Raw genomic sequence first — 144,179 nt, forward strand, 5'->3', positions numbered from 1 at the left:
TAGGCATTGCACATAAGCAAATGTTTTTTTTTTTTTAAATTTATCCCATTGATCATTCACCCAATTAGAAAAATTTTGTAGTGGAAAAATTGCTGGGCATTGCAATGGGGGAGATTTATCAAAACTAGAGCACTCAGAATCTTGTGCAGCTGTGCATGGTAACCAGTCAGCTTCTAACTTCAGCTTGTTCAATTAAGCTTTGACAATAAAACCTAGAAGCTGATTGGTTTCTATGCATAGCTGCAGCAAATTTAGCATTCTGCAGTTTTAGTAAGTAACCCCCGATGTTAGAAAGATACTGCTTATGCCACTTTTTTCACTTAGGCGTGCATGTAGAAAAATATCCACATGAAAATAAAAGGGAAATATTTATTTTACTAAGGTTATTGCATTTTCCCAATTTCCTTTTTGCACCGTGGACAAATTCTGTTTGATGTCCAGTTACCCATGAACCATCAATGCTTTGTACCAACTGCTTTTTAGACCAGAAGGGGAATGAACATTGTGGGAGACAGCAAGGAAAGGTGATGATGCTGTGGTTTTGAACTGACTGATGGCAAAGTGGAGGAGATAAAAGAAGGACTTTCCAATAACGTCAATAGTGCTGCTTTTATAGCATAATATAACAGTACTCCATATGCCATACGAAAACTGATATTCCCAAATGTGAGCCTCGGTGGCCATGGTCACACTGGAAACAGAACAAGACTATTTCAATTATTCTAAGCTACAATGTGTGTTACATTTGGACATGGAAAATCATCATAACATCAACCTGATACAAGGATATTTAGATTCAAGTCATCATGTATATCATGTACAAACATTCGGTACCTATAGATCAGGCCACAAGGTGTATGGGTAGCAGAAGACAACATTCTTACAGAAACAGGTAGCTGGCAAGTTGAATTTTTAGCAGAAAAGGTCCCTTACTACTCTTTGGCTGCTTTCCTTCTTTACATTACACTCAGATGCTATTTTACAAGTATAAATGTTATTGTAAAAATTGTTTTTTAAAAAATGTCCAGTAGTTAAAATGAGCCCTCAGGTGCAACCACTGTCTGAAGTCTATGGTTAGCTTTATTTCTAATGTCGTGCAAAATAATATTGTATAAATGTATTAAGTGTATTTATCTCAGCCAACAAGTTTAAAAGTCAGAGGTTTACAGCAGCTAAAATAGCTAAAACAATGCCAATGGTTGCTGACTAATTTCCTGATAAACATGGCAGATATTCACAAGGGATATTTCTGTTTCAAGCCTTTTTTTCGACTCCCTTACAGTATAACTAAAGGCACTTTTTTGGGATTGGGTAGATTGATGAGACATTAGAACCAATGACATAATTTAATACAGTCTGTGTCCCTGTTAAAGAATTTCTCTCTCTCTAATTGTGCTGATCACTAATGTCACCGGGAGCAAAAATAAGGGTAAATCCAAATGTTTTAGGTTGCCACCAGAACAGGATTAGTGGGCACACTTGTTTATGTGATTTCTGTCTAAGAGGAGAATCCCTCTCACATTGGACAGAAATCCTTCAGTGTCTGTTGGGTTTTTACAGGGATTGTAAAGGCAGAAGGTTTTTTTTTATCTTAATGCATTCTATGCATTAAGATAAAAAAAAACTTGTGTGTAGCAGCCCTCCTAAGCCCCCCTGAAACTTATCTGAGCCCCATCTATATCCAGTAATGTTGCAGAAATGTCCCAGCTCCTGCTGCTGTCAATCAAAGTCAGTCATCCAATCAGGAGAGAGAGGGGCGGGGCTGGGTCGCTGCTGTGTGTCTAAATGGACACAGGAAGCTGTGACTCAGATCAGATGCCCCCATAGCAAGCTGCTTACTGTGGGGGCACTCAAAAGGAGGGAGGGGCCAGGAGCTCCAAAGAGGGACCCAAGAAGAGGAGGATCCGGGCCACTCTGTGTAAAATCAACTGCACAGTGTAGGTAAGTATGACGTGTTTAGTTTTTTTTTGTTTTTTCAAACAAGACTTTACAATCATTTTAAGACAGGAAATAAGGGGAAAATCTCTCTGACAAAAACCTGACAGTGGTTTTAGCCCTCCCCTACTATACCGATAATAACAAAAACTATTTTGATTTCAAGGATACTGTCAGTAACATGTGTGACCAGAAATGTGTGGATTGTCACAGAGAATATCACCACAGAGAATATCAGGCACAAGTAAAGTGTAAAAGAATATAATTTATTTTAAAACAGAACAGGGAGAGGGTAACAGGAGACGGAGTAAGCAGGTAGGAAGGATTTAGGCTGCAGGGTCAGGATTTAGGCTGCAGGATAAGGATGCAGGGACACAGGAATGCAGGTCAGGAGCACATGGAGACAACACCAAGGCAGTAAGGAAAGAGCATGCACAGGGTTTAAATACACTTCCTGCAACCAGCATCAGGTGATGACTGATTGAATGAGATGTCAGCTTCTGGCTGCTGAGAGACACCCACTGGTGGACACTGGAACTGCAGCCTATGGATCTGGGAGCTACAGTGCCACCAGCAGGTGAGCTCTTTCCTGACAGTACCTCCCCTCTAAGGAGTGGCCTAAGGATGCTCCAAACAACCCTAGCTAAACCAGTCCATAAAAGACAGTCATTTGCTGGACAAGTTCAGAGCAAAAGTTCCTCGTAGGCTGAAGAAGTGCCGGGTACCAAGCGAGATGCCCCATTGCCAAGATTCAACAATAGGCAAAGTGTCCCACCGCTTGGGTCAGGTGACTGACTGGGTATCCCACCGCTGAGATCAAGCAATATAGAATTCAATACTCCAAGTCCCTCAAAACAGCAGGTACCCCAATGTTGGGGTCCCACGAGTTATCTGCAGACTTAGCCCTGGGGTCAGGTGACAATACCAGAACTCTGACACAGAAGTGTCTCGCCATAACCAAGTAACTCGCCTGGTTTCCAGGACTTGCTATGCACTTCAAAAACCACCTAGGTATCTCTGAGGCACTGGTTACCCGACCCGGGTCCCTTAGTGCATCCGAAGCTGTGGCAAGCACATACGGATCAGGGCAAAGCACAAATAGTACTCCTCCATTCCCCAGGAGCTTACCATGACCGGGGCCATGAAGGCAAACGCAGCTACTAGTTATCATGGGTATGTCCGGACCTCCAGGCTTTGGAGCCATAGGAACAACACTCTGCCAGAGGGTTACAACCTAGGCAACCGACAAACAAATCTTAGGCCAAACAGGTAACCCATATAAGGCATGTGAGGACTCATAGCTTTCAGACCCATTAGCAGGTGAACACTTAGCTTTTGCTGGCTGGATGGTAGGTAGACGAGAACTAAGATCAGGCTGGTCAATGGTAAAAGAATCATCAGAGGCAGGCTGGACATCAAGCATGGGATCATCAGGCTGGACAACTGGCACCGGATCAGAGGCAGAGGAAAACAGGACATCAGACAGCAGATCACTATGGTTAGACTTGTCATCGAGCAGCAGACCATCAGAGGCAGGCAGGTTGTTAGGGACAGGATGTCAAGAGACAGGCTGGGCATTGGGCACTGGCCTCTTTGGCTGGGCAGAAGGCATCAGAACATCAGGCTGGGCAGAAGGCATCGGAACATCAGGCTGAGCAGAAGGCACCGGAACATCAGGCTGGGCAGAAGGCACCGGAACATCAGGCTGAGCAGAAGGCACCTGAACATCAGGCTGGGCAGCAGGCAATGGAACATCAAGCTGGGCAGCAGGGACCGGAACATCAAACTGGGCAGAAGGCACCGGAACATCATTCTGGGCAGAAGGCACCGGAACATCAAGCTGGGCAAAAGGCATCGGAACATCAGGCTGGGCAGAAGGCCCCGGATCATCAGGCTGGGCAGTAGGGACCTGAACATCAGGCTGGGCAGAAGACACTGGAACATCAGGCTGGGCAGAAGGCACAGGAACATCAGGCTGGGCAGCAGGCACCGGAACATCAGGCTGGGCAGCAGGCACCAGAACATTAATCTGAGCAGCAAGCAATGGAACATCAAGCTGGGCAGCAGGGACCGGAACATCGAGCTGGGCAGAAGGCCTCCGAAACATCAGGCTGGGCAGAAGGCACTGGAAAATCAGGCTGGGCAGAAGGCACTAGAACATCAGGCTGGGCAGAAGGTACTGGAACATCATTCTGGGCAGAAGGCACCGGAAAATCATTTTTGGCAGAAGGCACCGGAAAATCATTCTGGTCAGAAGGCACCGGAACATCAGGCTGAGCAGCAGGCACTGGAACATCAGCCTGGGCTGCAGGAACCAGAACATCAAGCTGGGCAGCAGGCAATGGAACATCAAGCTGGGCAACAGGGACCGGAACATCAAACTGGGCAGAAGGCACCGGAACATCAGGCTGGGCAAAAGGCATCGGAACATCAGTCTGGGCAGAAGGCACCGGAACATCAGGCTGGGCAGAAGGCACCTGAACATCAGGCTGGGCAGAAGGCACTGGAACATCAGGCTGGTCAGAAGGTACTGGAACATGAGGCTGGGCAGAAGGTACTGGAACATGAGGCTGGGCAGAAGGCACTGGAACATCAGGCTGGGCAGAAGGCATCCAAACCTCAAGCTGGGCAGAAGGCACCGGAACATCAGGCTGAGCAGCAGGCACCGGAACATCAGCCTGGGCAGCAGGAACCAGAACATCAAGCTGGGCAGCAGACAATGGAACATCAAGTTGGGCAGCAGGGACCGGAACATCAAACTGGGCAGAAGGCACTGGAACATCATTCTGGGCAGAAGGCACCGGAACATCAGGCTGGGCAGAAGGCACCTGAACATGAGGCCAGGCAGAAGGCACTAGAAAATCAGGATGGGCAGAAGGCACTAGAAAATCAGGATGGGCAGAAGGCACAGAAACATCAGGCTGGGCAGCAGGCACCGGAACATCAGGCTGGGCAGCAGGCACCAGAACATCAAGCTGGGCAGCACGCAATGGAGCATCAAGCTGGGGAGCAGGGACCGGAACATCAGGCTTAGCAGAAGGCACCAGAACATCAGGCTGGGCAAAAGTCACCAGAACATCCAGCTGGGCAGAAGGCACTGGAACCTCAGGCTGGACAGAAGGTACCGGAACATCAGGCTGGGCAGAAGGCATCGGAACATCATTCTGGGCAGCAGGCACCGGAACATAATTCTGGGCAGAAGGCACCTGAACATCAGGCTGGAGCAGATCGGCTGGCATGGAGGCAGGCTGGAGCAGATCGGCTGGTGTGGAAGCAGGCTGGAGCAGATCGGCAGGCTGGAGCAGATCAGATGGCGTGGAGGCAGGCTGGAGCAGATCGGCTGGCGTGGAGGCAGACTGGAACAGATCGGCTGGCATGGAAGCAGGTTGGAGCAGATCAACTGGCATGGAGGCAATCTGGAGCAGATCAGCTGGAGTGGAGGCAGGCTGGAGCATATTGGCTGGCGTGGAGGCAGGCTGGAGCATATTGGATGGCATGGAGCCAGAATTGGATAGTGGCAGGATTTTGTGAGTTGGGAAATTTTTTTTTTTTTTTTGGGGTTTTGCCACTGAGGTTCTGTATGTGAATACTGGGCTGTGAGTAGGGGGAGCAGCTGATACAAAAGAAAAGCTGGGGGATGTTAAAAAAAAGAGAGAGCAGTTGCTAAGGAGGATTTCTGAGGGATTGGCGCAGGCAGAGGAGAGGAGGTAATCTTCAAGGGCTTAAAGGCAGGGTAAGTGCAGCAAGTGGAAACAGGGTACTGACACATGGTTGGTAGTAGGGTATACTGGGCTGCAACTGTGGTTGCTGTGGGTGATGGAGAGAGAGATCTTTGAGCAGGTAGGTGTCTAGCAGTAGGAAGTGGCTGGTGCAAGCTGACTGAGGCTGAGTGCAATATATCTGACCATGCTTGTAGTAATGGTTGAACAATATTCAGTTTACACTCTCCCTGTCTGACAAGAGACTGCACTGCATTAATACGCTATACTAAAACCTGTTGGGAACATGCTGAATAGTGCGCAAAGAAATAAGCCGAGTCAACCTTCAATAACCATACCAGTGATTCTATCTGAGCCATACTGAAGGGGGGAGAAAAGTCATCACTGCCTTTAGGAGTACTGGACAAAGCCAACTCCGCACAAACATGAATCAATGGCTGAACATCACCAAACAGCATCCTGTCCTGATCAACTAGGGAATGAGCAAGACGAATGCATTCTAGCAGCTGGTCACTGGCCCACACCTTTAATATCTGGCAGCAGTATTCTTTTTCCTCTGTCACTGGCAAAGAAAAGTAGATAACCTCCTCAATATGCATCTTGCAGCAAACAACAGCAGAGCCAAGATGGCTTCCCTGTGCAGCCACTTCTGGTCAGGATTGGCCTTGGTGTTATGTCAGTAACAGGTGTGACCAGAAATGTGTGGACTGCCACAGAGAATATCAGGCATGAGTAAAGTGTAAAAGAATATAATTTATTTAAAAATAAATGAATAACACAAATGTAAACGAACCTCCAGAAAACTACAACTGTGTAAATCAAACCAGATAACCAAACAATAGTGACACACAGTGAGCAACTGCTCAAACCAAATATATACAGAAAACAGGATAAACGAATCGTAATCATAACAGAGCCGGGGTCATACACAGGAGATCAAGCAGAGGGAGCTGGGAACAAGACAGAACAGAACAGGGAGAGGGTAACAGGAGACGGAGTAAGCAGGTAGGAAGGAATCGGACTGCAGGGTCAGGGTCAGGATTAGAGTCCAGGATCAGGATGCAGGGACACAGGAACAAAGGTCAGGAGCACATGGAGACAACACCAAGGCAGTGAGGAAGAGCATGCACAGGGTTTAAATACACTTCCTGCAACCAGCATCAGGTAATGACTGATTGCATGAGATGTCGGCTTCTGGCTGATGAGAGACACCCGCTGGTGGACACTGGAACTGCAGCCTATGGATCTGGGAGCTATAGTGCCACCAGCAGGTGAACTCTTTCCTGACAGATACTTCTATTTATAACTAGGCATGCACTACATTCAAATGGCTCAAAGTTTTTAGGAAAACTATCTATAGCCAAAATTGTTTTAGTTTTCCCTTATTTTGAATAGGGGGGGTAATAAAACCTTTATCAGGTGTTTATTGCTGTCTGGGAATCCCGATGGGAAGATTTGCCCACTCTATTAGTCTTGGTGATCATTTTTACTGCAATAAAAAGTGTGCAAATGCAAAATTGCACCATAACATAACACCATAAGAGAAAGTGAAATGAATCTTCCAATGGAGTCACCTAATCTAGTGATAACTGTCAGGGAGGATTCTCTTTCACTTTGTAAAGATGCCTTTTAACTAGGGATGGGCCAAACACCCCCCTGTTCGGTTTGCACCAGAACATCTAGAACAGGGAAAAAGTTCTAGCGAACATGCAAACTCTATCAAAGTCTATGGGACACAAACTTGAAAAAGAAAAACTTGTTATTTTAAAGGCTGATATGCAAGTTATTACCATAAAAAGTGTATTGGGCCCTGGGTAATGCCCTGGGGGACATGTATCAATGCAATTTTTTTTTTAAATTATCGTTTTTAAAGGAGCAGTGTTTTTAATGTTACCGTTACATCACCTGGTGGCACCGCCCCTGTCTGACATCACATGACATCAAGTGACATCAGAAGGGGCAGTGCCGCCAGGGACGTAGCCGAGTGGCCCCTGCCCCTTGCCTTTAAAATAACTATCAAAGCTGAAGCTCGGGCAGATGGTGGGTAGTCTCTTAAGAGGCAAAGCGTTTTTTAATTTTTTTCTATGTTTCGGGTCCGGCGGGCATTGTCATTGATGATGGATTTACATCGAGGGACACTAGTTTTTTGTGGTTTTTACTTTTTTACACTTTTTTTGGTGAATGGGTATACATGTGCTCGCTCGCCCCCCCCCCCCCTCTTTCCTAGGCTGCCTGCCTCCGATATGGACCTGGTATTGGATTTTGGAGGGGACCCCACACCATTTTTTTCTTAAATTTTGGCATGGAGTTCCCGTTAAAATCCGTACCAGACCCGAAGGGCCTGGTATGGATTTTGGAGGGGAGCCCATACCTGTTTTTTTTTTTGGCGTGGAGTGCCCCTTAAAATCTATACAAGACCCAAAGGGCCTGGTGTAGATTTTGGGGGGGATCCCACGCGGTTTTATTTTTTTAATACTGTCATAGGGTTACCCTAACCACTTAAATACAGGGGACTTTCACCCCTTTTCTGCCCAGACCAATTTTCAGCTTTCAGTGCTCATTGTCATCTTTGGGAAATATTTGTCAGCTTGACATGACACTGCTCCCGAACTATAAGTGACAGGGACACCAAACTTGGGAAGCACAGAGAGGGGACCCAGGACTACAACATATACACACATTTTTAAAGTGGAGTATGCCTGTACACTACACTGTCTGCACTAGACTGACTGAACTCACTATCCACTTACTACCTGCCTATTCTTGATTGTCACAAACTATACACGGCTGTAGTGTAAGCAGCAGCCTTATATAATGTGGGGTATGAACTTAGCCCCTGAGCCATGATTGGCTAAAGGCACCCTGCCTTTGGCCAATTATACCTCTGACAGGACATTGTGCTGTGATTGCCCAAAGCATACAGGTCAGGTGCATGCTTTGGCCAATAATCAGCAATCAATACACTGCAACTGTGCAGTGCATTATGGGGTGCTCTTTGGTGGGCAAACTTCCCGCTGAGCACCCCATTTGTTTGTGTGCTCAGTGAACACACGAACAGCTGATGTTCAAATCGAACTTACATTCAACTCGAACACAGAGCCCATCGCTACTTTTCACTCTCTGTTGTATCTCAGAAAAAGGAAGTGAAGAGAAAATATATCTCACAACTTTAAACAATGAGAAAGAGGAACACTCTAGCATGTAAATGGCATGTGACACATGCTGCAACAAAAGTGGGTGTGGTAACAATACATTGATTTTTGGGCATGGCTTAAAAGGACATTGAAAGCAGTCAGTGGGAGGTTTAATGGCATGACTGTTAATAGGTGGAACAATGCTCCAAAGGTCAGTGAGAGAGTGAGAAGAACAATGCACTGGTGGTCAGTGGGATGAACAAGTGAGAGAGTGAGCAGAACAATGCACCGGTGGTCAATGGGAGAAATAATTAGTGTTGAGCGAACACGGACTGTATTATTCGTGTTCGTACCGAATAATTGGATTTTTTGTACCCGAACACGGACACGGACACTTTACTGTATGTTCGGGTAAAAATCCGTGTTCGGTCGTTTTATTTCCGGGTTTTGCATGCTTTGGCGCTCTTTTCATGGCGGGCTTTCAACAGCCAATCAACAATCGTTTAACTGGTGTGCCTTAAGCCATCCCAGCCATGCCTGCAAATGTCTCAGTAGCTGTGATTGGCCGTCTGAAGCATGTGACCAAGTCTTTATAAGTTCGAGGCAGCCGCAGCGGCGTCATTATGCTGCTTAGATTCAGGGACAGAGCACACATCAACGTGCTGGCTGCTGATTAGGGAAAGATAGGCAGGAAAAAACCATTTGTGTCCGGATAGAATTGAGGGACAGGTCGGAGTGTTTAGGCAGGGCGAGTTGTAGGCATTTTAGGGATAGAGTCTGCTGAATTATATAGGGTCAGTGTCTTCTACAAACTACAATCGATATTGCTGTGTGGGGGGTGGGGTCTGCACTCAATCCTGATCTACGATCTCTTCTCAATCCTGTTAGGGACAGAGTCTGCTGAATTTTAGGGAAACTGTGTTCTACAAACTACAATCGATATTGCTGTGTGGTGTGGGATTGGAGATAGGCAGGTGTCAGTGATCCACATCCATTTTTCTGTGTGTGAGCTGCAGTGAACACAATCTTTTTGGGCTGCAGTGAACACAATCTTTTTGGGCTGCAGTGAACACAATCTTTTTGGGCTGCAGTGAACACAATCTTTTTGGGCTGCAGTGAACACAATCTTTTTGGGGTGCAGTGAACAAAATCTTTTTGGGGTGCAGTGAACACAATCCTTTTTGGTGTGCAGTGAACACAATCTTTGTGGGGTGCAGTGAACAAAATCCTTTGTGGGGTGCAGTGAACACAATCTTTTTGGGGTGCAGTGAACAAAATCCTTTTTGGGGTGCAGTGAACAACATCCTTTTTGGGGTGCAGTGAACAACATCCTTTTTGGGGTGCAGTGAACACAATCTTTTTGGGGTGCAGTGAACAAAATCCTTTGTGGGGTGCAGTGAACACAATCTTTTTGGGGTGCAGTGAACACAATCTTTTTGGGGTGGAGTGAACAACATCCTTTTTGGGGTGCAGTGAACAAAATCCTTTTTGGGGTGCAGTGAACAAAATCATTTTTGGGGTGCAGTGAACACAATCTTTTTGGGGTGCAGTGAACACAATCTTTGTGGGGTGCAGTGAACACAATCTTTTTGGGGTGGAGTGAACAACATCCTTTTTGGGGTGCAGTGAACAACATCCTTTTTGGGGTGCAGTGAACAACATCCTTTTTGGGGTGCAGTGAACACAATCTTTTTGGGGTGCAGTGAACACAATCTTTGTGGGGTGCAGTGAACAGAATCTTTGTGGGGTGCAGTGAACACAATCTTTGGGGGGTACAGTGAACACAATCTTTGTGAGGTGCAGTGAACACAATCTTTGTGGGGTGCAGTGAACACAATCATTGTGGGGTGCAGTGAACTCAATCTTTGTGGGGTACAGTGAACACAATCTCATACTGAAGGTTTGAGGGTGCTGCCTGTTCCATACTCCCCCTACTCCTCATCTAGCCTTTTAGGGGTACAAACAATAGTAATTGGGGCCTAGTGTGGTTGTGTACGTGTGATATACATACACTTTTTTGGGATCATATTTTCTATTCCGCTATTTAATCAAAAACCTTTGGGGATCAGTTAAATTGGGGGATAGTCTGTGTTGGTACGTGTGAGAGAGATCCACCTTTCCAAGTTGTTGGGGTTCATCTCATACTTCTGAAGGTTTGAGGGTGCTGCCTGTTCCATACTCCCCCTACTCCTAGCCTTTTAGGGGTACAAACAATAGTAATTGGGGCCTAGTGTGGTTGTGTACGTGTGATATACATACACTTTTTTGGGATCATATTTTCTATTCCGCTATTTAATCAAAAACCTTTGGGGATCAGTTAAATTGGGGGATAGTCTGTGTTGGTACGTGTGAGAGAGATCCACCTTTCCAAGTTGTTGGGGTTCATCTCATACTTCTGAAGGTTTGAGGGTGCTGCCTGTTCCATACTCCCCCTACTCCTAGCCTTTTAGGGGTACAAACAATAGTAATTGGGGCCTAGTGTGGTTGTGTACGTGTGATATACATACACTTTTTTGGGATCATATTTTCTATTCCGCTATTTAATCAAAAACCTTTGGGGATCAGTTAAATTGGGGGATAGTCTGTGTTGGTACGTGTGAGAGAGATCCACCTTTCCAAGTTGTTGGGGTTCATCTCATACTTCTGAAGGTTTGAGGGTGCTGCCTGTTCCATACTCCCCCTACTCCTAGCCTTTTAGGGGTACAAACAATAGTAATTGGGGCCTAGTGTGGTTGTGTACGTGTGATATACATACACTTTTTTGGGATCATATTTTCTATTCCGCTATTTAATCAAAAACCTTTGGGGATCAGTTAAATTGGGGGATAGTCTGTGTTGGTACGTGTGAGAGAGATCCACCTTTCCAAGTTGTTGAGGTTCATCTCATACTTCTGAAGGTTTGAGGGTGCTGCCTGTTCCATACTCCCCCTACTCCTAGCCTTTTAGGGGTACAAACAATAGTAATTGGGGCCTAGTGTGGTTGTGTACGTGTGATATACATACACTTTTTTGGGATCATATTTTCTATTCCGCTATTTAATCAAAAACCTTTGGGGATCAGTTAAATTGGGGGATAGTCTGTGTTGGTACGTGTGAGAGAGATCCACCTTTCCAAGTTGTTGGGGTTCATCTCATACTTCTGAAGGTTTGAGGGTGCTGCCTGTTCCATACTCCCCCTACTCCTAGCCTTTTAGGGGTACAAACAATAGTAATTGGGGCCTAGTGTGGTTGTGTACGTGTGATATACATACACTTTTTTGGGATCATATTTTCTATTCCGCTATTTAATCAAAAACCTTTGGGGATCAGTTAAATTGGGGGATAGTCTGTGTTGGTACGTGTGAGAGAGATCCACCTTTCCAAGTTGTTGAGGTTCATCTCATACTTCTGAAGGTTTGAGGGTGCTGCCTGTTCCATACTCCCCCTACTCCTAGCCTTTTAGGGGTACAAACAATAGTAATTGGGGCCTAGTGTGGTTGTGTACGTGTGATATACATACACTTTTTTGGGATCATATTTTCTATTCCGCTATTTAATCAAAAACCTTTGGGGATCAGTTAAATTGGGGGATAGTCTGTGTTGGTACGTGTGAGAGAGATCCACCTTTCCAAGTTGTTGGGGTTCATCTCATACTTCTGAAGGTTTGAGGGTGCTGCCTGTTCCATACTCCCCCTACTCCTAGCCTTTTAGGGGTACAAACAATAGTAATTGGGGCCTAGTGTGGTTGTGTACGTGTGATATACATACACTTTTTTGGGATCATATTTTCTATTCCGCTATTTAATCAAAAACCTTTGGGGATCAGTTAAATTGGGGGATAGTCTGTGTTGGTACGTGTGAGAGAGATCCACCTTTCCAAGTTGTTGAGGTTCATCTCATACTTCTGAAGGTTTGAGGGTGCTGCCTGTTCCATACTCCCCCTACTCCTAGCCTTTTAGGGGTACAAACAATAGTAATTGGGGCCTAGTGTGGTTGTGTACGTGTGATATACATACACTTTTTTGGGATCATATTTTCTATTCCGCTATTTAATCAAAAACCTTTGGGGATCAGTTAAATTGGGGGATAGTCTGTGTTGGTACGTGTGAGAGAGATCCACCTTTCCAAGTTGTTGGGGTTCATCTCATACTTCTGAAGGTTTGAGGGTGCTGCCTGTTCCATACTCCCCCTACTCCTAGCCTTTTAGGGGTACAAACAATAGTAATTGGGGCCTAGTGTGGTTGTGTACGTGTGATATACATACACTTTTTTGGGATCATATTTTCTATTCCGCTATTTAATCAAAAACCTTTGGGGATCAGTTAAATTGGGGGATAGTCTGTGTTGGTACGTGTGAGAGAGATCCACCTTTCCAAGTTGTTGGGGTTCATCTCATACTTCTGAAGGTTTGAGGGTGCTGCCTGTTCCATACTCCCCCTACTCCTAGCCTTTTAGGGGTACAAACAATAGTAATTGGGGCCTAGTGTGGTTGTGTACGTGTGATATACATACACTTTTTTGGGATCATATTTTCTATTCCGCTATTTAATCAAAAACCTTTGGGGATCAGTTAAATTGGGGGATAGTCTGTGTTGGTACGTGTGAGAGAGATCCACCTTTCCAAGTTGTTGGGGTTCATCTCATACTTCTGAAGGTTTGAGGGTGCTGCCTGTTCCATACTCCCCCTACTCCTAGCCTTTTAGGGGTACAAACAATAGTAATTGGGGCCTAGTGTGGTTGTGTACGTGTGATATACATACACTTTTTTGGGATCATATTTTCTATTCCGCTATTTAATCAAAAACCTTTGGGGATCAGTTAAATTGGGGGATAGTCTGTGTTGGTACGTGTGAGAGAGATCCACCTTTCCAAGTTGTTGGGGTTCATCTCATACTTCTGAAGGTTTGAGGGTGCTGCCTGTTCCATACTCCCCCTACTCCTAGCCTTTTAGGGGTACAAACAATAGTAATTGGGGCCTAGTGTGGTTGTGTACGTGTGATATACATACACTTTTTTGGGATCATATTTTCTATTCCGCTATTTAATCAAAAACCTTTGGGGATCAGTTAAATTGGGGGATAGTCTGTGTTGGTACGTGTGAGAGAGATCCACCTTTCCAAGTTGTTGAGGTTCATCTCATACTTCTGAAGGTTTGAGGGTGCTGCCTGTTCCATACTCCCCCTACTCCTAGCCTTTTAGGGGTACAAACAATAGTAATTGGGGCCTAGTGTGGTTGTGTACGTGTGATATACATACACTTTTTTGGGATCATATTTTCTATTCCGCTATTTAATCAAAAACCTTTGGGGATCAGTTAAATTGGGGGATAGTCTGTGTTGGTACGTGTGAGAGAGATCCACCTTTCCAAGTTGTTGGGGTTCATCTCATAATTCTGAAGGTTTGAGGGTGCTGCCTGTTCCATACTCCCCCTACTCCTAGCCTTTTAGGGGTACAAACAATAGTAATTGGGGCCTAGTGTGGTTGTGTACGTGTGATATACATACACTTTTTTGGGATCATATTTTCTATTCCGCTATTTAATCAAAAACCTTTGGGGATCAGTTAAATTGGGGGATAGTCTGTGTTGGTACGTGTGAGAGAGATCCACCTTTCCAAGTTGTTGGGGTTCATCTCATACTTCTGAAGGTTTGAGGGTGCTGCCTGTTCCATACCCCCCCTACTCCTCATCTAGCCTTTTAGGGGTACAAACAATAGTAATTGGGGCCTAGTGTGGTTGTGTACGTGCGAGATACATACACTTTTTTTGATCATATTTCCTATTCCGCTATTCAATAAAAACCTTTGAGGATCAATTGAATTGCGGGATAGTCTGTGTCGGTACGTGTGAGAGAGATCCACCTTTCCAAGTTGTTGGGGTTCATCTCATACTTCTGAAGGTTTGAGGGTGCTGCCTGTTCCATACCCCCCCCTACTCCTCATCTAGGCTTTTAGGGGTACAAACAATAGTAATTGGGGCCTAGTGTGGTTGTGTACGTGCGAGATACATACACTTTTTTTGATCATATTTCCTATTCCGCTATTCAATAAAAACCTTTGAGGATCAATTGAATTGCGGGATAGTCTGTGTCGGTACGTGTGAGAGAGATCCACCTTTCCAAGTTGTTGGGGTTCATCTCATACTTCTGAAGGTTTGAGGGTGCTGCCTGTTCCATACCCCCCCTACTCCTCATCTAGCCTTTTAGGGGTACAAACAATAGTAATTGGGGCCTAGTGTGGTTGTGTACGTGCGAGATACATACACTTTTTTTGATCATATTTCCTATTCCGCTATTCAATAAAAACCTTTGAGGATCAATTGAATTGCGGGATAGTCTGTGTCGGTACGTGTGAGAGAGATCCACCTTTCCAAGTTGTTGGGGTTCATCTCATACTTCTGAAGGTTTGAGGGTGCTGCCTGTTCCATACCCCCCCTACTCCTCATCTAGCCTTTTAGGGGTACAAACAATAGTAATTGGGGCCTAGTGTGGTTGTGTACGTGCGAGATACATACACTTTTTTTGATCATATTTCCTATTCCGCTATTCAATAAAAACCTTTGAGGATCAATTGAATTGCGGGATAGTCTGTGTCGGTACGTGTGAGAGAGATCCACCTTTCCAAGTTGTTGGGGTTCATCTCATACTTCTGAAGGTTTGAGGGTGCTGCCTGTTCCATACCCCCCCTACTCCTCATCTAGCCTTTTAGGGGTACAAACAATAGTAATTGGGGCCTAGTGTGGTTGTGTACGTGCGAGATACATACACTTTTTTTGATCATATTTCCTATTCCGCTATTCAATAAAAACCTTTGAGGATCAATTGAATTGCGGGATAGTCTGTGTCGGTACGTGTGAGAGAGATCCACCTTTCCAAGTTGTTGGGGTTCATCTCATACTTCTGAAGGTTTGAGGGTGCTGCCTGTTCCATACCCCCCCTACTCCTCATCTAGCCTTTTAGGGGTACAAACAATAGTAATTGGGGCCTAGTGTGGTTGTGTACGTGCGAGATACATACACTTTTTTTGATCATATTTCCTATTCCGCTATTCAATAAAAACCTTTGAGGATCAATTGAATTGCGGGATAGTCTGTGTCGGTACGTGTGAGAGAGATCCACCTTTCCAAGTTGTTGGGGTTCATCTCATACTTCTGAAGGTTTGAGGGTGCTGCCTGTTCCATACCCCCCCTACTCCTCATCTAGCCTTTTAGGGGTACAAACAATAGTAATTGGGGCCTAGTGTGGTTGTGTACGTGCGAGATACATACACTTTTTTTGATCATATTTCCTATTCCGCTATTCAATAAAAACCTTTGAGGATCAATTGAATTGCGGGATAGTCTGTGTCGGTACGTGTGAGAGAGATCCACCTTTCCAAGTTGTTGGGGTTCATCTCATACTTCTGAAGGTTTGAGGGTGCTGCCTGTTCCATACCCCCCCTACTCCTCATCTAGCCTTTTAGGGGTACAAACAATAGTAATTGGGGCCTAGTGTGGTTGTGTACGTGCGAGATACATACACTTTTTTTGATCATATTTCCTATTCCGCTATTCAATAAAAACCTTTGAGGATCAATTGAATTGCGGGATAGTCTGTGTCGGTACGTGTGAGAGAGATCCACCTTTCCAAGTTGTTGGGGTTCATCTCATACTTCTGAAGGTTTGAGGGTGCTGCCTGTTCCATACTCCCCCTACTCCTCATCTAGCCTTTTAGGGGTACAAACAATAGTAATTGGGGCCTAGTGTGGTTGTGTACGTGTGATATACATACACTTTTTTTGGATCATATTTTCTATTCCGCTATTCAATAAAAACCTTTCTAGGGCAAGATCTTAAATTACAGAAATATGAGGAGACCGTCAAATAAGGGCCGTGGCCTGGGTCGTGGTGCTGCTGGTAGAGCTCCTGTTGCAAGGAGAGGACATGGTCGATCTGTGCCAGCTACACGCACAAGTGAAACACCTTCCTCAAGTGTGAGTAGGCGACAGAACCTGCATCAGTATTTGGTAGGGCATCAAACGCCCCTAGAAGTGATGAGGCCAGAACAAGTTGAGGCGATAGTAGATTGGTTTGCTGCTGACAGTGCCTCCAGTTCCTTCACATTGTCTCCCACCCAGTCTACTGCAGAAAGGTCAGAGTTGGCACCTGCAGCCAATGTCCAACCGTCTTTCACCTCACCCCCTTGCAAATCAGGCCAGCAGTCTGAGCCCCAAGCCATACAGCAGTCTCTTATTCTTTTTGAGGACTCTGTCAGCAGGGTTTCCCAGGGCCATCCACCTAGCCCTGCCCCAGAAGTGGAAGAGATTGAGTGCAGCGATGCCCAACCACTTATTTCTCAAGATGAGTACATGCAAGGATCATCGCAGCACGTCTCCGATGATGACGAAACGCAGGTGCCAACTGCTGCGGCGTTCAGCATTGTGGAGACCGACAAGGAGGGCAGGGGTGAAGACTGGGTGGAAGATGATGTGGAGGACGATGAGGTCCTCGACCCCACATGGAATGAACGTCATGCAGGTGAACTGAGTAGTTTGGAGGAAGAGGCGGTGGTCGCACAGAGCCACCAGCACAGCAGAAGAGGGAGCAGGGTGCAGAAGCGGAGCGGCCGTGCCCTAGACACTACGCCCGCTACTGCCCAACGCAGCAAGGGAACGAGCGCACCAAAGTCAGCTCAAAGGAGTTCTCTAGCGTGGAAGTTCTTTAGAAAATGTGCTGATGACAGGACACGAGTGGTTTGCACCCTGTGCAATCAGAGCTTGAAGCGAGGCATGAACCTTCTCAACCTGAGCACAACCTGCATGATCAGGCATCTAAGTGCAAAGCACGAGCTGCAGTGGAGTACACACCTTCAAAACCAAGAAACGTCTCTGGCTCATCCTGCTTCCTCTTCTGCTGCAGTCTCAGCCGCTCCAGCCACATCTGTAGTGATACCGGCACCTGCCACCCCGCAAACAGACGATCTGTCAGCAACACCACCACCTGGGTCACCAACAACCATCTCCACAATGTCCCGTGGAAGCGTTCAGCTTTCCATCTCCCAAACACTTGAGAGGAAGAGGAAGTACCCCCCTACCCACCCGCGATCCCTGGCCCTGAATGCCAGCATTTCAAAATTATTGGCCTTTGAAATGCTGTCATTCCGTCTGGTGGAGACGCACAGTTTTAAAAACCTTATGTCGGTGGCTGTCCCACAGTACGTCGTGCCCAGCCGCCACTACTTTTCCAGGCAAGCCATCCCTTCCCTGCACAACCAAGTGGGGGAAAAAATCAGGTGTGCACTGCGCAACGCCATCTGTGCCAAGGTCCACCTAACTACGGATACGTGGACCAGTAAGCACGGTCAGGGGCGTTATATCTCCCTAACGGCACACTGGGTAAATGCAGTGGCGGATGGGCCTGAGGCGGATAGCAATTTGGCGCATGTCCTTCCACCACCGAGGATTGCAGGGCGCTTCAGTTTGCCTCCTGTTCCTAACTCCTCCTACTCCGCTTCCTCATCCTCTACCGCCTCCTCATCCGGACAGCGTAACACCTTCACCACCAACTTCAGCACGGCCAGGGGTAAACGACAGCAGGCAGTTTTACAACTTGCCTGTTTGGGGGACAAACCACACACCGCGCAGGAGTTGTGGAGGAGCATGGAACAGCAGACAAATGAGTGGTTGCTGCCAGCGAGCCTCAAGCCCGGCCTGGTGGTGTGCGATAACGGGCGAAATCTCATAGCAGCTCTGGGCCTAGCCGGTTTGACGCACATCCCTTGCCTGGCGCATGTGCTGAATTTGGTGGTGCAGAGGTTCCTTAAAAACTACCCCGATATGTCAGAGCTGCTGCAGAAAGTGCGGGCCGTTTGTGCGCACTTTCGGCGTTCTCACCCTGCTGCTGCTCGCCTGGCAGCGCTGCAGCGTAACTTCGGCCTTCCCGCTCACCGCCTCATATGTGACGTGCCCACAAGGTGGAACTCCACCTTGCACATGCTGGAAAGACTGTGCGAGCAGCAGCAGGCCATAGTGGAGTTTCAGCTGCAGCACGCACGCGTGAGTCGCTCTGCGGAACAGCACCACTTCACCACCAATAACTGGGCCTCCATGCGAGACCTGTGTGCCTTGTTGCGCTGTTTTGAGTACTCCACCAACATGGCCAGTGGCAATGACGCCGTTCTCAGCTTAACTATCCCACTTCTATGCCTCCTTGAAAAAACAATTCGGGCGATGATGGAAGAGGATGTGGCACAGGATGAGGAGGAGGAGGAGGATGAAGAGGTAACATTTCCAAGGCTTTCAGGGCAGTCATTCGCAAGGGGCTCCGAGGGTGGGTTCCTGCACACGCAAACGCCAGGGACGCAATTGTCCAGCAGGGGCACAGTTCTGGAGGATGAGGAGGATGAGGAGGAGGAGGAGCTGGAGGAGGAGATGGAACCATGTTCACAGCAGGGTGGCACCCAGGCCAGCTCATGGCCATCACTGGTGCGTGGCTGGGGGGATACAGAGGACACGGACCATACACCTCCCACAGAGGACAGCCTTTCGTTGCCTCTGGGCAGCCTGGCACACATGAGCGATTACATGCTGCAGTGTCTCCACAACGACCGCCGAGTTGCCCACATTCTAACTTGTGCTGATTACTGGGTGGCCACGCTGCTGGATCCCCGTTACAAGGACAACGTACCGTCCTTAATTCACTCACTGGAGCGCGATCGCAAGATGCGCGAGTACAAGCGCACGCTGGTAGACGCCATGCTGCTGGCATTCCCATCTGACAGCGGGGCCACAGTGGAAGCACAAGGCAGAGGAGGAGGAGGAGGAGGTCGCCAACGCAACCAGGGCACCGCCAGCACCTCAGAAGGCAGGGTTAGCATGGCCGAAATGTGGAAAAGCTTTGTCAGCACGCCACAACAAACAGCAGCACCAGCAGCTCAGATGGAACGTCTTAGCAGGAGGCAGCATTTTACCAACATGGTGGAGCAGTATGTGTGCACACGCCTACATGTAGTGAATGAGGGGTCTGCCCCCTTCAACTTCTGGGTCTCCAAATTGGGCACATGGCCTGAGCTTGCCCTTTACGCCTTGGAGGTGCTGGCGTGCCCTGCAGCCAGTGTATTATCTGAACGGGTATTTAGCACGGCTGGGGGCGTTATAACAGACAAGCGCAGCCGCCTGTCCAGAGACAATGTGGACAAGCTCACGTTCATTAAAATGAACCAGGCATGGATCCCACGGGACTTTTCCGTACCTTATGCAGAATAGCAATGGATACCGACCTTACCCACCCATTGTTCCATTTTTGCTCTTTCTCACTCTTTTGGGGTGTACCCTCATTTAAAATTTGTGAAAAGAAGCAGTGTTGGCTACCTCGTCCTCCTCCTCAGGGCCAGATTAATGTAGGGGCTATTGGAGCTGCAGCTCCAGGCCCCTACCTTTTATATAGGCCCCGGGTTGGCCATATTCACTGTTACCGCTCTTCTGTCACTTGTAAACACAGAAGTCTGGCTTCTATGCTCGCTTCCCCAGGCAGCACCCTCAGAACCTCCCCACACAGCGTGAAGGCCGGACAAGGAGGGACAGTTGGCGATGCATGGATGTGTTTATGGGCTTCAGAGACAGCATCCCATGTTGAATTAGGCATGCATGGCTGCACCCTTCCTCCTCTGGGTGCATGGCAAGGCACGGCCCTAAGGCCCTTCAAAATCCTCAGCACCAAGCCCATGATGCTGTTAATCCGGCCCTGGTCCTCCTCCACCGCCGCTTCCACCTACACCGCCCATAGGTGTGCGCAGCCTATTGCATTAAGGTGTGCACCCCAAAGTTGAAATACACATGCATGTGTTTGCCAGCAGGGAGAGTAATGTATCGGGGCCATGTACCTGTAGGCAAGGAGAAATAGAGCAGAGCAGGTCCCAGGGAGATCTTTCCCATCTCCTCACTGGCAATGCTATGTGCCCTAGGTGATTAGGGTGTGCCCAGGCACACCCAGCACACCCTGTGCGCACGCCTATGTCACCGCCACATCCACCACCACCTCAACCTCCCTCCTACTCCATATGGGCCTCGTCCTTCAGAGATGAAGAAGAACATTGTTTTATTTTTCTGTTTTTTTTTTGTTGTTTTAAGTTATTTCCCTATCCACATTTGTTTGCAGAGCACTTGCCATGCTCTTAATTACGTTTTGCTGCCATTTGCAGCACTCTAGCCCTTTCCTTTGGTGTTTTAGAGCCATTTTAGTGCCTTAAAGTTCGGGTCCCCATTGACTTCAATGGGGTTCGGTGTCCGGGAAAAGTTCGGTAAAAGTCCGGGACACGGACCCGGACTTTTTTTTAAAGTTCGGCCGAACCCGTCGAACACGGACATCTAGGTGTCCGCTCAACCCTAGAAATAATGCACCAGTGGCCAGTGAGACAAATGGTGAACAAGTGCTCATTATGAGAAACAATGCCCCAGTGGTCAGTGAGAGAGTGAGAAGAATAATGCACCTGTGGTCAGTGGGAGGAACAATGCCCCAGTGACCAGAGAGACGAACGGTGAACAAGTGCTCAGCATGAGGAACAATGCCCCGGCGTTCAGTGAGAGAGTGAGAAGAACAATGAACCGGTGGTCAGTGGGAGGAACAATGCACTAGTGGCCAGTAGGATAAACAAGTGAGAGAGTAAGCAGAACAATGCACCAGTGGTCAATGGGAGAAACAATGCACCAGTGGCCAGTGGGACGAACGAAGAACAACAACATTAACTCTTAACTTTGCTGACAAAGATCCACCTTCAGCTGCAGAGACAAGCTTCAGTCACTAACAGGGTGGACAGTGAAAAAAAAAAAAAAAAAAATATATATATATATATATATATATATATATATATATATATATATATATAAGGAATTTTATCCATTCCCTACTCTATCTAAAGCAGAAACAAAAACATTTTCCAGTATAAATGCAGAACATTTAGAGGCATTGTAATCGCTATGTTGAATACATATGAAGATGGAGAACAGACTAAACAAATTTAAAAATGATTCATATATACAAAACCAGGTTATGACCTGACATTCTCTGTCAAACTTTTCTGTCTGAGCAACCATTTGTAACAAGCCTCCTTAGTCCTTACATTGTTTTCTATGAATTAGTAAAAGAAATCACCGAAATGTGGGCAGTAGGACATTGGAATCTCCCAAAGACCTCCCATGCTGATGTGGAGTTTTTTGATGAAGAGGGACTTTGCATAAGGTGAGAATGTTGATGTTTAAATGCAGGCTGTTATCAGTATAGGAGGTGGTTTGAAGTGCCAAGCTGTTTTTTTACTTAAAAGTCAAAAAGGAAAAAATCTGTCACAGTGACAACAGTTACTGGCCAATTATTTGTAGAACTGGTGTAATAAACCTGTGCCCCCCCCCCCCCCCCCAATACCACATATTGAAGTTGGGTGTTATCTGAGTAAACTTTTACAAGTGTATTTGTGTCCTGCAACAATATTGCCTTGTTTGCTGAGTGAAGTCTGGTACACACAGTGCCAAACACACTGGCCAATTTTTTGAACTGGTGTGATACACCAATGGCCCCCCAATACCACATATTGAAGTGGGGTGTTATCTGAGTAAACTTTAACAAGTGTATTTGTGTCCTGCAACAATATTGCCTCATTTGCTGAGTGAAGTCTGGTACACACAGTGCCAAACTCACTGGCCAATTTTTTGAACTGGTGTGATACACCAATGGCCTCCCCAATACCACATATTGAAGTGGGGTGTTATCTGAGTAAACTTTTACAAGTGAATTTGTGTCCTGCAACAATATTGCCTCTTTTGCTGAGTTAAGTCTGATATACACAGTGCCAAACTCCCTGGCCAATTTTTTCAAAAACTGGTGTGATAAACCAGTGGCCCCCCAATACCACATATTGAAGTGGGGTGTTATTTAACAGTATACTTTTCTAAGAGTGTATTTTAGTCCTGCAAAAATTTGGCCTCTCTTGCTGTGTTGACTGTGCTGCACACAGTGACAACAGTTACTGGCCAATTATTTATAGAACTGGTGTGATAAACCTGTGGCCCCCCAATACCACAGATAGAAGAGGGGTGTTATCTACCTTTTTCCAGATATACTGTGATTCTCTAGAGACTTTTGTCACAGGGTGTGACGGTACTAACCGTCACTATGGGTGACGGATCACCCTGTCCCTGGATTGTAAACCCCTTTGTGTCATTTTCTTATGAGTTTGGGACATTGCCCTTTTATTTTCCCTTTATTCATCCTCTGAACAACTGACTCATGGCATTGAGTTAATGTAATGTAATGTTACAACCCATCCCCCCCCTCCTGTTTCTGTGTCTAAGTGTGTGGATTCATGGCAGACAATGGTCTGAGTTGGAGACATCTCTCCGCAGGGGGTGTGTATTAAGACTGCATGTTTCAAATGTACAAATGTTCAGTTCTCATTGGTTGGTCCCTGTTCCCTCCCCCCCCCTTCTGTGGAAAGGCTAAGGGGAGTTTCCCTAACTGTATGTAAAACTGTTGTCTTGGAATGTAATAAACGGTTTAAGCTCTGCATGATTAACCCTCAACACCTGTGTGGATTGTCTCGTGATTGAGGGGTTACGGGCTGGGTATGGCTTCTCCGCAGGCTGTGGGTGCGTTTGGAGGACAGGAGACACAGTTTCGGCGGATGTGCCCACCTGGGGTACAAAGATCCGTTACACAGGGTAGTTAAAAAACATGACAGGCAGAGGAAGAGGCAGAGACGTACGCAGGGGTGGTAGGGGTAGGGCAGGAGCAGTAGGCCGAAGCCTAACTGTGAAGTTTCAAAAGCTGTGTGCAATTACGTCAAAGGACGCACCAGACTTTGTTGAGTGGGTCACTCAGCCTTCCTCTTCTGCACCCTCCTCATCCTCTCTATCTGCACCCTCTTCATGCTCTGCTGTGTGCACCCCCAAAGACACCACCAACACCACCACATACCCTCCGCTTGAGTCACTGGAATTATTTTCCGATCCATCACAAGACGTTTGCAATGCAAAGCCATTGTTGTCATCGGATCAGGAAGAGGAGGTAGCAACAGCCGCCACTCAGCAGTCTGATGACAGTACCCAGATCAGCCCAAGGAGGCTGGTCCCCGCTGTTGCTGCCTACTCCGAGATCTCGAATGTTAGTGGTGGGGAAGGTGACGTGGATGATGACAAGTCTATGGACGTCACGTGGGTGGCCACAAGAGAGGAAGAGGAAGGGAGTTCAGAGGGAGAGACAGATCGGCAGATAGGGAGGAGAGGCAGGCAGAACTTGCATTGCACAAGAGGTATAAAGCAGACTGCAAATGTATCAGGAGCGAGCCATCAACCATGTACAGTCACATCTGGCGCTCCCAGGACGCCGACACATGGCTCCGCAGTAATGGCTTTCTTTAATGTGTCCGATGCATCCAGCATGAGGGAACGCCTAGACCGACAGGTGTCTGACTACATCGGGTTAACGGCCGATGTGGACGCTCTGAGGAGTGATGAACCCCTGGACTACTGGGTGGGCAGACTTGACCTCTGGGCAGAGCTCGCACAATTTGCAACGGAAATGTTGGCTTGCCCCCGTCCAGTGTCCTGTCCGAAAGGACATTCAGCCCAGCAGGGGGGATCGTGACCGATAAGCGCACTCGCCTAGCTCATGACAGTGTAGACTACCTTACATTTATAAAAATGAATGAGGCATGGATCTCTGAGGAATTCAACACATGTGACCAGTAGACCATGTTTCATCAAAATTCCTCATGCCAGGCTACAAATATCCGCCAGACCGCCATCCACCCACAGCAATTCCTGGTCCTTGTGAATGCCTAATGTACCTCCAGCCACCAAATACTACGTTCTTTGCTGTCAGTTAAACCCATGTGGGCTAATTTTTGGGGCCTATGCAGGCCAACACTTCTGTATCCTGTGAACGCCTACTGTACCTCCAGCCGTCAAATACAATACGTTCTTTGCTGTCAGTTAAACCCATCTGGGCTAATTTTTGGGGCCTATACAGGCCGACACTTCTGTATCCTGTGAATGCCTACTGTACCTCTAGCCTTCAAATACACTATGTTCTTTGCTGTCAGTTAAACCCATGTGGGATAATTTTTGGGGCCTATACAGGCCGACACTTACTACTGTATACTGATTGAATGCCTAATGTACCTTCAGCCACAGAATACTACGTACTTATCTGTCAGGTAAACCCATGTGGGCTAATTTTTGAGGCCTTTACTGGCCGACACTTCTGTATCCTGTGAATGCCTAATGTGCCTTCAGCCACAGAATACTACATTCTTAGCTGTCAGTTAAACCCATGTGGGCTAATTTTTGGGGCCTATACAGGCCTACACTTACTTCTGTATCCTGTGAACGCCTAATGTACCTCTAGCCATCAAATACTACATTCTTTGCTGTCAGTTCAACCCATGTGAGCTAATTTTTGGGGCCTATACAGGCCGACACTTACTTCTGTATACTATGAATGCCTACTATACCTCCAGCCATCAAATACTACGTTCTTTGCTGTCAGTTCAACCTATGTGAGCTAATTTTTGGAGCCTATACAGGCGGACACTTACTTCTGTATACTGTGAATGCCTACTGTACCTCCAGCCATCAAATACACTACATTCTTTGCTGTCAGTTAAACCCATGTGGGCTAATTTTTGGGGCCTATACAGGCCGACACTTACTTCTTTATCCTGTGAATGCCTAATTTTTCAGACTGGAAATGAAAAACAATGGGTCTGTAAAGGTTCCGCCAAATTGTGGAATGGATGCGGACCCATTTTACAGATGTGTGAATGGACCCTATATGTATTAGACAATTTATTTACATAGATTTGGCCAGCAACATGTCATAAAGCACAGATATCAGTGTCTGGTGGTCCTGTCCCCTAAGCACATCCAGGATGTCGATAGAGGGCAGCACAGGGGGTCAGTTGGCAAATTGTGCACGGAGTGCATGTCTGACCCAGAGATAGTGGAAATGCATGGAGGCAGGGAGCTGGAACTCTTCCACAAGTAGGGCAAACATTTTAAAGCTGCCATTTAGTACTAGGTGAGAGCATGTATATATCCTTGGCCAACCAAATACCCGGGTGCGGGAGTTGGAGGAGCTCAGGCAAATGTCTATTAAACCAGAGAGGAGTAATGGCATTAAACCCTGCACCGTTTGGGAGACTGCCAGGTATATCCTTCAGAAGTCCTATACTGTTCATTCATCTTAGGAATGTAGCTCTAGGAGTCTATTGAACTATTGAGGGGAGAAAAAAGAGAAGTTCGGAAAAGGAGGTGGGGGGGGGGAGAGGGAGGAGGGATATTTGCAATTTATTTCATATTTTTATTCATTCCCAATGCATTTTATTGTAGTAATCATAATGTTCATTTGTATTTTAAAAAAAATATTATCCATTCTTTTTATATCTGCTTCTGTTCTGCAAGGTCTTTATGATTATAATATGTTTTATTTGAATTTCTGTGTTTTCTGTTTATATTGAATTTTGTTATGATTTTTACATTTTCAGATTTGTAGTTGATATACCCTATTATGAACTGAATCAACATAGGAATTCATATGTTTAAAATCAATTCCATATATGTTTTTTTTTTTTTTTTTTTTTTTAAATATCTTTTTATTAGGTTTTTGCAGAAATAAAAATGAGTTACAAACAATGTATTGCAATCATCAATGGTAAACAGCGTTGGAACAACAAAGTAGAAAAACAAGTAAACAGCTGAAACTCACATTTGAAGGGGAAAGATTGAGGGATTAAAGGACCGACCCACATCAGCCAGGAGCTATGGAAATGCTATAATCTATGCAGTGCAGACCATCACAATATATCCAAACCAGTGCTGAGACCCTAGGAGGGTAGGGGGGGGTGCAGGGCAGTGCAGCCCAAGGCCACCGGCGGCATCTACTACACTTAAGCCACCCCAAGGGGGACGCCCCGAAAGGGATCTGCTGCGACCCCCCGCTTGGCCCCGCCCCCACCCCACCCGCCCACGGCCCCAGTGGAATCTCCTTAGGATCAATCAGATAACAACATAGAGGGTGTTTATTTATTGGGGACCACTTTTTTCAACATAATCATTCCAGGCGGACCATCTGGCCCTAAATTGTTGCATTTTAAAAGCATTAACCGCTAGAGTTTTCTCGTGTGCACACGATTCACCAACTATTTGAATCACTTCTCTCCTAGTCGGGGTGTCCTCACATTTCCATTTACGGGCTATGGACAGCCGTGCAGCAAAAAGAATATTCTGGACCACTGTCCTTAGTTGGAAGGGATATTTGTCAATATTTATGCCTAGTAAGGCCTGTTCTACTTCCACCTTATTGAGTATCCCTGTCACTTCTGCAATTAGTTTAGCGACAGAAGCCTAGAAACCCCGTAATGAGATACAGGTCCACAGGACATGGAGTAAGGTTCCGACTTGTCCGCACTGCCTCCAACATAAGTTGGAAACGCCCGGGTAGTACTTAGCTATGGAGTACGGTGTCTTGTACCACCTCATGTGTATTTTTAAGAAACCTTCCCTAAAGTTGGAGCATCTGGTGTGAACTGACGTATATGCATAGGAGTGTGACCACTGATCTACTGTAAATTCCTGACCTAAGTCGCCCTCCCACTTCAAGTGGTATGTGCTTTTCGTGAATGTCTTCTTACCCTGCAGGGAGGTGTAAAATTTGCCTATACCTTTTGTTTGTTGATTGCTTCCGAAGCATAGCGTGTAAATTGGTTCTGGGATAGGTATATCAACTGATGCTATGGAGGATAACAAGTTAGTTACTCTGTGGAACGCGAGGTATTCCTTGGCAAAAGGCGGGAAGCGGGCACACCATCCAGCGAAGGAAAAACCTCCCGGATGGTGCGTGATGTCTCTGACTGTGTGGAGATCATATGCGGACCAGTGCGCTAAGTGAAGATTCGGAGATAAGAATGATAGAGCTGTCAGGGGGATAGGGATATCCACATTTTTGGTACTTTTGGCTCCATGAGCATAGAAATACTTCCATGCACAAACAGTGGACGAGATAGTGGGATGCTCCCTAGGATAGTTGCTGTTGGAAAATGGGGTACTGAGTATTAGGTCGGCTAGGGTGCCCTGAGTCACCACCGCCTGTTCAAGCCTTTTCCAACTAGGTGGTTGTGTGTTCTTCAACCAATGTATAGATTGGGTAAGTACAGCAGCCATGTGATAGTCCCGTATGTCTGGAACACCCATGCCCCCTATGAGGGGATGTTTGATTAAGTGCATGTGGGAGCAGCGGGGTCTCTTACCACCCCATAGAAATTTCGATATCAAAGATTGCACTGAGCTGTAGAATGTTACGGGAATCCTGATGGGGATGGCCCTAAATAAGTACAGGAGCTTAGGGAATGTCAGCATTTTAAACGCTGCATTCCTGCCCGACCAGGAAAGGTAGAATTTGCTGAGTCTAGCTAGTTCGTGCGTAAGGATGTCTAAAAAAGGCGTGAAGTTGGTTTTAAACAGATCCCCAATCTTACTAGTGAGTTTTATACCTAAGTAGTCAATATGTCCATCACCCCACTGAAATGGAACACTGTCCTGAATCTCTCGTGCAATGTGTGTGGGAATAGCAACACCTAGCATGTTCGATTTAGTCTCATTAACCTTGTAGTAAGACACCGAACTAAACTCCTTAAGCACCTCCTGAACCGCTGGTAGTGAGGACTGGGGAGAAGTTATGGACATGATGACATCATCCGCGAACAGCGAAATCTTGTTATTGAGACCTTTAACGTCTAATCCCCTAATCTCCGGATGGCTTCTAATCCTTTCTGCAAAGGGCTCCATCAACAAAGCAAACACCAGTGGGGACAGTGGGCACCCCTGGCGAGTGCCATTGGTTATGTTAAATTTAGTGGAGAACAGACCTTCCGTGTAAACATATGCCGAGGGCGCAGTGTAAAGAGCTAACACCGCGTCCAAAATCTCACCCCCCATGCCGAACCGTTGCAGGACTTTACGCAAATATCCCCAGTGTATCCTGTCAAAGGCCTTTTCGGCGTCAAGGGACAGGAACACTGTAGGCGTCTTAGTGGATTCGGCATGGTGGATGAGATTCAGCATTCTTCTGGTAGCATCGGTGGCCTGTCGGCCCATGACAAACCCCACCTGGTCCTGGTTTATAAGACCAGGTAGGAATTTCGAGATTCTATTGGCCAGTATTTTCGCGTAGACCTTCAGATCCACGTTTAATAGGGAAATGGGTCTGAAGTTCTTCGCACAATCCGGGGGTTTCCCCGGCTTGGGGAGCGTTATCACAGTAGCTTCTAGCATTTCAGGGGGGAAGGAGGCAGAAGAGGCAGCCCTCCGGAACACCTCCCGGAGTCTTGGAGTCAAGATGTGCACATATTGCTTATAGTACTCCGATGAAAACCCATCAGGGCCAGGAGCCTTATTGAGGGGTAAAGATTGGATAACTTTACTAATTTCAGTGTCTGTGATAGGGAGGTTCAGTTCCGCTAAATCTGTGGAGCTCAATTTGGGTAAAGAAATTGATGCTAAAAATCTATCAATGTCCTCCGGGGACGGTTGGGGGGTGGTTAAATCGTCCCGTAGATTATATAGCTCACCATAATAATTGCTAAAGGCATCGGCAATTTCCTTGGGGTTAGTCAAGGATTGCTTAGTGGAGTGGTGTGTCAAATTAGATATACGTTGCCGGGCCTGTGTGTCCTTCAGTTGGGTAGCTAAAAGCTTGCCTGCCTTGTTGCCGTGTGCGTAGGAGTTGGCCTTAAGTTTACGGACACGGGCCTGATGCTGACCGATTAAAAGCGTACGGAGTTCATGTTGCGCATTGGAAAGTTGGTCACTCACGTCTGGGAGCGGGGTACGCTTGTTAGTTATTTCTAAATTTTGGATCTTACTAAGAAGATCATCCAAACGCTGCCTCCTCCGCCTCCTCAACGCTGCACTTTTAGATATAAGAAAACCACGCATAAAAGCTTTGTGGGCGTTCCAAACAGTCACCGGACACACCTCCCCACTTTCGTTGAATCGGAAGAATTCCTCCAAGGCCACACGGACCTCGGACGAAGACCCCGAATCGCAAAAAACACCTGTATCATTTTTCCACCTATTAGCCCCCGTAGAAAATATCCTGGGGCCAACAGTAATGGATACCGGGGCGTGGTCCGACCAAGTGATCTGCCCAATGGACGAGTCCACAATTTTTTGTAGCAAGAATTTGTCCGTGAAGAACATATCTATTCTGGAGTAGGAGGCATGAACTTTCGAAAAGAAGGAGTAATCCCGCTCCGTAGAGTGGCGACACCTCCATATGTCCTGTAGGCCTGATGATAACAAAAAGTTAGAAAGGTCCGATCTGCGGGGAGTTGTCCGGGCAGCAGTGGAGATGTCCTGGCGGACATTAGCAACCAAGTTCATGTCTCCCCCCAAAACCACATGTCCTCTAATGCTTGCTTGGAGGCGTTTCCATAATTTGGTGAGATAGGACAACTGTCTTACATTTGGAGCATATATGTTGAGTATGGAGTATTCAACGTTATTGATCTCACAGTGTAGTAGTAAATATCTCCCTTCCGGGTCCGAGAAGTGAGAAAGATATTTGTATGGTATAGAATCTTTAACCAATATAGCCACACCCCCTTTCTTTTTGGGGCCATTGGCAAAGTAGATGTGTGGAAATTGCTTATTGGATAGCATGGGGTGTGCTGTGGCACAAAAGTGAGTCTCCTGAATTAGCATAACATCACATTTCTGGGATTTGATTTCTCGCCATAGCATATGTCGTTTAAACGGGCTGTTCAAGCCACGTACATTCAGGGAGGTCAGCTTGAACGCCATGGTGTGATGTGGAAAGTGGGTGTTCGAGCAAACAACCAAAAGGCAACAAAAGTCAATGATTTAGGTATCCTACCCCAATCCGCTGCACCTGGAGTGGCGATGGTATTGATAGTCCAGAAGGGGTCTCGAAGGCGCTGGAGGGTCCTGGCGGCAAAAGTGAGGCACTGTAGATTCAGCTATATGCTGCTGTGGGTCACAAACGGGGTGGGGACAAGGGAAGTGAGAAAAAAGAGAACAAAACAGCAGGGGTCAGGTTTATAATAATTAAGCGTAGATCACTTCAATTGCAAGGCCCTGCTAATAAACCGTAGAGAACTTTGAATGGGCACAGGTCCTTGGCCTGCGCCAAATTGTTAAAAAGTAGACGATATCCAAATGGAAATCTGAGCAGTGTTGATACCGCTAATCCGGGGAACTTGGGATGACACAGAACAAAATAATTATTTGCAGCCGAACAGAACTGTCGGAGCCAGTAGGGTAGAACGTTAGAGCAGATAGAGGGTCAACTCCAAAGGAGCGAAAACGTCCCTGGGAATCATATGGATCCATTTGATGGCGGGGGCTCGGGGCCCCAGGTAGAGGCACGATCCCCCTGAGAATCTGCTGTCTCCAGGATGTCCCATTGTCGTAGGAGTTCAATTCCTCGTTCTAAGGTGGAAATTTTAAATTCCCTATCCCCTTTAGTGATAATAAGGGTAGCAGGATAATTCCAGCGGTACTGAATGTGATGGTTTCTAAGGGGTTTGGTTATGGTCACTAGATTCCTTCTTCGGTTCATAGTGTGTGCTGAAAGATCCGCATAGAAGGACAAGCCCTGCACGCTAGGAGGGAGATCCACAGCCTTCCTCATTTTCGCCATAAGTTTCTCCTTCACGGTATAAAAATGAATTCTGGCTATGGTGTCTCTAGGAAATTTGTCTGGGATGTGTTTGGGTTTCGGAAGCCTGTGAATCCTATCAACCGCCAGATCCCCCATAGCAGTGTCAGGAAGGAGTTCCTGCATAATGGATGTAAGAAAGGCTGCGAGCTCAGGAGGCTTGACTGTCTCAGGTATGCCCCTGATTTTGACATTCTTCCTTCTGGAACGATCTTCAAGGTCAGCGACCTTCGATTTAAGCCAGACCAGGTCATCATCATGTTCATTGTGGGCATCCACCATATTATTGAAAGTGTCCGAGAATTCCCCCATTTTATTTTCAATAGTTGAAACCCTGTCAGCAACTGCCGTGACTGCTGAGTTACATTGTGACACCAATTGCAGCATGTCTGAATGAATAGCTGATCGCAGGGAAAGCATAACTTCTTTAAACATAGATGCCACCACGGGATGATCCCCCGCAGGGATGGTTGCCAGCGTGTCTTGGAACTCCAGGGTGTCATCCACAGTCACACTGTGATGAGGGGGAGTTAGTGCATGAGATGTCTTTTGTTTGTTCTTTACAGGGCTGTTAGACTGAGAGGTCGAAGCCGATGATTGCGGGGCATGTAAGGGATCAGCCCGAGTGCTCGGGGAACGTCCCCTCTGGGCCGAGACAGCAGGCTGCTGTGTTTGAGACTGAATGTGTGACGATCGTGGCGGGCCGGCGCCATCTTGGCTGAGCGGCCTGGTGTGAGGTGAGAAGAAATCGCTCATCTTACCGGGTTTGCTGCGGTCTTTTCTCTTATGGGACATAATCGGATGACGCCAGGAAGTGTCCGATGTAAGGCTGGGTGATCGTGGAGTGACCCTCTCCGTCGTATATGCTCCGATCTGCCTGTTTAGCGAGGAGCTTCCAGCTCACGCTTCCATCTGCCTCGCTAGCCGGCTCCGCCCCCCTCCATATATGTTTTATAGCCCTGAAGAAGAGGGAGATTATTGAGCCCCCAAAAAGAGTTGGTAGTTTCATGTTTTCCTGTTATGAATTAATACAGTAGGTTCAATAAAAGACTTTGGATTCCTAGGCCCTTAGTTTGGTATTCTTATTAGGTATTGTATACATGAATCCTCAACTCTGGGCCCCCTCCTTGTTGACATTTTTGTAGAGTGCAACCTCACCAGAGCAAGTCTAAATTACTATGACCTACGAATAAATTGAATCCAGTATCTCAGTTTCTTTCGTTTTAGACTGCAGAAACAAAAACTTGACATGCAATTTAAACTTTTCCTTATTTTCTCCCAAGCCAAAAAAAAAAAACCTGGCGTTAGGTATATTTAAAGTGAAACTTGCTTGCTGTAACAAGCCTGCCTAGTTGTGCATAGCAGATTGTTAGTGGGCTGTTAAAATCACTTCAGGATTTCCTTTAGTAAACTAAAAGAATAAACTTCTTAGGGATAAGTTGACAAATTTACATTTAAAATTGCTAAGAGGATATACAATATTTTACAAATGTATAGCTTTAGATATGGAAAGCTTTAAATGTTAAACTCATCAAGTAATGCTGCAGTGTAAATACAAAGGAGCAGGTCAAAGAGTTGTGTATCAAATGGCATCAGTTCTTATTTCAACACTTACTTGGCTTTTTCTACATTTAAACTGGAAAAGCTCACTTTGATGCAAAGCAAACTGAACAGTCAAAGCTGACAGTCAATATATAAAGTGTATTATGAAATATGCCTAAGCAATTTCCACACATCGTTAAGGATCATTTCAAGTTTTGAAGATTCATTGTCTTCTGTAAATATACTCTGTGTAAATTTATTTTCAGAAGTCATCCTGAAGTATAAAAATGCTAGAATGTAAGCATGTTTTGATCATCAGGAGAATTTAGATCATCAGAATTTGGTTCATGAGAACCAAGCTATATGTTGTTTTAGCTGGAAATGTTAAATTTGTTTTTTTGCTCCTCCTGAGGGTATAGGGATTATAAATCCAGCTATATAAGGGGTTTAGCTAAAAATAACAAATACTCTCTCATTTACAGCAAAGGGAAGCTTGATAATATATACAGTATACTGGTGTTGGTTTGTTACATAGTTCCTGAATAATTGCAGCTTACTGGCAGATGTGAAATTCTATTACAACATGTGTATCAGATTTATCACTGTATTTCTCAACCCTTTCAAAGGGGAGGAACTCCTAAAACAATGTCCAAAGGAACCCCTGTTAATAATTACTATATCTACAGTTGACACCAAGACTAACATAGAGCTCCTCATCATGGAGACTCTGGGTGAGGTGTGCTGGGCCCTGGAGAGGGCAAAAAGGGGCTTCACCTTCACTGTGGACCACTGGGAGAGGAAGGAGGGTGAATTCCATATAGCCTGCTGATCACTGTCCTGGGGTGGTTGATTTCTGTCCTCTGCCTGCCTTATACTGTCTATGAGGGTGCTGATTACTTACAACTCCGCTTATATGCCACACATGCCACGGGTTTCTGACCTCTCACTTAGAACATCTGGCAAGTGTATTCAATAATAAATTGAAAAGTAGTAAATTGATATTTTTAATTTAACATCCCCCTCCCTTTAAAATTTGCATTATTATTATATGCATTCATATAGCCCCAACAAATTCTCTAGCGCTTTACAATATTCAATTACAAGCAAGTGGGTCCCGAAAAGTAACTGTATTCAGAAGTTTATCTCGGCCCAAAAAAGTTTGGGAAGCCCTGCTCTAGACAGCTTTGTTCTTCATTTAAAAGCCTGGGTACATTGACTCAAATTGTAAACTGATACATTTCAGCGAGGAGAAAAAAAAACTGTTAGTTCTAATTCACACCTTCAAATTTCTGATGAAGTATCGCAAAAGCTCTTTTTGCCATACTTTTCCTTTGAGTCACGAGAGTGCACTTAGTTTTGCACTCCTGTGACCCAGTTTCAGCCAACAGTGGGCTTAAGTCCACTGTCGGCTGGCGTCACAGAGTCAGTCCAGGCTCTACAGGGATCTAAACACTAATGTTGGGATCTACCTAGATGCCTGACTAGCAGCTCACTGCTGAGAGCTTGAGCCAGCTGCTCCTGCCCCTCCACATCCCAGACTGACAGTCACTGCTCTGTGCTCAGTGGTTTTGATTGATCAGTTCTTGGTGTAGAGGCAGTAAGAGACAGATACAGTATCAGCTCAATGCTGCATTTAAATAGGCGAGTAAGACTGTATATATATTTTTTTCAAACCCTGTACTTCTGTTTTATTTACCAAAAATGCTTTAACCACTTGCTAAGCAGCCACCATACATATACTGCGGCAGGTACCTGTATGCCACTTCGCGGGACCACGAGTGGGGGCAAGTGCCCATTCCCTACAGGGGAACCTTATCTGCGGATCCGGTGGCAGCGATTGCCGCCGGGCGCCCGCGATCACTCCCCGTGGAGACATAACGGCGGTAAACATGGCAGACCGCTGTCAGCAATGAACACAGGGCTTCTGTGTTCCTCCTATTTAGGAACACAGGTCCCTGTGTTCAATCCATAAACCCACCCCCCACACACAGTTTGAAAGCACAACCTAGGGACACATTTAACCCTTTAATCGCCCCTGGTATTAACCCCTTCCCTGCCAGTGTCATTAGAACAGTGCATTTTTTAGCACTGATTATTGTAGTAATGTCACTGGTCCCCCCAAAAGTGTCAAAAATGTCAGTTAGGTGTGCAATCTGTCCACCACAACGTCGCAGACCCACTAAAAACTGCTGATTATTAGTAAAAAAATAAATAAATAAAATTACATAAATCTTCCCCCTAGTTTGTAGACGCAATAGCTTTTGCGCAAACCAATCAATATACACTTATTGGGATTTTTTTGTACTAAAAATATGTGGCAGAATACAAATTGGTCTAAAATGATGAAAAAAGTAGATTTTCATTTTTTTTTTAATTGGAAATGTTATATAGCAGAAAGTAAAAAAAATATTGTTTTTTTTGTTTTCCGAATTGTCACAATTTTTTGTTTGTTTATAGTGCAAAAAATAAAAAATCGCACAGGTGATCAAATATTACCAAAAGAAAGCTCTATTTGTGGGGGAAAAAAAGACATAAATTTTATTTGGGTACAGCACTGCATGATCGCGTAATTGTCAGTTAAATAACGCAGTGCCGAATCACAAAAAATGGCCTGGTCATTAAGGGCAAGAACCTTCCAGTCCAGAAGTGGTAAAGTCTGTCATATTGCATGCTAATGTGCAGTCCATTCACATGAATAGACTGCCAACATACCAGAATTTAAAAAAATGGACATGCACTTTTTTTAATGCAGCACATTACAATGCAAATTATTGTGTTACCATTCAGTATTTATTAGGTGTTGTCTTGGTGTGTCGGGGTGCATGTGAAAATAAATGTCACTGCAAATGGAAAAGAAAATGACACTGCAAACTACTAACACAGTGACAGCTGTAGCCAACAGGTTTGTTTATAAACAAATATACAGTAGGTGTTGATTTACTAAAATTGAAGACTGCAAAATCGGTACAGCTGTGCATGGCAGCCAATCAGCTTCTACCCCCAAATTAAGCCCCAGCCCTATTTCGGACACTTTTTGTTTACAAGTTAAAACCAGTATTTTTTTCTAGAAAACTACTTAGAACCACCAAACATTATATATATATTTTAGCAAAGACTCTGGAGAATAAAATGTCGGTCATTGCAATATTTTTTGTCACGCGGTATTTGCGCAGCGGTCTTTAAAACACCATTTTTTTGAAAAAATTTTGAAAAATCACATTTCACTGCATTTAAAAAATACTAAAGAGTAAAGTTAGCACATTTTTTTGTATATTGTGAAAGATAATGTCACGCCGAGTAAATAGATACCCAACATGTTACGGTTTAAAATTGCGCACACCCGTGGGATGGCGACAAACTACGGTCAATAGAGATCTCAATAGGCGATGCTTTAAATTTTTTTAACGGTTACCAGTTTAGAGTTAGAGTGTAGCTCTTTTTTTTTAATTATTGCTCACACTCTGGCGATCGCGGCGATACCTCACATGTGTGGTTTGAACAGCGATTTAATTCGCGGCTCGACTTCCGTATAGGTTTTTTTTGGGTGACGGGGTCGGCTAAATTTTTTATTTTTTTTTCCTATTTATTTTATTTTTTTTTAACTTTATTACAGGTTTTAAAAAAAAAATCTGATCACTTTTATTGCTGTCACAAGCAATGTAAACATCCCTTGTGACACCAATATGCAGTGACAGGTACTCTTTATGGAGGGATCTGTGACGGTGGTGGGTATCAGACCCCTGGCCTTCTCATCCACCTTGTGACCAAAGACCAAGCAATCTCACACCCTGCCGTCACTTGCGTAACAATGCCACTCTCAGCTGCACCCAGCACACAGATTGTCCAGCTTGCGGGACCACAATCCAGATGCCAGCAGACTTAGAGCGATTGTCACCGGGTTAATTAAATGATTAACCCTTTCCTGCCACCACCTCTACGTTATATAATGAGCCCAGAGGACGCTCGTGATTTTACAAATATCAATTATGACTTTAGAATAACCGTCTGTAACACACCCACTATCACCTCAGACAAGGATGGTGCAGATAGGTTAGCCTAAACAATACAAATATCAATTATGACTTTAGAATAACCGTCTCTAACACACAGTTTTGTGCTTCAGGAGGCAGGTTCGTTTGGGTCAAGTTGCGTTTAAGAGCTTGGAGACAAAGTTTAACACTTTTCAAAATAAGGTTTAATTATAAGAAAGGTTAAAAATTGGTGCGAATAAAAATATTTACAGAAAAATGGGTTACAAAGAAATAGAGACACAATACAGCAATTTAGAAACAGTAGAATAAAAAAATGAAAATACTTGCATTAAAACAGTCCTGGTATTACCTTAGTTTCAGAAACTGAACATGCGGTCGGTCCTCTCTTAAAGCGATGTTATTGCCTCGATGGTAGAATGAGAACTGAGAACTCTCTCAGTCCCTGTCTTTTTCTCTGACCCTCCAGGGGGTGTCACCAATGGCTCTGAGTCTATAAACTGCTAAATGACCTCCCGCTTTGACAGATTCATAAAAGCACTCATATCTGGAGATATGAAACGGTTACACGCTTGAAACCGATATTTCATGGTCCGGTTTGGAATGTCCTATCTTTAGACACTAAACATGGGTTAGCACGGAATAACCTCTGACCTGTACGGCATTGGATCGCTAGTTTGCCTTTCCTAGGCATGACGGTGTCCGTGCTGGGACTTAATTCGATTGGTATTTTATGGGGCACCCAAATATCTACTTTTTGTTAATATGTTATGTTCGGTTAAAAAGATATGATTTGAGCACGGATTGTGAGATGTAACTTAACAATTTGGCTTTGAGAATGTACAAGGCAATTTCACTGGACATCTAATCTGACCCCCTGCTGTCCTCGGAGACACAACTCCTGCTTGGTCAAGCTGCTTGTGTATATTAAAGGTGTGAAAAATGTCAGCTTAGCAGGAACCATTCAGTGACACTAACGGAGGTGGGGTGGGGGTGAGTGAGTGCCTTTTGGTTCCACTGATTAGAGAAAGGTGGGGGCTACTTTTGCTCAAGGAGCCTGGGTCACTAAACAAAATGGATGTCGAGAGGACAAGATGGTGTCCGAACTCTCGACACCATTACAGGATCGAGCGTCTAAAACACCCTAGACCCCTCCACTATACTTCCATGTATGCAAAACGCCGAAAACTGCGTTTTTGCATACAGCCGTTTTTTAAATTTGCCGCCTTTTTCAGCACAGTAACCCGGAAGTGACGTCATGGACGCCGCCTCCGGGTTACGTCATCGGAGACCCGATCGAAGCCGTTTCCGACTTTGATCGGGACTCCATCCAGCCGGCGGACGTGCCGGCTGGGTGCTCGGGGCTCCCGGGGGGACGTCCCCTCCCGCTCACCCGGGTAACGATTGAGCGGCTCCCAAGCCGCATCGGTCGTTACCGACGGAAAGCCGACCGTTGGCTCTAAACCACGGTACCGGGATGGTGCCTCTAGCTAGAGGCATCATCCCGGTATACCCCTGCAAAGTCTGCCGACGTAGGGATACGTCACTTTGCGGTAGGTGGTTAAGCATTGACGAAAAAAAAAACCTGGAAGCTGATCAGTTTCTATGCAGAGCTGCACCAGAAACTTATAGTTACATTTACATGCATTATTTCATTTTCAACATGAAAAAGTTAGTATAAAGGTGCCCAAAAAAGATACTATACATAGTTACACAAAGATCTTAGCACCTCGAGGAACTTTGGCAGGCTATATATGGTCCGAATCAGATTCAAACCCAGTATGGGCAGGCTGAATGTACCAAGTTGTTCGATAGATCAACTTGGGTACAACCAGCATGCCAGGTTTTACGTGCGATTATTGCTAGTGGTTGCCACAGCCGCTAGCTTAATCACTGTCTTCTCCCGGCGAGGATAGCTTACCCTGCCTTACCCCTTAATAAATCTAGTATGAACCCAGGTAGGTGGTTAATATATTTTTTCAAATTCATGATTTCTACACCTCTTTACACTCATATGGTGATCTTCACCGCTCCCTTACCCCATTTCAGACTCTGTGCCTCTGAACCAATCCTCCTTCCCACCAGCTCTCTTCTTTACAACTTGCTCCTCGTCACAACCTATCCTGATAGGCCAACCTATTTTACAGTGTGGGAAAAGATCTGGGTACCACTTTCATGAAGGAGAAAGTTCGCAAGTTCTGTGTTCTAATGCACAAATTTTCCATTGTGAGTGTAGTCCAAGAATATAACTAAAAACAAATTTCGACATGGTATCATTGCCCTTCTCTTCTACATCGCTGCTGGTGCTGTCTCACCCAAGAACTATGGGTCATATCTAGTGAGAATGCCCTGTTTTATGCCCTTTCCAGGATAATGTCATTAAAATCTACAACTCATCCACCTTCGACTTAGTTTCTTGGTCTAATTGCTTTTCATGTTTCCTGACTCCTTGCCTGTCACTAGGAGGGGGTTTCTTGGTGGCTGCAATGATACAATGAAAACTAAAAACCCACCTTTTAAACCCAAATTCATAACCAAGTTAAACAGGCTCATGAGAATGAAGGAATTATCAGCACAGCTGCATGAGCAACATCCTCAATTTCTGAAAACCTGGCTTCTCTGGTTACTCTTCATGGACAGTCCTGATTTTGCTGTCTACCTATCTTAGGGATTAGTGATGAGCCAACCCCCCCCCCCCTTTTTGGTTCGCACCAGAACATCTCGAACAGGGAAAAATCAAAAGTACTTATTTTAAAGGCTTATATGCAAGTTATTGCCAATGTATGGGGACCTGGGTACTGCCCTGGGGGACATGTATCAATGCAAAAAATGTTTTTAAAAACTATCGTTTTTACAAGAGCAGTGATTTTTATGTTGCTTAAAGTGAAACAATAAAAATGAAAAATTCCTTTAAATATCGTGCCTGGGGGGTCCCTTTAATGTGCCTGTAAAGTGGCATATCTGTACGATGCATGGAGCCTACTGAAGCAATATTGACATTTCTAAAGGAAAAAATGTAAACTTGCTCGCGGCTGTAATGTATTGTCAGCTCCTGGTAATACAGATAAAAAAATGAAAAAAAAAAAAAACAGCATAGAGTCCCCCCCCCCAGTCTAGACCCTAAGGGTCCATACTAGACCCTTGGGGTCTAGTATGGATTTTAAAAGGGAACCCTATGCCAAAATTGAAAAAAAAAAACTGTGTTGGTTCCCCCCCCCCCCAAATCCATAACATACCCTTATCCGAGCATGCAGCCTGGCAGATCAGGAAAGGGGGGGAGTAAGTGCCCCCCCCTCCTGAAACATACCATGCCACATACCTTTAACATGGGGGGTGGGTGCTTTGGAGTGGGAAAACCACATGTTGATGGGGACAAGGGCCTCGTCCTGACAACCTTGGGCTGTGGTTGTGGGGGGTCTGAGTGTGGGGGGACTTATCGGAATCTGGAAGCCCCCTTTAACAAGTAAGTGCACCCCTGTGACCAACAAGAGAAGTATGGCCAAAAATGCTTTGCCCATACTTTACTATTAAACCTAACAGCTAGGCAGAGCATATTCAAACATATAAAGAGACAGAGGTTCCATTGCACTATTAATGCCAAACAGGTCAAGTGAAATACAAAAATCAAAATATGCCAAAAACCAAACTGTACCCCTCCTCTTTCTGCTACAAGTTATCCACTATTGGTAACATTGTTATATTTTTCCCTTAGTAGAAGGAATACAACAAACCATCTGTATAATGATTTGTATATACAGGTATATACAGTGTAGATATACTGTAGATATACAGTATATACTCACTAACCACTTTATTAGGTACATCTTGCTAGTACAGGGTTGAACCCCCTTTTGCCTTCTGAACTGCCCTAATTATTTGTGGCATAGATTCAACAAAGTGTTGGAAACATTCCTCAGAGATTTTGGTCCATATTGACATGATAACATCAGGCAGTTGCTGCAGATTTGTTGGCTGCACACCCATGATGTGAATCTGCCATTCCACCACATCCCAAAGGTGCTTTATTGGATTGAGATTTGGTGACTGTGGAGGCCATTGGAGTATAGTGAACTCATTGTCATGTTCAAGAAACCAGTGGTGAGATGATTTGAGCTTTGTGACATAGTGCTATATCCTGCTGGAAGTCACCATCAGAAGATGGGTACACTGTAGTCATAAAGGGATGGACATGGCCAGCAACAATACTCAGGTAGGCTTTGTCATTTAAACAATGCCCGTCTGGCACCAACAACCCTGCCACGCTCAAAGTCACTTAAATCCCCTTTCTTTCCTATTCTGATGCTCAGTTTGAACTTCAGCAAGTTGTCTTCACAACGTCTAGATGCCTAAAGGCATTGAGTTGCTGTCATGTGATTGGCTGATTAGCAATCTGTGTTACCAAGCAATTGAACAGGTGTACCTAATAAAGTGGCCAGTGAGTGTATACAGATAGTTAGTGTGCCCATGGGTTTTGTATGTAATTTTATTTTCTGGCAGACTCTGATGGGTGGCCCCTAGTTGAGAAAATAGGGTAGGTGAAGCTAAAGTTTTGTCTCCCTTCGCATCCACCCCATAAGTAGAAACAGCCCTAGGGGATATAAGAGACAGCCAGGCAGGACCAGCAAAACGGATTCAAATCAAATCCAGGCCATATCCAGACTTGAGTTTATGCATCTGGAGACTGATTCTCAAGCTGCTTCTTGTTCCATCTGAATTAAAATGGACAGTATACTTCAGAAACCCTGATTATACAATAATTTACAAGTGCCTTATGATTGTCAGTGAGCCAATGCCTTGCTATCTGAAGAGGGGGACACTTCTTTTAATTGCCCGGTTGGCTACGGAAAAATGTTTCCGAGGGGGCCTTTTTACTGATATAGAAACATGGTGATATTTTGCTACTAAATCATATTCCAGCACTGTTCTATGCTGTGTTTGTTAATGGGACAGCAGAGATTGTTTATGACTATTAATCTATATGGAGTTAGATGAATACTATTTCACTTTGCAAGGAAGATTGTCCTTTGCAAGAGAATTTTCTCCAGAATCTAGTGAATAGGGTGATGTGATTCCGACTTCCAACATACAATCATGTGCAAGCAAAAAGGCAGTTTTTTTTATTTTCCTTGTCTGTGATTGGGCTAGATGGCCTATATAAGGGATGCTTCAACTCCAACCAATGCTGATTGATCTCCCTCAATGTATAGTCCTGTTACCTACCTGCTAACCTCATCAGCGAACTCTGCTATACTGAACCGTCAGACAGGTTCCCCTTTAACTTCTTCTGATTCTCCTGCTGACTACTCACCTAACACTGCCTACACCTTCTGTTGAATTGTCCTAGTTGGCAAACTGGGTTTCAGAAAGTTGCATCTTCCAGCATTTGTGTTCCTTTTGTCTCTTCACACTCTCTGTCTCATTTTTATGGGCTCTTGGGCAGGAGATACAAGAAAGGCTGCCTTTGTCATCTTGATATCCTATGAAGGGGTTATGAAGCCTCCTGAGCATATATTCCCCATATACTTGAACTTTCACTAAACCTCAACAAGAGGCAATACTGTATTGGGTGACACTGTGTTTGTGGACATGACAATGATACTGATCCCTGCTTACAGAAACGTATGGATGTGTACGTAAAAGTGACCAAGTCAAAAAATGTCAATAGAACTCACTTATTTAAAAACACACAGCAACTTCTATCATGCCATAGGGATGCCTGAGCATATGCGCTTCATCTTTGAAACCTCAAAATCTACTGCATGGCTATAGCCATCTCTTGCCTTATCAATATACACCATAATAATACACAATACCAATGCTACAAACACAATATTAAATCTTAACTTCTCCATATAATTAATAAAACGTGTGAAAAAATTTTTTGCACACTTATATTGCAAACTTATATTAACTCCAAAATAATCCTCGTGTATACACTTTTTCCACAATAAAGAGATGTGTATTTTTCTCACCACTAATTCCCCACCATGCAGCAAACTTCATTTCAAATGGACTCTCATGAGCTGCTAAGACCGTTATATCTTATTGGGTCATATAAGGCAGGATGTGATATACAGAAAGGCCACAAGCTGACTTTCTCCTTCACAAGGGCCCCTTATAGGCTTCCACCAATCTCCTACATAACTCCACTCGATTTTCAGTGTGGGTCCAGAACAAGACAGAGCTGTCAGCCGGGGCTAGAAACTGAGCTGTTTGAGGGCAGAGGAGGAAAAGCCATTTCACTGCAGGTTTGAGTACAAATTTAGCTTCAAAGGTGCCCTACTTTGTGCAGGCTGATGGTTCTGTACTGTTTAAAGATTGTACAAAGACTATAAAATCCGATTCTAAAGTGTATGATCACCTTTACATATATATATAGTACATATAATGTACTAGCCACACCAAAAATCTGATTTTGACTTTCACATGCAAACTGATACTTGGAATCTAAAAGATTCAATTTAAATGCTGGCTGTATGTAATGACTAATACACCCGATCTGAAAGTTGGACAAAAAATACTGCTTTAGAAGCGAAAGTACCATAATCTGATTGTTGGTACACAACTTTCGAAAGCCGATCAAGACAGTTCATGCGAAACTATATGAAGGGACAAACATGAAAATTTTTCTCGTACAATACCAGAATGAATGATGTTCATTCAATCAGTTAATCAGTACCACGCATGCCCGGAAACTAAAGAATACATTACAGTACAATACAACACATGACATCACTTCTGCAGCTGTATTCTTTCATATGAGAATTTTTGTAACTTTAATAACTTCTTTGTTTTAGATATGAGACTAACATGCAGAAAAATGGACAATCATGCATCCGATATTCTCACCATGTGTACAAGGCTTTAAGTTAAGATTAAGTTTAAGGCCTATAATTAATTTGTGTATGACATAGTTACATAGTTACATAGTTACATAGTAGGTGAGGTTGAATAAAGACAATAGTCCATCCAGTTCAACCTGTGTAGATGTGTGTGGCTGTACTCATCTCACATACCCCTGAATGTTCTGATCCTTGAGATGTAAGTCTAAGAGTCTTTTGAAAGCCACCATACTACCCGCAGAAACCACCTCTTGTGGTAGAGAATTCCACAATCTTGTAGCCCTAACAGTAAAGAACCCCCCACGTTGCCTGTGGTTAAAACGCTTCTCCTCTAATCGCATTGTATGCCCTCGAGTCCTCATGCAATCCCTTCGAATGAACAGCTTTTTTTCTAAGCTGGGATCCCCATTAAGATATTTATAAATTGCTATCATGTCCCCCCTCAGACGTCTCTTCTCCAGGGAGAATAAATCGAGCGATTGTAGACGCTCTTCATAGTCAAGGTCCTCCAATCCCCTAATTAGTTTAGTTGCCCTTCTCTGGACTCTCTCCAGCTCCAACACATCCCTCCTGAGGACTGGCGACCAGAACTGGACAGAATACTCCAGATGCGGTCGGACCAGAGTTTTATAAAGTGGAAGGATTATAGTCTTATCTCTGGAATACATCCCTTTCTTTATGCATGCTAATATTCTGCTGGCTTTGGCAGCTGCCGCTTGACATTGCATGCTGTTGCCTAATCTATCATCAACCAAGACTCCCAGATCCTTCTCCATTTTTGATTCCCCCAAGGGTTCCCCTCCTAACGTGTATTGTGTTTTTATGTTTTTAGTCCCCAAGTGCAAAACCTTACACTTCTCCACGTTAAACCTCATTTGCCATGTCGTTGCCCACTCTGTTATTTTGTCCAGGTCATTCTGTAGGATATCTGCTTCATGCTGTGCAGTTATTGCCCTGGCCAATTTTGTGTCATCTGCAAAAACTGATAACGCACTACTGATCCCGTCCTCAATGCTGTTTATGAATAAATTGAGCAAGGTTGGTCCCAGGACTGAGCCCTGGGGCACCCCGCTTACAACCTCAGACCAGTCTGAGTATGCGCTGTTTATTACCACCCTTTGGACACGCCCTTTAAGCCAATTCCGTATCCAAGAGCAAACTCTGCTGTCGATACCTGCAGACCTTATTTTATAAATTAAGCGCTTGTGGGGAACTGTATCAAACGCCTTAGCGAAATCCAAGTACACCACATCCACTGGTCTCCCCCTATCTAGCTCACAGCTTACCTCCTCGTAGAATGCTAAGAGATTGGTTTGACAAGAACGCCCATTTGTAAACCCGTGCTGATTACTGCTGATGATGTTGTTGTCTTTAGCAAACTCTACGATATAGTCCCTTATCATCCCCTCCAGAAGTTTACATACTATTGATGTCAAACTGACAGGCCTATAATTTCCCGGGATATGCCTCTGGCCCTTTTTGAATATCGGAATCACTGACTATGACTTTTCACATAATTTCACTTAATCTAAGCTATACTCAACCCATCATGTGCTACCAGAAATCCTGTTTTTTTCTTTCCCCCCATACATGTTTGGGTATTTAAAGTACATTTTGATTGCTGACCTTATATATTAACTTTTATTTTACTCTACTCTACTAATGAATGAACAGCAGTATGTCTAGTGCAGTTATTTTCTCGATTTTCAAAATGAACCATACATCAGCTATGACATTTTTATATAACTGCTGTTCTTTACCAAATTCTTCCATGTTACCCACTTGATAGATTGTCTCTAAAGGAGTTTGTTATATAATATGCAGTAATATTTCCATGTAGTTTGTGTCAATAATGTGAAACATATTTCACATTGGGTGTGTTCTTACAATAGAGACTGTATTATTTTCCTGGACCCTGGAGCTTTAGCTCACACAAATCAGATGTAAGCTTCTTGTAATAATGATTCCTCTGCGGAAAGGACTGGTTCATTATTTTTCCATTGAAACTGCGTAATATTACTTGTAATATATGTAATATGCACTTGCACCAATAAACTGTACCTAAAAGTGTGCAGCAACTGTCCCAAAACAAATGTATTGAATCATAAATAGCACAACATAATGTATGTGCTAAACAGCGCTTGGAAAATTATTCCTTGCTACAATAAATGTGAATGAAATCAAATAATGATAATAACGTGATAAATCTTAAATATTTGTAAAGTGCTCATTCCCAAATGTTAATAATCCTCAAATCCATTGTGAAAGTTCATCCTTAAGGCAGTAAAAGAAGTGCTTGTGACTTAACACCAATATAGTGTCCTCTGGTGCTGCTTTAACACTGCATGCTCTAGTAAAGATCCGTACTCGCCAGATGGTGTTGACCCCTTTGTTGTATAACTAATAAAGGTCAGTCTCGGTTTTTTGGATATATGGATCAATGTTCCAGTGACTCCAGTATCAAAGCAATCATTTGATTTAAAAAAGAGATAAGAGGGAACCTCTCATAGCCTAAAGGGAACCTCTCATATCAGAAAACGATACATTTTTATGATTGATTGCTTTGATACTGGAGTCACCGGACCACTGATGCATACACCCACAAGAAGAGTCCATCTGGTCCCTGGATGACCAAAAATACAACAAATGGGTCAACACCATCTGGTGAGTGCAGATTTTTGCAAGAGTCTGCGGTGATATAGCAGCACCAGGGGGCACTTTTTGGTGTTAAGCTCTTCTTTTACTGAAATAACGATTGACTTTCATCATGGATTTGATGAATATTAACATTTGGGACTGAGCACTTTACACATATTTAAGATTGATCACATTATTATCATTATTTGCTTTCACTCACATTAATTGTAACAAGTAGAGTTGAGCGGACACCTGGATGTCCGGGTTTGAAAAAAAAGTCAGAGTCCGTGTCCCGGACTTTTTCCGAATTACCCGGACACCGAACCCCATTGAAGTCAATGGGGACCCGAACTTTCAGTCACTAAAATGGCTCTAAAACACCAATGGAAAGGGCTAGAGTGCTGCAGATGGCAGCAAAATGTAGTTAAGAGCATGGCAAGTGCTCTGCAAACAAATGTGGATAGGGAAATAACTTAAAAAAACAAAAAAAAACAGAAAAATAAAACAATGTTCTTCATCTGTGAAGGACGAGGCCCATATGGAGTAGGAGGGAGGTTGAGGTGGTGGTGGATGTGGCGGTGTCATAGGCGTGCGCACAGGGTGTGACGGGTGTGCCTGGGCACACCCTAATCACCTAGGGCACATTAGCATTATCGCTCTGTTTGCCAGTGAGGAGATGGGAAAGATCTCCCTCAGACCTGCTCTGCCATACGAGAAGTGCCACACACTTCTATTTCACTTTGCCAGCAGGGAGAGTAATGTACCGGGGCCATATACATGTAGGCAAACACATGCATGTGTATTTAAACTTTGGGGTGCACACCCTAATGCAATAGGCTGCGCACACCTATGGGCGGTGTAGGTGGAAGCGGCGGTGGAGGAGGACGAGGTAGCCAACACTGCTTTTTTTCAGTCATTTTAAATGAGGGTACACCCCAAAAGAGTGAGAAAGATCAAAAATAGAACAATGGCTGGGTAAGGTCGGTATCCATCTCTATTCTGCACAAGGTACGGAAAAGTCCTGTGGGATCCATGCCTGGTTCATTTTAATGAACGTGAGCTTGTCCACATTGTCTCTGGACAGGCGGCTGCGCTTGTCTGTGATAACGCCCCCAGCCGTGCTAAATACACGTTCAGATAATACACTGGCTGCAGGGCACGCCAGCACCTCCAAGGCGTAAAGGGCAAGCTCAGGCCATGTGCCCAATTTGGAGACCCAGAACGTGAAGGGGGCAGACCCGTCATTCACTACATGTAGGCGTGTGCACACATACTGCTCCACCATGTTGGTGAAATGCTGCCTCCTGCTAAGACGTTCCATATGAGCTGCTGGTGCTGCTGTTTGTTGTGGCGTGCTGACAAAGCTTTTCCACATTTCGGCCATGCTAACCCTGCCTTCTGAGGTGCTGGCGGTGCCCTGGTTGCGTTGGCGACCTCTTCCTCCTCCTCCTCCTCTGCCTTGACCTTGTGCTTCCTCTGTGGCCCCGCTGTCAGGTGGGAATGCCAGCAGCATTGCGTCTACCAGCGTTCGCTTGTACTTGCGCATCTTGCGATCGCGCTCCAGTGAGTGAATTAAGGACGGTACATTGTCATTGTAACGGGGATCCAGCAGCGTGGCCACCCAGTAATCAGCACAAGTTAGAATGTGGGCAACTCGGCGGTCATTGTAGAGACACTGCAGCATGTAATCGCTCATGTGTGCCTGGCTGCCCAGAGGCAACGAAAGGCTGTCCTCTGTGGGAGGTGTATCGTCTGTGTCCTCTGTATCCCCCCAGCCACGCACCAGTGATGGCCATGAGCTGGCCTGGGTGCCACCCTGCTGTGAACATGGTTCCATCTCCTCCTCCATCTCCTCCTCCATCTCCTCCTCCTCATCCTCCTCATCCTCCAGAACTGTGCCCCTGCTGGACAATTGTGTCCCTGGCGTTTGTGTGTGCAGGAACCCACCCTCGGAGCCCCTTTCGAATGACTGCCCTGAAAGCCTTGGAAACGTTACCTCTTCATCCTCCTCCTCCTCCTCCTCATCCTGTGCCACATCCTCTTCCATCATCGCCCGAATAATTTTTTGAAGGAGGCATAGAAGTGGGATAGTTAAGCTGACAACTGCGTCATCGGCACTGGTCATGTTGGTGGAGTACTCAAAACAGCGCAACAAGGCACACAGGTCTCGCATGGAGGCCCAGTTATTGGTGGTGAAGTGGTGCTGTTCCGCAGAGCGACTCACGCGTGCATGCTGCAGCTGAAACTCCACTATGGCCTGCTGCTGCTCGCACAGTCTTTCCAGCATGTGCAAGGTGGAGTTCCACCTTGTGGGCACGTCACATATGAGGCAGTGAGCGGGAAGGCCAAAGTTAAGCTGCAGTGATGACAGGCGAGCAGCAGCAGGGTGAGAACGCTGAAAGTGCGCACAGACGGCCCGCACTTTCTGCAGCAGCTCTGACATATCGGGGTAATTTTTAAGGAACCTCTGCACCACCAAATTCAGCACATGCGCCAGGCAAGGGATGTGCGTCAAACCGGCTAGGCCCAGAGCTGCTATGAGATTTCGCCCGTTATCGCACACCACCAGGCCGGGCTTGAGGCTCGCTGGCAGCAACCACTCATTTGTCTGCTGTTCCATGCTCTTCCACAACTCCTGCGCGGTGTGTGGTTTTTCCCCCAAACAGGCAAGTTTTAAAACTGCCTGCTGTCGTTTACCCCTGGCTGTGCTGAAGTTGGTGGTGAAGGTGTTACGCTGACCGGATGAGGAGGCTGTAGAGGATGAGGAAGCGGAGTAGGAGGAGTTAGAAACAGGAGGCAAACTGAAGCGCCCTTCAATCCTCGGTGGTGGAAGGACGTGCGCCAAATTGCTATCCGCCTCAGGCCCATCCGCCACTGCATTTACCCAGTGTGCCGTTAGGGAGATATAACGCCCCTGACCGTGCTTACTGGTCCACGTATCGGTAGTTAGGTGGACCTTGGCACAGATGGCGTTGCGCAGTGCACACCTGATTTTTTCCCCCACTTGGTTGTGCAGGGAAGGGATGGCTTGCCTGGAAAATTAGTGGCGACTGGGCACGACGTACTGTGGGACAGCCACCGACATAAGGCTTTTAAAACTGTGCGTCTCCACCAGACGGAATGACAGCATTTCAAAGGCAAAGAATTTTGAAATGCTGGCATTCAGGGCCAGGGATCGCGGGTGGGTAGGGGGGTACTTCCTCTTCCTCTGAAGTGTTTGGGAGATGGAAATCTGAACGCTTCCACGGGACATTGTTGAGATGGTTGGTGACCCATGTGGTGGTGTTGCTGACAGATCGTCTGTTTGCGGGGTGGCAGGTGCCGGTATCACTACAGATGTGGATGGAGAGGCCGAGACTGCAGCAGAAGAGGAAGCAGGAGGAGCCAGAGACCTTTCTTGGTTTTGAAGGTGTCTACTCCACTGCAGCTCGTGCTTTGCACTTAGATGCCTGATCATGCAGGTTGTGCTCAGGTTGAAAAGGTTTATGCCTCGCTTCAGGCTCTGATTGCACAGGGTGCAAACCACTCGTGTCCTGTCATCAGCACATTTTCTGAAGAACTTCCTTTTAGCTCGCTTTGGTGCGCTCGTTCCTTTGCTGCGTTGGGCAGTAGCAGGCGTAGTGTCTAGGGCACGGCCGCTCCGCTTCTGCACCCTGCTCCCTCTTCTGCTGTGCTGGTGGCTCTGTGCGACCACCGCCTCTTCCTCCAAACTACTCAGGTCACCTGCATGACCTTCATTCCATGTGAGGTCGAGGACCTCATTGTCCTCCACATCATCTTCCAGCAAGTCTTCACCCCTGCCCTCCTTGTCGTTCTCCACAATTCTAAATGCCGCAGCAGTTGGCACCTGCGTTTCGTCATCATTGGAGACGTGCTGCGATGGTCCTTCCATGTACTCATCTTGAGAAATAAGTGTTTGGGCATCGCTGCACTCAATCTCTTCCACTTCTGGGGCAGGGCTAGGTGGATGGCCCTGGGAAACCCTGCTGACAGAGTCATCAAAAAGAAGAAGAGACTGCTGCATGACTTGGGGCTCAGACTGCTTGCCTGATTTGCAAGGGGGTGAGGTGAAAGACGGTTGGACATTGGCTGCAGGTGCCAACTCTGACCTTTCTGCAGTAGACTGGGTGGGAGACAATGTGAAGGAACTGGAGGCACTGTCAGCAACCCAATCTACTATCGCCTCTACTTCTTCTGGCCTCATCACTTCTAGAGGCGTATGATGCCCTACCAAATACTGCTGCAGGTTCTGTCGCCTACTCACACTTGAGGAAGGTGTTTCACTTGTGCGTGTAGCTGGCACAGATCGACCACGTCCTCTCCTTGCAACAGGAGCTCTACCAGCAGCACCACGACCCAAGCCACTGCCCCTATTTGACGGTCTCCTCATATTTATGTAATTTATGATCTTGCCCTAGAAAGGTGTTTATTGAATAGCGGAACAAAACAACAACAGTATCGCACGGGTGTATCTCACAGTCAAATATGCAAACTATGCCGCAATTTAATTTTTTTTACCGCAAAAGGGTGTATATTGAATATGGGAATAGAAAAAAGGATAAAAAACGGTGTATCTCACACGTACAAACACAGACTAGGCCCCAATTAAAATTGTTTGTACCCTAAAGGGAGGATGAGGAAGAGGAGTAGGAGGAGTTCGGAAAAGGAGGCAAACTGAAGCGCCCTGCAATCCTTTGCGGTGGAAGGAGATGCGCCAATCAAATTTAAAAGGTGTACCTCACACGTACCGATACAGACTATGCCGTAATTTAATTTTTTACACTCCAAAAGGGTGTATATTGAATAGCGGAATAGGAAATATTTTATAATACGGTGTATCTCACACATACAAACACAGACTAGGCCCCGATTACAATTTTTTGTACCCTAAAGGCAGGATGAGGAAGAGGAGTAGGAGGAGTTCGGAACAGGAGTCAAACTGAAGCACCCTGCAATCCTCGGCGGTGGAAGGAGATGCGCCAAACAAATTTAAAAAGGTGTATCTCACATGTACCGATACAGACTATGCCGTAATTTAATTTTTTACACTCAAACAGGGTGTATATTGAATAGCGGAATAGGAAAAATTTTACAAAACGGTGTATCTCATACGTACAAACACAGACTAGGCCCCGGTTACAATTTTTTGTACCCTAAAGGCAGGATGAGGATGAGGAGTAGGAGGAGGTCCGAACAGGAGGCAAAATGAAGCACCCGGCAATCCTCGGCGGTATGAGATGCGCCCCAAAAATTGGAAAGGTGTATCTCACACGTACTGATACAGACTATCCCGCAATTTAATTGTTTATAACCCAAGGGTGTAGATTGAATAGCGGAATAGAAAATATGATATCAAAAGGTGTATGTATCTCACACGTACAGATCCAGACTAGGCCCCGATTACTATTTTATGTACCCCCAAAGGCAGGATGAGGAGTAGGAGGAGTTCAGAACAGGCAGGAGGCAGACTGAAGCACCCTGCAATCCTCGGCGGTATGAGATGCGCCCCAAAAATTGGAAAGGTGTATCTCACACGTACCGATACAGACTATCCCGCAATTTAATTGTTTTTACCCCAAAGGTGTAGATTGAATAGCGGAATAGAAAATATGATATCAAAAGGTGTATGTATCTCACACGTACAGACCCAGACTAGGCCCAAATTACTATTTTTTGTACCCCCAAAGGCAGGATGAGGAGTAGGAGGAGTTCGGAAAAGGCAGGAGGCAGACTGAAGCACCCTGCAATCCTCGACGGTATGAGATGCGCCCCAAAAATTGGAAAGGTGTATCTCACATGTACCGATACAGACTATCCCGCAATTTAATTGTTTTTACCCCAAAGGTGTAGATTGAATAGCGGAATAGAAAATATGATATCAAAAGGTGTATGTATCTCACACGTACAGAGCCAGACTAGGCCCAAATTACTATTTTTTGTACCCCCAAAGGCAGGATGAGGAGTAGGAGTAGTTTGGAACAGGCAGGAGGCAGACTGAAGCACCCTGCAATCCTCGGCAGTATGAGATGTGCCCCAAAAATTGATAAGGTGTATCTCACACGTACCGATACAGACTATCCCGCAATTTAATTGTTTTTACCCCAAAGGTGTAGATTGAATAGCGGAATAGAAAATATGATATCAAAAGGTGTATGTATCTCACACGTACAGAGCCAGACTAGGCCCAAATTACTATATTTTGTACCCCCAAAGGCAGGATGAGGAGTAGGAGGAGTGCGGAACAGGCAGGAGGCAGACTGAAGCACCCTGCAATCCCCGGCGGTATGAGATGCGCCCCAAAAATTGGAAAGCTGTATCTCACACGTACCGATACAGACTATCCCGCAATTTAATTTTTTTTACCCCAAAGGTGTAGATTGAATAGCGGAATAGAAAATATGATATCAAAAGGTGTATGTATCTCACACGTACAGACCCAGACTAGGCCCAAATTACTATTTTTTGTACCCCCAAAGGCAGGATGAGGAGTAGGAGGAGTTCGGAACAGGCAGGAGGAAGACTGAAGCACCCTGCAATCGTCGGCAGTATGAGATAGGCCCCAAAAATTGGAACGGTGTATCTTACATGTACCGATACAGACTATCCCGCAATTTAATTGTTTTTATCCCAAAGGTGTAGATTGAATAGCGGAATAGAAAATATGATATCAAAAGGTGTATGTATCTCACACGTACAGACCAAGACTAGGCCCAAATTACTATTTTTTGTACCCCCAAAGGCAGGATGAGGAGTAGGAGGAGTTCGGAACAGGCAGGAGGCACACTGAAGCACCCTGCAATCCTCGGCAGTATGAGATGCGCCCCAAAAATTGGAATGGTGTATCTCACACGTACCGATACAGACTATCCCCCAATTTAATTGTTTTTACCCCAAAGGTGTAGATTGAATAGCGGAATAGAAATTATGATATCAAAAGGTGTATGTATCTCACACGTACAGACCCAGACTAGTCCCAAATTACTATTTTTTGTACCCCCAAAGGCAGGATGAGGAGTAGGAGTAGTTTGGAACAGGCAGGAGGCAGACTGAAGCACCCTGAAATCCTCGGCAGTATGAGATGTGCCCCAAAAATTGAAAAGGTGTATCTCACACGTACCGATACAGACTATCCCGCAATTTAATTGTTTTTACCCCAAAGGTGTAGATTGAATAGCGGAATAGAAAATATGATATCAAAAGGTGTATGTATCTCACACGTACAGAGCCAGACTAGGCCCAAATTACTATTTTTTGTACCCCCAAAGGCAGGAGGAGGAGTAGGCGGAGTTTGGAACAGGCAGGAGGCACACTGAAGCACCCTGCAATCCTCGGCAGTATGAGATGCGCCCCAAAAATTGGAAAGGTGTATCTCACACGTACCGATACATACTATCCCGCAATTTAATCGTTTTTATCCCAAAGGTGTAGATTGAATAGCGGAATAGAAAATATGATATCAAAAGGTGTATGTATCTCACACGTACAGACCCAGACTAGGCCCAAATTACTATTTTTTGTACCCCCAAAGGCAGGATGAGGAGTAGGAGGAGTTCGGAACAGGCAGGAGGAAGACTGAAGCACCCTGCAATCGTCGGCAGTATGAGATAGGCCCCAAAAATTGGAACGGTGTATCTTACATGTACCGATACAGACTATCCCGCAATTTAATTGTTTTTATCCCAAAGGTGTAGATTGAATAGCGGAATAGAAAATATGATATCAAAAGGTGTATGTATCTCACACGTACAGACCAAGACTAGGCCCAAATTACTATTTTTTGTACCCCCAAAGGCAGGATGAGGAGTAGGAGGAGTTCGGAACAGGCAGGAGGCACACTGAAGCACCCTGCAATCCTCGGCAGTATGAGATGCGCCCCAAAAATTGGAAAGGTGTATCTCACACGTACCGATACAGACTATCCCCCAATTTAATTGTTTTTACCCCAAAGGTGTAGATTGAATAGCGGAATAGAAATTATGATATCAAAAGGTGTATGTATCTCACACGTACAGACCCAGACTAGGCCCAAATTACTATTTTTTGTACTCCCAAAGGCAGGATGAGGAGTAGGAGGAGTTCGGAACAGGCAGGAGGCACACTGAAGCACCCTGCAATCCTCGGCAGTATGAGATGCGCCCCAAAAATTGGAAAGGTGTATCTCACACGTACCGATACATACTATCCCGCAATTTAATCGTTTTTATCCCAAAGGTGTAGATTGAATAGCGGAATAGAAAATATGATTTCAAAAGGTGTATGTATCTCACACGTACAGACCCAGACTAGTCCCAAATTACTATTTTTTGTACCCCCAAAGGCAGGATGAGGAGTAGGAGTAGTTTGGAACAGGCAGGAGGCAGACGGAAGCACCCTGAAATCCTCGGCAGTATGAGATGTGCCCCAAAAATTGAAAAGGTGTATCTCACATGTACCGATACAGACTATCCCGCAATTTAATTGTTTTTACCCCAAAGGTGTAGATTGAATAGCGGAATAGAAAATATGATATCAAAAGGTGTATGTATCTCACACGTACAGAGCCAGACTAGGCCCAAATTACTATTTTTTGTACCCCCAAAGGCAGGATGAGGAGTAGGAGGAGTGCGGAACAGGCAGGAGGCAGACTGAAGCACCCTGCAATCCCCGGCGGTATGAGATGCGCCCCAAAAATTGGAAAGCTGTATCTCACACGTACCGATACAGACTATCCCGCAATTTAATTGTTTTTACCCCAAAGGTGTAGATTGAATAGCGGAATAGAAAATATGATATCAAAAGGTGTATGTATCTCACACGTACAGACCCAGACTAGGCCCAAATTACTATTTTTTGTACCCCCAAAGGCAGGATGAGGAGTAGGAGGAGTTCGGAACAGGCAGGAGGAAGACTGAAGCACCCTGCAATCGTCGGCAGTATGAGATAGGCCCCAAAAATTGGAACGGTGTATCTTACATGTACCGATACAGACTATCCCGCAATTTAATTGTTTTTATCCCAAAGGTGTAGATTGAATAGCGGAATAGAAAATATGATATCAAAAGGTGTATGTATCTCACACGTACAGACCAAGACTAGGCCCAAATTACTATTTTTTGTACCCCCAAAGGCAGGATGAGGAGTAGGAGGAGTTCGGAACAGGCAGGAGGCACACTGAAGCACCCTGCAATCCTCGGCAGTATGAGATGCGCCCCAAAAATTGGAATGGTGTATCTCACACGTACCGATACAGACTATCCCCCAATTTAATTGTTTTTACCCCAAAGGTGTAGATTGAATAGCGGAATAGAAATTATGATATCAAAAGGTGTATGTATCTCACACGTACAGACCCAGACTAGTCCCAAATTACTATTTTTTGTACCCCCAAAGGCAGGATGAGGAGTAGGAGTAGTTTGGAACAGGCAGGAGGCAGACTGAAGCACCCTGAAATCCTCGGCAGTATGAGATGTGCCCCAAAAATTGAAAAGGTGTATCTCACACGTACCGATACAGACTATCCCGCAATTTAATTGTTTTTACCCCAAAGGTGTAGATTGAATAGCGGAATAGAAAATATGATATCAAAAGGTGTATGTATCTCACACGTACAGAGCCAGACTAGGCCCAAATTACTATTTTTTGTACCCCCAAAGGCAGGAGGAGGAGTAGGCGGAGTTTGGAACAGGCAGGAGGCACACTGAAGCACCCTGCAATCCTCGGCAGTATGAGATGCGCCCCAAAAATTGGAAAGGTGTATCTCACACGTACCGATACATACTATCCCGCAATTTAATCGTTTTTATCCCAAAGGTGTAGATTGAATAGCGGAATAGAAAATATGATATCAAAAGGTGTATGTATCTCACACGTACAGACCCAGACTAGGCCCAAATTACTATTTTTTGTACCCCCAAAGGCAGGATGAGGAGTAGGAGGAGTTCGGAACAGGCAGGAGGAAGACTGAAGCACCCTGCAATCGTCGGCAGTATGAGATAGGCCCCAAAAATTGGAACGGTGTATCTTACATGTACCGATACAGACTATCCCGCAATTTAATTGTTTTTATCCCAAAGGTGTAGATTGAATAGCGGAATAGAAAATATGATATCAAAAGGTGTATGTATCTCACACGTACAGACCAAGACTAGGCCCAAATTACTATTTTTTGTACCCCCAAAGGCAGGATGAGGAGTAGGAGGAGTTCGGAACAGGCAGGAGGCACACTGAAGCACCCTGCAATCCTCGGCAGTATGAGATGCGCCCCAAAAATTGGAAAGGTGTATCTCACACGTACCGATACAGACTATCCCCCAATTTAATTGTTTTTACCCCAAAGGTGTAGATTGAATAGCGGAATAGAAATTATGATATCAAAAGGTGTATGTATCTCACACGTACAGACCCAGACTAGGCCCAAATTACTATTTTTTGTACTCCCAAAGGCAGGATGAGGAGTAGGAGGAGTTCGGAACAGGCAGGAGGCACACTGAAGCACCCTGCAATCCTCGGCAGTATGAGATGCGCCCCAAAAATTGGAAAGGTGTATCTCACACGTACCGATACATACTATCCCGCAATTTAATCGTTTTTATCCCAAAGGTGTAGATTGAATAGCGGAATAGAAAATATGATTTCAAAAGGTGTATGTATCTCACACGTACAGACCCAGACTAGTCCCAAATTACTATTTTTTGTACCCCCAAAGGCAGGATGAGGAGTAGGAGTAGTTTGGAACAGGCAGGAGGCAGACGGAAGCACCCTGAAATCCTCGGCAGTATGAGATGTGCCCCAAAAATTGAAAAGGTGTATCTCACATGTACCGATACAGACTATCCCGCAATTTAATTGTTTTTACCCCAAAGGTGTAGATTGAATAGCGGAATAGAAAATATGATATCAAAAGGTGTATGTATCTCACACGTACAGAGCCAGACTAGGCCCAAATTACTATTTTTTGTACCCCCAAAGGCAGGATGAGGAGTAGGAGGAGTGCGGAACAGGCAGGAGGCAGACTGAAGCACCCTGCAATCCCCGGCGGTATGAGATGCGCCCCAAAAATTGGAAAGCTGTATCTCACACGTACCGATACAGACTATCCCGCAATTTAATTGTTTTTACCCCAAAGGTGTAGATTGAATAGCGGAATAGAAAATATGATATCAAAAGGTGTATGTATCTCACACGTACAGACCCAGACTAGGCCCAAATTACTATTTTTTGTACCCCCAAAGGCAGGATGAAGAGTAGGAGGAGTTCGGAACAGGCAGGAGGAAGACTGAAGCACCCTGCAATCGTCGGCAGTATGAGATGCGCCCCAAAAATTGGAACGGTGTATCTTACATGTACCGATACAGACTATCCCGCAATTTAATTGTTTTTATCCCAAAGGTGTAGATTGAATAGCGGAATAGAAAATATGATTTCAAAAGGTGTATGTATCTCACACGTACAGACCAAGACTAGGCCCAAATTACTATTTTTTGTACCCCCAAAGGCAGGATGAGGAGTAGGAGGAGTTCGGAACAGGCAGGAGGCACACTGAAGCACCCTGCAATCCTCGGCAGTATGAGATACGCCCCAAAAATTGGAAAGGTGTATCTCACACGTACCGATACAGACTATCCCGCAATTTAATTGTTTTTACCCCAAAGGTGTAGATTGAATAGCGGAATAGAAAATATGATATCAAAAAGTGTATGTATCTCACACGTACAGACCCAGACTAGGCCCAGATTACTATTTTTTGTACCCCCAAAGGCAGGATGAGGACTAGGAGGAGTTCGGAACAGGCAGGAGGCAGACTGAAGCACCCTGCAATCCTCGGCGGTATGAGATGCGCCCCAAAAATTGGAAAGGTGTATCTCACATGTACAAGTAGGCACTTTGTACCCATTTTTAATGTACAGAGAGGAAGAGGTGGAGCTCTAAGAGGAAAAGGTGGAGCCATAAAGAGGGAGGGGTGTGGTTTACAGATGACAGGGCAGGTCTGAAAAACAGGAAGGGGTGTGGCCTTGACAGGAAGGGGTGGGTTATAGTTAAATTAGGGGGTGCACGAGTTTAGTCTGGCCTAGGGCAGCACAAAACCTAAATACACCACTATGTAGGAAGGACTTGAAAAGTGCACAGCAGGGATAGAAGGAAACCAACTCCACCTCCTTTTGATCCACTGGGTCAGGGTGAGTGAGTTCAGTGGAGGCCACCATGGGAGAGGGCAACAGGAGTTGCAGAGTCAGACTCTGGAAGCCAGGTTTCAGTAACGGCAAATTGGTTAAGGGAATGGAAGACAAAAAAGGCAATGGACAGAGGTGAATTTGTTACAGACAAAGTGAGCATTCCAGAGGGCCTATGAGAGGGTAGGTTGGTTTTTGGAAGCAGGGAAATGGAGATTAAACTGAATGGATTGCAGCTGTTGCTGGAGGCAGGTTGGTGTCAGGTTTGGGGGTGAGATACTGGAGGGTCAGAATAAAGGGAGATATCCCCAGAGATTAGGAGCAGAAGGAGGGTGAAAGTAAGGTGGGAGTGGGAGTGCTCAGTAATGTCAAAACATGCCTGCCCCCTTTAATCTTATTGACAGCCTCGGAAAGCTGTCATTAGCACACATGGCACCAGTGGGAGGGTTCGCATATTGACAGGTTTCTTCTTTTGATGATGAGCAGGCAGCATTCATAGTGATTGACACTGAATTTACAATGCTGTAGTTTTTGGTTTTTAATAAAGGACTCCCCTAAAGCATATGTGTTTATTGACAATTTATTTTTTTGTGAAGGAGTAGGGGTAATATTTAACCCGTACTCATTTAGGTAAGGGGTCGGATATTTTGGGGGATCCTTATTTTAAAACCACTGGGCCAAGATAGTTCAGAAGGAGCTCCTGTCTTCTTGAACATGTGCTTGGTTTTTATTATGGTTCAGGAGCATGGCTGCCCCCTCTTTCCTGACCTGCCAAGCTGCATGCTCAGATCAATGGTTTGGTATGGATTTGGAAGAACCCCACACTGCAATTTTTTGCTCAAGGTTCCCCCTTAAAATCCAGGTGTGTTCAGCTCTCCCCTAAACTTAGGGTCACAAAACTAGATGCAGGCTGGAGCACATGAGGTTCACTGGAGAGACAGATAGTTCTAGGGAACATTGGGTTCACCAAGGCAATCCAAGGAGGCACTGTGTATTAGAAAGGAAAGATCAGTGGAAATGCAGGGGGTCTGACTGTTTGTATGTGGACCATTCCTCAAAAACAGAGAAACCTGCATGCTAGTGCTTTAAGACAATGCCCCCTCTGTGATTGGCTGCCCTGTTGGAGAAAGCAGAATTTTGATGCCTGCACACAGAGGGATAGAGCTGGTGCTGGAGCATTGAAATATGTAAGTGGGATTCATAATTTCCTCGCTGCTATGGGAGAATTTTCTATTATTTTATATACTGTATGTAGAGAAGCAGTTGCCTTTCATGACAAATATTTTGGCTTTATTTTATTTTAAATTTTTTAAAATTTATAGTAAAAAAAAAAAAAAAGGTCAGAATGGCCGAGCGGTCTAAGGCGCTGCGTTAACCACTTAAGCCCCAGAAGATTTTACCCCCTTCCTGACCAGGGCCTATTTTGCGATTCGGCACTGCGTGACTTTAACGGACAATTGCGCGGTCGTGCGACGCTGTACCTAAACGAATTTGACGTCCTTTTTTTCCCACAAACAGAGATTTCTTTTGGTGGTATTTGATCACCTGTGCGATTTTTTGATCATGCGCTATAAACAAAAAAAGAGCATAAATTTTGCAAAAATAGCAAACATGTAATTTTTACCTGCTCTGTGCGGTTTTGCACTGAGCAGCTCCGATCCTCCTCTACTCAAGTCCCTCGCCGGTGCTCCTGGCTCCTCCACTACCCACTGAGTGTCACGAATGCAAGCCGCTTGCTCACTCCCAAGCCTGGCTCTGCATATTCGTTGACACATAAAGTCTGCCTAGGTCCCTCAGCCCCCTCCTCACTGGCTGTGATTGGCAGCCAATGGCTTCCACTGCTGTGTCAGAGTTAATAAGGAGGGAGACATGCACATCACTGAATCAAGATCAGGCTCAGGTGAGTATAAAGGGGGAGTTGCATGCAGAAGGTTTTTTTTATTAAAGTGTTAATACTAGGGAATCGACCGATTATCGGCAACACCGATATATTGAGGGCCGATATGCACTTTCCCCGATATATCGGAATCGGCCCCAGCGGTTACCTATATTGCCGTGACGTCATTGCATATGTTGCGACACGCACCTCTGTGCACTGGGAGTCTGGGACAGCTTCTGCGGCCTTATTAGGCCGCCTCCCTCAGCCTCGTTTTGGAGTCTCACAGTGTGCACAGTGTGTTTAACAGCTGCCGCGGCCACATACTGGAGTCTCTGCACAGTTGGGACAGTGAGCGATTCTTTCTCAATCATACAGTACAGTGACCAGTCACAGTGCACAGCATGTTTAACACAGCCGCTGTGGCCACCCACCCACAGCTACCTGGTGCCAGCCAGCCACCAGCACAAACCCACAGGCCTGTACCAGCTAGCCAGCCACAGGCCCTGGGCCTTTACCAGCCAACAAAGGGTGCCAGCCAGCCACCCACCCACCACAGGGTGCCAGCCAGCCACCCACCACAGGGTTCCAGCCGCCCACCACAGGGTGCAAGACAGCCAGTCACCACAGGGTGCCAGCCAGCCACCAAAGGGTGCCAGCCAGCCAGCCAGCCACCCAACAAAGGGTGCCAGCCAGCCACCCACCACAGGGTGCCAGCCAGCCAGCCACTAGGGATGATCGAACGGTTCGGGTCGACCATCGGTTCGGCCCGAACATTGGGTGTTCGAGGTTTGGCCGAATTTAGAACTTTTTGCCCAAAAAGTTCGGAATTTGGCAACCAGAACCGCCCAAAATGCAATGCTTCAGGAAATGGGCTTTAAAAGCCCGTGATTGGACCAGAACCATTAGCAAAAGCCAATTGAGGGGGCAGGAGAATGCTAGGAATGTGATTGGAGTGACTAGGGGGTCCCTAGATCAATCATTAGTGAATATGCCCTCCAGTATATAAGATCGCCCCCGCCATATTCCTAGCATTGTTATACTGGACATGGAAGAGAGTGGAAGCAGTTCTGTTAATTTTACTTTAAAAGTGTCATTTAGCTATTTTTAGTGTGAGGAAAGGGATATCTAGTGTAGTTAGAGTGCTCCTTCACACTTAAGTTAGCTTCAAAAATTTAGTTTCTGTAGGGAAAGTGTTAAGTGTAAGGGGACCGTAGTGTAGTGTAGGGTTAACTGGCAGTGACTGCTATGGCAGGGCGACAAAACCCTTCCATAGCAGGGTGACCGCTATAGAGAAAAGATCATTTTTCTGAATAGCTTCGGCACACCCATATGGCTTCTCACCAGCCAAGCATTTTTTATGCTGCAGGGGCTGCCACTGCCAGTGCTTTTTTGAGGACATGTTTGATGTCAGACATGACATCTGAACATGTGTATAGGGGGTATATATAGACATATATGTCTGAATATGTACCCCTAGAGATATATAGGTGTGATAGTAGCAGAAATAAATGCTTGCGCTAATGAAATCATTTACAGTAATATATTTCTGCTACTATCACACCTATATATGTCTAGGGGTATATATTCAGACATATATGTCTATATATACCCCCTATACACATGTTCAGATGTTTTGCCTACCTCAAAAGAACCCAAAAAAATTCCAAAAAAACGCTAGCGTCAAAAAAAAAATGCCCAGGTGTGTTTTTGCTGGCATTTTTTGGGGGGTTTTGGAGGCAGGCAAAACATCTGAACTTGTGTATGTATAGTGGTGTATATACACACATCCATATATTTATATACACACCTAGACATATATAGGTGTGATAGTAGCAGAAATATATGCTTGCGCTAATGAAATCATTTACAGTAATATATTTCTGCTACTATCACACCTATATATGTCTAGATGTGTATATAAATATATGTATGTGTGTATATATACCACTATACACAAGTTCAGATGTTTTGCCTGCCTCAAAAGAACCCAAAAAAATGCCAAAAAAACGCTAGCTTCAAAAAAAAAATGCCCAGGTGTGTTTTTGCTGGCATTTTTTGGGGGGTTTTGGAGACAGGCAAAACATCTGAACTTGTGCACAGTACCACTATACACAAGTTCAGATGTATTTCCTGACTGCAAAGAACCCAAAAAAATGCCTGCTTTGAAACCGGCAAGGTGTGGAGAGAAGCTAACCCCCTGAGCTAAAAGTTTTCTAATACATACAATCCTTTTTTTTTCTGGTTCTGGACATGCTACAGAGCTGAAACTTCAAAGGTACACCTTTTAGACCCCCCAGACACAAAATCACACAAAAAAAGTTCTTAAAAATTGTCATTTTTGATAAAAAAGCCAATTATTGAAAAAATAAAAAAAATAAAAAAAATAAAAAGAGATTTTAGATCTGGGGGGTCTAAAAAGTGTACATGTGAAGTTTCAGCTCTGTAGTATGTCCAGAACCATGAAAAAAAAGATTGTTTGTATTAGAAAACAGTACCCCCAGATACTAAATCTAAATTTTGAAAATCAAAAAATCTCTTTTTTTTTTTTTTTCAATTTTTCAATAATTGGCTTTTTTATCAAAAATGACAATTTTTAAGAACTTTTTTTTGTGTGATTAATAGTTAATGGGGCATGACCCAGAACCCTAGGCACTTTTTAGGGGCATTTATTGGGTTTTAGGGCTTAAAAATTGTGTTTTTTGATTACCGAAGTTCGGGTCCCATTGATTTCAATGGGGTTCTGAAATCCGAACCAAACTTTTGGGAAATTCGGGTGTTCTGGTCGAACCGAACTTTTCAAAAGTTCGATCATCCTTACCAGCCACCAAAGGCTGCCAGCCACCAAAGGGTGCCAGCCAGCAACCAAAGGGTGCCAGACAGCCATCCACCAAAGGGTGCCAGCCAGCCAGCCACTCACCACAGGGTGCCAACCAGCCACTCACCACAGGGTGCCAGCCAGACAGCCACCCACCACAGGGTGCCAGCCAGCCACCCACCACAGGGAGCCAGCAAGCCACCCACCACAGGGTTCCAGTCAGCTACCCACCCACCACAGGGTGCCAGCCAGCCACTCACCCACCACAGGGTGCAAGCTACCCACCCACCCACCACAGGGTGCCAGCCACCCACCCACCAAAGGGTGCCAGCCACCCACCAAAGGGTGCCAGCCAGCCAGCCATCCACCACAGGGTGCCAGCCAGCCAGCCACCCACCCACCCATCAAAGGGTGACAGCCAGTCACCCACCGAAGGGTGCCAGCCAGCCACCCACCAAAGGGTGCCAGCCACTCATCACCAAGGGTGACAGCCAGCCAGTTTTTTTAAGCCTATATTCAATTTCATAAGTGTCTTTCAAGGTTCAATGTAGATGAATGCAGATAGAAAAATTAAAAGTGTGATCTGGAACTATTTCTCATCTCCATCTCCAGGAAATGTAGCAGCACTGTGCAACATGTGCAAAAACTATGTAAGTATGGGATCAATAACTGCAAAAAACAAAAATACATCAAATCTTTGGGCCCATCTAAGAGTTCATCATATTGAATTGTATCATGCACAGAAAAAAACAAAATGAATCACAAGGTGAAACATCACTGTCCCATTCAACAATAACAGATGTTTCAGAAAAAAACAGGTGGCTAAAATCGGATGGAAGATCCCAACTGCTGGACAGAGTAATCACAGAGATGATGGTCACTGATAACCAGCCATTTACAATAGTGTCTGACTCTGGATTTAAGCAGTTGATGTCCATAGTTGAGCCAAGGTACACACTGAAGAGAGACAAGTTTTATCGAACTGAAATGCTGGAAAAGATTCACCAAAAGGTCGTTGAGAAAGTAAAGGCTATGCTGCAACCAGAGAATGCTGGCAACTCACTCTCATTCATGACTGACTGCTGGTCAGGACAAACAGAATCACTAATGAGTCTTACATGCCCCTTCATTGACAGCGGATGGACAAGAAGGCATTTGGTGTTAAATACAAAAGTAATGCAATGATCCCACACTGGGGAGTACATTAGAGAAAGGTTTCTAGGCATGCTAGAAGAATGGGGAATCACCAAAGACCGAGTGATGCTTGTGCTTCCAGACAGCGGAGCGAACATGGTGAAAAGAATGGGACTTGCTGAAGTGTCAGACCTCAGTTGCATAGCACACCCCCCCAACTTGTGGTAAATGATGGTCTGTCAAACTAGAAAGCTTTGCTTGACATAAATGCTGAAGAAGTGCGCAGGCCATTTCCCCCATTCAATCCTTTCCAAGCAGCGACTGAGGTGCATTCAGGAAGACCTTGGCCTACCCAAAAACAACTTGATTCAGGCTGTTCCAACACGATGGAACTCAACACTTCACATGCTGCAAAAAATGCTGGAGCAGAAGCGAGCTCTTACCATATATTCAAGTGAATATGGACTTGGAGGACATTCTTGTCCAACTGCTGATCAGTGGGACATTATAGTCAATGTCATTGAGACCCTCCTCCCCATAGAGGAAGTGACACTAGAGGTGAGTGATTACGACTCATCTGTGTCATCTGTCATCCCATGTGTGAGAGTGCTGAAGATGCTTCTTCAACAGAATGAAGGACCCAACACATGTGGCATTAAAACATGTAGGCAGGCCATGAGGGACAGCCTCACCAAACGTTTTTAGAAGATAAATAAAGAGAATAAAAAAGTTGTGCTTGCATGTCTTTTGGATCCTCGATACAAGAACCATCCTTTCTCTTCTGATGATGTATTGGCCAAAGTAAAACAATGGCTGACAGAAGATATTCAACAGAGTGTGCAAGGAGGTTCCTCCTGCCAAAAAGAAAAGTCAAGAAGAGAAGGTTTCTAATGTGGAAGAGCAGGAGGCAGGAGAAAAATATCTAAAAAGACAACGGACAGAAGAGAATATTCATTGTGGTCGAATAGATGCCATGTTCAGTGTTTTATTGGAGCCTCATGCGGAGCATTCTTCTGAATCTGCAATAATGAGCCTGAATGATGAACTTCATCTCTATTTGAAGGAACCAGTAGGTGACAGAAAAAGTGATTCTCTTTAGTGGTGGAAAGAAAATGAGGCACGCTACAAAAGACTTGCTTCTCATGCTAGAAGATACCTTTCTGCTCCTCCTTCCTCAGTGCCAAGTGAGCGTGTTTTTAGTGAAGTGGCAGCAATTTATGAAAATAAAAGAAGCCGTTTAACTGGTGAACATGCTGAAATGTTATGCTTTCTGCACTATAATATTGTTCTACTTAACTGGGAGTATTGAAAATGTAGTAGTATAGTACTAGTGTCCACTCCACTCCAATCCATTCCACTGTCTAGATTTTGTCTAGCTTTTTTCCAGCCGTTTTGCACTGACTGCGCTGCACTGCAGTCAGTGCAAAACTGCTAGAACAAAAGCTAGAAAGTGGATTGGAGTCAGTGGACTACCTCTGCAGTAGTGTGCCACTCACTGCTGCAATAATTTTAAATCACTACTGCAGTGCAGTCACTGCAGTAGTGCAGTAGGGATTTAAAATGATTGCAGTGAGTGAGTGTACTACTGCAGCAGTCGTCCACTGACTCCCCATTGTCTAACTTTTTTCCTAGCAGTTTTGCACTGACTGCAGTTAGTGATTTAAAATCATTGCAGTGAGTGCACTACTGCAGCACTAGTCCACCGACTCCTCCAATCCACTGTCTAGCTGTTTGTTGTTGTCTAGCTTTTTTTCTAGCAGTTTATTTGCACTGATTGCAGTAGTGATTTAAAATCATTGCAGTTAGTGGAGAGCACTACTGCACCAGTAGTCCACTGACTTCTCCAATCCACTGTCTAGCTGTTTGTTGTTGTCTAGCTTTTTTTCTAGCAGTTTAATTTGCACTGACTGCAGTAGTGATTTAAAATCATTGCAGTGAGTGGAGTGCACTACTGCAGCAGTAGTCCACTGACTCCTCCAATCCACTGTCTACCTGTTTGTTGTTGTCTAGCTTTTTTTCTAGCAGTTTAATTTGCACTGACTGCAGTAGTGATTTAAAATCATTGCAGTGAGTGGAGTGCACTACTGCAGCAGTAGTCCACTGACTCCTCCAATCCACTGTCTACCTGTTTGTTGTTGTCTAGCTTTTTTTCTAGCAGTTTAATTTGCACTGACTGCAGTAGTGATTTAAAATCATTGCAGTGAGTGGAGTGCACTACTGCAGCAGTAGTCCACTGACTCCTCCAATCCACTGTCTACCTGTTTGTTGTTGTCTAGCTTTTTTTCTATCAGTTTTATTTGCACTGACTGCAGTGTTAAAAATTTTAATAAACAAACATTAACATGTTCAGTAACAGATTTGTGTCAAAATTTGTGTTTTTTTTTGCAAAACTTTAAATGTTCAAAATATCAATGCATATCGGTTGATACCAATATGCATTAGCCAAAATATCGGTATCGGCAACAAAAAAACGATGTCGGTCGATCACTAGTTAATACTTGATACTTTTGTATACAAGTGCATGGTACAGCATGCACATATCAGGAATATGAAATGTTGGGTTTTAGATGCAGAGAATAAATTAAGGTAAAAGACATTCTGCCTTTAGAACCTTGTTAAATATTTAAAAAAGCTTAGAGTATTACCTGCTGGCTGAAAAACCAAAATGTGCCTTTTTAGATTAATTTTTAATCCAATACATAATAAACATTGAAACATACAAAATACTACACATCATACTCCTCTTAAGAAAAACTTTCATGTTTAATTCATTTAGATTTGTGAATTGTTTCTGTCGCTTCACTTAAAGTGTTACTAAACCCACAACAGTAAAATCAGTCTGTATATGCAGTAAAGCATGTTAATATTCTCTGTGGAACATAAGAGGTTAATCCTCTGCATTGTGTAAAAAAGCAGCTTGATTCTGTCTTCTCTGATCATCCCCTTCTTCCACTGTTCCCAATCCATCTTCTGATAGAACATGAGCCTTGAGGGCACTTTGCACATGCTCTCCTTGGTGTGTATTGCAAGAGAGTTTTTTTTTTTTTCTTGGGAGAGTGCATGTGATCAGCACAGGGCCAATCAGAGCTGTCCAGACAGAGGGTCAGTTATCCTTCAGCCTCATAGGACAATCAGAGAAGAATGAAAACTCCTCCTCTAACCAGTCCTCGGCTGGACACTGATAGAAGGCCAAAGATTGCTATATACTGCTGACGAGAAAAGGTATTTAGCAGTTTATATTTACTAAAATAATCAAATTTTCATGTTCTGCGTACTGTGATACGCATATGTTGTGAATGCAGGGTCCTGGGTAACATTTTAAAGTCCCCCTTCAGGATAATGTTTTGCTGCCATTGCTGATATGTTATTAAAAGTTCAAGTTCCAGGATATAGGTTATTTTTATGTATCCCTTCTTCCTTCCAGGCAGTCACACATGTGTATTGTTTAACTGCAGTACAAAATAAGTACTTTAATTATTTAATGTATAATTCACTTGTAAAATCTTGAAATCCTGACTTTCTTTTTAAGTTTCCAAGAAAAGGTTTGATGACACTGAATTATTATAAGTGAAAAGTATTAAAGTGATAATAAATCCCAAAATGTAAAAATACAGTTACATCAGCTTACTTACGTGTGCTTTGCCTGGTTTTTCGGGTGGCTCCATTGCCTTCCAGGGTCCTATGGAGAGAAACGTACGTGTGTGCTCTCAGGAAAGAGAGAATACAAGCAGGTGCTAAAATGCTGCTAGCGCCAACATGCACGGGCAGCCAGGAAGGACTGACACTGACCAAGTGTGGTGTCCATGGTGATGCTTGGAAATCAGGGATATGTAGTCCTGAAAAGGGGGATGAGGGGAACTATTTATGAAGAAGTTGAGCAAGCACTCCCCTATCAGATATTTGGGGAAGTGGCAGACAGGAAACCATAGGTTGCAGGTTGAAAAAAACCATATGGTATGTTTTTTTTTTACTTTCTTTTGAGTAAACATTTATTTTCTTCTTAATTGCTCTACACAACTGTAATACTACCAAAAATGTGAGGCTTTAAAGAGGAAGTAAACTTCCTCTGCAAACATTTACCTATAGGTCACCCTATAATAAGTCTTACCTATAGGTAGTGTAAATATTTCCTAAACCCTTTACCGTTTAGGAGATATTTACATGACATGCAGCCAGTGACATTTCTGGCGCAAGCGCTCTGAAGGAGTCTCCACAGTTCCCCTTCCTTCCGAGCCCCGTGCAATAAATGGTGGCTCCCACGTGCATGCGTGGTGGAGATATCATCGCAGCTCCGGCCAATCACAGACCCGGAGCCCACGAACCCAGAAGAAACTCCAGGGAAAATTTCATTGGGGACAGCGGTGTGCAGGCGTCGCTGGAACAGCTGCGTTCTAAGGTAAGTATTACATAATGAGCTAGTATGCGATGCATACTATCTCATTTTGCCTTTGTCTTACAGGTTTTTTTCTTATATGAGTTTACAACCTCTTTAAGTGGTATATTCTTCATCATGTGGAACTCCTATTTTAGTTTGAGAGTGGGACTCTGCAGGCCTTTGCAATGGTGGAGTCTTGGCAGGGCAGGAACAAGGGAGAAGGGGACTGGAGGGGTGGCTGCCCCTGGTGCAGTGAACTCACGTAAGGGAGGGGAATGCCGTATGGTGAGTTTCCACTGCTATTGTCAAAAAATGTGTGTAGGGTGTCAGTGATCAAATCCTGCACAGTCCCAATCTGAAAGCGTTCCAATGTCAACTACTACACTGACAAGAGGGAAAAGCTGAAGAGGGGAGAGCATAGCCCTGCTCTCTGCTGCTGTTACAGACTGCAGATGGTACAGCAGTGGGAACTCAGTGCAGGAGTAGTAGGTTTCAGGGAGAGAGGGGAGAATTGTACTGGCAACAAAATGGGAGGGGTGGGGGTAACAAACATTTGTGCTAGGGATGAGAGGATTTGTGCTAGGGGGGTTGGAAGAGAGAGGGTGGCATGATTTGTGCAAAGAGTGGGGATTGGGGGGACATTTTTTGATGGGAAATGTAATTTAGAGAGGGGAGAGAATTTTACTAGGATTAGAGAGAGGAGAGGAAATTTGGTGGGGGGGGGGGATGATTTATGCTAGGAAGGGTCAATTTTTTTAAGGGTAGGTTGTGTTAAGAGGGGGGCATGGGGGGGGTATTTGAGGTGGAAGAGGGATTGGGGGGGCAAAGATTTGTGCTGGAAGGAGGGATTTGCAGTGTGAGGAGGGCCAGTTTTTGCATTTTTGTTTGGGAAGAATCTCGCCTGGCACAGAGAAGTTATGCTTGGTGAATAAGCGTACAGATTAGTGCTGGATTCTTTTTTTTTTTTTGGGGGGGGGGGTGAAGTGATTTTTTCACATATCAGGTGGCGGTGGAGGTACACTCTGTCTCTTTGCCTTAGGTGCTAGATGACCTTTTCCCCGCACTGAAGCTTAGAGTGTTCACTCTTGCATGATTCTTAAACTAATACTTGCTAGGATGTAGACAGGTACATCTAGCAGTGACAACTTTTCATCCGACGATATGGCTACTCACCCCACACTAATTATAGATCAGGCATGATGATGTCGACCAGAGGGGTCGCAAAAAGACCAGTGTCAGTCCAGAATGTAAATTGGCCTCAGTACACTGGTTGTCACATGTGGAACCAAGAAGGAGTAAGATCACTTTTTTCAACATTTTTTTGAAGACCTACAACATGTATGCTTTCCAAGCTGGCCAGCTGTCACAGATCAGCAGCTTTACACTTGTAGCCATACAGGCTTGCAGGCATGTTGGAACATGTAGTTCCATAACTTTAACATAAAAGGTACTGCTGTTATTCCACAAGACATGCATCCAACACTGATAATTCACCTGCTGTTGATTTAGTCCGCTACATGTTCAGACCTAGCCCAGCCAGGCCATCTCACTTTCTGTTAAAGCTAGGCTCATTCCCTTAGCCTTTGACTTAGCAATAGGTAGTGTTCCTAACCCTAGGCCCTAGTCCCCAAAATGTGAGATACTTAGTGTTCCTAACTTTTGGAGTGATTCTGAGTCACCCTGAAATTCAGAGTTTACTAGGGTTCTTGTAACTCTCTGCATGTTCCTGCCTGTGCCTGCCCGTGTGTACCAAGGGCAGCCCAAGTATTATTTTCATGATGAGATTCCCTTAAGCTTAATCATTTTTTATGCATGGTAGGGAACATAGAGCAGGAAATGATTTGATTATGATGGATTAGTTCCATCAATTTGGATTTAATTAGATAAGTGGATTAAAATGCCACTGTAATTGTTCTATGCATTCTGATTTATTCAGTGTTTTGCCTTTAAAGTCTATAGTAGTGGCTAAAAAAGTAATACAAAAGCTTATTATAAATACATCATACTGTATACTTGGGCAAGCTAGGCAGGTTGTTTCTCTATTTTTTTTGGGCAATAGAATTTTAGAAGCAGTTGTTTGGTAGTGTAGCACCACCCCGAAGGAGCAGTTTGGTAATTTTGGGTTCCTTGTTCCACACCTCGACTCCAAGAACAAACTTCACCCCTCTGACACACCTTCCACGAGCACAAGTAACACCAGAAATGTAAAATAAACCAGGTTAGGGATAAACTTGCTTAATCTATTATTGCAGATTAGCATAAATGGAAATTTCAACAAAATTTAACACAGATCAGGCAAATTCACACACAGGCTGCTAAACAGGGTAAAAAAAAAAAAAAAAAACTATACCCAAGTAGAAAAGGGAAAAGAAAAAAAGAACAGTACACCTTCTATATCATTAGCTAAAATCAATGTAAGAAAACTGTAAATGCGTTCAGAATGATAGCGGCTTTATACTGGTTTTGAGTGCACTCAAATAAATAGACAGGGGCAAGGTACCGATTTAACTGGTCAGCGGTTAGAGCTTCAAGGTGATTACAACTAAGGACAGTCCTTAGTCCTAAGTTTTGTTAGAGCTCGTTGGCGCATGTTGCAGCCGTCAATAAAGCCTGCAGGCAGTATTAGAGCTATGGGGTTAAGTAGCTGGTTAAGTAGCTCCTAATGGCTTAATCCCTAGAAGTGGTAGCAAGTAGTGGCCGCAAGTCTGTGTTAGTTGCCCCCCTGATCAGGCGTCCACTCGCTTAGGTTGCTTAGGGTGACTCTGGCAGGCAGCACGGCAAAGACAGCATTCCGGCAGTGGCTCTGTCTCTCCATGATCTGGTCCCAGAACTGCTTCCCCACACTGTAGTAGCTTCCAATTGTGTGGCCTACCTCCATCTCTGGACTCTGGAGATGATACCCCATGCCTCGTCCTCTCACCACACTGGCCCCGATAACTCGTTGCAAACTCAGGACATCACCCAAATGGCTGTGGATTTCTGCCAACTCAGGCTCTCTCTTTCTCTCTTTCTTTCTCTGGCTGACAATCATGGGCACAGTCTTCCTCACCTCACTCTGTCCCCTGTCACACTCTCCTTCACTCTCTCTCTCTCCCTCTCTCTCTCCCCTTCCCCCAAAATCACCTCAGCCTCCTCAGCACTTCCTGAAACTCTCCTTTTTCCCAGTGTTCTCCTCACGTTCAGGAAGGAAAGGTCAGCATCTTCCTTTCTCCATCTTGTGGCTAAAAGGAGAAATTGCATAGAAAATAGTCTTACATTATAATCTATGCATGTTCTGCATGACCCAATGACAGAATGCCTGTTACACACTCCCCCCACCAAGGAACTTTTGGTCCCCAAAAGAGGGGCAGAGTCCATCAACATATAATGTCTGCAACTTGTTACATGTTTCAAAATACATCAGAAGGCAAAAACAGGTTAGACCAATGTGGAAACAAGCAATTGTCATGCGCTATGAACCTTGCAAGGAAACCTCCTATCATTTGTCATAAGAGGTGAGGTTGTCTTGGCCACAAACCACTGCTATTGGGATGGCCCACCTAGATGTGCCAGGGGGTGAGTTGGAGCCACCCTCCACTAAACTTTTAGGAAGGGTCAGTGTGTTGTGAGTTGTTTGAGAGGTATAGATAGCTTTCTCAGAGCTTTCACCTAGAGTATCATAAGTCAGTCTTTTTGGCGGGTGAATTGTTCATTTTTTCTTTTGATCTTTGGGCTCTGATGGTTCTGGTATAGCAGCCTCTTCCTCTTCCATTATAAATGGTTGAAGAGTCTCTGTGGCCTCTGCAGTTAGGGAAATCACAAGATCTTGCTGGTCTGTCAATTAATGGATCTGTGGTATGAGCTCTGGTGCCTCAAGCCTGAGGGTTCCAGTATCCACTTCTGTAGAAGGAAGAAGAGTGGCAGTTTCTGATAGCATAGACTGCCACAGCCAGTTCATGCAGTTCTTCATCCTCGCTGTCCTCTTCATCTGTGTTCAGTGACACAGACTGAGAACTAGTTGGAATGATATACTGATCAGGGATGGTCCTCCTGTTTAGCATCCAAAAATTGATGCACAGCCTCAGGGACCCATTTTTTTGTCACACCACCACTTTGAGGGATGCATAAGGACTCCTGGACTCCCTGACAATGCCTGATCTCATCAAATCTGCAAGCTGCTCTTCTAAATCTTCTAGGTCAGTCAAAGGGATCCATCGGACTCTTTCCCTGAATGGCTTGTCTTCCTGAAGGCGAATCCGTTGTTGGGCACTTTTTGCACATCCCACATCAAACATATATCCTGCCATCTCAGGAGCTAAGTTTTGACTCTTTCTTTCCACTCAAGTGAGAGTGGAGTGTCCTTCAGGCAGAACTGTTCTATGAAGATTCTTTCCTCTTCCTTCCTCAAATCAGATGGTGAGTCTGGGGAGGCTGGATTCACTCGTCCTATCAGCATTCAGGCCCGCAGAGACAATGGCAAGGCTTTAACATTTCGGATGCTGTCAGGGATCTTCCCACGACTCTGTTGCAGAGCCCTGGTTGATATCACTTCTGGGATTGGGGAAAATATGGAAATCGGCGCTACTTTCTCAGTGAGTGCAAGCTCACTGCTAATGTTATAGACAAGATAATTCCTGTGTGTTCAAGTGTGTAGTGAACTCCTTAATAGTAGCAAATGTGTTCAATAATTATATGACAACAATACATGAGCACAAAATCATAAATCACATAATAAAGTGACTATGTGCACACATGTGCAAATAACACAAATAATGGTGTATTAAAAGTGCTAGTGCAAACTAAATCAATTGGTATACTCCACAACTCGATAATTCTGTGCAATCCAAAATATATAACATATAATAAACTGTAATATATTGCACTGATATGTAAACAATCATAGAAAAAAAAGTGTCCATGTGCACAGTGCAGAAAATCAACAAATATATTGCACTAGTGATAAATAAACTTCATAGCAAATAAGGTGTCCATGTGCAAAGTGCAAATTAATCGATGAATCAAAAAGGTGCTTCAGATGCATAAACAATGTGAATCTTCAATTTCCACAGGATGTGTCACCATGTGAATAAATCCCAGCGACTGTTATCCTACAATGAGTGTAATGGCCGCTCACCTCCACATACACTCAAAAGAGCGTTGTATACACAGCAGGTTTTGCTCTGGTTATTTCTCTCTGTAGGGATTGGTATGGGTCATTGGTCAATCTCCCACTCTTTTGTATGGACTGGTTTAATTAGTGGTGCCACATCGCTTCCAGGGACTCATGAAAAAAACTTCTTCAAATTCCCCCTCATAGCAAGGACATAAATGGGGACAACCTCATGGTGTAGTACGTATAAACTATATTGAAAAAAAAATAGTAAGGACCTACAGTATAGTAAGGGTAAGCGAATAAAAACCGCAGTGATTCCAATGCTTCCAGTCACAGCAGTAGACCGGAAGTGATGTCACCCAGCTCCTCCCGACACGTTGTGTCACTATATGTGACTTTCTCAAGTCACGTGGTATTGGCCTTCTTTTTATCTATACTTCTGGGATTACTTCCACTCGCATGTCCTCTCCCTGGCAGTCAACTTCAAGTACAACAAAGGGGCCAGATTATACCCAATTGAGCTTGACTGAAGCTTGTAAGCATGCCACCTCTCTCTAGGTTGTAGTATCTTCCCACTTCTGTCTAATCGCCAAATCTTTCCCACTCCTTCAGCTGGGGCTCTCTGTTCTTGAACTAGGTGCTGATACACTTGCCTCAGCATAGGTTGTATGCCCTTGGTTAGAGTGTCGGACTTCAAAACAAGAGGAGCGAGCAGCCTTCTGGCGAGGTCAGTGTTAGTTCCTATTATCAGAGAATTCTTGTTTACTCCTCATGGGCAAGGGCATACAACAGCTAGGGTATCAAATGTTTCTGTTTGTCCGACCAAAAAGGGGTCAAAAGTCAACTTGACTGGTAAATATCCATCATACAGGAAATTATGGGTTTCATGGCCCCACAATTCTAATTCCTCCAATTTCTCAGGGGCAAGCGTTTGAGGTGCCTGTTGTAAAAGTCTCAAAATAGCAGGGTCACTTGCGCCCCTGTGTCCAGAAGGGCCCTTGTGTAGATGCCTTCCACTTGGATTGACATGATGGGAGAAGGTCCCACTAAGTTGTCAGGGAATATACCAGGAGTAGTGGGTCCAGTCTGTCCTGTTGTCTCTAATCGTGCCTCTTTCTTGATGCTCTTCTGATTTTGTTTGTGTCTCAGTGGGGCCCCAGGGGGTTGGTGTGCATTGACTTTCTGACGTTGTTCACCCAAGGTCGATAAAAGCAGGTTGTCTGGTCACTCAGAAACAGCAATGGGAGCCCTCTGAAAGGGTTTGGGCTTCCACTGTGGTTTCTTTGCATCTTTATTTTTGGAGCAAACTGCTGAGGATGGGCACCCGGCTGGCTCCTTTACCGGGGTTCTCTGAAGTTTTCCGCTGGTTTCTGGCGTTGGCTTTCAGACTTGGGTGGACTTGAACAATCACGTTTGTAATGTCCCATTCCTACAAAGTTGAAACAAACCCCTCGATTCACTGGTTTTGTGGTAAGAGTTGAAGATTGGCTGGACCCCAGAGTACTTTCACCAAACAATGTGGTGATTTTGGCTGCTAAAAGAATAATTATTTCCACCATCTGGCCCTTTAGAATGGCTATCTTTGAATTGGGCTCTGCTGCCCCCACGGACCCGATGTCAGCTAGAGATGAAGATGCTGGCCTGATTGTAGTTTTTCTGCCCTCAAACATAGCTTCTTTCTCCCTCACTAACCTAATGAGTTCAGGATACTTTAATGACATGACATCGGCTGAACTCTTTAGCTGGATCCAGACTGGATTGGGGCATACAGCACCTCTCAGGATCTGCTGCATTCTAGCTTGATCTATGGTTGAAGCTTACATTCCCTTCTTTAAGACAATTTAGTTTAGCATTTTGTTTGATTGCCAGATATACTCAGACATGGTAGTCATAGGCTGTACAGTGCGTTCAACTGAACTTGAGAATTCTGATCTTTCTGCTTTGCATGCAGCAGTTTATATCAAGCTCTTACTGATGCACTGTTTCTTTTGGGCTTCTGCCACATCCCTTCTTTCAGGGCCTGCATGGCTTGCCTTATTCAGGTTTCATACTCCTCTTCCCCAGTGGGCACTGGCTGTTTCCCCCGAAAATGTTCTCAGCTTCTGATACCCAATGTATATTGGCATTTCGTAATGAAATCTCCCAAGCCTGAAATTAACTCTGGCCCAATCATGGCTACTGATGATGGTGGGGTGGCTTCCTCTGCCGTAGCTGCTTGGCTTGAGATTTCTGGACTCATGTGGGGTTTGGAAACAAGTGGGGATCCCTTTCCTCCACTCTATTTGGGCATAAGGGTGGAAGTTCTCTTGATTGGGCTTGATGTCTATCACCCACACCTTCTAATCTAGAACTAGTGTCTTCACAGCTTTCCTGATCTTTTCCTAGGTCAAGGCCACCCCAGGAATGTCGGATGCAACACTTAATTTTCAGTGGCCCATTTCCTCCTCACACCAAATGTAAAATACCTTTCGCCTAGCTGTGAGATATTGCCAGTATATAAACAAACACACCAGGTTAGGGATAGACTTGCTTAATCTATTAATGCAGATTAGTATAAACGGCAATTTAAACAAAAGTTAACACCGTCATGCAAATTCACACACAGGCTGCTAAACAGGGTAAAAAAAGAAAAAAAAAAAAAACGATACCCAAGTAGAAAAGGGAAAAGGAAAAAAGAATAGTACACTTCTATATCATTAGCTAAAATCAATGTAAAATAACTTTAAATGCATTCAGAAAGGTAGCGGCTCTGTACTGGTCTTTTTTTTTTTAACTTTCAAAAGGACAAACAAACATAATAAACAAAGAAGGTAAATGGTACTGGTAATGCATCAAGAGAAGTCAACAAATGTACAGTAGATACACAACACAATAGTGGAGAAGAACCATATAAGTCACAATAACAATGATAACAAATCATAACAAGTCAAGTAGGTAACCAAAAGTCCCAATACTTTCTGAATCTGGGCAGGGTTAAGGAATTAGTCGCTAAGACTTTCACAAGTTTATAATTCGCGTGAAGCAAAGATGTCACATCTGACAAATTTGGCGAGTCAGTAGATTTCCAGTTCCGTAGGATAATCAACCTAGTGGCCAAAAGCACATGCGTGGACCATGGTCTATATTGTTGCGGGATGGCTTCAATACCTAGGTTCAATATGGCTAGGGCTGGAGTTGGTTTAATCAGGCAGCCAGTATGAGATGCCATAAATTTAAATACCTGACTCCAAAAACTGGTGAGGGAGGGGCACGACCAGAAGGTATGGAGAAGTGTGCCCACCTGGCCACAGCCTCTCCCAGGGCCGTCTTTAATATGGATTGGACCCTGGGCAAACATTTTCTTGGCCCCCCCCCCCATGCAATTTAACTCTCCACCCCAACATCGTACCCCCTTCAATGCAGAGACCAGCGTACCCCCTTCAATGCAGAGACCAGCGTGCCCCCTTTCAATGCAGAGACCAGTGTACCCCCTTTCAATGCAGAGACCAGCGTGCCCCCTTTCAATGCAGAGACCAGTGTACCCCCTTTCAATGCAGAGACCAGTGTACCCCCTTTCAATGCAGAGACCAGTGTACCCCCTTTCAATGCAGACCAGTGTACCCCCTTTCAATACAGAGATCAGCGTACCCCCTTTCAATGCAGACCAGTGTACCCCCTTTCAATACAGAGACCAGCATACCCCCTTTCAATGCAGACCAGTGTACCCCCTTTCAATACAGAGACCAGCATACCCCCTTTCAATGCAGACCAGTGTACCCCCTTTCAATGCAGAGACCAGTGTACCCCCTTTCAATGCAGAGACCAGTGTACCCCCTTTCAATGCAGACCAGCGTGCCCCCTTTCAATGCAGAGACCAGTGTACCCCCTTTCAATGCAGAGACAAGTGTACCCCCTTTCAATGCAGACCAGCATGCCCCCTTTCAATGCAGAGACCAGTGTACCCCCTTTCAATGCAGAGACCAGTGTACCCCCTTTCAATGCAGAGACCAGTGTACCCCCTTTCAATGCAGACCAGCGTGCCCCCTTTCAATGCAGAGACCAGTGTACCCCCTTTCAATGCAGAGACAAGTGTACCCCCTTTCAATGCAGAGACCAGTGTACCCCCTTTCAATGCAGACCAGTGTACCCCCTTTCAATGCAGAGACCAGTGTACCCCCTTTCAATGCAGAGACCAGTCTACTCCCTTTCAATGCAAAGACTAGCGTGCCCCCTTCCAGGCTGCTGTCATGTGCATTACCCCCCCCCCACTCCACTCCATTCCCATGGGGGTGGGGGTAATGCACATGACAGCATTTAATCCAGTTAGTAAATCCTGACCATTCCAGGCTGCAGTGCCGAGCCTGGAATGGTCAGGATTTACTAACTGGATTAAATGCTGTCATGTGCATTAACTCCCCCCTCCCTAGGGAGGAGAAAGACCTACCTGGTCCAGTCCGGTCCGTCCTGGCCAGCTCCGCTCTGATCAGTGCCTGCGATGCTGCGTGACATGACAGGCTACCGGCTAGAATCCTCCCGCCACACACCATTCACGGACAGGGGCGGGGCCGGAGCGTGAGTGGAGCTCACGGCCCCGCCCACTCCTCGCTCCTTGCTAGAGAGCAGTGCAGGGGCGCCGATGCCATGCTCAGCCAGATGCCGGCTTCTGTCACATAAAGTGACTGTCAGCACCGATGGGGCTCCCGATTTGGGGCTTAAGGGGCAGCTCTGCTTTGGGCCCATAAAGATTGACAGGGCCCTGGGCAGCTGCCCCTTTTGCCCTGCGGTAAAGACGGCCCTGGCCTCTCCAAGAGAGTTGAGAATAGGACGAGGAAAAACCAGCCAATCGAAAGGGAGTATAGTACCACCTGTTAACTATTTTTAACATCATCTCCCAATGGTTGACACAATGGGTATAAGCAGTGGAGGAAGATATTGCCAGTTTCCATTGAGAAATAGTAAAGCTTTCCTTAAGGTCTCTATCCCATTTGAACATCTGAGTGGACTTGCAGAACGTCCTGTCATCAAGTAATGTATGATAGTAGGGAGAGAGCCTGGGAGTGACCTGCACCGGGAATCATAGAGATCCCAGAGCCTGCCATCCACCATTATCTTCTGCAGGGGGTGCAATGATAGAAAGTGATGAATGCGAAATACATGAAAAAGAAGTGTCGGTGGAAGGGTGTACTTGGTCACCAAGCCTGTAGGAGGGAATAGAGATGTCCCGTGGTAAAATTGCTCTATGAGTGTCCCATTTCTGGAATGAAAAGGGCGGAGCGGAAGGTCTGGGATGTGTGCACCCAGTAATGCGATTGGAAGTTTCTGCGAAGGGAGGATATCATGGTCCGAGGCAGTGGGCGCTGATTTGCGCCATGCTCGGAATGATGCTTGCATGGTGGGGGGTAGACGCGACACGTCCCAGGGGATCCACTTATCACTAATGAGCATCACCCGAAGGTCAGGAAAGGGAGCTACGTCTGCTTCTAGGTCTGCCCAAAGTGGTCTGTCCATTGGGGTAACCCATTGTCTCGTTTGCGCTAGGATAGTGGCCCAATAGTACGTAGGGATATCCGGCATAGCCGCACCCCCAAAATGTTTCCTTTGTGTCAAAATAGAGGATGCGCAATGCACTCTCTTATTATCCCAGATGAAACGTCTCATGTGAGTAGTCAATTTTGCCAGTTACGTGACCGGGAAAGGGATGGGTAGAGCCCTAAATATGTACAGCAGTTGGGGAAGAATAAACATTTTATACGTCGCTAGTCGTCTGCTCCAGGAGAGATATTTAGTGTGCAGTTGCGAGGTGTCTGACATAATTTTGGTTAATAGCCTACTTAGGTTGAGTGGCAGTAATTTCGAGACGTCCGAGGGAAGGTCTATGCCCAAATAATGGATGCTGTCTGAAGTCCAGGGAATAGGAATACTGTGTTGCAGCGTGGCCTGCATGACGGGGTTCACTCCGAGGTTTAAAACTGTGGACTTGGACGCATTTAATTTGTAGTATGACACCTGACTAAACAAGCACAGCACATCATATGCTGCCGGCAGAGATTTGGAGGGGTTAGTAAGCATTAATATAATATCGTCCGCAAAAAGCGTTATCTTATGGTGGGAGCTAGGGAAGGAAAAAACAGTGATAAGAGGGTGGGACCCGATCGGTTTGGCTAGGGGTTCAATTAGTAGATTAAAGATAGTCAGGGACAGTGGGCACCCCTGCCTGGTGCCATTGTATATGGAGAATCGTTTTGACAGTGAGCCCGATGTGTAAACCTGTGCTGAAGGGGAGGAATACAATGCCAGGATGGCTGATAAGATAGGACCCGAGAATCCAAAATTGAGTAGGGTGGAGGACATATACCCCCAGTGCACCCTATCAAATGCCTTTTCGGCGTCTAGGGTCAATAGAAGGGAGGGAGTTTTGGAGGATTGAGCTACATGCAAGATATCTACCATCCTCCTGGTGGCATCCAAAGTTTGCCTACCCGGAGTAAAGCCCAGTTGGTCCTTCCCAATTAGTGACGGTAGGAATTGATGAATCCGCTTGGAGAGAATTCTAGCATAGAGTTTTGCGTCTGAATTTAGAAGAGAAATCGGGCGGAAGTTGGCCGGGGACACAGGATCTTTACCTGGTTTAGGAAGTGTCACTATATGTGCTTGTAAAATGTCGGGAGGTAGGGAAGATTCTGTCATGGCTTTATTAAACACATCTGGGAGGTGGGTCCTATGTGTGTAAGGAAAAGGTGATAGAATTCATTGGAAAGACCATCCGGTCCAGGCAATTTACCTTTGGGGAGGGTACGGACATTGGCGCGAATCTCGTCGATCGTGAAAGGCGAATTAAGTGTTTCCAATTGGGATGGCAATAGAGAGGGTAACTTGACTGAGTTTAGAAAAGCCTCTATACTTTCCGGGGAGGGTTCGGGTTCCGATCAGCTATCTTTCAGGTTGTATAAGGCGCTATAAAAGTTCGCAAATTCATTGGCTATGGCCTGCGGGTGTGTAATTTTGTGTTTAGTCTTGGGGTGTAAGAGAAATGGGATCCTAGCCTTAGCTTGCCTGCGCTTGACCTGGGACGCCAAATGTTTACCGGCTTTATTGGCCTGGGAGTAGTGCTTGAGCTTCAGGAAGCTCAGATGTTTATCTGACTGTTCCAGGAACACAAGACACAGTTCCTGATGGAGTTGCGTTAGTTCGTTGAAAATCTTACTGAGGGGTGCTGTTTGTTACCTGCTTCCAAAGCATGGATTTTATCTAACAATCTAGACAAATTCGCTGTCCTCTGCCTCCGAAGCCTCGCCTGCTGCTGGATGCACTGCCCCCTAATAAAGGCCTTATGTGCGCCCCACAGCACCCAAGGGTCAGAGACAGAGGGAGCATTAATAAGAAAAAATTCACATAAACAGTCAGAAATACGAGAAAAACAACCCGGTTCCTGCAGCATGCGGGTGTCGCACCTCCACACTCCTGGAGGAGCGACCCTCGTGGACTCTTCGATAGAGAGTGTGACTCCCACATGGTCAGACCAAGATATAGTCCTAATCTCCGAGGAGGACGCTTTACTCAATAGGAATCTGTCCACCAGGAACATGTCCAGAATAATCCCTCTCAGCGGCATGCTGACACCGCCAAACATCAAAAATTTTTCTGCATGCAAAAGATTCCCCAATCCCGGTTGGCGGCCCCGGGGGGGCGCCGAAGAGTCCAACCCGGGGTCGGCAACGAGGTTAAAGTCCCCACACAACAAAAGATGTCCCCTCTGTATCTTGTATACTTGCTTGAGGAGCCTGCGCAGGAAGCGGAGTTGGGGAGAGTTCGGAGCATAGACGTTGACAATGGTCATCGGCAGGTCATTAAGTTCGCAGACAGCAATAATATACCTGCCTTGAGAATCCAAAACAGAGGTATGAAGTTTGAATGCAAGAGAGTTTGTGGTCGGGAGGAGCCGACTACGAGCAGATGGAGGGCCAGAAGAAAATAACATTTCCTATGGCCATGGACACTTGAGGAATAGAAGTTGAGTTATGCGTTTGAGCCCCCATGGTTGGATGCTGGTCTAGAGGCTCTCTGCCGGGACACTATGTGCCAGTCCTCTTCCAGGGGGTGCAAGGGTGAGGAAGTGGAGGCGGAAAGTTGCTGAGGTGGCAGGATTTGCCAGTTCTGCAGGGCTTGGATGCCCTCCTCAAGGGTGCGGATGGTGAGCATGGATCCCCCATGTGTCACTGAAAGTGTGGCAGGATACTTCCACTTGTGTGGTATAGCATGGTTCCGTAAGGCTTTCGTCACAGTCGCCAAGTTCCTTCTGGCCTGGAGCGTGTGCCTGGATAGATCCGGGAGTAACTGGAGGCCACTGTAACCCTCAGGGAAGTTGTTAGCCTGGGGGGTTGCCAGCATAATTTGTTCCTTCATGCGGAACATGCACACGTAGCAAAACATCTCTAGGGACATCGCTAGGTAGGAAGGTCGGCTTAGGCAGCCTGTGGACCCCGTCTATAAGTAGATCTGCAGTGGAAGCCGCAGGCACCAGAGCTTTAAATAGTGCAGTGACATAGTCCAGAAGTTGGGATGATTGTACTGTCTCAGGGACACCCCTTATTTTGATGTTATTTCTCCTGGAGCGATCCTCCAGGTAAGCTACCTTGTTTTTGATCCATTGAATATCCTCATCATGAGTGTTCACTCTGTCAATGACCGCATTGATGCAAGAGGTCTGTTTCCCCACATGACGTTCAGTATCGTCCACTCTAGACACTAGGGACACAATCTCTGATTTAAGTTGGTGCATGCAGGCCTGCATGTCTGTCTGCATAGTGGCACGGAGGGTATACATCATGTCTCTCATCACTCCCTCACAGATGGGGTTATTGCCAGAGGGAAAGGCTGCAAAGGGATCAGGCTGGCTGGGTATCTGTGCATCTGTAGCACAAGGAGAAGTACTGAGTTCCATACCTGCGCCCTGGGTAGGCCGTGGAGGGGAGCCTCTCCTCTGCTTGCTCTTCGCCGGGCTCCTGGAGGAGGGCGAGGGAGGTGAGGGGGAGCCAGAGGATTGCCCGCTGTCCAGATTGGCGATCTGCCTGAAGGCTGGGGCCGCAGATGGATGTGGATGGAGCGCCTGTAGCTGCGGAGTCCGCTACTGTGAGGAGGGGCCACTGCCATTTTGTTGGAGCCCAGTGCTCTGCGAGATCCAGAAGCTGGACAGCTTATTCAGCTGTTCCGGCCCCTTCTTGTGGCGGGTCATCGTGGTGGCTGATAGCAGGTTCGGCCGGTGGATCCGGTGTCTGTGCTGGTCGATGGGGCTCTGATGTAGCTGCGTGTCCAGGGTGGCCTCACGGAGCGGGACTAAAACGCGTCCATCTTCTCCGCTGGAAACCACGCCCCCCCACTGGTCTTGAGTGCACTCAAATTAATAGACGGGGGTACCCCTTTAACTGGGCAGCAGTTAGAGCTTCAAGGTGATTACAACTAGAGGCAGTCCTTAGTGCTAAGTTTAGTTGGAGCTTGTTGTCGCATGTTGCAGCTGTCAGTAAGGCTTGCAGGCAGGATTAGAGCTATGGGGTTAAGTAGCTTGTTAAGTAACTGGTTAAGTAGCTCCTAGTGGCTTAATCCCTAGCAGGGGTAGCAAGTAGTGGCCACAAGGCCCGCTCACTGGTCCTGGCAACACTGTGTTATTTGGTTTATACTATCCCTATTGGAATTCTGTATGTCGCACAAATTTTTTTTTGGGTGGAAGTACTATCTGCAAAGCAAGGGAATGGCCATGGGGGCAAAGTTCGCCCCGAGCATGGCGAACGTATTTATGGCCAAGTGGGAGGAGGAGGTCATTCATGGGAATCCCAGACCTGAATTATGTCTGTGGAGGAGGTACATAGATGACGTCCTCCTCCTATGGGAGGGTAGTGTGGAGTTCTTTTCAGAGCTCAATACTAATGACAGGGGTATCTGTTTACAATATGAATTCAGTGAGAAGGTGGTGCATTATCTGGACTTGAAAAACAAAATTGATGCAGGTTCTATTTCCACTTCTACCTTCTTTAAGGAGACGGATAGAAACGGGTATATTGATACGGCCAGCTGCCATCATCCATCCTGGATTAAATCTGTACTGAAGAGCCAGTTTCTCCGCCTGAGGAGAAATTGTACGGATTACAATGATTTTCTCAAAGAGTCTGAGATCTTGCGATCAAGATTTCATGAGAAAGGATATGACCCAGCGGAGGTGAATCAGGCTTTATTGGATGCTGGAAGTAGGGACCGTGAGGATTTACTGGTCCCTAAAACTAAGATGATCAATAGGACCTTTGATTTCTCCTTTCTGACTACATATTCAAATCAACATTTTGTTATTAAAAAAATATTGCGTAAGCACTGGAATGTGCTGCGTAATGATATTCTGTTGGAACCCCAACTCCCTGATAACCCTGTGGTGATCTATAGGGGAGTTCCCCCACTAAGATTACAAGTAGCCCCCAATATTATCGATCCTCCACGGAAACCATCTTTTTTTTCACAACATGACCAGATATTTTCCGCGCAGGAAATGTCCTATTTACATGCTGAATGCTCATCTGTAGGGTTGAGCGGACACCTAGATGTCCGTGTTCGACGGGTTCGGCCGAACTTTAAAAAAAAGTCCGGGTCCGTGTCCCGGACTTTTACCAAACTTTTCCCGGACACCGAACCCCATTGAAGTCAATGGGGACCCGAACTTTAAGGCACTAAAATGGCTCTAAAACACCAAAGGAAAGGGCTAGAGTGCTGCAAATGGCAGCAAAACGTAATTAAGAGCATGGCAAGTGCTCTGCAAACAAATGTGGATAGGGAAATAACTTAAAACAAAAAAAAAACTGAAAAATAAAACAATGTTCTTCTTCATCTCTGAAGGACGAGGCCCATATGGAGTAGGAGGGAGGTTGAGGTGGTGGTGGATGTGGCGGTGACATAGGCATGCGCACAGGGTGTGCCGGGTGTGCCTGGGCACACCCTAATCACCTAGGGCACATAGCATTGCCAGTGAGGAGATGGGAAAGATCTCCCTCGGACCTGCTCTGCTCTATTTCTCTTTGCCTACAGGTACATGCCCCCTGATACATTACTCTCCCTGCTGGCAAACACATGCATGTGTATTTCAACTTTGGGGTGCACACCTTAATGCAATAGGCTGCGCACACCTATGGGCGGTGTAGGTGGAAGCGGCGGTGGAGGAGGACCAGGGCCGGATTAAGAGCATCATGGGCTTGGTGCTGAGGATTTTGAAGGGCCTTAAGGGCCGTGCCTTGCCATGCACCCAGAGGAGGAAGGGTGCAGCCATGCATGCCTAATTCAACATGGGATGCTGTCTCTGAAGCCCATAAACACATCCATGCATCGGCAACTGTCCCTCCTTGTCCGGCCTTCGCGCTGTGTGGGGAGGTTCTGAGGGTGCTGCCTGGGGAAGCGAGCATAGAAGCCAGACTTCTGTGTTTACAAGTGACAGAAGAGCGGTAACAGTGAATATGGCCAACCCGGGGCCTATATAAAAGGTAGGGGCCTGGAGCTGCAGCTCCAATAGCCCCTACGTTAATCTGGCCCTGAGGAGGAGGACGAGGTAGCCAACACTGCTTCTTTTCACAAATTTTAAAAGAGGGTACACCCCAAAAGAGTGAGAAAGAGCAAAAATGGAACAATGGGTGGGTAAGGTCGGTATCCATTGCTATTCTGCATAAGGTACGGAAAAGTCCCGTGGGATCCATGCCTGGTTCATTTTAATGAACGTGAGCTTGTCCACATTGTCTCTGGACAGGCGGCTGCGCTTGTCTGTTATAACGCCCCCAGCCGTGCTAAATACCCGTTCAGATAATACACTGGCTGCAGGGCACGCCAGCACCTCCAAGGCGTAAAGGGCAAGCTCAGGCCATGTGCCCAATTTGGAGACCCAGAAGTTGAAGGGGGCAGACCCCTCATTCACTACATGTAGGCGTGTGCACACATACTGCTCCACCATGTTGGTAAAATGCTGCCTCCTGCTAAGACGTTCCATCTGAGCTGCTGGTGCTGCTGTTTGTTGTGGCGTGCTGACAAAGCTTTTCCACATTTCGGCCATGCTAACCCTGCCTTCTGAGGTGCTGGCGGTGCCCTGGTTGCGTTGGCGACCTCCTCCTCCTCCTCCTCTGCCTTGTGCTTCCACTGCGGCCCCGCTGTCAGATGGGAATGCCAGCAGCATGGCGTCTACCAGCGTGCGCTTGTACTCGCGCATCTTGTGATCGCGCTCCAGTGAGTGAATTAAGGACGGTACGTTGTCCTTGTAACGGGGATCCAGCAGCGTGGCCACCCAGTAATCAGCACAAGTTAGAATGTGGGCAACTCGGCGGTCGTTGTGGAGACACTGCAGCGTGTAATCGCTCGTGTGTGCCAGGCTGCCCAGAGGCAACGAAAGGTTGTCCTCTGTGGGAGGTGTATCGTCCGTGTCCTCTGTATCCCCCCAGCCACGCACCAGTGATGGCCATGAGCTGGCCTGGGTGCCACCCTGCTGTGAACATGGTTCCATCTCCTCCTCCAGCTCCTCCTCCTCCTCATCCTCCTCATCCTCCAGAACTGTGCCCCTGCTGGACAATTGTGTCCCTGGCGTTTGTGTGTGCAGGAACCCACCCTCGGAGCCCCTTGCGAATGACTGCCCTGAAAGCCTTGGAAATGTTACCTCTTCATCCTCCTCCCCCTCCTCATCCTGTGCCACATCCTCTTCCATCATCGCCCGAATTGTTTTTTCAAGGAGGCATAGAAGTGGGATAGTTAAGCTGAGAACGTCGTCATTGCCACTGGCCATGTTGGTGGAGTACTCAAAACAGCGCAACAAGGCACACAGGTCTCGCATGGAGGCCCAGTTATTGGTGGTGAAGTGGTGCTGTTCCGCAGAGCGACTCACGCGTGCGTGCTGCAGCTGAAACTCCACTATGGCCTGCTGCTGCTCGCACAGTCTTTCCAGCATGTGCAAGGTGGAGTTCCACCTTGTGGGCACGTCACATATGAGGCGGTGAGCGGGAAGGCCGAAGTTACGCTGCAGCGCTGCCAGGCGAGCAGCAGCAGGGTGAGAACGCCGAAAGTGCGCACAAACGGCCCGCACTTTCTGCAGCAGCTCTGACATATCGGGGTAGTTTTTAAGGAACCTCTGCACCACCAAATTCAGCACATGCGCCAGGCAAGGGATGTGCGTCAAACCGGCTAGGCCCAGAGCTGCTATGAGATTTCGCCCAGGCCGGGCTTGAGGCTCGCTGGCAGCAACCACTCATTTGTCTGCTGTTCCATGCTCCTCCACAACTCCTGCGCGGTGTGTGGTTTGTCCCCCAAACAGGCAAGTTGTAAAACTGCCTGCTGTCGTTTACCCCTGGCCGTGCTGAAGTTGGTGGTGAAGGTGTTACGCTGTCCGGATGAGGAGGCGGTAGAGGATGAGGAAGCGGAGTAGGAGGAGTTAGGAACAGGAGGCAAACTGAAGCGCCCTGCAATCCTCGGTGGTGGAAGGACATGCGCCAAATTGCTATCCGCCTCAGGCCCATCCGCCACTGCATTTACCCAGTGTGCCGTTAGGGAGATATAACGCCCCTGACCGTGCTTACTGGTCCACGTATCGGTAGTTAGGTGGACCTTGGCACAGATGGCGTTGCGCAGTGCACACCTGATTTTTTCCCCCACTTGGTTGTGCAGGGAAGGGATGGCTTGCCTAGAAAAGTAGTGGCGGCTGGGCACGACGTACTGTGGGACAGCCACCGACATAAGGTTTTTAAAACTGTGCGTCTCCACCAGACGGAATGACAGCATTTCAAAGGCCAATAATTTTGAAATGCTGGCATTCAGGGCCAGGGATCGCGGGTGGGTAGGGGGGTACTTCCTCTTCCTCTCAAGTGTTTGGGAGATGGAAAGCTGAACGCTTCCACGGGACATTGTGGAGATGGTTGTTGGTGACCCAGGTGGTGGTGTTGCTGACAGATCGTCTGTTTGCGGGGTGGCAGGTGCCGGTATCACTACAGATGTGGCTGGAGCGGCTGAGACTGCAGCAGAAGAGGAAGCAGGATGAGCCAGAGACGTTTCTTGGTTTTGAAGGTGTGTACTCAACTGCAGCTTGTGCTTTGCACTTAGATGCCTGATCATGCAGGTTGTGCTCAGGTTGAGAAGGTTTATGCCTCGCTTCAAGCTCTGATTGCACAGGGTGCAAACCACTCGTGTCCTGTCATTAGCACATTTTCTAAAGAACTTCCACGCTAGAGAACTCCTTTGAGCTGACTTTGGTGCGCTCGTTCCCTTGCTGCGTTGGGCAGTAGCGGGCGTAGTGTCTAGGGCACGGCCGCTCCGCTTCTGCACCCTGCTCCCTCTTCTGCTGTGCTGGTGGCTCTGTGCGACCACCGCCTCTTCCTCCAAACTACTCAGGTCACCTGCATGATGTTCATTCCATGTGGGGTCGAGGACCTCATCGTCCTCCACATCATCTTCCACCCAGTCTTCACCCCTGCCCTCCTTGTCGGTCTCCACAATGCTGAACGCCGCAGCAGTTGGCACCTGCGTTTCGTCATCATCGGAGACGTGCTGCGATGATCCTTGCATGTACTCATCTTGAGAAATAAGTGGTTGGGCATCGCTGCACTCAATCTCTTCCACTTCTGGGGCAGGGCTAGGTGGATGGCCCTGGGAAACCCTGCTGACAGAGTCATCAAAAAGAAGAAGAGACTGCTGTATGGCTTGGGGCTCAGACTGCTTGCCTGATTTTCAAGGGGGTGAGGTGAAAGACGGTTGGACATCAGCTGCAGGTGCCAACTGTGACCTTTCTGCAGTAGACTGGGTGGGAGACAATGTGAAGGAACTGGAGGCACTGTCAGCAGCAAACCAATCTACTATCGCCTCCACTTGTTCTGGCCTCATCACTTCTAGGGGCATATGATGCCCTACCAAATACTGATGCAGGTTCTGTCGCCTACTCACACTTGAGGAAGGTGTTTCACTTGTGCATGTAGCTGGCACAGATCGACCACGTCCTCTCCTTGCAACAGGAGCTCTACCAGCAGCACCACGACCCAGGCCACGGCCCTTATTTGACGGTCTCCTCATATTTCTGTAATTTAAGATCTTGCCCTAGAAAGGTTTTTATTGAATAGCGGAATAGGAAATATGATCCAAAAAAGTGTATGTATCTCGCACGTACAAAACCACACTAGGCCCCAATTACTATTGTTTCTACCCCTAAAAGGATGGATGAGGAGTAGGAGGAGTATGGAACAGACAGCACCCTCAAATCTTCAGAAGTATGAGATGAACCTCAAAAACTTGGAAAGGTGGATCTCACACGTACCGACACAGACTATCCCGCAATTCAATTGATCCTCAAAGGTTTTTATTGAATAGCGGAATAGGAAATATGATCAAAAAGAAAGTGTATGTATCTCACACGTACACCACCACACTAGGCCCCAATTACTATTGTTTGTACCCCTAAAAGGATGGTTGAGCAGTAGGAGGAGGAGTATGGAACAGGCAGCACCCTCAAATCTTCAGAAGTATGAGATGAACCCCAAAAACTTGGAAAGGTGGATCTCACACGTACCGACACAGACTATCACGCAATTTAATTGATCCCCAAAGGATTTAATTGAATAGCGGAATAGAAAATATGATCAAAAAGAAAGTGTATGTATCTCACACGTACACCACCACACTAGGCCCCAATTACTATTGTTTGTACCCCTAAAAGGATGGTTGAGCAGTAGGAGGAGGAGTATGGAACAGGCAGCACCCTCAAATCTTCAGAAGTATGAGATGAACCCCAAAAACTTGGAAAGGTGGATCTCACACGTACCGACACAGACTATCACGCAATTTAATTGATCCCCAAAGGTTTTAATTGAATAGCGGAATAGAAAATATGATCAAAAAAAAAGTGTATGTATCTCACACGTACACCACCACACTAGGCCCCAATTACTATTGTTTGTACCCCTAAAAGGATGGTTGAGCAGTAGGAGGAGGAGTATGGAACAGGCAGCACCCTCAAATCTTCAGAAGTATGAGATGAACCCCAAAAACTTGGAAAGGTGGATCTCACACGTACCGACACAGACTATCACGCAATTTAATTGATCCCCAAAGGATTTAATTGAATAGCGGAATAGAAAATATGATCAAAAAGAAAGTGTATGTATCTCACACGTACACCACCACACTAGGCCCCAATTACTATTGTTTGTACCCCTAAAAGGATGGTTGAGCAGTAGGAGGAGGAGTATGGAACAGGCAGCACCCTCAAATGTTCAGAAGTATGAGATTGTGTTCACTGTACCCCACAAAGATTGTGTTCACTGCACCCCACAAAGACTGTGTTCACTGCACCTCAAAAAGGATTTTGTTCACTGCACCCCACAAAGATTGTGTTCACTGCACCCTAAAAGGATTTTGTTCACTGCACCCCAAAAAGATTGTGTTCACTGTACCCCCCAAAGATTGTGTTCACTGCACCCCACAAAGATTCTGTTCCCTGTACCCCACAAAGATTGTGTTCACTGCACCCCACAAAGGATTTTGTTCACTGCACCCCAAAAAGATTGTGTTCACTGCACCCCAAAAAGGATGTTGTTCACTGCACCCAAAAAGGATTTTGTTCACTGCACCCCAGAAAGATTGTGTTCACTGCACCCCACAAAGATTGTGTTCACTGCACCCCACAAAGGATTTTGTTCACTGCACCCCAAAAAGATTGTGTTCACTGTACCCCCCAAAGATTGTGTTCACTGCACCCCACAAAGATTCTGTTCACTGTACCCCACAAAGATTGTGTTCACTGCACCCCACAAAGGATTTTGTTCACTGCACCCCAAAAAGATTGTGTTCACTGCACCCCAAAAAGGATGTTGTTCACTGCACCCCAAAAAGGATTTTGTTCACTGCACCCCAAAAAGATTGTGTTCACTGCACCCCACAAAGATTGTGTTCACTGCACCCCACAAAGGATTTTGTTCACTGCACCCCAAAAAGATTGTGTTCACTGTACCCCCCAAAGATTGTGTTCACTGCACCCCACAAAGGATTTTGTTCACTGCACCCCAAAAAGATTGTGTTCACTGTACCCCCCAAAGATTGTGTTCACTGCACCCCACAAAGATTCTGTTCACTGTACCCCACAAAGATTGTGTTCACTGCACCCCACAAAGGATTTTGTTCACTGCACCCCAAAAAGATTGTGTTCACTGCACCCCAAAAAGGATTTTGTTCACTGCACCCCAAAAAGGATGTTGTTCACTGCACCCCAAAAAGGATTTTGTTCACTCCACCCCAAAAAGATTGTGTTCACTGCACCCCACAAAGATTGTGTTCACTGCACCCCAAAAAGGATTTTGTTCACTGCACCCCAAAAAGATTGTGTTCACTGCACCCCACAAAGATTGTGTTCACTGCACCCCACAAAGGATTTTGTTCACTGCACCCCAAAAAGATTGTGTTCACTGCACCCCACAAAGATTGTGTTCACTGCACCCCACAAAGGATTTTGTTCACTGCACCCCAAAAAGATTGTGTTCACTGTACCCCCCAAAGATTGTGTTCACTGCACCCCACAAAGATTCTGTTCACTGTACCCCAAAAAGATTGTGTTCACTGCACCCCAAAAAGGATTTTGTTCACTGCACCCCAAAAAGGATGTTGTTCACTGCACCCCAAAAAGGATTTTGTTCACTCCACCCCAAAAAGATTGTGTTCACTGCACCCCACAAAGATTGTGTTCACTGCACCCCAAAAAGGATTTTGTTCACTGCACCCCAAAAAGATTGTGTTCACTGCACCCCACAAAGATTGTGTTCACTGCACCCCACAAAGGATTTTGTTCACTGCACCCCAAAAAGATTGTGTTCACTGCACCCCACAAAGATTGTGTTCACTGCACCCCACAAAGGATTTTGTTCACTGCACCCCAAAAAGATTGTGTTCACTGTACCCCCCAAAGATTGTGTTCACTGCACCCCACAAAGATTCTGTTCACTGTACCCCACAAAGATTGTGTTCACTGCACCCTAAAAGGATTTTGTTCACTGCACCCCAAAAAGGATGTTGTTCACTGCACCCCAAAAAGGATTTTGTTCACTGCACCCCAAAAAGGATGTTGTTCACTGCACCCCAAAAAGGATTTTGTTCACTGCACCCCACAAAGATTGTGTTCACTGCACCCCACAAAGGATTTTGTTCACTGCACCCCAAAAAGATTGTGTTCACTGCACCCCAAAAAGGATTTTGTTCACTGCACCCCAAAAAGGATGTTGTTCACTGCACCCCAAAAAGATTGTGTTCACTGCACCCCACAAAGATTGTGTTCACTGCACCCCACAAGGATTTTGTTCACTGCACCCCAAAAAGATTGTGTTCACTGCACCCCAAAAAGGATGTTGTTCACTGCACCCCAAAAAGGATTTTGTTCACTGCACCCCAAAAAGATTTTGTTCACTGCACCCCAAAAATGACGTTGTTCACTGCACCCCAAAAAGATTGTGTTCACTGCAGCCCAAAAAGATTGTGTTCACTGCAGCTCACACACAGAAAAATGGATGTGGATCACCGACACCTGCCTATCTCCTATCCCACACCACACAGCAATATCGATTGTAGTTTGTAGAACACAGTTTCCCTAAAATTCAGCAGCCTCTCCCTAACAGGATTGAAAAGAGATCGTAGATCAGGATTGAGTGCAGAGTCACCCCACCCCCCACACAGCAATATCGATTGTACTTTGTAGAAGACACTGACCCTATAATTCAGCAGACTCTATCCCTAAAATGCCTACAACTCGCCCTGCCTAAACACTCCGACCTGTCCCTCAATTCTATCCGGACACAAATGTTTTTTTCCTGCCTGTCTTTCCCTAATCAGCAGCCAGCACGTTGATGTGTGCTCTGTCCCTGATCTAAGCAGCAGAATGAAGACGCTGCGACTGCCTGGAACTTATAAAGACTTGGTCACATGCTTCAGACGGCCAATCACAGCTACTGAGACATTTGCAGGCATGGCTGGGATGGCTTAAGGCACACCAGTTAAACGATTGTTGATTGGCTGTTGAAAGCCCGCCATGAAAAGAGCGCCAAAGCATGCAAAACCCGGAAATAAAACGACCGAACCCGGATTTTTACCCGAACATACAGTAAAGTGTCCGTGTCTGTGTTCGGGTACAAAAAATCCAATTATTCGGTACGAACACGAATAATACAGTCCGTGTTCGCTCAACACTACTCATCTGCCAAGAAAGGTCACTTCGTTTGAATCCTCTGTTACCCATGAGAATTTTGTTATTAAACAATTCATTACGTGTACGACCAAGAACGTAGTATATAGTGTATGTTGCCCTTGTGGCTTGCAATATATTGGGCGTACTAAACGAATGTTGGTGACTCAATGAACATGTTGCCAACATTCGGAAAGGTTTCCCTGGCCACAGTCTCTCCAAGCATTACGCCCTTTACCACAGTAGGGACCCTAAAGGGACAGTTTTCATTGGCATAATACATTTTGTGGCGAATTGGCGGGGGAGTAATGTGGTCAGGGAGATTTCTAAACTAGAAGCCCGATGGATTTACAGGGTTAAGACCTACGTCTCACATGGCAAAATGCTTTTATAGCTAATAGTTTAAAATGTCTTCCGATTAAACACATTTTCCATTTATATTAATATGAATATGTTTTGGAAGTACATATGCTTTTAATGTATATTTTTGATTTTTTTTTTTTTGTTTTGATTTGTACTTTTTGAGTGGTAGAGCTCATGTACGGCCGCAGAGGGAGGAAGGAAGGTAAGTTTATTTTCATTAAAAACAAGGTAAGTGAAAAAAATATGTAATTATCCAATTCTTTTTCAGGTTTTTTTAAAGCCAACGGACAGTGCAAAGTTCATTTTTAGGGTGGAACTCTGCTTTAAGAGATTAATGTTTTAGTACAGCCCAAAATATGTTTTGCTGGCGGGGATTGTTTTGCTTTGATTTGCCTTTCCCTGTGCCAATGATTTTGTGTGCTGGAGTGAACGGATTGTGTTGTTCTTCCGGTGTGGATGATCGTTGTGTCCGGCAGAAGCCACACACTCTAGCTGATTGAGCCGCTTGTTCCGTCCCTATTTAAGGAGTGTGATGCCGCACACAAGCCACTCCCCTGATTATGTCATTGCTGACAAAACGCATTGGGTGGGACTGGGACGTGTGATGTCATCGCGCTTCGGGAAACAGCGGCCATGTTTGTGGTTGGTAACCAGACTTGTACAAGCGCATGTGATACTCTGCTATAATGTGAGTGTATATCATCTCATTTTACTACTAAAATTTGTATTCTTTGAACGTACTACCCTATGAGCATTTCCTTCGTTTCTGGGGCCTTTTTGGTGTATTTCTCCGGTTGCCTAAGTATATGGAGACACTACTATTGTAAAAGGATTGGAGTATCGTTCCAAGTAAAGGAAATTGGCTGAGCCCATTGAGCGATGGTTTATGCAGAATCAGCTGCAGGGTAAGAGGCAGTGTGCTCGGTGTCTGGTGGTGGTTTTCATCTACTCATCTGCCTGATCAACCCATTTCCCCACAATCTGCAAACAAGTGCTATATATGGACTGTTCTGATTAGCTTTAGTGCTACACCTTCTTTTATTTAATACTTTTTTATATTTTATCCTGCATATGTGTAGCAGCTGGCTTTATACCAAACAATTTAATTTGATTTTAAATACGTTTTTTATTGTTATCCAAGCGCAGCTTTCTCTGTGTGATTTAACACTGTGTTAGTTGCCCCTCCAATCAGTCGTCCACTGGCTTAGGTTGCTTAGGTTGACTCTGGCAGGCAGCATGGCAAAGACAGCATCCCGGCAGTGGCTCTGTCTCTCCACGATCTGGTCCCAGAGCTGCTTCCCCACACTGTAGTAGGTTCCAATTGTTTGGCCTCCCTCCGTCTCTGGAGATGACACCCCACGCCTTGTCCTCTCACCACACTAGCCCTGATAACTCGCTGCTGACTCAGGACATCCCCCAAATGGCTGTGGATTTCTGCCAACTCAGGCTCTCTCTTTCTCTGGCTGACAATCTTGGGCACAGTCCTCCTCTCCTCACTCTGTCCCCTGTTGCGCTCTCCTTCTCTCGCCCCCTCTCTCCCCTTCCCCCAAAATCACCTCAGCCTACCCAGCAATTCCTGAAACTCCCCTTTTTCCCCAGAGTTCTCTGTGTCTCCTCATGTTCAGGAAGGACAGGTCATCATCTCCCTATCTCCATCTTGTGGCCAAAAGGAGAAACTACATAACAAATAGTCTTACATTATAATCTATGCATGTTCTGCATGGCCCAATGACAGAATGCCTGTTACAGTAGTTTCCCAAGAGTGCAGGCCGTTTTCCAAGAAAATACTGCTACTACTGAGAATGCACTTTTATTTGTATGTTTAAAGCAATCCTCAAAAGTCATCAAAATGGACCTATATAGTACTTTTTAAGCTGGTCTATATAGTATTGATGATGTTCTTGTTATTTATTAACATAAGGTCTCTTGCAAGTGATACTCCTGAGCATCTACTTTTTCAGACTTTTTTTTGTATATATTCTTCTGCCCACCCCTAGCCCCGGTCCTGCAAGAAATAGGGGTTGCAGGTAGAATTTAGATGGGCCTTCTTCTTAGATGCTGCATATATGTGCACCGGCATTTGTGCTGGAAATGCGCTCCATAGCACACTCCCATTGACAGATAATGTTAAACACAATGTAATCAGTGAATTAACTTTTTCAAATTCAGGACAGTGTATCAATAGTGCAGCTGAACCCAGAGACCCAAATCTGTTAGCCTCAACAGTGCCAGTGAAGATTTCTACAGACTCCAGCAGTCTGCACATCATATGGCATACTTAATTACAGGTAAGTAATGTAACTAAGGGTATAGAGGAAAAAAATTGTTTTTTTTGTTTGTTTTTTTTTAGCTATATTTCAGCTGTATAGGTATTAAGGAATAAATAAACATAAGCACCCAGAAATGTAACATTTATTTAGTGTGTGTCAAACATCTAGTTTGCACTGGACAAAAATGTTATATGATGAGTGCATATATATGTCAATGTGGTCATAGATTGTGCAGAGTTTCACTCTAAGCAGATAAAGTGTTTGAAATGCTTACTCTTCAAAAACATCCTTTTTATTGGCAGATTGGGTTTAAAACAACACAAGTGACCAATATTTAAAGTGACTGTAAAGTCTCTTTTTTTTCTTAAATTAAAAATAACAAACATGTTATACTTACCTGCTATGTGGCAGTGGATTTGCACAGAGCAGCCCCCCGGTCCTCCTGTTCTCGGGTCCCTCTTTGGCTCTCCTGGCCCCTCCCTCCTGTTGGATGACCCTACAACAAGCAGCTTGCTATGGGATACCCAAGCTGAGTCACAGTTCCGTGTATCCATTCATCCTCAGAGCTGCGGCCCGGCCCTGCCCCCTTTCTATTCTCATTGGCTGACTGACTTTGATTGACAGCAGCAGGAGCCAATGGGGCCACTCTGCTGTCTCAGCCAATGAGGAGGGGGGTCCCGAACGGCCGAGACATTCCTACAACATCGCTGGAGCTAAAAGGACCTCAGGTAAGTATTAGGGGGGCTGAGGGCAGCTGCTGCACACAGAAGGCTTTGTATCTTACTGCGTAGAATGCTTTAGGATAAAAAAAACCTTCAGACTTTACAACTCCTTTAATACATATATAAGCACTTTCATATTCATTTTTCATTTGCTTACTTTTTTTTACACTTGTTTCATATTTGTCCTTTGTTTCTTATACTCAGTTATAAAAACATCTGTTAGCAAATACGACAGCAAGTAGCAAGCTCCAGAAAAAGACAAACACTTTCTAGTGTTGGGAAAATATTGTAGCCATTCAGGTCTTTACCACTGCTACTGTATGACATGGGAGCATGCCTCTGCAGCTTAAAGGGGGGGGGGCATAAAAACAAAGTTCAACCATGGGGTTTTACCAGCTCGCCAACAGTAAATGTAAACAAGCCTTTTTATAGGAAAAAAAGGCATAAATATTTTAGCTTCTACAAATATATTGTATGCTACAAAACTGCTAGTGTGACAAGGCCTTTAGTCAGTTATATACAGACTGTCAGCAGACTTGCATGCATGTACAAATATTTCATACAGTTAATTAAATTGTATGTACATGCTAACAATAAACATCTTATGTTGATATGTTGTGTTGCGCTCAAGCAGACTTAGTTCATCAAAATATCATCATAATGACTATGCAGATGTCCTTAGTTAATCCATTATAGTACCAGTACATACAAAAACTGACTAGTATTAACTCCTTGCACCAGTGACAGGTAAATATGGGGCCTCTAGGCGCCTGGGTCTTGGTGCCAAGAGGTTGCATATTTGCGTAAATTGCGATCAATAGCTCTGTGGCGAGAGCGCCCATCCTGCGCACTTTCGGCACAGTGACTGGCGTCTAACCAAAAGCTCTCGAATGCATGCAGTTTTTGGATCACTTGACCGCAGTGACAGCCAATCATGGTGGTCACATGATCTTAAGACATGCCCCACCTCCTACCATCCTAAACCTCTTAAAGAGACAGGAGGGTGGCGTGAGGAGGTTAAACACTGACTAAAACATATAAAACATTTCAGGTAACAGTGCAAGTAACAAAAAAAGATATACAAAAAGGAGATAAATCTCCCCACCCAGTGAGGACAAATTGAAAAACATAAACAAATGCCAATCCCCGTATGTGACGTGTAGATTTTATTTGGGCACTTCTAAATAAAAGAGGAATACTAATATACACATATGGCCACGATGTTCTTTATCCGGTTGCTCATGTAAATTAAAGGGGTTGTAAACCCTCTTTTTCTAAAAAAAATAACAAACATGCCCATATTTACCTGCTCTGTGCAATCTTTTTGCACAGAGCAGGCTTGATCCTCTACTTCTGGGATCCCCCGCCAGTGGTCCAGGCCCCTCCTCTTTTTTTTCGGGTGCCTCCAAAGAAGACCGTTTTGCCTGGGGACACCCATGCGGGGTTGCTCCCGAGTCCCACTGCTGCGTCTATTGACGCAGCCAGCGGGATTCGGCCCCGTCCCCCACTCCAGTGTCACTGGATTTGATTGACAGCAGAGGGAGCCAATGACTACTGGTGCTTTTAATCTGTCCAATGAGGAGAGAGACAGCGGCTGGAGCCCCTGACCTCATACACATCACTGAATTGGATCGGGCTCAGGTAAGAAAAAGGGGGGTCTGGGTGGAGCTGCAGCACAGAAGATTTTTCACCTTAATGTATAGAATGCATTAAGTTGAAAAACCTTGAGGCTTTACAGCCACTTTAAACAGATAGGAGCTTCTCCATAGTGTAAAAAAGCATAAAAAATTAATTTAATAAAAGGTAATGCACTCACATGCAAGAAGAAAAAACAACGCTCATATCTATAGATTAAAATCCAGCATCTTGTAATCCGTGATGCCATCGGATCGAAGCTCTGCCCAACCGGATTCATTATCAAAATACGTCTTCCAGGGCCATCTTTGCCCCCTTTTGAATGGAATTTAAACTGTTATATATCAAGACACAAATATAACAAAAGACGCAACTCCTCTGAAAGCCTTTATTCGACCACTGATGGCACAACAGCATACAGGTTGTCCCCACCTATAGACTTCCTCTCCTTACCACATTTCACTGTGAAAGGCTTAGTCTTAAAGCAAAGCTCCACCCGAAAGGGGAAAGTCCACTTGTTTACTTTCTCCCCCACTCCGCTGCCACATTTGGCACCTTTCTGGGGGAGGGGGGACTGCATACTTGTCAAAACCAGGGACCCGCTCCCACTTCCAGGTAAGATCGCCGCAATTGTTGTGCAGCGATCTACAAAATTCCCGGCGCGACTCGCACATGTGCTGTAGGAAACAAGCAAGGCTTCACTTCCTGTTTCCCTTAGTGAAGATGCCGACTCCTGTACCTGAAGCCGATGGATGGATCGGTTTGAGTTGCCGACATCTCAGGATCCCTGGACAGGTAAGTGTCCTTATATTAAAAGTCAGCAGCTACAGCATTTGTAGCTGCTGACTTTTAATTTTTTTTTTCCTCAGGCTGGAACTCCTCTTTAAAGATGGGGGTGGCCAGGGAGGGAGAGTCGCATGTATACTGCACCTCATCGCCCTCTACTGGGCATACTAATTAGAACCATGCAACACATGATATAAGGTCTTACTGTATCTAGCAACAATGTATAAATCTAAAAGCACTTCTCTGATGGACATGTATGTTTTGAATATACCCTAGTTCTAAAATATGAATTTTCATAATAGACAGGTCATGCCATGTCAATAATGCATTACTGTACAAGACTACACCAGAAAGCTGCTACTCTACTATCAATTTTTTGTTATATATGTTTGATATAGTGCTAAAAAAACTCCTCCCCCTATCTTATTTAGATGATAAAAGAGGGAGATGTTTTGTAGCCCTGTCTCACTTAGGTTGTCTTAGGTCTCATCCTAGCTGCTCCTCTCTAGGTTTTGTACAGTATGGGAATTTTACTGCCCTAGAACAGAAAAAGTGTTACTGGCAGAATCACAAGGTAAAAATAAAGAAAATAAGCAAGAAAAAAGGAAACTAATGCAGCCATTGCATCTAAAGACAAACCGTGATATCTCACATTTTTTTGTTCTTGGGTTTAGATACACTTTAAAACATGATACAATTATTTGTTTATAAAGTATAAGCCTTCCAAAAAATTAGACATAATACTTCCCATTTAAAGAACAAAAAAAAAAAACACACAAATGATATGTGATATGTGAATGCCTATTTGTGCAGAAAGATCTTACAAGCCTCAGCATTTACATATCACACTACTGAAGGCTGAGAACTCTTTGTCATAGGAAAATAAGCCTTTGTTGCCCATTTCCTTCTTGTGAGTGTTTATTGGAAGCAATTAAATGGTTTTAGTAATGGCTGGTTCTGCTAGCTACTGCTTTCCACTGTTAATGCATGAATTAATGGATTTCTCTGCATGTTTAATTCTTCCTAAAAGGTTTATTTAGCATTGTCATCTGAATACTGCAAAGTTCCATCAAACATGTATAAACTGCAGCCATGAATAAAATGATTCAACCAAGTGCTTTGAGTTTTCAGTTTCACAAATTGCTGTATCATTATTGTAGATCTAAATCCGTTCACTAACATCTCAAATAAAAGTTAAAACACAACCCTATCTTTTGTGAAATTTATAATCTCATTACCCAACATATTTCAAACATGAAAAGACAGCTTAAAGGGTCGTACACACTTGACGAAAATCAGACGAAATATCCTCCGATTTTTCTCTCTCATGCTCAGCGGTCATAACCATTTTTAGTTGACAGTGCATAATGTTCACAAAATTTCTCATTCAATTATTATTATTTTTTTTTTTTTGTTGGGACATTTGTTCCTAGACTTCCAGGTCGTCAGCAACTTCAGATCTTTCGTATCCGATTTTACTGCATACACATTAAACTAAAATTGGTCATCTGGGGACGGACGATAAAAAATTTGGTGTTTGTCCCTCCTTTTTTTTTTTCGTTGAAAATGTCAGCATCGGCTGAAAGTTGTGTACACACTAGCCGAAAATCGTACGATTTTACCTCTCATGGGAATTTTCTGCAGATTTTCTACTAGTGTGTTCCCCACTTTAGCTGCAATACTCCCCTTCTCCTGCAGACTGTCTGCTCTGTCATCCAGTTCATTCATAGAGTACTTTCTTGATACTGCTCAAAAGTCCCATGCTTCCCCCTCTATACCTACAGATGGCAGAAACCTCAGATCTCTGTCACCTTTAATATATATATATATATATATATATATATATATATATATATATATATATAGATAGATAGATAGATAGATATAGATATATATAGATATATCTATAGATATATACACAGTATCTCACAAAAGTGAGTACACCCCTCACATTTTTGTAAATATTTTATTATATCTTTTCATGTGACAACACTGGAGAAATGACACTTTGCTACAATGTAAAGTAGTGAGTGTACAGCTTGTATAACAGTGTAAATTTGCTGTCCCCTCAAAATAACTCAACACACAGCCATTAATGTCTAAACTGATGGCAACAAAAGTGAGTACACCCTAAGTTGAAATGTCCATATTGGGCCCCATTATCCATTTACCCTCCCCAAATTTGGCGTTATCACTCTCACTCTCTCCTACTGGTCACTGGAAGTTAAACATGGAAGCTCTTTGCAAAAGAACTCTCTGAAGATCTGAAAAAAAGAATTGTTGCTCTACATAAAGATGGCCTAGGCTATAAGAAGATTGCAAAGACTCTGAAACTGAGCTGCAGCACTGTGGCCAAGACCATACAGTGGTTTAACAGGGCAGATTCCACTCAGAACATGTGACATACTGAAGCAGAGCACGATCCCCTCCCTTCAGAGACTGGGCCGCAGGGCAGTATTCCAACATGTTAACGACCCCAAACGCACCTCCAAGATGACCACTGCCTTGCTAAAGAAGCTGATGGTAAACATGATGGACTGGCCAAACATGTCTCCAGTCCTAAATCCTATTGAGCATCTGTGGGGGCATCCTCCAATGGAAGGTTGAGGTGTGCAAGGTCTCTAACATCCACCAGCTACCTGATGTCATCATGAAGGAGTGGGAGAGGACTCCAGTGGCAACCTGTGAATCTCTGGTGAACTCCATGCCCAAGCGGGTTAAGGCAGTGCTGGAAAATAATGGTGGCCACACAAAATATTGACCCTTTGGGCTCAATTTGGACATTTTAACTTAGGGGTGTACTCACTTTTGTTGCCTGCGATTTAGACATCAGTGGCTGTGTGTTGAGCTGTAAACTCACTACTTTACATTGTAGCAAAGTGTCATTTCTTCAGTGTTGTCACATGAAAAGATATAATGACATATTTACAAAAATGTGAGGGGTGTACTCACTTTTGTGAGATGCTGTATATACAGTGGGTACGGAAAGTATTCAGACCCCCTTAAATTTTTCACTCTTTGTTATATTGCAGCCATTTGCTAAAATCATTTAAGTTCATTCTTCTTCCTCATGAATGTACACATAGCACCCCATACTGACAGAAAAACACAGAATTGTTGACATTGTTGCAGATTTATTAAAAAAGAAAAACTGAAATATCACATGGTCCTAAGTATTCAGACCCTTTGCTCAGTATTTAGTAGAAGCCCCCTTTTGATCTAATACAGCCAGGAGTCTTTTTGGGAAAGATGCAACAAGTCTTTCACACCTGGATTTGGGGATCCTCTGCCATTCCTCCTTGCAGATCCTCTCCAGTTCTGTCAGGTTATATGGTAAACGTTGGTGGACAGCCATTTTTAGGTCTCTCCAGAGATGCTCAATTCGGTTTAAGTCAGGGCTCTGGCTGGGCCATTCAAGAACAGTCACGGAGTTGTGAAGCCACTCCTTCGTTATTTTAGCTGTGTGCTTAGGGTTATTGTCTTGTTGGAAGGTAAACCTTCGGCCCAGTCTGAGATCCAGAGCACTCTGGAGAAGGTTTTTGTCCAGGATATCCCTGTACCTGGCCGCATTCATCTTTCCCTCGATTGCAACCAGTCGTCCTGTCCCTGCAGCTGAAAAACACCCCCACAGCATGATGCTGCCACCACCATGCTTCACTGTTGGGACTGTATTGGACAGGTGATGAGCAGTGCCTGGTTTTCTCCACACATACCTCTTAGAATTAAGGCCAAAAAGTTCTATTTTGGTCTCATCAGACCAGAGAATCTTATTTCTCACCATCTTGGAGTCCTTAAGGTGTTTTTTAGCAAAGCAAACTCCATGCGGGCTTTCATGTGTCTTACACTGAGGAGAGGCTTCCGTCGGGCCACTCTGCCATAAAGCACCGACTGGTGGAGGGCTGCAGTGATGGTTGACTTTCTACAACTTTCTCCCATCTCCTGACTGCATCTCTGGAGCTCAGCCACAGTGATCTTTGGTTTCTTCTTTACCTCTCTCACCAAGGCTCTTCTCCCCCCATAGCTCAGTTTGGCCGGACGGCCAGCTCTAGGAAGGGCTCTGATCGTCCCAAACGTCTTCCATTTGAGGATTATGGAGGCCACTGTGCTCTTAGGAACCTTAAGTGCAGCAGAAATCTTTCTGTAACCTTGGCCAGATCTGTGCCTTGCCACAATTCTGTCTCTGAGCTCTTCAGGCAGTTCCTTTGACCTCATGATTCTCATTTGCTCTGACATGCATTGTGATCTGGAAGGTCTTATATAGACAGGTGTGTGGCTTTCCTAATCAAGTCCAATCAGTATAATCAAACACAGCTGGACTCAAATGAAGGTGTAGAACCATCTCAAGGATGATCAGAAGAAATGGAAAGCACCTGAGTTAAATATATGAGTGTCACAGCAAAGGGTCTGAATACTTAGGACCATGTGATATTTCAGTTTTTCTTTTTTAATAAATCTGCAACAATGTCAACAATTCTGTGTTTTTCTGTCAGTATGGGGTGCTATGTGTACATTCATGAGGAAGAAGAATGAACTTAAATGATTTTAGCAAATGGCTGCAATATAACAAAGAGTGAAAAATTTAAGGGGGTCTGAATACTTTCCGTACCCACTGTATATATATATATGCAGTATCTCACAAACGTGAGTACACCTCTCACATTTTTGCTAATATTTTATTATATCTTTTCATATGACACCACTGAAGAAATTACACTTTGCTACAATGTAAAGTAGTGAGTGTACAGCTTGTATGACAGTGTAAATTTGCTGTCCCCTCAAAATAACTCAACACACAGCCATTAATGTCTAAACCACTGGCAACAAAAGTGAGTACACCCCTAAGTCAAAATGTCCAAATTGGGCCCAATTAGCCATTTTCCCTCCCCGGTGCCATGGGACTAGTTAGTATTACAAAGTCTCAGGTGTGAATGGGAACAGGTGTGTTAAATTTGGTGTTATCACTCTCACTCTCTCATACTGGTTACTGGAAGTTCAACATGGCACCTTAAACTCTCTCAACAAAAAGATGGCATATGCTATAAGAATATTGCCAAGACCCTGAAACTGAGCTGCAGCACAGTGGCCAAGGCCATACAGCTGTTTAACAGGACATGATCCACTCAGAACAGGCCTTGCCATGGTCAACCAAAGAAGTTAAGTGCATGTGCTCAGCATCATATCCAGAGGTAGTCTTTGGGAAATAGATGTTTGAGTGCTGCCAGCATTGCTGCAGAGGTTGAAGGGGTGGGGGTTCAGCTTGTCAGTGCTCAGACCATACGCCGCACACTGGATCAAATTGGTCTGCATGGCTGTTGTCCCAGAAGGAAGCCTCTTCAAAAGATGATACACAAGAAAGCCTACAAACAGTTTGCTGAAGACAAGCAGACTAAGGACATGGATTACTGGAACCATGTCCTGTGGTCTGATGAGACCAAGATAAACTTATCTGGTTCAGATGGTGTCAAGCGTGTGTGGCGGAAACCATGTGCGGAGTACAAAGACAAGTGTGTCTTGCCTACAGTCAAGCATGGTGGTGGGAGTGACATGGTCTGGGGCTGAATGAGTGCTGCCAGCACTGGGGAGCTACAGTTCATTGAGAAAACCATGAATGAACCAACATGTACTGTGACATACTGAAGCAGAGCATGATCCCCTCCCTTCAGAGACTGGGCCACAGGGTGGTATTCCAACATAACGACTTCTAAACACATCTCCAAAATAACCACTGCCTTGCTAAGCTGAGGGTAATGGACTGGCCAAGCATGTCTCCAGACCTAAACCCTATTGAGCATCTGTGGGGCATCTTCAAATGAAAGGTGGAGGAGCGCAAGGTCTCTAACATCCACCAGCTCCATGGTTTCATCATGGAGGAGTGGAAAAAGGACTCAAGTGGAAACCTGTGAAGCTCTGGTGACCTCCATGCCCAAGATGGTTAAGGCAGTGCCAGAAAATAATGGTGGCCACACAAAATATTGACACTTTGGGGCCAATTTGGACATTTTAACTTAGGGGTGTACTCAATTTTGTTGCCAGCAGTTTAGACATTATTGGCTGTGTGTTGAGTTATTTTGAGGGGACAGAAAAATTACACTGTAATACAAACTGTACACTCACTACTTTAGCAAAGTGTCATTTCTTCAGTGTTGTCACATGAAAAGATATAATAAAATATTTACAAAAATGTGAGGGGTGTACTCACTTTTGTGAGATACTGTAAATATATATATATATATATATATATATATATATACATTCTTTTACGTTTATTGTTCCGGCATGGAAACATTACTAGGCAGGGAGTTTTCTTGATGGCGGAAACATCAGTAAGATGGCAAGAAACAACGTCAGGAGATGAGTTCTCTTGATTGACCATGGATTTATATGGCTGGACAATATTTTCATCAATGTGATTGATGATGGATTTACATCGCTGGACAATATTTTCTATTTTTTGTATTGTTATTAAAGGTCCTTTGCAAGGTGTCTGTGTGTTGATTTACATTTGGTGTCTGTGTGTTGATTTACATTTGACTTTTTTTGAGAATGAGTAATAAGGGGTAGTAATGTATCACTATACCAATTTCCCTAAGAGGGGTCAATATATGGGGGTCCCCTTGTTATAAAGGAGGCTTTAAGTCTCCTATATGTTCCCACCCCTACAAACCCCCACATCCCTTTTGGGGGACCAAATGTTGGGAAGAGGTCCTAGTATCGCAATATTGAGGTAAGGTGCCTTGAAAGAGGAGGGTTGCTTTGCTATCCCCCTTCCCCCGCAAAGTACCCCCATTGTTGAAAGGCATGTAACCTGTTATGGTACAAGAAGGCAAGCTGCACACTAAATGATCTACCTTTCCTAGTGTAGCAGGTTTTCCAGGCATTGGGCCTGATATGGGTCTGCCATTGTTACCATTGGTGTCACCGGTTGCCATTGTTACCGGTGACACCTTCAGCCCATTTAAGCTGAATACCCAAGTGTGAGAGTTGAGACAATGACCATTCCAGCATCTTTGGTTTGTTATGTTTATTTTATATTGGGGATGGGAGAAGGGAATGAGTAGGATACTCCTCTGGCTTAACTAGGTAAAACTGGGACACTGTAGAAAAATGCCTGTTAGCGCTGTCTTGACGCCAGTTGGATGCCGACCAACGCTTACTGACGCTTGAAAATTGCTTTATAACTGGACTGTGCTAGAACTTGAATTGTAACTGGTTAACTCAAAAGATCCTGGACTGTAGTGAAACTTGACTCTTGACACTCTGTTAAGCTCAAAAGTCCTGTGAACAGCTCCCTCCCGCCCTTCACTGACTGAGGTAGCTCCTTGTAACTGCTTGTGCTGCTGCAACTCTCAACACTGTACACTGCACGCTGTACACATTAACTCTTTAGGGCCCAACCACTGGTGCCCCCTTTGCACTTTCAGGGTCCTCTCACTAGGCACCCCCTCTGACACTTCAGGGTCCTCTCACTAGGCACCCCCTCTGACACTTCAGGGTCCTCTCACTAAGCACCCCCTTTAATGCTAGCTAGCTCCTGGATGCCTTGGACCCTCCCCGGAGCGGTCCCCTCTCAGCTAGGTAGACCCTCAGGGGCAGTTACAGTACTCAGGAACTTGGAATACTTTCCTGAAACTGGGCCCCCTCAACTCCGCTGGTCCTCGGCACACCGGATCCTCTCTGCAGCTCAGCTCAGCTCTCTCTCTGTATCCTCAGGCAAGCCACCCGAGACACCTGATCCTTCTGCCAGGAGGAGAGACAGCCTTACTCTCACTCCTGGGACTCTGCTTCCCGCCAAAGACGCTGCATCATGCGGTCCCCTCAAACTTATACCCACTCCCGGAATCCAGTGCGGCAGAATCTGCCTTTCTGGGGTAGATACAGGCCGGAATATGCCACTGATTAGGTTCCTCCACTGCCCAATGAGAACCCTTCTCATGGAGCCAGTGGGGAGACCCCCCAGTCTCAACAGCAACACCTGGGAGACATGACAGCCCAGCAGAAAATCATGGCCCTGCTGTTAGGCAGCCAAGGCCCACTATACTTTGACTAGTACCTACCTTGTAGGGTGCTACACTAGCAACCCAGGCTGCATGCCTAGATAAGGGTTTGGTCAGAATATTCAGAGAAACTGTATGCCATTTTTGCCCCTTTTTAATATCACATTTAAAAGACTCCATGCATGTTATTTTAAAGATTTGTGTATTTTCAATATTGATCTTTAAAGCGGAGTTCCGGGCAGAGAAACGTTTTTTTGTTGAACATACCCCCGGGACAGTCAGGGCTAGCACATTCCACAATGGCTAGCCTCTGATCTGTCCCGGTTCGCACTTACCTTTTAGAAGAAATACTTACTTAGAAATTTTCTTCCACAGCGTTTCCATCTCGGTTGTGGGCAGCTGAAGCCGGCGCGGTCCTCTTCTCTTTCTTCTTCCGCGTCTTCGTGTCCCAGAATGCACTGCACCGGCCCCTCTCGTCACTTCCGGCGCGGCGCCGCATTCCTAAACAGCTTCTGGGCATGCCCAGAAGCTGTTTAGCAGGGGAATGCGGCGTCGCCCGGAAATGACGAGTGGGGCCGGTGCGGCGCATTGATTCCTGGGAGCTATGACGTTTAGCTCCCAGGAATCATCGCGAGGCAGGAAGTGACGGGGTGAGCCGCGGCGCTGGAGGAGGAAGCTGTCATAGGTGAGTATTTACGATCGTCAATAAAAAGGTGAGTAAACAAAAAAAAAAAAAATAACTATCCAATTCCTTTTCAGGTGCGGCATACCTAGCGGAGGGGCACAAAAAAAAAAAAATCTTTTTTGTGCCCGGAACTCCGCTTGCTGCAAGAAAAGACCCTCACCACTATAAACTGTATTGTAGCAGTGCCCAGCTACCTATGCCCTTTCTTTTAATAATAGTTTGCCTATTAGCCTTAAAAGAAAGAAAAAAAAATAGTTTTGCCCCCCATTGATTCCCATAGACTTCAATAGGGTTCAACGCTAGGAAAGGAAAATTCTCAACACATTCATTACAAACAACGGTGACTATAAGGACTTAGAACATGTTGTAGTCTCCTTTGCTGGTGCTAAGGATGAGCCTCAGGTTTAGGTTGAACACGAGTTAAAACGGGAAAAATCAGCCTGTTCTTCGCCAAACAAAACTGGTCATATTTGGTCAGTGCAATCTCCCGAACCTATGGCTGATATTAGTTTACAAGAAGTCTGTCATTTAGTAGCCATAGCAATACCACTACCACTAATTACAAGGGACAGCACCCTTTAAAACAAAAAAAAAAAAAACCTCATGTCCCCCTCCTGAACTTTAGCAGGCCACATGCCTTTATTATTGGGAAAGTTTCCTTCCCTTGCCTCATCCTCACATACTGTCCCCCAAAACACACTGAGGGAATCCCAGGGAGTCATTGGTTAAATATGACATCACCCAGGATCTTAGGCCCCTTTATGTAAACAAAAAGCCAGCAGGCACCTGTCATTTACCAGTGGTAGTGATACCACCACAGAATGAGCGATCCCCTTGTTTGTTGGCAAGAAGAAGCTGGTGGGGATCTGTCATTTAGCAGAAGAACTGCTACCATAACTAAATGAAAGATTTCTGGTTGCTGTTTGTATTAATTTGAAAAGAGTACACAGTAAAGGATTTGTGTATTTTCAGAGTCACCCTTTGAAGAAGCATTAAAAACTTGCTCCCCTACTGAATGGTTTTTAACATTTCTTTCCTTTTGCCACGTTACTTATCCCCCATGGAAATGCATAAACTACTCATGCCTTTTTGTACAAAGCTTGCACCAAAAAAAAGCAAAAAAGCATTCGGCTCCCATAGACATCAATGGTGTTCAGCGCTATGTTCATTTCTAGCAGGCTTTTTCCTTTGTTTTCTCGCGCCTCTTGTGAACATAAATTTGCCTGGTTGATCATCCCGTTGGTACTTACCAATAGTTAAATGGGTTGTATGGAAAAGGAAAAGCTTATCACCTAGACATAGGCATTAGATGCCAATTTCACATTAGCATATGATCATAACACTAAAAGATTGTGTTCCCAGCCTTGTTATAAGCTTTTATGTATGTTACCTGTATCTACAGTGGATTTGTACTGTTACTTCCCACAGTACTCATTATGGTGTACGGATATTAGTTCTGATACTTTATAGTTACACATAAATAGTGATCTTCAGCTCCCAAACAGCTACATTAAAATGTCCTAGGTGCACTTACTTGGCAGTAAAGTCACAGAAACATTAACTCAGGTGTGATACTTTGCTTTGGTTGTTCAACAATATTGTACACCAGTCACTTTAGTAGATTTTAAAACAGAAAAGAAGTTTATAGCACATGGTAATATTGGAAGAAAGGTATAGTATGGATAAGGATATCCCCAAGTATATGGAGAGCGCAAAATCCTATGTAGATCTGCATATTAACCAACCATCTTCCATGCTTTTTTTTTGTCAAAGTTTAATTAAACAGGACACTGAAAAATAACCCAATCCCCAACAAGAAAAACTACTAAGACTTTAAAGATATCACATTAAAAACAATTTAATATAAAAGCACGTTTTTATTGTACAAAACATTAAAAAGAGTTAAAATATAAATGTCAATTTGAAAAGGTGTGGACCTCCTGGCTTTTTTACCTACAGGAGCGAAATACTCAGGATTGACATTGGATTGGTGCCAGATTGGACTCCTGGACAGGTGTGGTCTTTCTCCTTTGGGGTCCTTTCACACGGCGGTCCGTATGTCCGTTTTTCATCCCATCTGTTTGCGGATGAAAAACGGACATACTCCATGTCAATGGGATTGCGGATGTCAGCGGATGACCATCCGCTGACATCTGATTTGCATCCTTTCCAATCAGTTCTGTTTTTTGGGATGGAAGAGAATCCTATTTTTCTTCCGTTTAAAAAACGGAACGGACGCAAAAACGGATGTCAGCGGTGTCATCCGCTAACATCCGCAATCCCATAGACATACATTATGTCAGTTTATCATCCGCAAATGGATGGGATTATAAATGGACATAAGGAACGGACACACCAAAGTGTCATCCGTGTCCGTTTAAAAAAAAAATAGTGCCTGAGCGGATGAAAAAACGGACCGTGCCGTGTGAATGGACCCTTGCTCTCTTTTCTGACTCTCTTCCGTTCCTTTTTCTAACTTGCTCTTTTCTATCTTTTTACTCAGGTGTAATACACAGTGGACCCTCTAGTTTGCCCCTTTGTTTTGTATGTGACACTATATCTTAAAACACATGTTGCTGATACGTTTGATTTCTCAGTATATAATATTTTCACGGTAGGATAAATAAGTCTAGTGTTAGATGACATAGCGGTCACTATGTTTGCTATAATTCCATTAGTATTATGGAATAGTCTATTAGGGGTGTTGAAAATAATCGTTGCATCGATGCATCGCGATGCAGCCTTGAACGATTCAAATCCGATGCTGAGGACCGGCCACATTGATGCATGGATGACGTCGCCCCTGCTCTGCCCCGCCTCTCCAAGGACAGCCCTGCAGGCTGCCAGTGCACTCTAAAGTTAAAACAAATTAGTGTCAATGGCTCTGTTTTAGGGACCATTCCAGTGTGTAAGGGTTAATGTAAACTGATGCCTGATTTTACCTTATTATCTCCGGTCTTTTCATCTCCGCCACAGTCACGTGCCCTCTGGCCGTGCCCTCTGGCCGGCCGATCTCCTCCTCCTCCCCCTCTTCCCCCTCCTCCCCGGCGGCCGGAGTGCACGAGACTGACCATGAAAATACCGGAGATAATAGGGTAATCACTCAGGCATCAGTTTACATTAACCGGGAGTCACTGACACTAATGTTGAAAACATGTACTGAATGTGCTAGTACAGTCCTGATATGAGTACTAGATCAAAGGGTATAAAGGTGCTAGCAAGAATGTCTAGTATAAAACATATATGAACTCACCCAATATAATATATAAGTGCGAAAAGCAGTGCAATTTGGCAAAAATAAATCACAACATATAATACAGTGCAAGTGACAAAGAAAACCTCTAGAAAACCTCTATTACTGATATTATTATCCCTAGAGGTTTTCTATGTCACTTGCACTGTATTATATATTGTGATTTATTTTTGCCAATTTGCACTACTTTTCGCACTTATATATTATATTGGGTGAGTTCATATATGTTTTATACTAGACATTCTTGCTAGCACCTTTATACCCTTTGATCTAGTACTTTTCACTAGTGTTGAGCGAACACGGACTGTATTATTCGTGTTCGTACCGAATAATTGGATTTTTTGTACCCGAACACGGACACGGACACTTTACTGTATGTTCGGGTAAAAATCCGTGTTCGGTCGTTTTATTTCCGGGTTTTGCATGCTTTGGCGCTCTTTTCATGGCGGGCTTTCAACAGCCAATCAACAATCGTTTAACTGGTGTGCCTTAAGCCATCCCAGCCATGCCTGCAAATGTCTCAGTAGCTGTGATTGGCCGTCTGAAGCATGTGACCAAGTCTTTATAAGTTCGAGGCAGCCGCAGCGGCGTCATTATGCTGCTTAGATTCAGGGACAGAGCACACATCAACGTGCTGGCTGCTGATTAGGGAAAGATAGGCAGGAAAAAACCATTTGTGTCCGGATAGAATTGAGGGACAGGTCGGAGTGTTTAGGCAGGGCGAGTTGTAGGCATTTTAGGGATAGAGTCTGCTGAATTATATAGGGTCAGTGTCTTCTACAAACTACAATCGATATTGCTGTGTGGGGGGTGGGGTCTGCACTCAATCCTGATCTACGATCTCTTCTCAATCCTGTTAGGGACAGAGTCTGCTGAATTTTAGGGAAACTGTGTTCTACAAACTACAATCGATATTGCTGTGTGGTGTGGGATTGGAGATAGGCAGGTGTCAGTGATCCACATCCATTTTTCTGTGTGTGAGCTGCAGTGAACACAATCTTTTTGGGCTGCAGTGAACACAATCTTTTTGGGCTGCAGTGAACACAATCTTTTTGGGCTGCAGTGAACACAATCTTTTTGGGCTGCAGTGAACACAATCTTTTTGGGCTGCAGTGAACACAATCTTTTTGGGGTGCAGTGAACAAAATCTTTTTGGGGTGCAGTGAACACAATCCTTTTTGGTGTGCAGTGAACACAATCTTTGTGGGGTGCAGTGAACAAAATCCTTTGTGGGGTGCAGTGAACACAATCTTTTTGGGGTGCAGTGAACAAAATCCTTTTTGGGGTGCAGTGAACAACATCCTTTTTGGGGTGCAGTGAACACAATCTTTTTGGGGTGCAGTGAACAAAATCCTTTGTGGGGTGCAGTGAACACAATCTTTTTGGGGTGCAGTGAACACAATCTTTTTGGGGTGGAGTGAACAACATCCTTTTTGGGGTGCAGTGAACAAAATCCTTTTTGGGGTGCAGTGAACACAATCTTTTTGGGGTGCAGTGAACACAATCTTTGTGGGGTACAGTGAACAGAATCTTTGTGGGGTGCAGTGAACACAATCTTTGGGGGGTACAGTGAACACAATCTTTGTGAGGTGCAGTGAACACAATCTTTGTGGGGTGCAGTGAACACAATCATTGTGGGGTGCAGTGAACTCAATCTTTGTGGGGTACAGTGAACACAATCTCATACTGAAGGTTTGAGGGTGCTGCCTGTTCCATACTCCCCCTACTCCTCATCTAGCCTTTTAGGGGTACAAACAATAGTAATTGGGGCCTAGTGTGGTTGTGTACGTGTGATATACATACACTTTTTTGGGATCATATTTTCTATTCCGCTATTTAATCAAAAACCTTTGGGGATCAGTTAAATTGGGGGATAGTCTGTGTTGGTACGTGTGAGAGAGATCCACCTTTCCAAGTTGTTGGGGTTCATCTCATACTTCTGAAGGTTTGAGGGTGCTGCCTGTTCCATACTCCCCCTACTCCTAGCCTTTTAGGGGTACAAACAATAGTAATTGGGGCCTAGTGTGGTTGTGTACGTGTGATATACATACACTTTTTTGGGATCATATTTTCTATTCCGCTATTTAATCAAAAACCTCTGGGGATCAGTTAAATTGGGGGATAGTCTGTGTTGGTACGTGTGAGAGAGATCCACCTTTCCAAGTTGTTGGGGTTCATCTCATACTTCTGAAGGTTTGAGGGTGCTGCCTGTTCCATACTCCCCCTACTCCTAGCCTTTTAGGGGTACAAACAATAGTAATTGGGGCCTAGTGTGGTTGTGTACGTGTGATATACATACACTTTTTTGGGATCATATTTTCTATTCCGCTATTTAATCAAAAACCTCTGGGGATCAGTTAAATTGGGGGATAGTCTGTGTTGGTACGTGTGAGAGAGATCCACCTTTCCAAGTTGTTGGGGTTCATCTCATACTTCTGAAGGTTTGAGGGTGCTGCCTGTTCCATACTCCCCCTACTCCTAGCCTTTTAGGGGTACAAACAATAGTAATTGGGGCCTAGTGTGGTTGTGTACGTGTGATATACATACACTTTTTTGGGATCATATTTTCTATTCCGCTATTTAATCAAAAACCTTTGGGGATCAGTTAAATTGGGGGATAGTCTGTGTTGGTACGTGTGAGAGAGATCCACCTTTCCAAGTTGTTGGGGTTCATCTCATACTTCTGAAGGTTTGAGGGTGCTGCCTGTTCCATACTCCCCCTACTCCTAGCCTTTTAGGGGTACAAACAATAGTAATTGGGGCCTAGTGTGGTTGTGTACGTGTGATATACATACACTTTTTTGGGATCATATTTTCTATTCCGCTATTTAATCAAAAACCTTTGGGGATCAGTTAAATTGGGGGATAGTCTGTGTTGGTACGTGTGAGAGAGATCCACCTTTCCAAGTTGTTGGGGTTCATCTCATACTTCTGAAGGTTTGAGGGTGCTGCCTGTTCCATACTCCCCCTACTCCTAGCCTTTTAGGGGTACAAACAATAGTAATTGGGGCCTAGTGTGGTTGTGTACGTGTGATATACATACACTTTTTTGGGATCATATTTTCTATTCCGCTATTTAATCAAAAACCTCTGGGGATCAGTTAAATTGGGGGATAGTCTGTGTTGGTACGTGTGAGAGAGATCCACCTTTCCAAGTTGTTGGGGTTCATCTCATACTTCTGAAGGTTTGAGGGTGCTGCCTGTTCCATACTCCCCCTACTCCTAGCCTTTTAGGGGTACAAACAATAGTAATTGGGGCCTAGTGTGGTTGTGTACGTGTGATATACATACACTTTTTTGGGATCATATTTTCTATTCCGCTATTTAATCAAAAACCTCTGGGGATCAGTTAAATTGGGGGATAGTCTGTGTTGGTACGTGTGAGAGAGATCCACCTTTCCAAGTTGTTGGGGTTCATCTCATACTTCTGAAGGTTTGAGGGTGCTGCCTGTTCCATACTCCCCCTACTCCTAGCCTTTTAGGGGTACAAACAATAGTAATTGGGGCCTAGTGTGGTTGTGTACGTGTGATATACATACACTTTTTTGGGATCATATTTTCTATTCCGCTATTTAATCAAAAACCTTTGGGGATCAGTTAAATTGGGGGATAGTCTGTGTTGGTACGTGTGAGAGAGATCCACCTTTCCAAGTTGTTGGGGTTCATCTCATACTTCTGAAGGTTTGAGGGTGCTGCCTGTTCCATACTCCCCCTACTCCTAGCCTTTTAGGGGTACAAACAATAGTAATTGGGGCCTAGTGTGGTTGTGTACGTGTGATATACATACACTTTTTTGGGATCATATTTTCTATTCCGCTATTTAATCAAAAACCTTTGGGGATCAGTTAAATTGGGGGATAGTCTGTGTTGGTACGTGTGAGAGAGATCCACCTTTCCAAGTTGTTGGGGTTCATCTCATACTTCTGAAGGTTTGAGGGTGCTGCCTGTTCCATACTCCCCCTACTCCTAGCCTTTTAGGGGTACAAACAATAGTAATTGGGGCCTAGTGTGGTTGTGTACGTGTGATATACATACACTTTTTTGGGATCATATTTTCTATTCCGCTATTTAATCAAAAACCTTTGGGGATCAGTTAAATTGGGGGATAGTCTGTGTTGGTACGTGTGAGAGAGATCCACCTTTCCAAGTTGTTGAGGTTCATCTCATACTTCTGAAGGTTTGAGGGTGCTGCCTGTTCCATACTCCCCCTACTCCTAGCCTTTTAGGGGTACAAACAATAGTAATTGGGGCCTAGTGTGGTTGTGTACGTGTGATATACATACACTTTTTTGGGATCATATTTTCTATTCCGCTATTTAATCAAAAACCTTTGGGGATCAGTTAAATTGGGGGATAGTCTGTGTTGGTACGTGTGAGAGAGATCCACCTTTCCAAGTTGTTGGGGTTCATCTCATACTTCTGAAGGTTTGAGGGTGCTGCCTGTTCCATACTCCCCCTACTCCTAGCCTTTTAGGGGTACAAACAATAGTAATTGGGGCCTAGTGTGGTTGTGTACGTGTGATATACATACACTTTTTTGGGATCATATTTTCTATTCCGCTATTTAATCAAAAACCTCTGGGGATCAGTTAAATTGGGGGATAGTCTGTGTTGGTACGTGTGAGAGAGATCCACCTTTCCAAGTTGTTGGGGTTCATCTCATACTTCTGAAGGTTTGAGGGTGCTGCCTGTTCCATACTCCCCCTACTCCTAGCCTTTTAGGGGTACAAACAATAGTAATTGGGGCCTAGTGTGGTTGTGTACGTGTGATATACATACACTTTTTTGGGATCATATTTTCTATTCCGCTATTTAATCAAAAACCTCTGGGGATCAGTTAAATTGGGGGATAGTCTGTGTTGGTACGTGTGAGAGAGATCCACCTTTCCAAGTTGTTGGGGTTCATCTCATACTTCTGAAGGTTTGAGGGTGCTGCCTGTTCCATACTCCCCCTACTCCTAGCCTTTTAGGGGTACAAACAATAGTAATTGGGGCCTAGTGTGGTTGTGTACGTGTGATATACATACACTTTTTTGGGATCATATTTTCTATTCCGCTATTTAATCAAAAACCTTTGGGGATCAGTTAAATTGGGGGATAGTCTGTGTTGGTACGTGTGAGAGAGATCCACCTTTCCAAGTTGTTGGGGTTCATCTCATACTTCTGAAGGTTTGAGGGTGCTGCCTGTTCCATACTCCCCCTACTCCTAGCCTTTTAGGGGTACAAACAATAGTAATTGGGGCCTAGTGTGGTTGTGTACGTGTGATATACATACACTTTTTTGGGATCATATTTTCTATTCCGCTATTTAATCAAAAACCTCTGGGGATCAGTTAAATTGGGGGATAGTCTGTGTTGGTACGTGTGAGAGAGATCCACCTTTCCAAGTTGTTGGGGTTCATCTCATACTTCTGAAGGTTTGAGGGTGCTGCCTGTTCCATACCCCCCCTACTCCTCATCTAGCCTTTTAGGGGTACAAACAATAGTAATTGGGGCCTAGTGTGGTTGTGTACGTGCGAGATACATACACTTTTTTTGATCATATTTCCTATTCCGCTATTCAATAAAAACCTTTGAGGATCAATTGAATTGCGGGATAGTCTGTGTCGGTACGTGTGAGAGAGATCCACCTTTCCAAGTTGTTGGGGTTCATCTCATACTTCTGAAGGTTTGAGGGTGCTGCCTGTTCCATACCCCCCCTACTCCTCATCTAGCCTTTTAGGGGTACAAACAATAGTAATTGGGGCCTAGTGTGGTTGTGTACGTGCGAGATACATACACTTTTTTTGATCATATTTCCTATTCCGCTATTCAATAAAAACCTTTGAGGATCAATTGAATTGCGGGATAGTCTGTGTCGGTACGTGTGAGAGAGATCCACCTTTCCAAGTTGTTGGGGTTCATCTCATACTTCTGAAGGTTTGAGGGTGCTGCCTGTTCCATACCCCCCCCTACTCCTCATCTAGCCTTTTAGGGGTACAAACAATAGTAATTGGGGCCTAGTGTGGTTGTGTACGTGCGAGATACATACACTTTTTTTGATCATATTTCCTATTCCGCTATTCAATAAAAACCTTTGAGGATCAATTGAATTGCGGGATAGTCTGTGTCGGTACGTGTGAGAGAGATCCACCTTTCCAAGTTGTTGGGGTTCATCTCATACTTCTGAAGGTTTGAGGGTGCTGCCTGTTCCATACCCCCCCTACTCCTCATCTAGCCTTTTAGGGGTACAAACAATAGTAATTGGGGCCTAGTGTGGTTGTGTACGTGCGAGATACATACACTTTTTTTGATCATATTTCCTATTCCGCTATTCAATAAAAACCTTTGAGGATCAATTGAATTGCGGGATAGTCTGTGTCGGTACGTGTGAGAGAGATCCACCTTTCCAAGTTGTTGGGGTTCATCTCATACTTCTGAAGGTTTGAGGGTGCTGCCTGTTCCATACCCCCCCTACTCCTCATCTAGCCTTTTAGGGGTACAAACAATAGTAATTGGGGCCTAGTGTGGTTGTGTACGTGCGAGATACATACACTTTTTTTGATCATATTTCCTATTCCGCTATTCAATAAAAACCTTTGAGGATCAATTGAATTGCGGGATAGTCTGTGTCGGTACGTGTGAGAGAGATCCACCTTTCCAAGTTGTTGGGGTTCATCTCATACTTCTGAAGGTTTGAGGGTGCTGCCTGTTCCATACCCCCCCTACTCCTCATCTAGCCTTTTAGGGGTACAAACAATAGTAATTGGGGCCTAGTGTGGTTGTGTACGTGCGAGATACATACACTTTTTTTGATCATATTTCCTATTCCGCTATTCAATAAAAACCTTTGAGGATCAATTGAATTGCGGGATAGTCTGTGTCGGTACGTGTGAGAGAGATCCACCTTTCCAAGTTGTTGGGGTTCATCTCATACTTCTGAAGGTTTGAGGGTGCTGCCTGTTCCATACCCCCCCTACTCCTCATCTAGCCTTTTAGGGGTACAAACAATAGTAATTGGGGCCTAGTGTGGTTGTGTACGTGCGAGATACATACACTTTTTTTGATCATATTTCCTATTCCGCTATTCAATAAAAACCTTTGAGGATCAATTGAATTGCGGGATAGTCTGTGTCGGTACGTGTGAGAGAGATCCACCTTTCCAAGTTGTTGGGGTTCATCTCATACTTCTGAAGGTTTGAGGGTGCTGCCTGTTCCATACCCCCCCTACTCCTCATCTAGCCTTTTAGGGGTACAAACAATAGTAATTGGGGCCTAGTGTGGTTGTGTACGTGCGAGATACATACACTTTTTTTGATCATATTTCCTATTCCGCTATTCAATAAAAACCTTTGAGGATCAATTGAATTGCGGGATAGTCTGTGTCGGTACGTGTGAGAGAGATCCACCTTTCCAAGTTGTTGGGGTTCATCTCATACTTCTGAAGGTTTGAGGGTGCTGCCTGTTCCATACCCCCCCTACTCCTCATCTAGCCTTTTAGGGGTACAAACAATAGTAATTGGGGCCTAGTGTGGTTGTGTACGTGCGAGATACATACACTTTTTTTGATCATATTTCCTATTCCGCTATTCAATAAAAACCTTTGAGGATCAATTGAATTGCGGGATAGTCTGTGTCGGTACGTGTGAGAGAGATCCACCTTTCCAAGTTGTTGGGGTTCATCTCATACTTCTGAAGGTTTGAGGGTGCTGCCTGTTCCATACTCCCCCTACTCCTCATCTAGCCTTTTAGGGGTACAAACAATAGTAATTGGGGCCTAGTGTGGTTGTGTACGTGTGATATACATACACTTTTTTTGGATCATATTTTCTATTCCGCTATTTAATTTAACTGGGCCTCCATGCGAGACCTGTGTGCCTTGTTGCGCTGTTTTGAGTACTCCACCAACATGGCCAGTGGCAATGACGCCGTTCTCAGCTTAACTATCCCACTTCTATGCCTCCTTGAAAAAACAATTCGGGCGATGATGGAAGAGGATGTGGCACAGGATGAGGAGGAGGAGGAGGATGAAGAGGTAACATTTCCAAGGCTTTCAGGGCAGTCATTCGCAAGGGGCTCCGAGGGTGGGTTCCTGCACACGCAAACGCCAGGGACGCAATTGTCCAGCAGGGGCACAGTTCTGGAGGATGAGGAGGATGAGGAGGAGGAGGAGCTGGAGGAGGAGATGGAACCATGTTCACAGCAGGGTGGCACCCAGGCCAGCTCATGGCCATCACTGGTGCGTGGCTGGGGGGATACAGAGGACACGGACCATACACCTCCCACAGAGGACAGCCTTTCGTTGCCTCTGGGCAGCCTGGCACACATGAGCGATTACATGCTGCAGTGTCTCCACAACGACCGCCGAGTTGCCCACATTCTAACTTGTGCTGATTACTGGGTGGCCACGCTGCTGGATCCCCGTTACAAGGACAACGTACCGTCCTTAATTCACTCACTGGAGCGCGATCGCAAGATGCGCGAGTACAAGCGCACGCTGGTAGACGCCATGCTGCTGGCATTCCCATCTGACAGCGGGGCCACAGTGGAAGCACAAGGCAGAGGAGGAGGAGGAGGAGGTCGCCAACGCAACCAGGGCACCGCCAGCACCTCAGAAGGCAGGGTTAGCATGGCCGAAATGTGGAAAAGCTTTGTCAGCACGCCACAACAAACAGCAGCACCAGCAGCTCAGATGGAACGTCTTAGCAGGAGGCAGCATTTTACCAACATGGTGGAGCAGTATGTGTGCACACGCCTACATGTAGTGAATGACGGGTCTGCCCCCTTCAACTTCTGGGTCTCCAAATTGGGCACATGGCCTGAGCTTGCCCTTTACGCCTTGGAGGTGCTGGCGTGCCCTGCAGCCAGTGTATTATCTGAACGGGTATTTAGCACGGCTGGGGGCGTTATAACAGACAAGCGCAGCCGCCTGTCCAGAGACAATGTGGACAAGCTCACGTTCATTAAAATGAACCAGGCATGGATCCCACGGGACTTTTCCGTACCTTATGCAGAATAGCAATGGATACCGACCTTACCCACCCATTGTTCCATTTTTGCTCTTTCTCACTCTTTTGGGGTGTACCCTCATTTAAAATTTGTGAAAAGAAGCAGTGTTGGCTACCTCGTCCTCCTCCTCAGGGCCAGATTAATGTAGGGGCTATTGGAGCTGCAGCTCCAGGCCCCTACCTTTTATATAGGCCCCGGGTTGGCCATATTCACTGTTACCGCTCTTCTGTCACTTGTAAACACAGAAGTCTGGCTTCTATGCTCGCTTCCCCAGGCAGCACCCTCAGAACCTCCCCACACAGCGTGAAGGCCGGACAAGGAGGGACAGTTGGCGATGCATGGATGTGTTTATGGGCTTCAGAGACAGCATCCCATGTTGAATTAGGCATGCATGGCTGCACCCTTCCTCCTCTGGGTGCATGGCAAGGCACGGCCCTAAGGCCCTTCAAAATCCTCAGCACCAAGCCCATGATGCTGTTAATCCGGCCCTGGTCCTCCTCCACCGCCGCTTCCACCTACACCGCCCATAGGTGTGCGCAGCCTATTGCATTAAGGTGTGCACCCCAAAGTTGAAATACACATGCATGTGTTTGCCAGCAGGGAGAGTAATGTATCGGGGCCATGTACCTGTAGGCAAGGAGAAATAGAGCAGAGCAGGTCCCAGGGAGATCTTTCCCATCTCCTCACTGGCAATGCTATGTGCCCTAGGTGATTAGGGTGTGCCCAGGCACACCCAGCACACCCTGTGCGCACGCCTATGTCACCGCCACATCCACCACCACCTTAACCTCCCGCCTACTCCATATGGGCCTCGTCCTTCAGAGATGAAGAAGAACATTGTTTTATTTTTCTGTTTTTTTTTGTTGTTTTAAGTTATTTCCCTATCCACATTTGTTTGCAGAGCACTTGCCATGCTCTTAATTACGTTTTGCTGCCATTTGCAGCACTCTAGCCCTTTCCTTTGGTGTTTTAGAGCCATTTTAGTGCCTTAAAGTTCGGGTCCCCATTGACTTCAATGGGGTTCGGTGTCCGGGAAAAGTTCGGTAAAAGTCCGGGACACGGACCCGGACTTTTTTTTAAAGTTCGGCCGAACCCGTCGAACACGGACATCTAGGTGTTCGCTCAACCCTACTTTTCACATCAGGACTGTACTAGCACATTCAGCACATATTTGCAACATTTGCACACTTTTTGCTTATTTTGCACATCATTTATGTTAGTAGCGCTGTATCTTTCTATTCATTTATGACCCTTCTATGTGCAGTGATTCACACATTTTGATATAGCTGCCGCTAGTATTATATTGTATACTAGTGTGCGATTCGGAATTGCTCACTAGTATACAATATAAGTGCGAAAAATGATTTTGCACATCATTTATGTTAGTAGCGCTGTATCTTTCTATTCATTTATGACCCTTCTATGTGCAGTGATTCACACATTTTGATATAGCTGCTGCGAGTATTATATTGTATACTAGTGTGCGATTCCACACATAGTCGCGCTGATACTTTCACTTTTTTGATTACTGACACTAATTTGTTTTAACTTTGGAGTCCACTAGCAGCCGACAGGCTGTGTTATGTCAATGGGTGGGCTGTGTTACGTCAATGGGGGGCTGTGTTTTGTCAATGGGTGGACTGTGTTATGTCAATGGGGGGCTGTGTTATGTCAATGGGTGGGCTGTGTTACGTCAATAGGGGGCTGTGTTTTGTCAATGGGTGGACTGTGTTATGTCAATGGGGGGCTGTCTAATGTCAATGGGGGGCTGTCTAATGTCAATGGGGGGCTGGGCTATGTAAATGAGGCTGTGTTATGTAAATGGAGGGCTGTATAATGTAAGTAATGTATAATGTCTGTACATTGTTCAGACTTTCCTATATGTGTGCAGGCCACAACCAGGGTCCAGGGAAGTGTCCTTTAAGAGCAGATGGAAATAAAAATGATTCTTTAATTTTTGACTGCTTGATTGTTTTTTTTTTTAATACATTTTTAAAACCATTGGGCAGTGGGCTGGGCATGGGCATTGAGCAGTAATCGTGATGCATCCTGATGCATCGCGGAATTGAATAGAATTGAATCGTTGCCTTGATAATCGTAATCAAATCGAATCATGAGACGAGTGAAGTTGCGCAGCCCTAATGTCTATAGCCTGCCTTGGTGGTTGGGTAGGCGGGTATAGTCCTGCTTGACCCCTCCACCAAAAGTCCAATGTTAGGCATCCAAATGCTGTTTCAGAACAAATAAAGTTACATTTCATGGCAGTAATGTATGACCATATCCTAAATTGGTCATAAAGAAGATCTCATATACTGTACATAGCTTCATCTCAGAAATATTTTGCAGGCCTGCTTCTACAGGGAAAACTAGCATATGTCTCTAACTTTATCAACAAAATCAAAAATAAGTAACAATGCATATAAAAACAGATACATCATGCGTTTAGTGCAACCCACTCATGCACATAGAGATTACCTGCTAAAAAAGGTTGCATTCCATATAGCTTGTTCCCAGAGTTAAAGGGCCGCAGCTGCCACATATGAAAAGAGATACAGCCAATCAGAATGTTGGAGACTATATATAGAGCAGAGAAGAGCTGGCGTGTGCCCTATAATAAAATAATAAAAGGAATAGTAAAAAAGAAAAAAGAACTTAATTGAACAAGCTGAAGTTAGAAGCTGATTGGCTACCATGCACAGCTGCACCAGATTTTGCCCTCTCCAGTTTTAGTAAATCAACCCCCATAGTATATTGTGATGGAGGAAGACATGACATTATGTCCAAAACTTGTGAAGTGCTTATGAGAAAAGAGATTTATTTGTTGGATAAATTAATCATTTTTCAGTGGTAATGTGAATCATTGGTAAGCAAGCAGCCAAAAATGGAAATGCATGACCTGCTGGGCTCTAATAATAAAGCAGGGATTTCTTTACTGTCAGTTTACAAACAATTTGCTTGTTTCATCCCTGCATATTGTTTACTCATATTTAAAGCAGCATTAAACCCAAATGCATACCAAATGCATTACAAATTCTTAGAATTGATGGCTACATTTGTTTTCTTTTTAGGTTTGATACCTTTTTTTTTTTTTTTACCTGATGAGTCTGCCAAAAAGTCTGTAGAACAACAGATGAAGTGGCAGTTCAAGGGTTGAGACAAATCATTTAAGGCTGACAGACCTGCTTACAATCATCCACTTTTATTTATTTAGGCAAAATCTTTTTCCTAAAAGGAACAAAATTGTTGCTGTAACTGCCTAAGCCTCGGTTCACACTAGGGCGACCTGTGAGGCGCCGCAGGGAAGCTGCAGACCCGTTCTAATAGGAGTGACACAAGTCGCTCCGACCTAGAAAAAGGGTCCAGAGCTTCTTTGGGGCGACCAGGAGGCGACCGCCATAGACTTCAATGTTATGAAGTCCGTGGCGGCCGCTTCGAGGTTGCGGCGCGCTGCTCGCACCGCGATCTCGGAGGTCGCCCCGGGAAGTAGTGTCGCGGTAGTGTGAACCGGCGCTAAAAGGTGTTAGTTAGAGCTTGTCTTCAATTTGTTAGTGTATCTAAATCTGCTTGTACACCACAATACGCTCCCCCCAGATTGACAGTGCTGTTGTTCCAAGATATCTCTGTTGTTCCTTCATTCAGTGTAGGCCCCCTAATATAGGAAGTCTAGTACTGGCTAGATAACCAGATGAAAAAGGAGTAAAAAAGGCCTTTAAAAAAAAAAAAAAAAAAAAAAAAAAAGAATGCAGCCACCAAATCTTACAATTGGTAAGCTGCAATATACAGTATTACATTTTTTGTCTTGATTTTAATAATATTTTACGTACAAGGGAAACTCTTTAAATCCACTTTTTTCAAAATATCAACTTTTGTATGGTTAAAATTATTTTTCATTCAAAGAAAAAAAAAACCCAAAACAATGAAAAACGTTCCCTGTTGCGTTCCTCTGTACCAGGGGTATCAAACTCAATTACATCAAGGGCCACATCGGCATTATGGCTGTCCTCAAAGAGCCAGTTGTATCTGTAAGACTATGTATGCAGAGTTCAGGAGTGTGCTACATGCAGGGTTCAGGAGTATGCTCTTTACAGAGTTCAGTGTTTGGGAGTGCGCTACATACAGAGGGCAAAGTTCCGGAGTGCACTATTTACAGAGTGCAGAGTGAGGGAGTGTAATGTGTACAGAGTTAGGGAGTGTACTGTGTGCAGAGAAAAGCAGTTACTTCAGATCTCTTTCACAGGCTGTGCACATCTCATTTCCACCCCTCCTCCTAGGTTCTGACCTCTGCACCACTCTCCCCCATCCCCCACCTCTGCACACATCTCCATCTACAGCCCTCATCTCTCCCTCCACCCCCAAAATGTTCCTCCAATCTCGCCCACCCAGCCTGGCTCTACCACCTACCGCCCATGTAGGTGGCTCCGCCCTACATCTCTCACTTGCAGGGAGATCATTGGTCATCATCTGTCCCCGCCATAAGTGCATGCAGGGCAGGCAGGTACATGTGAGAGCATTGAGCCGCCAAGAGGAAAGCTGAAGGCTTCTGTGTTTACAAGAGATATTGGTGGGCAGGGAATACATTCTAGATAAAAAAAATTAAAAGCCAGCAGCTACAAATACTGTAGCTGTTGACTTTTATTATATAGACACTTACCTGTCCAGGTAGCCCACAATGTCAGCACCCCAGCCGATTTCCGGATTGGCTGTAGGGTGCTGCCACCGCCATTCTTTCTAAGGGAAACTGGCAATGAAGCCTTTCGGCTTCACAGCTGGTTCCCTACTGGGCATGCCCGAAGCGCACTGTGCATTCTCATAGGCTTGGCGTCAGGGGAAGGAGAAGGAGGACAGAACTTCTGGTGGACGGTGCCGCGGCGCTGTCTCCCGGAAGTGGGGATGGGTACCTGTCAAAAACAGGTACCTGTTCCCCCCTCTCCCCTTAAAGGTGTCAAATGTGGCACGGGAGGGGAGGAGGAAGCAAACAAAGGGAAGTTCCACTTTTGGGTGGAACTCTGCTTCAAATTTTCAGAAGGAGATCAGCAATGGAAATCTCTATATACTGTATCTCTTTCCAACACAGGTTTCTTTTTCAGTTACATACATTAATCTTAAATATTTGCTGCTCACATCTGCCTCTATTTAATCATTAATATCAATTTAGCCTGTATGACAGGCATTTGAATATAATTTTTCCACAGTTATAACCATGAGCAAAAATGAATAAATACACATTCCACGTCTCCCTATGATGTAAAAAAAAAAAAAAAAAAAGGAAAGCGTATAATGGTAATTCTGCAATATGGCAATGAGTATTTAAAAAGGACTCTGGCACTTTGCGGACCTGCTTTGGTAAGGAAATGTCAAATTTGTTTTTCACGTATTCTTTTTTCTTTGAAGATGTCCTCATCTACTCACAGGCCGTGTATTTGTATAGTCAGCTGTATCAAACCTTCTTTGTTCTGCCAATGATCAGGTGGAGTCAGATCAAATGGCATGTTATTGTGATATGCCCTTCCTTTCTACAATTGAATGAGCCATAATGGTGATTGGTAATAAATACAGCTACATTCCAGGCATTGCTACACTAGTTGGGACAAAGGCAGCCCAAACCTGATTTTAGAAGTTTCTGTGCAGAATCTCTACAGGTAAGTAAGAGATCATACAAGTATTCATCTGACTAATGGCCTAAATAGGCTACTGCAGACTCCAGAAGCCAACAGGTGGCACTAAAGGCCAAAAAATCTACTTAGGTGCTGGATGTAGACATATATACCTGCAGATTGGGGAGGGGGGGGGGGGCTCTGCAAGGAGGAAGCAATGACAAGGTTGCTCATTTACTACATGAAGTGAGCATGTTCACTATGAAAAGAGAATTTTTACTTTGTAAGGGAACTTTCACTTTGCAAAGTCAATTTTCACCACATTTACTATGCTAAGAATACCAAATCACGTGCAAGGAACAAAACAGGATTTTTGCTTGCACATTATTGGATGACAGAATTCAGCACAGAATCCTTTTCTTCACTAAGACAAATTAATATGCTCCTTCAATATGAAAATTTACTTTGCATAGTGAACATGCTTACAGACATCCATAGATGGTTCAACTCTTGGCTGGTTAAGCAGGGACTGGCCGAGATTCCAACCATCTATGGGCAGGCTGAATGTACCCAGGATTTGGGTACAACCATATGTCAGACATTTGGCATGCAAATATTGCCAGTGGCTACCGCAATAGCAAAAATCACTATGCTCTCCTGGCAGAGATGGCTCCCTAAACCCCCCTCCCCCCCTTTCCCACTGGGAGGACACAATAGCTCCACAGAAGGCATTTACTAAAGGAGTAGGGCAGACCATATATAGTGCCATTTTTTTGCAGGAAAGAAAATCATGCAAGATTTTCTTTCCTGCAAAAAAATTGCACCATCTATGGTCTGTCCTACTCCTTTAGTAAATCAACCCCAATGGGTTTCTCCTCTGACCAAGTCCAGACAATGCAGCTAAGGTCTTTTGCAGCAGAAACACATCTTAAAGTGTAACTCCACTTTTGTTGAGAAAAAAACATTCCCCTCTTGGTGATCTATGTACATTACAAGGATTATACCAAACTTTATTGCAGATTCCTACCTTTTGTTATTCGGAAGGAATCCCTGTGTGTTTGTATGCATGGGGGGGAAAGTGCGTCTAATGGGAGTGGTTTCATATTTATCAATCAGCTGTGCACCTGCAGGGCTCTAATGAGGAAAACTGCAATGCCTGCATCCCTTTAACTGTGATTTCCTATTAGAAGTATCTCACCAAAAATGATATTTTTGTTGCAGGGGATGCCTGAAATCTGACGTGTATCTTTGTGCAGACTTATGGGAAAATCAGTAAGCTAATCACACAAACAGGAAATTATGTTTCTGGGGAGCATTCTGGGCACATTGTAGCCATATTGCATTGCATTTTCAGAAAATTACAACAGCTGCAGATTGAAAAAAAAAGGTGATTTTTAATAACATTCAATTACAATTTGATTTGTGTCGCAATTGTATAAGCTATATTATTTTTTTCTTTATTTGCTATTCTTTTTCACCACGAAAGTGGAGTTACCCTTTAATGCTGGTGCATACTGTGCTGCTAAACTCAATACATTCCTTTGCTTCAGGTCAGGGAGTTACTAAATATGTGCAATTCGTTTCATTACAAATTCTTTTTCGGACGAAATTCACTTTTGAAGAATGTGTATGAAAATGAATTGTCAGAAGGAACGAAAATCCGAAAAAACAAAAATACAAAAATACAAAAATTTCTCTCTCCACGGGGAGCGATTGCTGGTGCCCAGCGGCAATCGTGGCCACTGGCACTATGGATTGGTTTCCCCATTGCCTAATGGGGCGCGCACGCGCCTCCAGGTGCGCTCCCGCGAAATGACATACCTATACGTCGGTTTGCGCAGCTGAGTAAGCCTGCTGCAGTATATCTGCAGCGGGCGGTCCGCAAGTGGTTAATCAAGTAAAATTAAGCAATAACGCCTTACACAGATTTATGTAACAGGAAATTTTTAGGATCCAACTCTGCTGTCCACTTTTAGTCAGTAGTGCCTGAAAATCTATAGGAAAATAGTGGTCATGCTGGATGATTATGTAGATCAGACAGTTTCATACACATTATGCATGTTTTTTTTTTTTTTTTGCATTTATATTTCTAATTTTGATGGTCTTATCCTTTAATATGTAGTCATTCCTAAAAAAAATATGGATGATATAAAATATGGACAATGTCTTATGTGACAGTCAAAAGGAAAGAAAACATTGACATTTTAGAGAAACTGCTAAATGCCTGTACATGTCTCTTAACTACCACCAATTGTACATTTATACTGCTTGAGGAAAAACAAAATCCTACAGCTCTCCTGATCAAAGGGTGCCTGCTGTCCACGTGTTTTACAAACCTGCTGAGCTAAAAAGTAGAGACACCTGTGTGACCAGCTCATTTTTTTGTCACAGAGGAGCCATGAAGATTTTCCCTGAAGCGAATGTGCACGTGCACAAATTAGTTTTTCAGTAAATGATTCACTTCTGAATATTTGAGTTTGTGAGTATCGCTACTGAATTTGAGGTCAAAAGGTTTTTCTTCTCAGTTTTAGTGTGGGTAAGGGTTTGAACCCCTGTCAGGTTACTGTCTGTATCCTCTCAATTTGGAGACCATTGTCACTGCAACAGTCAGTGATGGGATTTTCTACATTTTACAGATGCCACCAAAACAGAAATAATAAAAAAAATTCTAAATTCTAGGGCAACTGCCCAATATGGGAGTTCTCTTAAGGCAGCCCATAGATAAGTCAAGTTTTTTTTCTTCATTCAACCAGTGGATTGAACAAAAAAAAAAATGACCCAATCACACAATCTTCCCCACTGAGCAAGTTTGTATTCCCCCCAATAAGTGGATAATGTTATCTTTTCATCTAAAGTGTTAATGTATCACTGTGCCTCATAAATCTTTTACAACACTCATATCTAAAAAAAAAAAACAGTGCAAAACAAAAAAATGTCTATTTCAAAAAGTGCTAGTGCAACAAAATCTGTGCAGGGCAACGAAAAATGAATATATGTATATTCATCAAAAAGTGCTAGTGCAGAATATCAATACCAAAAAATATCTGTGCTATAAAATCAGAACAAATAAAAATGTAAATATTTAAAAAAACACTTAATTAACCACTTGCCGACTGCTGTGGCAGGCTGGCTCGGCTGCACGAAACGGCATAGCTCTATGTTGGTTGTGCGCTTGGTGCTGGGGGGCGAGTGCGTGCCGCCGGCCACGCGCTCCTGCCCCCACTAGGCAGCAGGGATGCCGATATATGTGGCCAGCAGGCACGATTGCCACCAGGCTTCCGCGATCCCTCCCCCCCCACTAACAGAGAAGGACGGTCAGCTGTTGTAAACACAGCTGAGCGTTCTTCTCTCTGGAATCATCACAGAGCGACTGGGATCCTTCTATATAGGATCACAGGTCTCTGTGGTCATTTCACAAGCCCATCCCCCATACAGTTAGAAAACACTCCCCTAGGCTCCCACTTAACCCTTTGAGCACCACTGTGTTAACCCCTTCCTTGCCAGTGTCATTATTACAGTAACAGTGCACAATTTTTTGCACTGATTACTGTAGTAATGTCACTGGTCCCCCCCCCCCCTCCCAAAAGTGTCAAAAATGACAGTTAGGGGTCCGATCTGTCCGCCGCAATGTCACAGTCCTGCTAAAAATCACAGATTGCCACCATTACTGGTAAAAAATAAATAAAAAATAAAAATGACATAAATCTTTCCCCTAGTTCGTAGACGCGATAACCATTGCGCAAACCAATCAAAATACGTTTATTAGGATTTTTTTTACCGAAAATATGTAGCAGAATACAAATTGGCCTAAAAGGATGAAAAAAAAAATAGATTTTTAAATTTTTTGGGGGGGAATGTTATATAGCAGAAAGTGAAAAATATTGTTTTTTTTTCAGAATTGTCGCTATTTTTTGTTTATATCGGAAAAAATAAAAATAACACAGGTGATCAAATACCACCAAAAGAAAGCTCTATTTGTGGGGAAAAAAAGGACATCAATTTTATTTAGGTATAACATCGCACGACCGGACAAATGTCCATTAACCTCCCTGGTAGCGTGATTGTTTCCGATTTTAGGTGCTGAAAGCGGTACCATTATTTTGCATGTAATTCTAAAGGACGAGCAGCCCAAACCAACTATTTACATATGATTTTTTTTTACTGTGCGTTCTTCTATATAACATCTCGGGTATGATAAAGTTTGAAACACAAAATCATAATATATAACTATAAATAAGTTAAAGTATATATATGTATATATACGTATACATATTATATATATATATATATATACGTATACATATATTATATATATACGTATACATATATTATATATATATATATATATATATATATATATATATATATATATATATATGTATATATATATATATATGTGTATATACAGTGGGTACGGAAAGTATTCAGACCCCCTTAAATTTGTCACTCTTTGTTATATTGCAAAAATCATTTAAGTTCATTCTTCTTCCTCATGAATGTACACATAGCACCCCATACTGACAGAAAAACACAGAATTGTTGACATTTTGCAGATTTATTAAAAAAGAAAAACTGAAATATCACATGGTCCTAAGTATTCAGACCCTTTGCTCAGTATTTAGTAGAAGCCCCCTTTTGATCTAATACAGCCAGGAGTCTTTTTGGGAAAGATGCAACAAGTCTTTCACACCTGGATTTGGGGATCCTCTGTAATTCCTCCTTGCAGATCCTCTCCAGTTCTGTCAGGTTGGATGGTAAACATTGGTGGACAGCCATTTTTAGGTCTCTCCAGAGATGCTCAATTGGGTTTAAGTCAGGGCTCTGGCTGGGCCATTCAAGAACAGTCACGGAGTTGTTGTGAAGCCACTCCTTTGTTATTTTAGCTGTGTGCTTAGGGTCATTGTCTTGTTGGAAGGTAAACCTTCGGCCCAGTCTGAGGTCCAGAGCACTCTGGAGAAGGTTTTTGTCCAGGATATCCCTGTACTTGGCCGCATTCATCTTTCCCTCGTCCTGTCCCTGCAGCTGAAAAACACCCCCACAGCATGATGCTGCCACCACCATGCTTCACTGTTGGGACTGTATTGGACAGGTGATGAGCAGTGCCTGGTTTTCTCCACACATACCGCTTAGAATTAAGGCCAAAAAGTTCTATTTTGGTCTCATCAGACCAGAGAATCTTATTTCTCACCATCTTGGAGTCCCTCAGGTGTTTTTTAGCAAACTCCATGCGGGCTTTCATGTGTCTTACACTGAGGAGAGGCTTCTGTCGGGCCACTCTGCCATAAAGCCCCGACTGGTGGAGGGCTGCAGTGATGGTTGACTTTCTACAACTTTCTCCTATCTCCTGACTGCATCTCTAGAGCTCAGCCACAGTGATCTTTGGGTTCTTCTTTACCTCTCTCACCAAGGCTCTTCTCCCCCGATAGCTCAGTTTGGCCGGACGGCCAGCTCTAGGAAGGGTTCTGGTCGTCCCAAACGTCTTCCATTTGAGGATTATGGAGGCCACTGTGCTCTTAGGAACCTTAAGTGCAGCAGAAATCTTTTTGTAACCTTGGCCAGATCTGTGCCTTGCCACAATTCTGTCTCTGAGCTCTTCAGGCAGTTCCTTTGACCTCATGATTCTCATTTGCTCTGACATGCATTGTGATCTGGAAGGTCTTATATAGACAGGTGTGTGGCTTTCCTAATCAAGTCCAATCAGTATAATCAAACACAGCTGGACTCAAATGAAGGTGTAGAACCATCTCAAGGATGATCAGAAGAAATGGAAAGCACCTGAGTTAAATATATGAGTGTCATAGCAAAGGGTCTGAATACTTAGGACCATGTGATATTTCAGTTTTTCTTTTTTAATAAATCTGCAACATATCAACAATTCTGTGTTTTTCCGTCAATATGGGGAGCTGTGTGTACATTCATGAGGAAGAAGAATGAACTTAAATGATTTTAGCAAATGGCTGCAATATAACAAAGAGTGAAAAATTTAAGGGGGTCTGAATACTTTCCGTACCCACTGTATATATATATATATATGTATGTATACTGCAGGAAAGGGCACTGGGGGCAGGAGCCGAGGCCTACAGCATCAGGCGGAAGATCCAGCCGCCATATGCTGCAGGGAAACATCGCGGGATCCCGGGGACAAGGTAAGTACCCTCTACAAGGATCCAGAGTTGCTCCCTGGCGGTACCCCGAGTGTGGCTCTGGGTTACCACTAATGGCACTGAAATTCCACCCTGAGCCACACTCGGGAATACCGCTAAGGAGGTTAAAGTAACGTAGTGCCGAATCGCAAGAAATGGCTCAGTGTAATATAAGGCTGGATGCACACTATACAACTTTTGTTGTTAGATTTCCTTTAGATTTATCTTCAACTATGTAGTGGGAGGGCCTGCCTAATTGCATACAAATTGAATTTGTTTAGGTTTGACCTCATATTATATGGTTTTAGTAAATCTAAAGGAAAACATCTAAAGAAAGTTGTGTGTATCCAGCTTTACCAGAGAAAAGTAGTGGTAACTTTTGTTAAAAGATTGAAAGGCAATGTATAAAATGATTGTGCCACATGTTAGGGTGCCGACTGCAGGCACCAGCACAAACAGCTCAGGATGTGACAGGCAAACACACTCTGCACCAGATTTTGCACTCTCCTGTACAAAAAGGGACTTGCGGTCTAATTTTATTTTTGCAGATACACAAAAATTCACAAAAAGTGTAACTGGAATAACAACTTTTATTTCATTTGTGTGTTTTTCTTGTTTGTTTTGCATGCGATCTTAATTTATAAGTATTGTTATATGTGCATCTCATCTGCAACACAGATGAGGGGAAATCCTACATTTATGATTGAGATGTTTTGATTTTCACTGGAAGATATTTTCTAATTTGTCAGTGATAACATTTTAAATTTCCCCTCAGACCCAGATAACTGTCATTAGGACATTAAGTACAGGTGAATCTAACATCTAACAGTTGTAATATTTCCCAAAACAATCTAAAAAAAACAAAATAGTTTTTCTGGATTTTCACTTTACTGAACAGTATATTGTTGGGGGGGGAAACCAAGATACCCGAAGAAAACCCACACAAGAGGGCATATCATGTATTCTTCATACAGGTTAGGTCCTTTGTGGTAACACATTCCCTGACTTAATCCCTGCGGAGCCTTTGCTCAGAACACTTACAGCTGCAGGCAAATGAATGACGCATGTTAACAGAATGGGGTCTGTCTTGACACAGCATCTTGAGAAGATTATTAGAATGTGAACGGAAGGTGGAGCCTTAATTAGTAACAAAAACTAGTAGAACAAGCTTGACGTTAGGAAGAGGAGTCGAACTATATTCTTTTTAAACTGGAAGTGAATGCTTTAGTATAAAATTGTATCAAAAGACACAATATAAATGTAATTTATACCAAGGAGAAAACACATGTCAGACTGGTTCTAAAAAAGCCAGTGCTATTGATGGGAAAGATCAGGAGATAACCAAAATGTTGAAACAAAGAGATAATATAGAAGAGACTAGGATGTAAGGGTGGGGTGTTCTTAAAGATAATGGCTACCAAGTAAATGTCTTCAATACACTGCTTCAAGCTAAATGTCAGGTTGATTAGATGTCCTTCAGCTTAAGAAAGGCTTAAAGTATGGGAAAGCGTCTTGTTCAAAATTGCGGTGTTTGTATTTGAACCTATAGGGGTTGATCTATAAAAGAAGTAAACAATGTCCACTTAGTTTAATGATCATGATCATAGCTGTGTTAACGTTAAATACTTAATCATGCAAACAAGAATGTTAAAAGGAAGAATTTTGCATTATGCTTGATTAAATATAGGTGAAGTGAACATAGCTTCATTTTATCCAAAAAAACTAGTAAACAAGTGAACATCCTTGATTCGTGATGAATATGCTTTTGGCAAAATAAGCTCTTCTGTTTAGAACTATGTGAACATGTAGTTTCTGTGCCCTGTGTACCTTCAGATTATCATTTATAAATTACCATTTTTATCAGTGGATAAGCTGATCATAGGCAACAGGTGAAGGTTGGACATTAGCTATAATCTGCTCAACTAGCATTCTTTTTCCCCTAACACCCACACTTGCATTCACATATTCTGTAAGCATTCATGTCTATGTACAACGCAGAATGTCACTCCGACTGATATCAATCTTGGGTTAGTCAGGCTCAATTCACACTACCGCGACTTGTCAGGCGACTTGTCAGCCTGACAAGTCGCGGTCCGTCGCGGTTCATGCACTGCTACAGGACCGTTCTAATAGGAGCGACACAAGTCGTGGTGCACGGGACTTCACAGGTCGCCCCCGAAGTTGTGCAGGAGTCGTGCCGCTTCAGTGTGAATGCGGTCTCAGAGGGACTGATATCATTACTTGTCTCCACTTAAGTGGGGTACACACTAGTAGAAATCTGCCGAAAATTCCCGTCCGAGGTACAATCGTACGATTTTCGGCTAGTGTGTACACAACTTTCAGCAGCCGATGCCGACATTTTCAACGAAAAAAAAAAACTGAGGAACAAACACCAAAATTTTTATCGTCCGTCCCTAGGCGGTCAATTTTCGTTTAATGTGTATGCAGTACGTCCATGAAAAATTGCATATGAAGGACCGCGCATGATCTGAAGTTGCTGACAACCTGGAAGTCTAGAAACAAATGTCCCCCAAAAAAAAAATTGGATGAGAAATTTCGTGAACATTTATGCACTGTCAACTAAAAACTGTTATGAACGCTGAGCAAGAGAGAGAAAAATCGGAGGATATTTCGTCCGATTTCCGTCAAGTGTGTACAGGCCTTTAGAATGTCAAAGTGGGTTGTTGCGCTCATGGACCTGGTACAAGGATGCATCATTTATCCTATTGTGTTATCTATGACCAGCCTTTGATTGTAGATGAAAGGTTAAAAGGAATGTTCAGAACCTTTTTAGGATCATTGAATTAGTGGTATGCTGTCTAAATATGTTAGCATTTTGTTGACTTGATCATTATCCAACCTCTGATGATTTAGTAATGTGTGCGATGACTTACCAGTTCTGCTAAAGTTTGTCGAAATACAGATGAAAATATATTCATGACTCAAAAAGAAAGGCCAAAGGTCCAAGCTGGATTTTTTTCTGTTTGGCTAAAATCAGTGGCTTTAACAACGATGTTGAGGCAATTCTTTCTTTTACAATTGTCAAGTTGTGTTTTCTTTTACATAGGTAAGTAACCCCTCAGAATAGTATAACAATAAACAAAAAGCAAAAAAAAAAAAAAAAAGAAGAATTTAAAGTAGATCTGTACCAAATCATGGCAAAGCAAAAAGTTTGTTTTAATCCCTCACCTTTACTAGCAATAATTACTTACAATCTCTTCCCCTACTACTCCATTGAATGTAGGAAGCCAAACGAGCCACATGACAAAGCTGGGCCAATGACTCCAATGGTTCACAGTTTCCATGTCACTTGCCTTCTCTCCTAGCTGCTGACAACAGCAGTTGTAAAGTACATAAGGGTAGGTATATGATGCGTTAAAGGTCTGCATTAAAATGAACCTGTTGCTTTGCCCTGTGTGGCTTGCCACAGGTTGACTTTAATATCATACAAGTACCCCATTTTTAACAAAGGGCTCCAGTCCAGTTATGTGATCTCCTCAACAGCTAGCTTCCGGAGAGAGACAAAAGCGCCAACAATGGATGGAATGCCTGGGTGGTGAAGTCCCCCATAGGCTTACTATGGGGCGTCAGTTGTCGCTGTCCTTCCTCTCCCCTGAAGACGGCTGTTGATAACTGATCACTTGATTGGACCGGAGGGCTCTGAGAATAGGTAAGTATAAGTATCTTCTTTCTACAGGATAGTTAGTATATGAGTTAGAAGGTGAGCCGTTTTAAGCTTAGTTAGTTCCTAGACGGGACTTCCACTTTAATATTGTTTCTAATATTTTTGGGCTCAATAAACTATATGTTAACAAGGATTTATATACACTAATATGTACATGAGTATAAACATACAGAAACTCTGACTTCATTCCTTAAATATTGTATTACCAAAAAAAAAAAAAAAAAAGAAATGCACATTGATGGTGGAGTGGTTTTGATCTCTTTATATAAAGAGGATGAAAGATAGCAATTAGTTCTTTCAGTTTTTGAATTGTCACATGCACAATGCGTGAACGATGAAGCTCACGCTAAGCGAGTCCAAATTATTTTTACGCGCTTACTTAAGGTGAATACTAAGTTTACCATAATAACTTCAGGGAGACAGAATGGATACTTTAAAGTAAATGAAGATATGGGAGAGAGAATTTGTATAAGTGCTTTGCTTTTAACAGCAACAATGACCTAGACACTTTGCTATGGTGTGACTCTTTAACTATAAGCATTTTCATGCCTATCTACGTTAAAAGACATAAAACAGCTCACTGCTTCGTAACAGCGCTGTGTGATACACATGCCTGAGAACATAATTACAAATATTTAAAAAGAGTTTCCATTACTCCTGGGAAGGTAATACTTAGTTCATCTCAGATACGTGTGATGCTTAACATTCTATTACAAGAATACTATGCACTTCAGGCAAACATGCCTAGTTAATATAGTTTATTAAATATTATAAGGTCGTCTCACTAAGATGCTAACTAACCTGTAGTAAGAAGACTGATATTGCTGAGCTTCTTTTGGAAATTCCAGTTGCTTGGATTTGTCTGGAATAAAGCCTATAGAGGATCTAAGAAAATATTAAACCAAGGGTCTTCAAACTATAGCCCTCCAGCTGTTCAGGAACTACAATTCCCATCATGCCTAGTCATGTCGGTGAATGTCAGTGTTTTACAATGCCTCATGGGATGTGTAGTTTCGCAACAGCTGGAGGGCCGAGTTTGAGGATCGCTGTACCATTGCATTTCCACTACAAACTATAAAATAGCATTTCAGAATAAGTTTACCATTCATCCCCATTTCTCAAGGACAGTCCCCATTGTGAGGGTTCTGTTCCCGGGAAATTGGTGTCTCCAGGAGCTTGGCAGCATGAAGTAAGCATTGCAGAGCACAGGTTTCAACTCAAGTCACACTATGCAAACGTTATTCTAAAATACTGCTGCTGAAGTAGCCTGCGCATACATGGTGATCTGTGCTAGCATGCATGCGCAGGTTGCTCTAGTGGCACCATTTTGGATTTAGGTCTATGTAGTGTGATTTGAGTTGGAGCCTGTTTAGTCTATGCTGTCTGGCTCCCAGGGATGATGCTGGGAATGACCAAGAAAGAGAATGAGGAGGGTGATAAGGTCAGATGTTGGATGTGGGGGATATGAGGAAAACTAGGTGCAACCACCAAGCAAGTATGTTCACAGTGTCTGACCATCTCCTCTTCAATATCTGTAATCTCCGACCTTCTCTTACTGAATGTCTTCAGTTTCTAACCATTTTTTTGTAGCATTACATTTGCTGAGTTTTATGTGCGCCCCTTTGGCAAAGTTACGGACTGCACTCAAAGCCCCCTTATTTAGGAACATTGCGCACTACTGCATTAGTGATTTACTTTTTAGCATTATCCAGCATTCCTACACCAGTGATATAAATAATGCACTTTAAATATACCGGCTATGTGAAAAAAGTTTCTGTATATTGACTCTCTATATACTATAAATACATGTTCTGTAAATGTGTATTTAAGATGTGTGTTCATTTTACCAGTTAACCACTTCTGGACCCGGAAGGTTTTCCCCCTTAACCTCCCTGGCGGTATGATTCTTTTGGATTTTAGGTGCTGAAAGCGGTACCATTATTTTGCATGTAATTCTTGTGAATGAGCAGCCCAAACCAACTGTATACATTTATTATATATATATATATATATATGTATCCATATATATGTGTGTGTATATATATATATATATATATATATATAAAATACATGTATACAGTTGGTTTGGGCTGCTCATTCACAAGAATTACGTATGTATATATATACGTATATATACGTATATATATATATATATATATATATATATATATATATATATATGTACATATATATACCTATATATATATATATATATATATATATATATATATATATATATAAATATATATATATATATATATATATATATACATAAAAAGTAAAGTAAAACTGCAGGAAAGGGCACTGGGGGGCAAACTAATGTGATTTTTTTTTATTTTGAATAGTATTAGTGTGTTTGGTGTGTTTTTACATTTGAATTTGCCGCCGGTTCCACCCCCCTGCGAACGTCACATCGCAGGAGAAGGAAGCCGGGGCACGGAGACGATCGGGAGGAAGATCCGCCGCCGGGACACATCGCTGGATCCCGGTGACAAGGTAAGTAACCCTGCTTACAGGATCCAGCGATGCTTCTGGTGGTACCCCGAGTGTGGCTCAGGGTTACCGCATTTGGCTCTGAAATTTAACCCCGAGCCACGCTCGGGAATACCGCTAAGAAGGTTAATGACCAGGCCATTTTATGCGATATGGCACTGTGTTAACTTAACTGACAATTGTGTGGTCGTGCGACGCTGTACCAAAATAAAATTGATGTCCTTTTTTTTCCCACAAATAATGCTTTCTTTTAATTTTTTGCGCTATAAACAAAAAAAGAGTGACAATTTTGAAAAAAAAAAAAAAATTTTTTTTACTTTCTGCTATATAACATTCCCAATAAAAAGAAAAAATATATAAAATCAAATGTTTTCATCATTTTAGGCCAATTTGTATTCTGCTACATATTTTTGGTAAGCGTATATTGATTGGTTTGCGCAAAATTTATCGCATCTACAAACTAGGGGAAAGATTTGTCATTTTTATTTATTTATTTATTTACTAGTAATGGCGGAGATCAGCGATTTTTAGCTGGACTGTGACATTGCGGTGGACAGATTGGACAGCTAACTGATATTTGTGACACTTTTGGGGGGACCAGTGACATTATTACAGTAATCAGTGCTAAAAATATGCACTGTTACTGTACTAATGACACTGGCAGGGAAGGAGTTAACACCAGGGGTGATCAAAGGGTTAAATGTGTCCCTAGGGGGTGCTTTCAAACTGTGGGGGGGATGGGCATGCTGCAGGAACACAGAGGCCTGTGTTCCTAAATAGGAGGAACACAGGATCCCTGAGTTCATAACTGACAGAAAAGCGGTCTGCTGTGGAGGCAATCGTGGCCGCCGGACCAGCTGATTGGCTCCCCCTGCAGCCAATAAGCTCTTGCGCGTGCCCACACTAGCGGTCCCGCGAAAGAGAGTACAGTTACATCATTTTCCAGGACAGAACCGCAATATATGTACTGCGGGCGGTCGGCAAGTGGGTAACTACCTGATCACTTCAAAACGAATCACCGACTGCAGCGATAAAAAAAACAATACAGTATTTAGCAAAATATGCAATTCCAAAGCTTTAGGGTTTCAGCAATGTGAAAATCCTCAATTTTGCTCATTTCTACTAATGAAGTTTTAATAGGGGCTGATAATGATACAAAGTGCAAAAACTCATTACAGCCAGTCAAATGTCAGATTTAATCAGAAGAGAGGTCTGGGTAATTGGTTGATACAAGCCCTTAACTTTGCCCATTGTTCTTTGCCTTTTTAAGTAAACTCCAGAAGGTTTCTCATGTGTTGATTAAACACAATCTATGTTGCCACCTTGAAAGAATTATATTGGCGGCAGATAAAAAGGAAAATGTTGCTAGGATGACCATTGGAAAATAAACAGCGTGGAACCCTTTTGGGGGAGCCAATGCAGTGATATCTGTGGATGGGAATTTGTATTAACCTCTGATTTGCTAGCAAACTGTGGGTTCTACATTTTCTAATCATATATTTGATCTGTCAACATGCACAATCATTTAGATACACTGATATAGATTACTAATTAGAATATTCAATGATTAAATAGGATGATCTTTATTAGTGCAAAGCTGACATTAGACAGATTTCAGAGGTTTTCAAATGATCTAAAATATTGGTTCTTAAATGCTGCAAAGAAATTGTACCCTTGTATAGGCATGCATTTCTTTATTTTTTTAGGGGATCACAGGCAAAAGGTGCAGAGCTAATGATAGAAGCCCTGCACTACATGGTGACTGTCATTAGCTGGCTGGTGATTAGGTAACCCTATGTCTTCCAAATATATTGGTGTGTGTGGAGAAAGCAAGCCTGACTACAAGCCAGTGCCTGTGCAATACAGGAACAGTGCCAACAATAATGAAATCCACCCCTATATTGTTATTAACCCCTTATACTAGTGATGGCAAACCTTGGCACCCCAGATGCTTTGGAACTACATTTCCCATGATATTCATGCACTCTGCAGTGTAATCCAAGAAAAATAACTCACTGCTCAAGGTGGACTATAAGCCAAATGACATACACCGGTGCACGCCCCGGCTCGCCCCCTGTGGATAATCAATGAAGAAAAAGAAACGGCTGCACTCCAGATGAAGTCAAATTCCAGATTTATTGATTGGACATCCCAACGTGACAATAGTGACAAGGTAGACGCCTTTCACACACTACAATGTGTGCTTAATCATTACCATGATTAAGCACACATTGTAGTGTGTGAAACGCGTCTACCTTGTCACTATTGTCACGTTGGGATGTCCAGTCAATAAATCTGGAATTTGACTTCATCTGGAGTGCAGCCGTTTCTTTTTCTTCACTCTGCAGTGTAGTTGAGCATCATGGGAAATATAGTTCCAAAACATCTGGGGTGCCAAGGTTCGCCATCACTACTCTATTTGGTATATGTAATCCTAATCAAATCCTGTCTCAGTCTGGCCTTTGTATCTAACCCCTAAAATCTCTTATGCGTATCTATACATTAACTCCTTCAGCTCCATTCCTCTTTTGTAAAATATGTACTTTTAATGTATGTGGTGTACAATTACCAAGTTCCATAATTTAACCTTCTCAATACCAGCACATTTCTTTATTTCCAAAAAATTCTGGCAAAATCAGATCATCTTGGAGTTTTTTTCAGGTTTTGTACTATCCTGACATTTTTATATGCTATGTCTTTTAACAGAAATGAGAAGAAACTGTTTTTTTTTTTTTTTTTACAGTGAAATATTAGTTATAAAATACCACTTAGGCTGGGTTCACACTAATCCGATGCCAGAAATCGCATGTGATTCGCACCGCATTGGCGTGCACATCCCATGCGAAGTCTGTGTATTGCGGAATCAGCCATACAAACTCTATAGCTAAAATCACATCGCATTTGCACCAAAATAGTGCAGGACCCATTTTTTGGTCCGCACTGGAAGCAGATCGCATGGGTGTTTCTCACCCATGTGATCCGATTCCTGTACGATTTCAAAGTTCGTACTGCAATCTACGAACCAATTTGGGGGTGTCATTAACTTTACATTGACACCCATAGTAGTTTGCAGAGAGCAGTGTGAACTGCCTGTGAGTGAGATGCGATGTGGGAACCCGCTAAGGAATCGTGCTGGTTCCCGCATAGCACAAGTGTGAACCGGGACTAAAAGAAAACTATAGCTGCCTCAGAAAATTGCTATAAAATTAATTTGGGTATAGTGCTGCATGACAAAATATATTTTTATATGACAAAACTGAAAATGACTTGGTAAAACAGAGGGTGAAACATGCTGGTACTGAAGTGGATAACTAATGTTTCATGCCCCTAGATCTATCTATACTGGTGCCAGATAGATATCTGCTTATGAGAGACAGCTTATACAGATTAGTGTAATACAGGGATACTCTCATTGCCATAAGCTTTGGATTTACAAAACCTATTGCAGACCTTTACACCCACACACATTGTTCTTTGCAATAGAAGTAACAAAAGGTGAAAAGATCATTTGAATTTAGGTAGCAATCTAGTAAAACTAGAAGTCACATGTAAATGTAAAGCAATAAAAACAATTCGATTTGCATATAGGTGTTTCATTGCCCTATCAAACTTGGTACTACAAGAGATGGCAAATGTTAACAGCATGCTTTAGTAAAACCCTATAATTCTTAATTTGAACAATGATCATTTTCCAGTATTCATATATTTTTATTTAGAGGTTCTTTATTTGTGGCAACTGGTTTCTCATATGCATAAAGATTTTTATACGTGATGATCAAAGATTTGTCATATTAGGCAAACAAAAAAAATACTGTACAGCCCAAACTTTTCTGATCACCATTACAGAAAACTCATGTTTGCCATTTCACCTGTTCTAAGGGCAAAGACTGCCAGGTTTATATAACCAAAGAGGGTGCTTTCAGAGAACACATACCAGCTGTTGCAATCTATTTTCCTATTTTTTTTTTTACAAATCCACTTTTAACCCCCTAATTATAGAATAATATTATTTATGTAATGCATATATTACCAATTCTTTTCCTAGTTTACACTTACTGTTTTAGATAAAAATACTCAACATGCATGTAAGTAATGGGCCAGTTTTTGCATTTACCTAAAATGATTGTTTAAGCCAGACCCAGTTATTACACATATTTTGAATAACTTTATGAAACTGAACAGCCACTCTTACCAATCTTCCAACTCTAAAGCTGGATACACACTATACGACTTTTGTTGTTAGATTTCCTTTAGATTTACCTTAACCACTTCCATACCGAGTCATGTAAAATGACGTCGGCAAAGTGGTTGTCTAGATCCGGGCCGCCGTCATATGACGTCGGCCCGTTCTAGCTGCTACTGCGCGCCCCCGGCGGCGCGCAGCGGCGCGATCAGGGATGAGGCTCGTCCCTCGGACATAGCCCATCCCTGATCAGGGTAAACAGCCAATAGAAATTGGCTGTTTACCACGTGATCGGCTGTGTCAATCACAGCCGATCACATGAGCGGCTCCAGCACGAGCCGCTCGTTCTCTCTGTAATGCGCGCCCCCGGGGGCGCGCAGAGCAGTGATCGGGGACGAGGCTCGTCCCTCAGACAGAGTCGATCCCCGATCTAGGTAAAGAGCCAATGAAATTGTCTCTTTACCACGTGACCGGCTGTGTCCAATCACAGCCGGTCACAAATGTCAACAGAGAACACGGTAACTAGCTGTCACCGTGTTCTCCTCCTCACACACTGATCCTGTGTGAGGAGGAGATTGTGGTAACAGCTAGTTACCAATTACAGTGCACCCCAACCACACTGATTGCCCCCCCCCCCAATAAAAAGCACCTGTCACTAGCCCATCAAAGTACCCGAGTACCTGTCATCAGGTTTCTCAGATGACAGGTACTCGGGTACTCTGATGGGCTGGTGACAGGTATTCGGGTACTCTGATGACAGGTACTCAGGTACTCTGATGACGGATACTCTGATGACAGGTACTCGGGTACTCTGATGACAGGTACTCGGGTACTCTGATGGGTACTCGGGTACTCTGATGACAGGTACTCGGGTACTCTGATGACGGGTACTCGGGTACTCTGATGACAGGTACTCGGGTACTCTGATGACAGGTACTCGAGTGCTCTGATGACGGGTACTCGGGTACTCTGATGACGGGTACTCGGGTACTCTGACAGGTACTCGGGTACTCTGATGACGGGTACTCGGGTACTCTGATGACAGGTACTTGGGTACTCTGATGACAGGTACTCGGGTACTCTGATGACAGGTACTCGGGTACTTTGAGTACCTGTCAACGGAGTACCCGTCATCAGAGTACCTGAGTACCTGTCACCTACCCATCAGAGTACCCGAGTACCTTCCACCTGCTCATCAGAGTACCTGACGCCTGAAGTACCCAAGTACTTGCCGCCTGCTCATCAGTACCCATCACTACTAATCAGTACTCATCAGTACCTATCACGTATCAGTACTGATCATCAGTACCCATCAGTACAGTATCACCTATCAGTCAGTGAGTACTACTCATCAGTACCTATCACCTGCCTGTCACCTGCCCATCAGAGTACCCGAGTACCTGTCACCTGCCTATCGGAGTACCCGAGTACCTGCCACCTGCTCATCAGTACCAGAGTACCTGTCACCTGCCCAACAAAGTACCCGAGTACCTGTCACCCTTCATACAGCCACCATGTCCAAGTCCAAAAAGGTTTATATACGTCCTCCGTTTAAACCTAAATACCGGTGTTATGGCAGCAGATAGCTGCCATAACCCTGGTATTTTTTTAAACGGTGGATGGTTGGCTTTCCGATAAGGGTGGTCCCAGCGGCGGATTCGCCGTGGGATTATCCTTCCGGGATGGCGAAAGAGGCGCCCGCCCCCCCTCCCGACGCGTTCCGGTCCTTTTCCCCGCTTACCGGACCCACCGGCAGCGGGGAAAACGATCCGGTCCCGAATCCTCACAGACAGGATGTCGAGTGAGGGCAAGCTTGCCCTCACTTGACTCTATGGTCTTGGAGGACCGGAGCTACGGAAAATGTTGTTGCCTAGCAACCGGTTTAAAGGTCCTTTTTTTTTTTTTTTTTCATTTTATATTATAATTATTTATTTATTTTTTTTTTCTATCTTTTAGTGTACTTGTGAGATCTGAGGACTTTTTGACCCCAGATCTCACAAAAAAGAGGTCCTGTCGTGCCTATTTCTATTACGAGGAATATTTACATTTCTTTTAATAGAAATAAAAATGATCAATTTTTTTTTTTTTAAACGGTGTAAAAATAAAAAATAATAAATAAAATAAATAGTAAAAAAAAAAAAAAAATTAAAGCGCCCTGTCCCCGTTAGCTCGCGTGCAGAAGCGAATGCATACAGAAACCCCGCCCACATATGTAAACGGTGTTCAAACCATACATGTGAGGTATCGCCGCGATCGTTAGAGCAAGGGGAATAATT

The sequence above is a fragment of the Pelophylax lessonae genome, assembly GCF_965119305.1.
Source record: "Pelophylax lessonae genome assembly, chromosome: 4".
Taxonomy (NCBI): Eukaryota; Metazoa; Chordata; class Amphibia; order Anura; family Ranidae; genus Pelophylax; species Pelophylax lessonae.